This window comes from Takifugu rubripes, chromosome 17, assembly GCF_901000725.2.
Source record: "Takifugu rubripes chromosome 17, fTakRub1.2, whole genome shotgun sequence".
In the NCBI taxonomy this organism is placed as follows: domain Eukaryota; kingdom Metazoa; phylum Chordata; class Actinopteri; order Tetraodontiformes; family Tetraodontidae; genus Takifugu; species Takifugu rubripes.
The window spans coordinates 12547842-12668598 of NC_042301.1; the positions used below are offsets into that span (position 1 = coordinate 12547842).

At 45.0% G+C, this 120757-nt stretch overlaps 18 protein-coding genes and 1 long non-coding RNA gene across 48 annotated transcripts; 9 read left to right on the plus strand and 10 right to left on the minus strand.

Moving 5' to 3' along the window:
• Nucleotides 1-4461: 4461 nt before the first annotated feature.
• cpe (carboxypeptidase E) lies at nucleotides 4462-12286 on the minus strand. 2 transcript variants are annotated; one of them, XM_011612972.2, is made up of 10 exons: nucleotides 11871-12286; nucleotides 7148-7344; nucleotides 6904-7071; nucleotides 6526-6643; nucleotides 6228-6410; nucleotides 5923-6062; nucleotides 5685-5784; nucleotides 5375-5493; nucleotides 5174-5290; nucleotides 4462-5033 (listed from the first exon to the last, which is right to left on the minus strand). In XM_011612972.2, the coding sequence occupies exons 1-9, from the start codon at nucleotides 12109-12111 to the stop codon at nucleotides 5192-5194; spliced, it is 1365 nt and encodes a 454-aa protein (XP_011611274.1). In that variant the 5' UTR covers nucleotides 12112-12286; the 3' UTR covers nucleotides 4462-5033; nucleotides 5174-5191. The 2 variants fall into 2 exon arrangements, with proteins under 2 accessions (XP_011611274.1, XP_003972473.1); XM_003972424.3 differs by having other exon boundaries at nucleotides 4462-5290.
• Nucleotides 12287-12889: 603 nt separating this feature from the next.
• Nucleotides 12890-16010, minus strand: msmo1 (methylsterol monooxygenase 1). Its single transcript, XM_003972423.3, has 6 exons — nucleotides 15920-16010; nucleotides 14969-15259; nucleotides 14680-14828; nucleotides 13939-14065; nucleotides 13710-13864; nucleotides 12890-13408 (listed from the first exon to the last, which is right to left on the minus strand). Exons 1-6 carry the CDS (start codon nucleotides 15989-15991, stop codon nucleotides 13219-13221), a joined length of 984 nt encoding a protein of 327 aa, XP_003972472.2. The 5' UTR covers nucleotides 15992-16010; the 3' UTR covers nucleotides 12890-13218.
• Nucleotides 16011-16636: 626 nt separating this feature from the next.
• Nucleotides 16637-23557, minus strand: klhl2 (kelch-like family member 2). Of its 2 annotated transcripts, XM_029851313.1 has the most exons (16): nucleotides 23180-23557; nucleotides 22407-22598; nucleotides 22077-22196; nucleotides 21891-21997; nucleotides 21666-21787; nucleotides 20968-21130; nucleotides 20743-20852; nucleotides 20538-20654; nucleotides 19507-19656; nucleotides 19318-19435; nucleotides 19020-19217; nucleotides 18845-18946; nucleotides 18636-18764; nucleotides 18380-18520; nucleotides 18137-18280; nucleotides 16637-17967 (listed from the first exon to the last, which is right to left on the minus strand). In XM_029851313.1, the coding sequence occupies exons 2-16, from the start codon at nucleotides 22472-22474 to the stop codon at nucleotides 17939-17941; spliced, it is 1818 nt and encodes a 605-aa protein (XP_029707173.1). In that variant the 5' UTR covers nucleotides 22475-22598; nucleotides 23180-23557; the 3' UTR covers nucleotides 16637-17938. The 2 variants fall into 2 exon arrangements, with proteins under 2 accessions (XP_029707173.1, XP_029707172.1); XM_029851312.1 differs by lacking the exon at nucleotides 22407-22598 and having other exon boundaries at nucleotides 23180-23555.
• A 1163-nt stretch (nucleotides 23558-24720) lies between these two features.
• On the minus strand, nucleotides 24721-26059 carry med28 (mediator complex subunit 28). The gene is made up of 4 exons (XM_003972422.3): nucleotides 25861-26059; nucleotides 25378-25444; nucleotides 25193-25305; nucleotides 24721-24988 (listed from the first exon to the last, which is right to left on the minus strand). Exons 1-4 carry the CDS (start codon nucleotides 26017-26019, stop codon nucleotides 24785-24787), a joined length of 543 nt encoding a protein of 180 aa, XP_003972471.1. The 5' UTR covers nucleotides 26020-26059; the 3' UTR covers nucleotides 24721-24784.
• A 118-nt stretch (nucleotides 26060-26177) lies between these two features.
• Nucleotides 26178-29583, minus strand: lap3 (leucine aminopeptidase 3). Its single transcript, XM_003972476.3, has 13 exons — nucleotides 29365-29583; nucleotides 29148-29263; nucleotides 28978-29032; nucleotides 28786-28891; nucleotides 28544-28703; nucleotides 28292-28456; nucleotides 27970-28128; nucleotides 27754-27878; nucleotides 27559-27647; nucleotides 27388-27490; nucleotides 27142-27221; nucleotides 26909-27021; nucleotides 26178-26637 (listed from the first exon to the last, which is right to left on the minus strand). Exons 1-13 carry the CDS (start codon nucleotides 29455-29457, stop codon nucleotides 26451-26453), a joined length of 1551 nt encoding a protein of 516 aa, XP_003972525.2. The 5' UTR covers nucleotides 29458-29583; the 3' UTR covers nucleotides 26178-26450.
• A 114-nt stretch (nucleotides 29584-29697) lies between these two features.
• Nucleotides 29698-32331, minus strand: clrn2 (clarin 2). Of its 2 annotated transcripts, XM_003972475.2 has the most exons (5): nucleotides 32204-32331; nucleotides 31700-31792; nucleotides 31242-31544; nucleotides 30665-30844; nucleotides 29698-30559 (listed from the first exon to the last, which is right to left on the minus strand). In XM_003972475.2, the coding sequence occupies exons 3-5, from the start codon at nucleotides 31492-31494 to the stop codon at nucleotides 30291-30293; spliced, it is 702 nt and encodes a 233-aa protein (XP_003972524.1). In that variant the 5' UTR covers nucleotides 31495-31544; nucleotides 31700-31792; nucleotides 32204-32331; the 3' UTR covers nucleotides 29698-30290. The 2 variants fall into 2 exon arrangements, with proteins under 2 accessions (XP_003972524.1, XP_029707174.1); XM_029851314.1 differs by having other exon boundaries at nucleotides 29698-30520; nucleotides 31242-31792.
• On the plus strand, nucleotides 32255-38541 carry tapt1b (transmembrane anterior posterior transformation 1b). The gene is made up of 14 exons (XM_003972474.3): nucleotides 32255-32495; nucleotides 33651-33781; nucleotides 33852-33970; nucleotides 34303-34465; nucleotides 34540-34675; nucleotides 34811-34908; nucleotides 34992-35061; nucleotides 35204-35284; nucleotides 35367-35476; nucleotides 35800-35859; nucleotides 36065-36133; nucleotides 36221-36297; nucleotides 36382-36554; nucleotides 36648-38541. Exons 1-14 carry the CDS (start codon nucleotides 32318-32320, stop codon nucleotides 36887-36889), a joined length of 1707 nt encoding a protein of 568 aa, XP_003972523.1. The 5' UTR covers nucleotides 32255-32317; the 3' UTR covers nucleotides 36890-38541.
• Nucleotides 38542-38843: 302 nt separating this feature from the next.
• On the plus strand, nucleotides 38844-49932 carry prom1b (prominin 1 b). 15 transcript variants are annotated; one of them, XM_029850095.1, is made up of 28 exons: nucleotides 38852-39507; nucleotides 42919-42980; nucleotides 43095-43121; nucleotides 43223-43428; nucleotides 43604-43724; nucleotides 43823-43886; nucleotides 43996-44085; nucleotides 44169-44192; nucleotides 44398-44615; nucleotides 44698-44772; nucleotides 44849-44912; nucleotides 45058-45066; nucleotides 45167-45326; nucleotides 45448-45600; nucleotides 45686-45809; nucleotides 45933-46036; nucleotides 46113-46197; nucleotides 46271-46417; nucleotides 46541-46612; nucleotides 46713-46805; nucleotides 46987-47004; nucleotides 47124-47177; nucleotides 47258-47338; nucleotides 47409-47477; nucleotides 47567-47656; nucleotides 48020-48135; nucleotides 48654-48735; nucleotides 49003-49932. In XM_029850095.1, exons 1-27 carry the CDS (start codon nucleotides 39237-39239, stop codon nucleotides 48715-48717), a joined length of 2661 nt encoding a protein of 886 aa, XP_029705955.1. In that variant the 5' UTR covers nucleotides 38852-39236; the 3' UTR covers nucleotides 48718-48735; nucleotides 49003-49932.
• A 383-nt stretch (nucleotides 49933-50315) lies between these two features.
• fgfbp2b (fibroblast growth factor binding protein 2b) lies at nucleotides 50316-51272 on the plus strand. The gene is made up of 2 exons (XM_003972473.3): nucleotides 50316-51056; nucleotides 51137-51272. Exon 1 carries the CDS (start codon nucleotides 50398-50400, stop codon nucleotides 51037-51039), a length of 642 nt encoding a protein of 213 aa, XP_003972522.2. The 5' UTR covers nucleotides 50316-50397; the 3' UTR covers nucleotides 51040-51056; nucleotides 51137-51272.
• Nucleotides 51273-52597: 1325 nt separating this feature from the next.
• On the plus strand, nucleotides 52598-53830 carry LOC101063596 (fibroblast growth factor-binding protein 1-like). The gene is made up of 2 exons (XM_003972472.3): nucleotides 52598-52751; nucleotides 52829-53830. The coding sequence occupies exon 2, from the start codon at nucleotides 52842-52844 to the stop codon at nucleotides 53490-53492; it is 651 nt and encodes a 216-aa protein (XP_003972521.2). The 5' UTR covers nucleotides 52598-52751; nucleotides 52829-52841; the 3' UTR covers nucleotides 53493-53830.
• Nucleotides 53831-56418: 2588 nt separating this feature from the next.
• On the minus strand, nucleotides 56419-62463 carry anxa5b (annexin A5b). Its single transcript, XM_003972421.3, has 13 exons — nucleotides 62330-62463; nucleotides 62043-62083; nucleotides 59718-59802; nucleotides 59275-59369; nucleotides 59045-59158; nucleotides 58874-58964; nucleotides 58225-58304; nucleotides 57963-58013; nucleotides 57532-57625; nucleotides 57352-57447; nucleotides 57216-57274; nucleotides 57016-57138; nucleotides 56419-56866 (listed from the first exon to the last, which is right to left on the minus strand). Exons 2-13 carry the CDS (start codon nucleotides 62043-62045, stop codon nucleotides 56804-56806), a joined length of 954 nt encoding a protein of 317 aa, XP_003972470.1. The 5' UTR covers nucleotides 62046-62083; nucleotides 62330-62463; the 3' UTR covers nucleotides 56419-56803.
• A 3394-nt stretch (nucleotides 62464-65857) lies between these two features.
• uchl1 (ubiquitin carboxyl-terminal esterase L1 (ubiquitin thiolesterase)) lies at nucleotides 65858-69116 on the plus strand. The gene is made up of 9 exons (XM_003972420.3): nucleotides 65858-66004; nucleotides 66083-66094; nucleotides 66502-66630; nucleotides 66928-67069; nucleotides 67241-67326; nucleotides 67751-67798; nucleotides 67983-68052; nucleotides 68134-68192; nucleotides 68322-69116. The coding sequence occupies exons 1-9, from the start codon at nucleotides 65972-65974 to the stop codon at nucleotides 68403-68405; spliced, it is 663 nt and encodes a 220-aa protein (XP_003972469.1). The 5' UTR covers nucleotides 65858-65971; the 3' UTR covers nucleotides 68406-69116.
• A 552-nt stretch (nucleotides 69117-69668) lies between these two features.
• LOC101063373 (LIM and calponin homology domains-containing protein 1-like) lies at nucleotides 69669-87305 on the plus strand. Of its 7 annotated transcripts, XM_029850154.1 has the most exons (31): nucleotides 69669-70089; nucleotides 74267-74337; nucleotides 74436-74505; nucleotides 74591-74697; nucleotides 74785-74815; nucleotides 74908-75018; nucleotides 75412-75536; nucleotides 75672-75742; nucleotides 76262-76463; nucleotides 76602-76808; nucleotides 77147-77455; nucleotides 77628-77891; nucleotides 78869-79126; nucleotides 79356-79706; nucleotides 79832-80158; nucleotides 80759-81112; nucleotides 81347-81385; nucleotides 82277-82406; nucleotides 82494-82651; nucleotides 82740-83334; nucleotides 83522-83875; nucleotides 83984-84062; nucleotides 84156-84181; nucleotides 84364-84477; nucleotides 84630-84722; nucleotides 84802-85003; nucleotides 85085-85184; nucleotides 85302-85376; nucleotides 85491-85599; nucleotides 85679-85781; nucleotides 86064-87305. In XM_029850154.1, the coding sequence occupies exons 1-31, from the start codon at nucleotides 69967-69969 to the stop codon at nucleotides 86087-86089; spliced, it is 5184 nt and encodes a 1727-aa protein (XP_029706014.1). In that variant the 5' UTR covers nucleotides 69669-69966; the 3' UTR covers nucleotides 86090-87305. The 7 variants fall into 7 exon arrangements, with proteins under 7 accessions (XP_029706014.1, XP_029706017.1, XP_029706016.1 ...); XM_029850157.1 differs by lacking the exon at nucleotides 84364-84477; XM_029850156.1 differs by lacking the exon at nucleotides 81347-81385.
• Nucleotides 87306-87822: 517 nt separating this feature from the next.
• On the plus strand, nucleotides 87823-93886 carry tmem192 (transmembrane protein 192). The gene is made up of 6 exons (XM_003972470.3): nucleotides 87823-87970; nucleotides 88496-88651; nucleotides 88858-89119; nucleotides 89213-89335; nucleotides 92912-92999; nucleotides 93322-93886. The coding sequence occupies exons 1-6, from the start codon at nucleotides 87941-87943 to the stop codon at nucleotides 93434-93436; spliced, it is 774 nt and encodes a 257-aa protein (XP_003972519.1). The 5' UTR covers nucleotides 87823-87940; the 3' UTR covers nucleotides 93437-93886.
• A 354-nt stretch (nucleotides 93887-94240) lies between these two features.
• On the minus strand, nucleotides 94241-97074 carry apela (apelin receptor early endogenous ligand). The gene is made up of 3 exons (XM_011612967.2): nucleotides 96317-97074; nucleotides 94871-94960; nucleotides 94241-94673 (listed from the first exon to the last, which is right to left on the minus strand). The coding sequence occupies exons 1-2, from the start codon at nucleotides 96390-96392 to the stop codon at nucleotides 94872-94874; spliced, it is 165 nt and encodes a 54-aa protein (XP_011611269.1). The 5' UTR covers nucleotides 96393-97074; the 3' UTR covers nucleotides 94241-94673; nucleotide 94871.
• A 4190-nt stretch (nucleotides 97075-101264) lies between these two features.
• On the minus strand, nucleotides 101265-104252 carry LOC105417703 (uncharacterized). 2 transcript variants are annotated; one of them, XR_003891532.1, is made up of 3 exons: nucleotides 104151-104252; nucleotides 102200-102361; nucleotides 101265-101546 (listed from the first exon to the last, which is right to left on the minus strand). It is a non-coding gene; the product is annotated as an uncharacterized lncRNA (long non-coding RNA). The 2 variants fall into 2 exon arrangements; XR_003891531.1 differs by lacking the exon at nucleotides 104151-104252 and having other exon boundaries at nucleotides 102200-102391.
• Nucleotides 102877-109773, plus strand: marchf1 (membrane-associated ring finger (C3HC4) 1). 4 transcript variants are annotated; one of them, XM_029850621.1, is made up of 9 exons: nucleotides 102877-103051; nucleotides 103184-103551; nucleotides 106127-106177; nucleotides 106347-106414; nucleotides 106855-107646; nucleotides 107756-107936; nucleotides 108037-108181; nucleotides 108879-108923; nucleotides 109017-109773. In XM_029850621.1, the coding sequence occupies exons 2-9, from the start codon at nucleotides 103465-103467 to the stop codon at nucleotides 109337-109339; spliced, it is 1692 nt and encodes a 563-aa protein (XP_029706481.1). In that variant the 5' UTR covers nucleotides 102877-103051; nucleotides 103184-103464; the 3' UTR covers nucleotides 109340-109773. The 4 variants fall into 4 exon arrangements, with proteins under 4 accessions (XP_029706481.1, XP_029706480.1, XP_029706478.1 ...); XM_029850620.1 differs by having other exon boundaries at nucleotides 102877-103551; XM_029850618.1 differs by lacking the exon at nucleotides 102877-103051 and having other exon boundaries at nucleotides 103522-103551; nucleotides 106347-107646.
• Nucleotides 109774-109960: 187 nt separating this feature from the next.
• On the minus strand, nucleotides 109961-111820 carry tma16 (translation machinery associated 16 homolog). The gene is made up of 7 exons (XM_011612966.2): nucleotides 111707-111820; nucleotides 111529-111632; nucleotides 111075-111112; nucleotides 110900-110984; nucleotides 110644-110792; nucleotides 110519-110561; nucleotides 109961-110419 (listed from the first exon to the last, which is right to left on the minus strand). Exons 1-7 carry the CDS (start codon nucleotides 111707-111709, stop codon nucleotides 110242-110244), a joined length of 600 nt encoding a protein of 199 aa, XP_011611268.1. The 5' UTR covers nucleotides 111710-111820; the 3' UTR covers nucleotides 109961-110241.
• Nucleotides 111821-112476: 656 nt separating this feature from the next.
• On the plus strand, nucleotides 112477-119182 carry tmem154 (transmembrane protein 154). Of its 3 annotated transcripts, XR_003891530.1 has the most exons (11): nucleotides 112479-112791; nucleotides 112909-113296; nucleotides 113860-113955; nucleotides 114769-114837; nucleotides 114946-114987; nucleotides 115057-115212; nucleotides 115348-115402; nucleotides 115604-115680; nucleotides 116272-116329; nucleotides 117695-117787; nucleotides 118393-119182. XR_003891530.1 is itself a non-coding variant. In XM_011612964.2 (10 exons), the coding sequence occupies exons 2-9, from the start codon at nucleotides 113191-113193 to the stop codon at nucleotides 116301-116303; spliced, it is 633 nt and encodes a 210-aa protein (XP_011611266.2). In that variant the 5' UTR covers nucleotides 112489-112791; nucleotides 112909-113190; the 3' UTR covers nucleotides 116304-116329; nucleotides 118393-119182. The 3 variants fall into 3 exon arrangements, 2 of the variants coding, with proteins under 2 accessions (XP_029706482.1, XP_011611266.2); XM_011612964.2 differs by lacking the exon at nucleotides 117695-117787 and having other exon boundaries at nucleotides 112489-112791; XM_029850622.1 differs by lacking the exons at nucleotides 114946-114987; nucleotides 117695-117787 and having other exon boundaries at nucleotides 112477-112791.
• The last annotated feature ends 1575 nt before the right edge of the window (nucleotides 119183-120757 follow it).

The following is a 120757-nucleotide window of genomic DNA, read 5'->3' on the forward strand; positions in this document are numbered from 1 at the left end:
TGCCTCTGGAATCTCAAACATCACCAAAATTGAAGGATATCTTCCATTATCAATATTTCCTGAAAATTACTTTTTATTCCATACACAAAAAGGACAAAAAAAAAATCTGCTGTCACATGACCTCCTGGGAGAAGGAGCCTCAATAGAGATCAAAGAGAAAATATAAAAGGATAATTTGTCTTTCAACCAAGTTATTTTGTCTCAACTTAAACCCATAAGTTCACCATATGTGTAACCTGTAATACTGAAGCTTGCTAACTGATCTCAACCTGGAATACTATATACTAAAACCCAGTTTGAAGTTACTGCACCATTCTTTCCGAAATATCCTTGATTCTCTGACCGGAATCAGCCATAACCTACCGCCTCTCAAGCACCCCTCGAGTCCCATTCACGATCGTATCATTTTTAGGAGAGAAGCTAAAATGTTCGAGAAGGGAGATCATGAGATGCTCACAACCAGGAGCTTGATGGAAGGCTTCAGCCAGATCAAAGATGCTATAGCTGACAAGTACAAACGGCTCAACGAGCCCGTCAAGAGATGGCAAAGGCGGAGCCGCGCTTTTATGGACAGTCTGATCCAGCAGAGCTCCGCCGAGGGTGAACGGGAGGGCTCCACACAAAGCTTGGCAACTCCGGAGCAAATATTGGCCCGACACCTGCAAGATATGAAGGAGATTTACGATACAGAGTTGCTCGAAATTAAGGAAGCATTTAAAAATGAAATGGCTGCGGAGGAGCAGAGATGTTTCCAGGACATTTCAAAAGCTGATCAAAGGTCCAAGTTACTGCTGTCGGAGCAGGAGAAAAAGTTTAAGGAAGCTCTCAGGAAGAAAGATAAGCAGATTAATGAGAAGCTCCTGCTGAACACAAAGAAGTATAAAAGGAAGCTGACTAATAAGTTGGCTAAGATCAGACAGGAGAGTGCCGCCAGTGTCCAGTTAAATGAGCAAAAAATTGTAAAGGTAGTGTCTGACGAGTTGGCTAAGGCACATGCCAAATATGAGGCAGGAGGAGATGCTGGAAGAGAAGGAGATGGCCAGACTGGAACAAGAGGAGGTCCAAAAGAACATGACGGCAGAGATCCTCAACTGAAGCAGTTCAATATGAGGCAGGAGGAGTTGCTGGAAGAGAAGGAGATGGCCAGACTGGAACAAGAGGAGGTCCAAAAGAACATGATGGCAGAGATCTCTCAACTGAAGCAGTTCAATATTAGGCAGGAAGAGATGCTGGAAGAGAAGGAGATGGCCAGACTGGAACAAGAGGAGGTTCAAAAGAACATGATGGCAGAGATCTCTCAACTGAAGCAGTTCAATATGAGGCAGGCGGAGTTGCTGGAAGAGAAGGAGATGGCCAGACTGGAAGAAGAGGAGGTTCAAAAGAACATGACGGCAGTGATCTCTCAACTGAAGCAGTTCAATATGAGGCTGGAGGAGATGCTGGAAGCGAAGGAGATGGCCAGACTGGAACAAGAGGAGGCCAGCGAAAAGAATATCCGGGAGCTCCAACAAGAGATCCTTAAACTTAAGGTTAGTAGATGGTGATCATTGATAGCTGACTTCAGATGACATGAAGACTAATGAGTGTAATCAAAAACACGTTTGCATTTTCAGGATCTAAATCAGGAACTACAATGTGAGGTCAAGAAAAAAAAGAAGAAAAAGAAGCATTTCTGTAGATTTCTCTGCTCCATATTCAGCAAAAAGCAGAGTAACGCCTGAGCCACCTTCTACCTCCTTTGGACTGTTTTTGCTTCCTTTCAACATTTTTGGTAAATATAAAACTCGTATTGACTGTAGTAACCGGACTGTACCCTGAGGAACCCCACTGCCTGGACGTGCACTATAGTGGGCAAATTGAGGGAGTCACGCTTGGAGTTGTGATTTCAGAGTCACACTCTGCCACCAGAGGGCGATGAAGACACGCTGCTTTCTCCATGAACTCGATATACAGTGGGACCTCTACTTACGAACGTCTTTACATGCAGAATTTTCAGGTTACGAAACGTCTCAACAGGAAAATATTTCCTCTTGTTATTAAAGAAATTTCAAATCATAACGACTAATGACAGAATCTAACACTGGTTTCCGCCATATTTCTTGGATACGCAGATATCCGGAGTCCTACAATCTAAATCACCATTTCCACATTCTTTAATCTTGATAATTTCCTCCTCATTTGCAACAACTTTGTTTTCCTACACAAACTTCCTACGTGTTCATACCTCTGACATCTATAGCATCAAAGTGGCTGATTATAAAATATAAGATTATCAATCAACTGGTAGGCCAGCTGATCTTTGCTGATCCAGTTCACCTCTTTCCAAGTCAACATCAGCATGAATTTCAAGGTCATTTTAAACTCTTCCATCAAAACCTTTCTCCCTCCATCTGGGCTCTTCTCTTTCAGGTTTCCGCAATAATCATTTTTACTGTTTTGCCCTGCATTCAACACCCCCCAGACCTCCACCACCATCACCCTGGTTTGCCATCCTGATTCAATCACTAATCAGTTTATACCAACCACCTATGCTGGTCTTAATGAGATAAAAAAATTGGAGAACAGTGTCCATGTAGCTGTTCTCCAGGTCCGGATGTGTTTGTGTCTACATGCTAATGGTGTCACAAGAGTTTGGAACCACCTTGTTAAAAAGACTTTGGCCACGTCAAAGAAGTGCTGTGGTAACCAATACCTGGAATAATAATTAAAACCAGTGGAGAACATGCCTGCAGAAGGAGCCATGTGAAAAAGGTTCTCCTTATGAAAACAGAAAGAGCGGAGGGAAGACAAGGTAGAGAGAGGAAATCCTCTGTTTAAATGCCAAGCTGTGGGTGCCATTCTCTCCCCTGCCCTTATTTCCTCTTTTCTGCCCCCCTCAGGGCTCAGATTCCTCACCCTCGCCTTTTGCATGTTTGTGCATGTTGGTGTGACTGAACAGATGCCAGGTCGCATCTGACATTCACCATCCTTGGCTTTGAGCACACCCCCCCCACACACACACACACACACACACACACACACACACCCTTCATGATGGAGAAAGAGAAAAGTTTTGACATAAATTAGACCTATGTGTTGGAAATCTGAATTCACTTATGATTTGGGCTTTTTTTGTGAATCCAATTTATCTTTAAATTTATCATGGTACAAACCCTTGCAGGATGTCTTAAGCAATTTGCTCTTAAATAGATTAAATGAGTCATACTTTCTAAAGCACAATTGACCTGAAGGACGCTATGCTCCCACCTAGCGGTCAAATAATATAATGCACGTTCAGATCGCGTTGCATTAGACGTAATGGATCTGAACGGTTGATAACAGACTATAAACAAAGAATTCAGATTGATGAAAAATATCAGATGCCAGTCATCCGGCAATAATTTTGTATTTAATTAGATACAACCGCCAAGCAGTTCATTTCCCCCCATATTGTAAGGTAATGCAAGGTTAGTAGGTCGCTTTATGATTAAAGCCTCTTGTCTTAGCAGAGGTAATGAAGGTGAACTTTGCACTACTGACGTTTCATATAAATGTCCCATGAAGCCTAGATCATACATCTAAAAGTAAAGATTTGTCATTTTGCTGTCATTTTCATTGCATTTCAACCGTATAATAAATACACAACAGTTCTCCAAAGGATGTGGATAAAATGTCTTGTCCATTAACCATGGTGATCCTTTGCAGTGTTGATTAAAAAAAATAAAAAAAATCTATACAAAATATGAAAAGACTCCTTTGTTTTTGGGGTGATAAAATCTGTCATTTTACGACCAGGGGTTGCTTTGAATTTAGACTTTTTTTTTTTACTTTTTACAAACTCCTGTTGAGCAATTTTGTCCACACTTTCCATTAAAAGTCCTCACTTTGCTAGTAGGAGTATTTTGGTATTCAGTATGAAGAAAGTACAACAACACACACGCAGGGCACACACACACACACAGAAGGTGTGCTCTTTGTTTTGCTTTGTTAAAATAGATAGTTGAGCTACTATATTAATGAGGAGATGCTAATAGCATATGCTAATAGGAGCTGTATGACACTAAGGAGTGTATTGAACTACAGAGTTAGCATGTTGATAACAGCTGATTTAAGTGCACGGTTGTACAGAAAGTGCCTCTTTTGCTTTGTGTTTGTGTGCATGTGGGTTCTTGTATTTGATACATATTGAGTCCCAAACGTCTCATTCCTGCAAATTGAGGACATTGTTTTGCAACTGGGGCCATTTTTATTTAATCCATTCTTTTAAGGTGTTTAGACTTGTTAGGGTTAGTGGGCTAGTTTCATTTGTGACCTTTGTGTGACAGTCTTCATTTATTAAAAGCTTAAAACTGTTCAAACTAATTTAGATATGCTGAATTTGTCAGCAAAATGAGCGCAGAGTTGGGTCTGGAGCTGACCTTTGAACTTTAACACACCCAGCCGCGGAGCCCGACTCAACTCAAACGAAACAGACGAGGCACGTTTCACAACATAAAGAGGGGAGATTTATTGAGCGCTTCATGGTCTACATTGGTCACTACTCACGTCGCTGTACATTCAATAACTTTCGGCTCTCACTTCAGGCGACCAACATACAATCCTGTTTTGTGCTCTTCGGGAGACATTAAAGTCTCATTTTTTCCCAGGTTGTTACAAAAAAAACAAAAACCCAACATATTTCTAGATTACTCGCTTCATAAATACAATATATATAATATAACCATTTTTTCCATGTGCTGAAATCAAATGTGCGCTGCATTCATTGTAAAAGGAAATCTCAGTGAAATGAGCATTGTTTATTATGACATTACAGTGTTTTAAACGTAGCTGAACCTCTCCAAAGGGACATTATTATTATACTGCGTGTGGACCGAGGCGTGTGGCAGTGGTAAAACAGCTCTTTTACATACACGTACTCAGTCATTCATTGGTTATATAGGTGGGCGCTGTGGTTACCAAACACATGTACAGTTAGGGATACAATATCACAGATGTCACCACACTTGCGCCAGATTCCTCTTCACCGTCAGCGGATCTGCAACACATCGGACAAGCTACAGAGATATGAGGCAAACCATTACGTTAGGAATCCATTAAAGTAACGCTCAAGAAAAGAAAAGTAAACAAATATGAGACAATATATTCTCGTTTTTTTTTCAGGGTGAGAGGATGCACAGAATGTTGAGTATATTACATCGGCCGGACAAACGCTTCAGAAGTTCAGTGTCTGTGACATCATCTTCCACCAGTCCATCAGCTCCTCTCGCTCCTCCTCCTTCCGCTCTACCAGAGACTCCAGCTCAAAGTCCACCTGAGACAGAGACAGCACAATAGTGACGCGACCAAGCGGATGGCTTTGATACGGGGAAGGGTTGGGTTGACTGAGGCGTCTTACCCTGGTGGCGGGGCTGAACGGAACGGCCACCTTCTTGATGACAGTCAGGTATCCTGGAGCAGAGGCGGCCACTTTGTAGTTCCCAGGAGCCAGAAGACGCCAGTAGTCTCCATCTTTGGCTGCAAAACAACCTCTTTTCTCATTTTTTTCATGCTTTGACAACAATGGTGCCTTCAATTACCCCCTCTCGTCATCACGATGTCCACTAGATGGCACTACAACGCATTTCTTTTGTCGACATTTGAGGCATAAAGGAAGTATTTCTGCTGTCAGGACGGGTTTTTCGATTAACGCAGTGAGCTGCTGTTACCTGTGGTGATGTCATGGTTAATGCCCTCCACAGAGATGGTGGCGTTGGAGATGGGGTTACCCTGCAGGTCGCGCACGAAGCCCTTGACGCCACGGTGAACCTGCGAAGACAAAGAGCAAAAGACCAGAAGCTTTTTAATCTTTTATTCAAATCTGTAGGTTTATCTTCTAGGTTTTAAAAGCAGGCTCCCAGATTTGAGATTACACAAACGGGAAATCCACAAAACACAGTTTTATACCTGCTCAATGTAGCTGACCAATGAGTTACGGTTCTGGTCCCAGTAGGTCTTGAGCGAGTCCTCGCTGGGGAACTTGTCGCAGCTGAGCTCCAGAGTGATCTCAAAGCAGTTGCTGCTGAGGTAGTTGAAATCCTGCATTCCTGCGGCGGTTTGCGAAGAAAGGAGGGGGAAACGTCAGCGCCCTTTATAACCGTTGGTCATTTTAATGTCTGCGTCAGGGGCCATAAATGTGCATCTGGTGCATAAAGGAGATAAAGCTAATGTGCCGTGAAGTCCGAAAAGATGCCCGTTTCGGCTGTTTTCACCTCCAGGAACGCTGTACCAGGCGCCTCCGTTCGTGATGCCGTCTTTGAAGCTGGAGTCGTCGTCGTTCTTGCGGCAGGGGGGGCGCTGGTTGTCAGACATGACCGGGTTGTACATGGAGTAGGCCTTCGCCAGAGACTTGAAGGTCACGTCGTCTGGACTGGCGCTGTACTCGTGAGTGGACCCTGAGAGTTTGGACGGAAATTGTCAAGTGCGGTTTTCTGTGTTTTTTATTGAATCTCGTTACGCGTGTGGAAACGACCCAGTTTCACCAGAATCTGACAGAAACTGGAAACATACCGGTGCGAGTCTCGTCGTAGGGGTAGTTGGCCACCACGTCTCCCCCGTGGAGGTTAGCTGAGAGCACAAACGGGATGTCCATGATCCAGTGGATTACCGCCTTTGTTTCTGGAGCCAGCTGCATGGGTAAAAACCAAAATTGCATACAAGAGTTACACGTTTTTACTACAAATAAATTGCATGAATCTACTTTGGTGTAATAACTACATCCTTTCGGCTCATTTGGCTGGATTTATTGTGTTTCAGAGCTGGAAACATGCTAATCCAGTAGTACACAGTCAATCTCTAAATCTTAGCGTCATGCACGAGCAATGTGTCCCTTAGAGATTCATTCATTGACTTGGCTCTGATCCCGTCCGTGCTAATCCGTCTGCCCACCTTGGCATTCTCGTCCACGGCTTTCTTCATGTTCTGCAGCAGGTGGTTGTTGGCTCCGCCCTCTTGCTCGTTGATGTAGATGATGCGGTCCAGGTCGGGGAAGTTGCGGTTCAGGTCCACCCCCTGAGCGTTGCTGCGGCCTACGAACCAATCCTTTATCTCTCCGGGCTGAGCGGGAAAACAGGAGGGGAAATTAACCACTAAACCCACTGTGGGAGCGCTGGTTTTCGGCGGGGTTGCTCACCTGAGAGGCGGCCTTCTCGAAGCCATCGGGGTTCATGGAGGGCATGAGGTGGATGCGGGTGTTGTGGATGAGGTCAATGATGGTCCCGTTGCCCTGCTGGTACTGGTTGCAAAGGTACTGAGCCAGGTAGATGAGCAGCTCTCGGCCCACGGCCTCGTTGCCGTGCATGTTGGCGACATATTTAAACTCAGGCTCACCTGTGAGGAAGAAAAATAAGATTTTGTTGTTATTTAGAAGAGCAAACACATCTGCGTTTGTTCATCTAGTCATCTCTATTTTCATTTTCATGACACTTTTGTTTCTAAGTTACACCTCATTATAAACCCCAGAATTCAGCTTTTTACATATATTGGATGCTTTAAAGGTGAATATTCACGTCAGTAATTAAGGCAGATTAGCATTCAGCCTGCATCGCTGATTCAGTGAGAACATATAAATACCTTAAATATTTATTTCTTTTTCCACACACATCTTATCCTGAACAGATTCATATAGTTGGACCCACAATATTAATTAAGTAGACCAACACACACTCTGAGAGTCTCAAACTTAACAGACTCTGCCTGATCTGCTAAAAGGTTAAATTGGACTGAGCGGCACCGGCTGCGACTTCATTTGGTGAATAATAGGTATTGAGCGACGATGTCACACAGCAGTCTGGACCAGGGAGGAGGGACTGGGGACTGTCCTCCAGCACAGGTGACACAACGGGCCCTTCAGCCCGTTTGCTTTCACTAAATGAATGAATATTTACTTTATAACAGCAGCTCCAACTTTGTTCTGATGGTGGACTCTGAAACCATCAGCCATTATCTGCCTCCTTTCACAGTATGCAAACACTAGAGATACAAGAATATGGAAGCACAGTCTGTTAGAGTGTAGTAACTAGCTTCCTGAGTGGGGTAACACCCAGTACCAGAACACACACACACGCACGCACACACATACACACACATCTGGCATCTGGTGAGGTTATATTTAGACGCTCAAATCTGGACACTTTTAACAACTTCAAGGCTGCAATTAACGGTTCTGTTCATGACGCTTGTGGATGTTTTTGTAGAGGCCGCAGAGCTGTCAAAAGGAACCGCACGCACACACACACACACACACACACACACACACACACACACACACAAGCACTGAAAAGACCGGTAATGAAATGATCGTGTTTAAGGTAAGATATATAAAAATATACATCCTTTTCCTCTTCAGGTGGGGGTTTCATAGACTGTCTGATTGTGTCTTTCAGAGCAAATGAGAATGTAGATGAGGGCTTGAGCAGGCGACCTGTAACACAGGGTCAGTTTACTGTCATATTTCAGAACCATCTGATCAGTCAGGCGTGCACGGCTGTCTGTCAAAGCACCCACGCCCATAAACCAGTGATTCCAAACCACACGTAAGTGGCTGGAGGGTTCTGAGGCTGGCATGAGAAGCAATACAGAGATCCCACCTGTACCTGGTCACCGTAACCATGGAGACGTTTGATCTCATGAGACTGCGTCACAGGGTCATCCAATGCTTTGTCAGAGTTATCAAACTTCCGCGACAGGAAATCAATGCGGTTTCCTGGGCGACCGTGGAGTCATGACGCCCGCAGCCACGTCAGTGGGGCAGCGTCACCTCGGAGGCCACTCTGTTGACGTGGCGACCGCGACAAAGGCAGGTGCGCAGGGAGACAAATTGAGGGACCTGCTGAGTAAACACACACGGCCTGCGACTGTTTGCCTCGTGCTCGCACACACGCGTGCGCATGCACACGCAAAGATGCGAGGCCTCCCTCCTGTTTTCAGGGGTCTACTACACATGGCCGTGCGCTCAAACTCCCAGAATCCCTCAAGGAACTCATCACATGGACAGGAAACAACGTGACAGGCAGTGACGCCATGCAGCAGAGCAGCAAACGGCCCCAAAACAGAGCAGATCACAGGGATCCAACAGAGCAACAGAGGGAAATGTAAGTGGAGGGGAAGCCAGAAAACAGAACAAGAGCTTTGAGAGGACAACACGAGGAGTGGTGAGAGCGGATGGAAAAGAGAGAGAGGAAGAAGAGGAGGAGGAGGAGGAGGCGTGTGGGTGTTTGATGTATAATAAATGACCTCTGGCTGAGTCGTGGCCTTCCTTTCATCGACATCCTTGCAGTTGCGCCTCCCCTCACGTTGCCTCTCTCCTCCCGTCTCCCGTTTTCCCCATCATCATTCCTCCCTTCATCTCTTTTTTTTTTGCATTCTTCCTTCCTGTCAGCTGCTTTATCAATAATCCAGGCCGGGACGCATCTGTTCTACACTTTTACCCCCGTCCGTGACCACTCGGACACGACTTCCTGCGGCAGGATATTTACGACGTGCAGAAATGTTCATAAAACCGCCGTCAGGGCGGACCGGCTTGGATTCGGAGAAAGTTCAATAAAGCCTGCTTCTCCCGAGTCCAATTACCTGCCCAGCGTTTCAGTGATTACTCCATAAATTCTCTAGAATTTCAGCCTCTACTGAGGTGACCAATTTCCTGCTGGGAGAATCACTCCGCTGGGATTTTCCTCCTCATCTCTGAGCGGATGTCTGCGCTGTCATCCACCACAATGGTCTAAACCTGACTTTTTACCTGCCTTTTAATCCCTTACATAATTTGAACCCTCTTGTGATAATACTGCTCAGAAAAAGAATCCCTTCACACCCTCGCAAAGCTGAATGTTGTGAGCTTGCATCCTTCTGTCTGATGCTAACTGAGCTAGCCAGCTAACAGGCACCATCATTATCATTGAAGCTGGGTCAAAATCCAAGAGCCCTGCAGAGGCTATAACTGTCTTATATAAATCACTACATGGAAATGAAACCTAAATCCTCTCTGGTTAAAATAACAACAGTAAATATGCCATGTATTTCCTTTATGCTTCGTGCGCCAGCATGCTCGCGCAGGCAGCTCCTGTGTGCCGCTGCACTGTACGACAGATGGCTGCTCACCGACAGATGCGCGAGCTCGGGACCGTCATCCTCCGGAAGCTCACGGCAGCCAACCAGGAGCCGGCAGGCGGCTCAGCGCACTAAGCCGATCTGTTGCCCTGGCAACTATTTTGGCTCCACCTCAGGCTGTCAACAGTGTGCAAGGTCTGATGAAAGATGGATCAGTCACCTCAAAGAAGAAAAAGTCGGAGGGGGGGGGGGGGGGGATCCCGTCCTTGCAGTTTTTATTCATGTGACACTGCCCCCCCACCCTCGTCTCATGGCTGTTTTGCTCAGCAGCGCTGGAGAGGGAGGCGGCGCTACGCAACAGCTTGGAAACTCATCTGGTTGTAATAAGGTCTCCACAAAGCTACTGTGACTCATGCCTGCCTGCGTGCACGCCCGCCAGACTATTACAGGCTTGTTGAGGACATCCCCACGGTCACAAGACCGCGTGGCCCGGCGTGCTGCAGCCCTGACCGCACAAGGACACCCAGAGAAGAAAGCACACCTCTACGACACAAGACACGCAGTTAGGCTACACCAAAACGCTGCGATTGCACGTGTTTGGGGATTGGTTGACTGGAATTAGCCACTTCCTGTTTAATCTCCTGTTGGTGCCAAGGAGGAAACTGTGACCCATTCTGGGAAAGCACCGACAGGTAACGGGTTAAGGCGGCAAGTCCATCTGGGCCACGCACAAATTTCAGTTTGTGTTGGCCCAAAGTCTGAAATAATGGTAACTGGAGCCTGTGTGGTTTGGTGGAATAATGACACTGGAATTTATTTCAGAAACACAACATGTCTGACCCTGTCAGGGAGGAAAAGGCCGCTCTCGTTGCCATCACTGTCCCCGGAGTTTTGTCTCTCACGGCGCAACAATGTTTGACAAGCTGGAGACACATTAGAGAGGACGGTGATGGAGGTCATTACACAAACAGCCCAGGAGACATCTGGCTCCTTTTACAGGTCCTAATGGTCTAGAAAACAAACAATGCTTGATCTGGTACTGAGTCCATTAGCTTACACTCCAACCATCCAAACACTGCAAAAAAAATTGGAATAAATAGTTTATGTGAACCGTTTCAGCTGTTTACAATTTACAGTAGAAGACAGTTTAATGCACAGATGATTTATGTGTTTGTGAAACACACTGCATGCATGTGTGTGTATGTGTGTGTGCGCGTGTGCGCGTGTTATATGGTAAGGGTATCTTTTTTCAAGATCTCTTGACGCTGTGTAAAATGCACATCTGTGACAAATAAATGAATGGATATTATGGTTTAGACTGTTGTCCGGATGGTGTGAGAGAGATGGGATCCATTAAAATCGGAATCGGAATTGTTACCCCCGCTAATTACAGCACCCCAGAAATATCTGGGCACAGGTTGCTCATTCTAATTGACATGTTGCAACCACCAACACTTTAATTCGACTGTGTTGCAACTGATCCTGACTAATGCACCTTCTCCGTCAGAATTATGTCTCAACACGGAGAGATCTTTATCAGCCAGCAAGATGGCGGCAATCCGTGACTGAATCCGCAGTCTGATCTGGATTCGCCAGGAGTGATGCAGCGGGCCCTGTACTCTCCGTTTTAACGCACGACGCACACCTGCGCTCATCCTCGGGCGCGGATCTGAGCAGCATCAGCAGCACAGGTGGCGTCCGCATAACTGGCGCAAAATGAAAGGACCTGCACGCTCCTGTCGGGCACACGGGAGTCAAGACAATAGGCAGCGGGGACGCGCCTTCAATAATACTTGATGCGTAAAACTGACCAGGTTCGTGCGTCCCCGGATTGTCGGACATCTCTAGAACCAGCAGTTCTCGGCCCCCGAAGCTCTCCCCGATGGTGTAGATGCGGGTGATGGTGGGACACTGCAGCCACACGGACACCAGCGCCTTCCGCAGCTCCTCGTAACGGTGATACTCGAAGGAGATCCCACCATCGCTGCCGGCTGCGCTGACCAGGGCGACCGCGGCGGCCCCGAACAGAAACACGGAGAAGAAGCTCTTCATTTTTGACCTGTCCTCTTTTTTTCCCCCTCTGTAAGCCCCGTAGGTGTCTCTCGGCCCACGGCTTGGATCCGAGCCTTATCTCTCTGCTGCAGCCTCGCTTCAGGCTATAAATATCCGTCTCTGTGCAGCTCAGCCTCTATCTGCGCGGTGCGCCTCCGTACCTGAGCGCTGATTCCCTCCGCGTGAAGCGAGACAGGCAGAGCACGACTACATCCGGTTGAGACGTTCAACTTAAATGCATATTGAATTATACTAGATGCGTTATTTTACCTTGAAACTAAATACCACGTCTCATTTAAATGTTGTTAACCGAATGATAAACACAGATACTGAGCATTATCATAAATAAATCCAAATATTATATTCAAATGTGATAATTTCCTACACATTCATATTATATTACGTGAAGAGAAGACACGAATTTTCTATATATTGTCTAAATATTTATGCAGGGCAACTCAAGAGCATCATCACGACAATAATGCAATACTTGACATCATCTCGACTTATTTTATCGCTCTAGTAATAGAATATCTATATCGAGCTTTACGCATCTCTAATCAGTTCCTGTTTGGTGCAGGCTCCAGCTGGCCGGCTTGACGCAGTTGTACGTGCTGGATGGGGCAGCAGGGGTGTGGCCACGGTGCAGCGGAGTTGCGGCTGCGTACACACGCTCGCATTTTCAGTAACAACAGTTGATGAACAGATGCTCCAGCAAAATTAAAGCACCGTAGCCGTGAGAGTTAGAATCCAAAAATAGTAATAAAAACAAGGTCTCTTTTATTGTAAAATCACAACTTATTTATTCATACAGTGCTAAAATAAGTTTGACTGACAATCACCGAGGTGCCACACCGGTCAGTTGTCTTCCATCAGAAGCTCTGAGGATGTGACCCAATGCTAAAGTGCTCAGACATTCAGAGGTACAGCAACACACTTTACACGAAAGGTTTCCATTTAAAGAACAAGGAAATCAAAAAATGGTGGTGATGCTTTTTATTCAGCTATCAGCTGCTGACAGAAGCGTACAAGAGCGCTTCATTCGCAGTAAGGCACAGAACACGGACGTAAGTCCACACGCGGGCTGATTCTGTGCATCTACACAGTCTACTGCTCCTTCTTGTCTTCTCCTTTCTGTGTGTACTTGTTGTACTGGCTGTCTGTCTTCAGCAGCTTGTCCCACCAAGTGAAGGTGGAGGCGTAGTTGCCCACAAAGTTCATGTGATGGAAGTCGTGGAAACGGGTGCCAGCGTAGAACGGGATCAGGTGGAGCGGGTTCCATGGGATGTCGTACCCGCTGAGACGTTAGAAATGTCATATAGATCAAAAATGCTGACATAAAGATACGTGGAAGATGAAAAAAATCTTTCTATATTGTGCATGAAATGGGTGTTTTAAATGTGTTGATAATAGGTGAAATGACACTGTAATAATAAAGATGTTATTTGAAGGTCTGGTGATATCTGCTGCCCCCTTGTGGCCAATCTCAGAAATGACTGTCAAAGTTAAAGGAATAGTTCCCTCAAATTTCTCTATAAGGCGCATGACAGTTAAAATGAGGACAGTGGTGTGTGGTGTCCAGTGGTCACGTGTCCTACCTGTGGACATCAATGGTCTCCAGCAGCCGAAAAGACACCCAGGCCCACAGGAGGAAGACGTGGTTGCAGAAGATCATAATTCCAATAAAGAAACCAGCACCGAGGATGATGGTCTCAGCTGGGTGGGCGTATTCTGCCTGCATGCCAAATGGAGCCTGGAAGAAAAAAGGACACATTGTGACGAGGAGTGTGTGCGCGTCTGTGAGTGTGTGAGTGTGTGTTTACTCACGGTGAACTCATGGTGGACTTTGTGGATGTATTTGTAGATCCTGCGATGATGCAGCAGCCGATGCAGAAAGTAGTGCCAGGTGTCTTCTACCACAGCGCAGCCAAAACACTGAGCCAAAACATACGGCCTGAGGAAGGAGACCAAAGGAGGGAGTCACCACCAAGTATAGTTTTGCATCCACAGGAACGGTACTGTGATTCAAGGCGGGTGCAACAAAATGGGTGAAAACAAAATGGGTGAAATTGCCCCCACATGTTTGGAGGGATGAGTAGATGTTTTGCGTATTTACGGGTAATTACTTGTCTAGCAGATATTTGCAGTCTTTAGCTGACCTTTTCTGTTGGAATTGTTTGCCCTACAGGCAGACTTTGAACTGTTTCCCATCTGATTCCTGCAGCCCTTTGTTAATGTCTGTCGGCAGCTCCATGCATTAAAACAGAATTCCTATTTAGCAATAATATAGACATTTCTTGTTTTGTCAAATCTAAATTACTATACTGATATAAAAAATGGTACATGCTGCTTGTATCTACATCAGTAAGTTAGATATGAATACAGTTAACAAGAATCATTACTCTCTGTTGCTAGATTTAAGGCACAGTAAATGAAAAAATTTACTCTATTTGGCAGCATTCAGCTTCCTAAAATTTAAGAATGATGAGATAAGTTCATGTATTGCTTTTTTTCAGGAGATGTGAAGCTGTCATGTAGATGCGTTTGGTTTGAAGACGAGGGACTGACCAGCGTGGCATTGAGTCCCAGTCGTAGGGGATGTTGAAGTACTCGGTGAAGTAGTAGGTTCCACAGATCAGAGGCAGCTGGATAAAGAAATGGTTAAAGAGTAGCATCTTGAAGCATCTCCACTGCTTCTCCCAGGTCTCTGGTTTGTCCTGGACACACACACACACACACACACACACACACACACACACACACACACACACACACACACACAGACACACAATTAGTGGAACAGTCTCATCACCTGGGAAGTTTCTGAAAGTCCTGAAAAGCAGAATCCACCACAAACCTGCTGGATCTTGTATCTCTGCATGAATGGCATAAACTGGAACAGGAAGCCAGGCAGGCAGAGCAGGAAGTAGATGAACTCGTGGACGAAAAGAGATCCCCAGGTGGCGATCTGGAACTTGGTGTAGTTGTCCAGCATGTAGCCCCAGGCGTGTTTCAGTGAAGGCTGAAAGGGGTTTTCTGGCAACGCGGCGTCCACATACTCCACTGCCAGGTAGGCTGAGCCCAAGATGTTTGTTGTATGGTTCACCTCCATGATGGTCGACGCGGGCTGTCTGGAGAGAAAACTCACCTGTGCAGGCAGACAGAAGATGTTTTAAGGACATTTCTGATTACATAGTCAAGCTGAAACCTAAAAATAATCCTCGCACATTTTATACCATAGAAAATATACCAATGCAAATAAATCAGAACCATAAACACAAACTACATTGGGACAACACAAGTGGATTTACAGGTACATGCATTTTTAATGTTGCGACTGGAAACCACTTTTGGTCGGTACTGACATTAAGTCTGGTATTGTTGCTGTTTATTCGAGATTTAACAAAAACTGAAACAAATCACATAAAAAATCTGGTTCTACAAAGCAACGGGTAGTTATTAATAGTTAGTTATATAGTGATATATTTTTACAGTAGTAAACACATTTCTTGTATAGTAATTTTGATAATCTATAATAATAGAACAACACCATAAGAAAATGTTCCCTCTGAATCTTTAGAGCTGTAATCTAACTAAATAGCATCAACACTAGTTTGTGTCCTCGGTGTTATTGTTTAATTTCTGTCAGATCCCTGAACAACAGACTTCCTTCTCTTGACTTTTCACAACCCGCATCCACATTGAAATATAATCTTAGTAAAAAAGACAACAGATAAACAGCAGAGTGTCGTCGTCAAAGTTGAGCTGATTCGCTTTATCAGCCCTCACGAGGACGGTAAAGTCTCACCTTCGAGTCGAACGTCCCGTTTACCTGAGCGCGTGGCGGCCGGCTGGCTGAAGTGCTGTTATATGGAAGCATCTGATTGGCTGAGGGGAGGACAGGATGACGTCGCGGGGCCGAGCGGCGCCGCTGATTGGTCAGCGGTGTGGAGTGATGATAGTGAGACTGCAGGTCCCGACAGCACCAGCCAATCACAACCCGGAAGAAGTGGTCGGAGTGCTTCGAATCATTTGCGTGCCTTTAATTTTTAATTTATGTCGTCTTTAGGCGTATTCCTGCCTCAATCAGTCATTTAATCCCTAAAAGTTATTTTTACGTAGGACGAAAACAGATTTTTCTGATTTTATTTTTCCTCACAACTAAAATAGGCTCATACTCAGCTCGTTGTCCAATTCAGAATATTTATTCCATTATTAATGCGCAAAATTAAGCATTTTTTATTTAGTAACTTCTTTTTTATATAAAGCCAAACAAAGTATAGTTGCTATTAAATATTTATGGTATAACTGGGATAGAGTATTTTAGTGTATGAGCAATTTATTCTATATACCTTTAAAATCTAAAGATGAAAATACAAAACCAGCGTTGAAAAAGCTTAATTCAGAGTAATTTCTGATCTGGGTGGTTCTGATTATTTGGAATAACCTAGTGAAGGATATTTGCTTAGAGTAAACCAAATTTTGAAAAAAAAAATGTTTAGGAAATAATAGCAAACAGCATGACTGATTTTCAATATTTTACTGATTTTGGCAAAGTTTTAAAAACAGATTATATCATTTCACAGCTTTAAATACAAGAAGCATATTTATTAATATATATAAAACAAGTAGTTAAACATTTTCAAAGTCATCAGCCTACATGACATTCCTCAATACACTGACAAAAAACAGCAACACCCATTACTATAATAGCAATTTTCAATATAGGAAGAAAGACACTCAAGGAAATAAAAAATAAAATTTGAGAGCAGGTTTGGTCACTTTGCTGAAAGAGAGAACAGATTAATAAAGAGACGAAATAAAGAAATATTAAAATTGGCACATTCATAGCACATTGAGGTGTGCAGTAGTTAATGGGGTTGCTACACCAAAAAGGGAGGAGGTCAGAGGTCAGGACCATGCAGTGAGTTCAGGCTGTTGTTGCCAGTAGTGGTTATAACCACAGAAAAGTTGGCTGCCAGTAACAGTAAAGCCCTGATTTATCCATCCCAAACAGCGCCCCCTGCTGTCCAATGAAAGCTCTTGTTTGTTAGAAATGTACGTTTTTCAAAGGTTGCGGCTCTAGCAGCTGCTCTGAATTCTGTATCCCGGAACAGAGGTGCAGAGTCCGGCTGTGCTCTGTCCAGTAACACTGGGAATACAAAAGAGAACCAGAACAGGAGCCCGAGGGCCCGAATCCACATTCAGACGCTCTCACGCGGCGGTGCCGCAACACTGTTAAAAAGGTCGGAGGTCAGTCGTAGTACGTTCATGCAGCGTCGGACCAGGCGTCACCACAAAAGGACTCAGATGCACACGAACACACATGCCCACATGTGCAAGCAGATGAGCACCTTGAAAAGCAAGCACGCGCACAGAAACACACACACTCCCTCAGAGGCTACTGAGAGGGCCTAAACGAAAGAAAGGCGGGGATTCCAGCCCGGCGTGGTCCTCCCTCTCTCAGTGGCTGTTCTTGGCAACATTGACCATGTTAGCAGTTTAGTAGTACACATCAGTAGTGTTTCAGTCTTACTGGAGTGGCTTCAAACCAGTTTGTCCACGCTCTGCGGCGGTTCTGGATTAAAACAGGGGCGGTTCCATCCATCCCCACCGGCGGTTTGCTAGTGCTGCCCCTCCCCCACTTCAGGTAAGTGCAAAAAATCTCCAACATCCTCCTCAACAACAATCTTGGCATCATCCACCATCCATCGGCGACACTGGCCGTGCTGCCCAACAACCAGGCACCGGCACCAGAGACAGATCCCAGATCAGTATTCAGCAGAGACGCACTCTGCTATCAATCAATAAGAGGTGGCAGGAGCAGTCATAAAGGCTTGTCGATCACAGTCACACCTAAAAATCGGTCAGAGTTAGAGACCAGCGGGTGTACAGGACCAAACTGAGCAATAAATCATCATTAATAAATCAAGTTAGGCTCAACAAAATCTAAACACATTTATAATGAATGCCCATGTTTAAAAAAAAAAAACACCAAAAATTTAGAGTCAACACAAAGACGTACCTGCATAGCTGCGTCCGGTGCTCATGCAGGTTGGCAGTAGTGTCCACTTGTCTGATGCTGGGTTGTAAAACTCCACAGAGGCCAGATTGCAGCTGCCGTCGTCTCCTCCCACCACGTACAATAGGCTGTTAACGGCGCACACACCTGAAGGCGCGCACACACACACACACACACACAGAAAATATGAAAAATGAACTCGCTTCTCAGCACCGAGGGTGTCTGGCAAACAGACTGCTGCATTACCCGCGTTGCGCCGACACATGTTCATGTCCGCCACCTGTCGCCAGCTGTTGGTGGTCGGATCGTAAACTTCACAACTCTTCCTCACCAGCGGCCCATCGTGCCCCCCGACGGCGTACAGTAAACCTTTTAACACACCGACTCCTGAGGAGCACAAAACATCGTGAGCGTCTAATATCGTTGCGTGGTGCCTGCCAGTCTATGAGTGACAGCGCATACATACACACACACACACACACACACACACACACACACACACCTGCTCCGCTGCGTCTCGTGCCCATTTCAGCGATGTAGCTCCACGTGTTGCTTTTAGGATTGTAGGCTTCAACTGTGCTGAGACACTGCCTGGTTGCCCCATCGTATCCTCCAACAGCATAAAGAATACCTGAAAAAAAACATGCCCCCCCCATGTATAAAGTTGTGTTTTTATTTTTAAATGTTAGATTGACTTGGCAACATATTCACCATTGACGACCCCAACTCCAACACTGCTCCTTCTGGTGCTCATGGGCAACACATGGAACCACTCGTCCGTTTTCGTGTTGTACGCCTCAATTGTGGACAGGCCTGCAAACAGGCGCCCAGCGTCATTTCCTGCCGTCTTTTAAAGCGAACACCCGTACCGATCGGTCACACCCACCGGTGCTGCCGTCGAAGCCCCCCACAGCATACAGCAGTCCGTTGAGCACGGCGGAGCCCAGTGTGGACCTGCGGTCCTGCATGCTGCTCACGCTGGTCCAACGGTCCATCATCGGGTCATAGCAGTCGACTGTTCGTACGCGCAGGGAACCGTTGAACCCACCGACTGCGTAGACGCAGCCACTCACGTATACCACGCCTGAAACCGCCAAAACAGGAAATAGAACCAGTCCACCATGAACTTATAGAATATCTTGTTGGTTGTTGGGTGATGTTTATAATGTGAACCTGATTCCCACCTGCTCTGCACCTCCTGGTGGGGAGCTCCGCCACCTGGTACCATCGCTGCTCCTCGAAATCGTAACATTCCACGCTGCGAATGGCCTTCGGAGCCTGGCCGCCAACCACGACCATCACCTGCAGAAAGGCCAAACATCGGCGTCACCGTAGTAACGAAGGTGGGTCATTTGTGGAGGCGGTTTAAGTACCTTGGGGCAGCAGGCGGGCGTCCTCATGCGGGTGCGTGCAGACTTCATCAGAGCCCTCTGGTCAGCAGGCAGCAGGTGGTACTTCATGGCCTCAATCAGGTAATCTTTACATGCACTACTGTTCTTAATCAAGGACTCTTCCTCCACCCGCTAACACAAAGTGACAGAAAAACACCTTTATGCTTTGATCTTTTCACTCATAAATCATTTCATCCTCTATTTCTTATCTTCAACTTATTAGAGTTTTAGAAATATGGCTCCTAATCATATCAGCCGGACAGAGGTCCTCCCTTTTCAGTAGCATGTACGCTAACACACTAGCTCAACAATGGCCTGTGCCTGTGCTGGCTCACAGCACCCCCTGGTTTCCAGTTATAGGGGCCTCTATTGTTCTGACATGAGAGTAATTTTGGAGGACTCGGGTTTGAGCGGAAAAAAAATCAACAAAATAAAAAACCTGTTGGACAATATCTCCTGTAAACATGACACAACTGTTGGTCTTGTGCAAACACAAAGCTCACATTTGTCTTGGCTAAGCTATGAAACCAAACTGAGACCTGCGAAAACAAAGCAAGAGTTCGATCTTGAACTCACAAAACACACCACAGAATAACGGCTTAATTTAATCACACAGGACCGAGGTCTGGGATTACACCGTAAAGATTACCGAGCTGGTAACACTTTCTAGGTTACAGCCTGAAGCCAATCAAAAAAGAATCCGGCATAAGATCTGACCTGAAGTCTTGATCGCTCTTGTGTTTCCCCCACACAGGCGCCTTTTTCACAGCCGTTAAGAAACAACAGAGTATACTTAAATTGTTGGAAAAAAGGCCTTGAGATTAGAGTGGAATATACCATTAACTAACCCCTATGAAACAGAACACTGCCACACTTGTCTCAGGATTAAATTGCATGTGCATGTCCTCAAAAATGGTGTTTTCAGACCTTTTTCATTTAAAAAAAAAAAACTGTAGTATTCAATTCATTTTCTATGAAATGCTAAAGCCAAACAGCATTCAGGTGTTTTGTACCTGCACCAGGTATTCCCGGGACAGAAGCGGCAGGCGAACGTGTTCCATCAGGTGAGCCAAGTGTTCCTGTCGGACATCTTTATCGTGGTTGACCCATGCGATCACCGCCTCGAAAACCTACAGAGTAAAAAAAGAAGCAGCAATCAAACACCAGCAGGTAAGAAACAGTGAATGAGCACCGCTCCGATCACAAATGCGAACACACCTTCTCCTCGGTGGGGATGGTGAGCTTGTCGCTGGCGATCAGGCTGGACACTTGCTCCATGCCGAGGTTGAGGAACTCCTCACTCCCGACCACCTCGGGGAAATGTTGCTCTGGTAATTGATGAAATCAATGACAGTCGCAGATCAAGTTCCATTCAATAAACCCACTGTTCTTCTGCCTCAGCCACTGATATACACACACACACAAACACACACACACACAAACCTGCGTAGATGTTCGCCTGCGTGAGGAGCTGCGAGCAGGCGTGCAGGTCTGCGAAGGCTCGTATTCCAAGACAATTGGACGGATGAAGCTGAGAGCTGAGGAATTCACAGCAAGCTTTTTTCACCTCGTTCAACTGGAGTAAGCCTGCTGCGGGCAACAACGCCTATCACACAAACACACACACACACACACACACACACACACACACACACACACACACACACACAATGTAAAGTATAAAGATTAGCACCTGATGAGTACAGATTTGATATCGGACCAACTGTAACAGCAGCTTCAGGCTGAGACAAAAGAAATCAAGAGCTTTGGGAATGAAGCTAAATTTCTCTTTCACACGCAAAAACCTTTGTTTACATAAGAGTTACTTTTAAAAGGAGTTAAAATGATACTGGAGTTAAACTCCAGCTCCCACCATCGCTTCAAATCAAGTCAAGTCATAAATGGTCCTTATTTCTAGGTTGATGTCCACTGTTTGTCAGTCAGAACTGGCAATAAACACACATGCATCTATGCTCACGACATCTGTGACGTTCTGACCCTCAGGTCACATGACTACAGATGATGACCTTCTCTTTCATCCCAAATGTAAAGAAATCAACCTGTCAGTTACAAAGTGGGATAAAGAAAAGAAAGCAAATAGATGTGTAATAACAATAAAAACAGGCAGCGTGCGGGTTTACCTGTACGTTGTCCTCGGTGACCTGGATCTCGGCGGTGTAGATGTAGTCCACCAGCAGGCCCAGGGTCCACCCGTCCATCTCCTTTATCCTCACTCTCTTCGCTCTGCTCTCTGCCATCTCACCTGTGGCAGGTGCCAAACAAGCCATTCAACAATAAAACAGGCAACGGGCGGGAAAAAAAGACAGGACACGTGGTCCTGGCAGCGTAGACGGACGGGTCCTCACCCGTGAACATGGCGTGGAAGTACGGACTCCCGGCGGCCAGAACCACCCTGTGAGCGCCGATCTCCACGTCCTCCGCCACGATGGTCACGTCGCACAACAAGCTCTGGCTGTGAATTTGAAGGTACAATGTTGATGCGCTGGTGCTGTTTGAGACTTTTAAAAACAACCAGCAGGGCGCCACGTCACCTGCGCAGCTCGTTCATGACTTTGAACGCCTTCCTCATGTGACGAGGGTTGAGAGTGACGGGACCCGGCCGCTCCACTCCGTCTTCTTTCTCCAGCACGTGTGGACAAAGTCTAGTGCACCTGAGGGGGACGGCAGTCAAAGACAGAAGCTGAGGACTGTACAAGCATCACTGGTACATCCACAACAACACGTGGGTGGGGGGAGAAAAATGCCCCAACAGCAGATTTCCGAGTGCTTTATCTTTCTTTTGTACATTTCTCTTTTGGAAACAAGATCTTTGTACAAGAGGAGGAACAAACAACATGCGCTGGAGCTTCAGATGAACTCACCAGCAGATCTTCACCCAGTGACATGTACAGCCACAACCTTGACACTCTATCTCTCTCTGGAGGAGCATGTGCGTCTGACTGTGTCACCCATTTTGAACTTTTTGTCTGAGTTTACGTCAAACTGGTCGGCGACAACAGGTGGAGTCGAGCCGCTGGCTACAGTCTGACTGGAGCAGTTTGCCCTGTTGCAATCTGTTAAATAAAACACCCATCTAAATAAATAATAAGCAGAAACACGCAAGAGTAAAATACGGAGCTGTTTCTGTGCTCCTCGGTTATGGAGGATTCTTTATTTAGTCATTCAGGAGGCTGGGGCAAATAAACATTGAGGATATTTGGATTTCTATAAGGTTGGGAACGAAGATCAAATCAAATTAAACACATCGCTGCATCTGTCAGTATTTTTGCCCCCGTTCTCAGTGTAAAACGCGATTACTTCAGGTTTTACAGTGGCTCCAAACACATATGATCACACATCCAAAACAAACACACCCACACGCATTCAGCAATGACGCGCGCGCAGCCCCCTACACACACACACACACACACCCCTAGACACCTGCTATAAACACGTCAACAAATAACAACATGACATCATAGCGGCCGATCGTGCAGCCCGCTGCGGACAGGATCGCTGTCGGTGCCGGGCATGAGCCGCCGGAGCTCCGGTCAGGGAGCAGCCACACCGGTTGGTCGCTGTCTCTGTCAATGCGGCACCATCATTCATACACGCACACGCGCACACACACACCGAGACGGCTCCTTGCACTCACAGCGGATGACTGTCCATGATTCCGGTGTTTTTCAGAGGCTGAAAACTTGGCCCAGCGGCATGCACCATTCCATATCCACGATGTCGTCTTCGCTGGCTCAAAATTCAACCGTGAATCGCGGCGATCATGTGCCCAGAGCCGTGGAGACGGGCTGGCGACAGCCCCATTAAATCAGGCTGCTTCATGTAAATACACAGCCCGACTGCGGTGACACCAGTTCGGACACGTTGTGACTTAAACCGGCAGCTGCTGTCTGCTCCGAAAAAGCTCGGGAAGCCAGCGAGACGCGGCGAGGAAACGGGTCCTTTCTGGCTCCTTTGCCCACAGCAGACTCAGTCAGGGTGCGAGAGGCGGACGGACGAGGCTACCTGTTATTTTCCAATCGCTGATTAAAACGCACCAACAAGGACGTGAGGGGAAAGACGGTCCTCTGAGCGGCCAAGGGGGACCGCAAGAAAGCGCTGTCTCCCCCTAGCTGTGGAAGACCGATAATGAAGCTAATAAGGTACAGTAAATTGGGGCAAACACAAGAGGAATAGATGACAGGAGATAAAATATTGACTGATCTACCAAAAAAAAAAACAAAAAAACGAACCAAAAGAATCAACGTCCCACTTTTCTGTCCAATTTGAGTTTGTTTCCCACCTGGACATGTTTCATTTTTTTCAGATTTTAGAAAAATGCCACATCACTTTACAGAACGGAAAGTCTATTAAATAAATGCAATCGTGACCAAATCGAAGGAGGCTGTGACCATAAGTCTGTCGGATTTGCTACGGGGGCTCAGTAATGATCAGTCAGAAACTGTTACAAAGAAATGCCTGTTTGGAGTTGTTTCTTTTTTTACACAATTCTGTCATTGCGTGCTTCTCTGTTCTCAGTTCAAACCCACAGATAGCTTTGTCCCCCCCAGAGCCCATCTGTGAGGATCTGTATCTGGCTGTGGTGTCAGTGGACAGGCGATTGGTGTGAAAGTGAGGAGAACAAGTCTGTCATGGTGAGAAAACGCTGAATACATTAATGCGCCGCGCCGCCTGGAGGCTCAGTCATAACTTATCTGAAGTCATTATGCACAGGAGGGATGAGGAATTTGGGCTGTCGGCACAAGCAGATCAAACAACTTCATTATTTTGTCGTTTCCATGGATACTCATTAAACAGGAAGTGACAGAAATTATGCATATTTATTTGCAAGAAGCTCTGTCCTGGGCTGTATCCTTGAGCCAGAGGTAACCAGACATTAAGAGTAAAGGCATCATCCCTGATGGAAAAGTTGTTTTATCCCAGTTACAGCACTGGGGAGTTCCTTCAGCCACCAGTTTCTTCACCGGGGCTGCAGGAAGGCGGTTAATTCAGACATTAACCCAGTCTGAATTGGGCCGCAGTCCAAAAAAGGAGAAAAGGGAATTGGGTTTTTTAAAATACAAAAAAAAAAAAACAACAACCCAAAATTCAAAATTCTAACCAATTTTATTTTTGTATTTTCAGATAAAAAAAAAAAAAAAAAAGTTAACAGAAATATTTACACGAACTAAAACATCATTTTTTTTTAAAGTGAAACTGTTTTGAACTGCTTTGTATTGGTCACATAAAGTCCTTCGCTTGGCTAACTTGGCTTTAAAGGCGCTGGGGGCAAGTTTGCCGAGGCCTGTTCCAGAAAGGTCAGCGGGCCAGGCGGCGGGAGGTCAGAAGGTTTGCGGTGCTGAAGGCTCACTTCCTCCAGCACCTGTTGCCAGTGGTGCAATTTGGACAAGTGTTTTTGGACCAGCATTTCTTTCCTCTGCAGCTCATAACGCAACTCTGAGACATCCTGTAGAGAAGGAAGAAAAAGGTATGTAAAGAGAAAAGTAGGGCATTAACAACTAGAGAGCAACAAATGGTTAAACACTGATCGCATGTCACAATTTTAAAATACAATTCGGAGAACTCTTTCTCAACTGGATGTATAGAGGACTGTTGTATCATTGTAGACGAGCGTAGCAACTCACAATAGTCAAAATCAGCAGTCATTTACCTCTTTCACCACCTGTTCTGGCTTCTGCACAGACAACTGAAACCTTTTCTGTAGGAAGAAGCACTCGATTTGCCGAGCCACATCCAGGAACTTCTGTATGCACTGGTCGACACCTGTGACCAGCAAATATTCAGGCATACGGATTATAATTATTAACTTGGAACAGCAAGGCAGGCGTCACCAACCTGTTCGGATCTCCTCCTGGTCGGTTCCATTGACATAGTCTTGGCTCACCAACGATGCAAAACATGCCTGAAACATACGTTCAGAGATTATTTGTAGTTGTATTTACACTGTCATTTTGTGATAGTAGGATAAGTAGGAGTACTAAGTTAAGTAATTCCTGATTCTGGAAATTGTTACTTCTGATTAAAAACTAGAATATTCATCTGGAATGTTTATGACAACTTCCAAGTAGCATAATGTCTATGACAAATTACAGCCCATCGGCAAAAAAAACCCAACTGTATCAATGTTTGAAAAATGCAGTGTTTATCATCCATGTAAAGATGGCAAATAGTGGATCCACATTGTAATATCAAGTATTTCGTAAATTCGGGTACCAGAACGTAAAACTGAGCAGTAGAAACATTCTTTCTGTAATTTAGCTAGCTCCTGTTGCTAACGAGGGTTAGCACGCATAGCTTTGGAGGGTTATATATTCCTACCTCGAAAGATGCTTCAAGTTCATCCACCAAGGTATTACCTCCTTGTGGTCTGGGAGTGGCAACGGGGAAACCAGGCTGGCCCGGTCCACCGGGACCACCGACGGGATGCGCTCCAGGCGCCTGTTGTCCAGAAAACATCCCACTCATGGACGACGCCATCTTGAACCGTTGTTTTCGCGCAACCGAGAGTGCGCATGCGCAAGGAGACCACGAAGACGATCGCGTGGTCTTAATTGGTTAGTTTTCTTGCCGAGGTCACACCGCCCAATTTAATTAAAAAAAAAATAGACAAACTGAAAATTCATGAAACATGCAAGTGGTTTAAACATCTTTTAATCCGTTCAAGAATCCTAATGTCATAAGAGTTGCCCACAAACCACTAATTAGCATTGCATTGACATACTTGAGGTATTACATACATGATGTTTTTGTAAACACCTGTAACAATGATTTCCCAAACTGTGACTGTGAGTAGCTGTGACATGTGATTTTCAGAAGTCAAGTTTAACATTTCTTTTTGTCTTGACTACGCTGAGAGGCAGACATTGAATCCAGGGATGCAGCTCAAATTCAGACATGTGTTCCGTCGTTCAGTCCTTATGAGCAAGGCCAGCAGCAAACTCCACCAGGGTACGCGTTGGTCTTCCAGACATGCCTTTCCGCAGGTAAGGAACTTCATCTTTGTTGCTCATCACACCAGCAATGTCCAGATGGGCCCAATGAGGAGCTGTGACGAACTCTCTGAGGAATGCAGCCGCAGTACACGCACCTCCAGATCTACAGCAGAGAGGATATCGACAGGCAAATTCAATCAAAACAATTGATACCAGTGTTGTGGAGAGTCAATAGTTAGAAGGATGACAAAGATGGAGGAAAACAGAAGATTTATGCATGTGGGGAAAATGGGCATACAGTTAGTGTGAGATAAAAAGATACAGATTTTATTTCAATGAGTTTCCACAATAATACAGCTGCTTATGATCCCTGTGCTACATTCACGTCAAAAGCAGGAGCCGCAGCCTCTCACTGAGACCACGGAGATACATACCGGCTGTATTTGCCGATGTTGTTGAGGTCTGCCAGCTGGCTGTCAGTCACCTGTCTGGTGTAATGCTGGAACAGAGGCATCCGCCACACTCTGTCACCTGTCACAATACCAGCCTGTGCAGATGCATGCACACACAGAAACAGACACAGACACACACAGACACGGTGTTTGTCAGTCCGGGAGGTGAGAAAGACCAAGGATTTGAGATTGTGCTAACTGAGCAGATTGAGCACCTTGTGCAGCTGTTCCCAGAGCCAGTCAGAGTTTGTAAAAACTCCACATGCTGCGGAGCCAAGAGCAACATCCACTGCCCCTTGAAGAGGAAAAACATTTAAATAGGCGTGTCATTTACTTGGACTATAACAGCTTGTGGTTTAGAATGCTTTAAGTACCAAGTAGATTCCGTAAATTAAAAAAACTAAACCATTTGACCTATAAACATAAAGCTGTTTAGCGTCAATAGTGTAATGAAATGCTACCTGTGAGAGTAGCAACATCAACAATAGCTCTGGGGTTAAAAGTGTGTCCGTAGCACAGTGCATCAGCAAGAATCAGCCGGCCTTCTGCATCCGTGTTGTCAACCTGCACACAAAGAGGTCTGTTTTTCTGTAATTTCGCACAGCCTCACATGTCAACAGCAGTTTCCCCACCTGGATTGTTTTCCCATTTTTAGCTGTGACCACATCCCCTGGCTTAGTTGCCTTCCCACTGGGCATGTTCTCACACAGTGGAGCCAAGCCTGGTATGGGGGGGGGATTGGTGTAGAGATAAAAAATGGTTGAAAAAATGTTCAGAGAAATTATCTATGGATCTCAACTCCAACTTCTCAGTGTCACAAAACCCACCAATTATATTGATTGGTAGTTTCAGAGCTGCTGCCGTGACAACCGACGCACACACCGTGGCGGCTCCTCCCATATCAGCTCTCATTGCATCCATGGAAGGTGATGGCTTCAGAGAAATGCCACCGCTACCACCAACAGAGAGATAAATGCGCAATTATTATAACGTTAACGACACAGTGAGGGCCTTATTATCATTACTACGGTACTATCATTTACCTGTCAAAGGTGATACCTTTGCCCACTAAGACCAGTGGCGCTTGACTGCTGTCAGGAGCACCTCTGTAATGCAGCTCCAGGAAGACAGGAGGCTCCTCTGAACCTCTGGAAACACTCAGAAAGGCTCCCATCTTTTGCTCCTCTATCCAGGCCAAAGATCTATACATAAATGATTGGATACTAATCATATTGTCTTCTATAATCCTTTTGTTCATAAACATTCCTCACCGAGTGGGGATACTCTTGCAAATGTTAATCGTGACTTTGTGGTAAAACAACAATCCTCCTAAATGACGTCAATGATGAAGAGTATAGCACGAACCGTTTCTTTACTGTGACTGTTTCACCATGTGATGCCACTTTCTCTTCAATGGTGTTGGCAAAAATGGTAGGAGTGAGGTGATTGGCTGGCGCTTCCATCAGCAGCCTTGCTAGATTCTGACCTTCTGCATACAGGACACCTTTCTCCCATCTGGGGATGTCAGTGCTAAACACAAATACACACATACATGCAGCAAGTATAATTAAACGCAAGTAAAACTCAAGCAGAAACAGCTTCATTCTGCTGATCTACCTCTCATAAAGCTGCGTGATCACTTTATTCTTCTTCTTGGCTTTGAGTTGGTCATATTGAAACAAGCCCAGAATTGCACCTTCTGCTGCAGACTGGGCGTCACCACAGGCATCCACCTCCACATGTTTCACTTCCAGGTCCTGAAGTAAGCGACAGCCAGCTGAACACACATAAAAGCAAGGTAGATAAGTCCAATAAATGTTCCTTAAAGGCAGTAATATTCGCACAGATTCAAGTCTTACCTGAAACAGCCTCTCTGATATTTTCCTTGCTTGTGTCACAGTTCTCTGCTCCACACACACTTGCATTGCTTTTACCCAAACCCACTGCTGCTACACAAGGAAAGTCCTGGGAAAAAAGAAAGTGTTTCTGACTGTGATGTTACATGATGGGTGGGTTTTGTTTTTTGTTTTTTTAATATCACACATGGTTACCTTGTGGATTCCATAAAACACTCTGCTTTTGCCCTTCTTTAGAGCTGGCCCAGAGCTGCAAAGCACAAATTGGTTTGTTCATTTATATTACAAACATGAATTCATGTCATTGACATATCTCTTTGTTGCAGTGTTCACCTCGGCATTATTGTTTACAAAATGACACTCACATTTTCAGGAGTTCAGACAGTTTTCCAGAAAGACTTTGGTCAAAACGCGTAGCTGCCTCCGTCAGATGAAGACTACTCTCATCGCCCTCCTTCTCAAACACTCCTAGAACAAGACCCTTAAGACAAAAACCAAAGTACATGTTCAGCAAGTCCGAGATGAGTCCGCTGTTATATGAATGGCCGTCGGCGAGCCAACAGGCGAATGACAACTACGTACTTTTCTGTCGTTCTGCCGAGCTTGTGAAGCAGAGAATGACCTAAGATAGTTTCTCCGCACCACCGTTTCTGCAGTTCTCCTCACTAGAAGCATTGTCCTTACATACGCACAAGTAATTGTTTAATCAAAAGTTATAGAGGTCGCATACATATGGTAGAAACTCAATCAGACGCCGTCGCATTTTTAACCCGTCATCAACAGTGGACAAAGACCGGTGCGTTGTTGCCATCTAGCGGTAGAATTGTGAACACGCAAGGGACTTTGATTCCCCGCGATGCTTCAGAAAACCAGCAGTAGACAGTAGTATTAGTAATTAGTATATCACACACACAAATGCTTATAGTGTAGCAACACAAAAGCTGTTATGAATGCAGAGCATTTTCTATCATTTTCTATCCAGGTCTCGGTGCATCTTATCAGTTATAAGCTTACAATATTATTTTACCTTGCACTACATCCAATTCTGAAGACAATATCATATCCACTTATCTTTATTTTCCTTGTCATTTCTGACAATCAACATTATATCCAAAACAGTTTAAACAACTCAAAGCCAGCACTAAATAATACATTCACAAGAGGACATATTTTTATTGAACATATTAATCACAGAAAATTAATTGAAGGATGGAAATTCTAAACTGACATAATGGCCAACAGTTACCTCATCACATATATGAATTAACACACATGATTAAACACTGATTTTACATTTAAAAGCAATGACAGTATTGGAAGTGCAAATAGTCAAATAGTATTCTACAGTGAAAAAAATAATAATAAAAGGTTTCTGAAAGGATATCCAACTAAGCATAAATGTGTCTCTGAAACAGGCTCTGGCACAGTGTTTCCTTTTGCCTTCAGTCACTGTTTTAATCCACTCTCAGTTATAAAAGAGCTGAAAGTTCATTGCTGAAGGTCAGAGTTCAGTAAAGCAGGTCCAGGGAAGAGATAGTTGGTTCTTCGGGCTTCTTGATCTCTGGTTTGGGCAGTTTGATTCGACTCATTGCCACCACTCCACAGATGGCAAAGTGAGTTGCAACACTGCCGAGGCCAAGCCAGAAAGACCAGTCCAGTCTGTCCTCCAGGACAACCAGCACAAAGAGGGTCTCTCGAAAATTGGCCACCCGCTCAGTTAGCCTATGGTGCCTCATAGCTGCTAGGAAACACAACAAAGCTAGGCCCACGAAAAAAGCTAAAAAAAAACAAAAAACCAAGGTGATGGTTGCAGGTCACTCAGACGTAAATAAATACACAGAACTGGAAGCAGTATAATAGAGACAGAAGTGTGATCACATACCCGCAATGCAGTTCCACAAGTAGATCCCTTTGTAGCCTTTAATGCTCTGGTAGGGGACCTTGCGAGCATTATAAATGCAGAAGGATAAACTAACCAGCGCAAAGCCCATGGCCACCAGCAGGAAGAGGATCACCATCATGTGTAGGCCACCGTTGATAGACTGCACAAGCTTTGGAAAAACTGGACAAAGAGGAACAAAGATGGGATTTTATGTGAAGGGTTACAGTTGAATTACACAGGAAGGTGACTTTAAATTTAGATTCAGCATTCGTTGTAAATGACCCTGATGATGTACCACCTTCATATCTTTTCTGATTGGAGATTTATTGAAACTTTTTTTGAAAAAAGTATTTATTCCATTATAGGTTATTATGACATTTAAGCATGCTGGGGTGCTGTGTTCTTCAGTAAATTATCCTAAAACAATACACTTTATTTTGGATCCAAGAGCAGAAAAGAAACAAGACTGATAATTATAAATAATTATTGTCAAACAGGCAAAACACATTGCTGTAAAAACCACCACTCGAGAGAGTACAGATTTTGACTCTTTTTGAGTGCTTTTACTGTAGCTTACTGTGTATTCTGGAGCGTCTCTTGCCCAGCCCACACCTCTTGGCCTTTCGTCCCTGGAATAAACCGAAGTAAATGTCCCCGATGAACTGCTCCAGCTCCGGGTGAGACGCGTTCACTATCTCCGCACCGGTTTTGCAAAGGATCCGCGCGGCGACCCACTGCTCCGTGGAAAGGGCCACAACCAGAAGAGCCACCGAACCCACGCAGAGGACCGAAGCGAACGAGAATGTTATCCGTTTCCACAGCGAAGGCATCTTAGGAGCCCATGATGCCCCGCGGAGGGTAACACGACGCCGGGCAGCGACTGCAAAGCGCGTTCGTTGAGCACCATGAATTTATTCTAGATTAAAATCTAAAATAGCATTACTGTTGGAAACACGGGGAAAATATTCCATGTGTGTATCTGTGAGCCACAGAGGAGGGAAAACCGAATCTATAGCGGTCAGAGAGATCTCTTACCGGGAGAAACTCTATATCCCCGCGCCGTGCGTCAGCCACACGCGCGTGCGTCTATGCGAGTGATGAATTACGTGTAAGGACTTGACATTTCGCCTGGAAATAAAACCCAAATTAGAAGCCTCAAAGCTTTACATGCAAAGTGCCTGTCAGTGGCAAAAGAGCAATAAATTCGTGAGCAAATGCAGATGAGACATTTAAAAGCTTGCATTTATGCACGCTCAATTTATTTATTACAAAGCCTACAAAGGCCATCAAAAGCTCTATTCTCCCCGCTGGAGTCACAACAGATCACTTTGTAGCCTTATTCACCTTCCTTCACAGAATTGGCAAGAAATTATATATAAGCATAAACTATTTAGAATAATTGATCACGCAGCCAAACATACAATGTGCTCCCTTTCATTGGTTTTATCCGCTCTACATCTCATCCCAGTGATGTAAACGTCAGAACGGTTCCCATTTCTTGAAGCGTGGAACGTCAACGTTCCATGACAAAACACTCACCGGCGTTTTAGCGACCCCATCTGGCGGTTTCTCGCAACTGCACCACACGATGACGTCGGGTCACGTGACCCAGATGTCAGTCTCCCAGGCAGCAGATGAGACCGTTTGACGAAGATGGCGGACTCGCTGTCGTCAGGTCTGGGAGAGGAAAAGGAGAAGGAGAAAGAGGACAGCGAGTGGGACAAGAAGTCCGACAGAGTGAGGAACAACACGGGGAAATACGGATTCACGGAGTCGCTGAGGTTCAGCGATAAAAATGGCGACAGTAAGGACAAGAAACGCAACCTGTCAGGTGGGAGCTAGCTTCGGTATTACAGAAACACCCAGTTTGACAGATTTAGCTAGCAGATACTCCACGGTGGTTCCATTCTACCCGTTTGTATTGAATTTTCAGCCACATAATTGCGTCGTATGCTCGGTTATCTGTTCTAGCAAGGTTCCCCGAGCGCGTTTGCTAGTTTGCGATGCAAGATGCAACTAGCGCCTATTGTAACAGCCTCTGTTTACTAAACACCGAGCTAAAAGACCAATATTTGGAGAAGGATTCTTGTTATTTACGATTGTCTCCACTGTTTCATGGAATAACGCACTTTCTCCTAATGCTGTGGCGTTTCTTGCCAAAGGTGTGTTTGCAGTGTTTTCACTAAGGGGGGCTCCCACACGCACGCCAAAAGTCCATGGACGCGCATGGCCATACAATTTTGTGCGCTTCTGGTTTGTTCCGTGCATTGGATGTCCCTGCTAATTTGCACGGTTTTAAAAGGGCGCAACTCTTTCATTTAAAGGCAACATTCCAACAGGTGAATTCTTTCTGGACCAGTAACATGGAGATAAGTCCCTGGTATCCTGATCGTCCACATACCATTTTATACCAGCAAGGGACAATGGTTATATAAGTACTGTATTAAAAAATATGACCAATTGTCCTTTGGAAAGGGCTCCGACACTGCAGTCTGCAAGTACAACTGCTTTCTAGCTGTTTTTCTCGTGTTGACACCAGTGTGCAGGCAAATTATAGTTATTTTGCAGAGAAAAGAATCTGCAATCATATTTCAGTATGTGCAAAGCATTTTTATGGCTTCCACTTGTGTGGGGATGAGCGGTGTCAAAGTTCAAGGCAAAATTGTTTCGAAATAGAGCATTCAGGTTATGTGCTTCCAGCGTGAGAAGGTACCTGCTGCGACTCTGCGGCAGCATTGTGGTCTAAAAACAATGTGGAAATGTGCAATTTGAACGCATCAAAAGAGCTCCTGACAGGGCAGGAGGTTGTTGTGGTTTGACATGATGGAAAGTGGAACATACATCAAAGGTCCATAAATATTTGATCTGTGTCATTCACATTTACACTTTTAATAAGTCATTCTGGGGTTGTTGATGCCAGCACCTGTGTGTTTCTGGAAACACAAGATGTTTATGTTTAGTGTCTGGTCTCTGTTTGCTGCTGTAGATCTTTCCCTGTTCCGATTCATAACTACTGAACTCACCAGAGGCTACTTCCTGGAGCACAATGAGGCCAAATACACAGAGCGCAGGGAAAGGGTCTACACTTGCCTCCGGATCCCCAAGGAGCTCGAGAAGGTAAATATAAAAACACATTTTTTACAATTACACAGGAATGTGTATTAATGCTCTGCTGTTTTCTTGTTAGCTGATGACATTTGGCTTCTTCCTGTGTTTGGATGCCTTCCTCTATGTGTTCACCCTGCTTCCCCTCAGGGTGATTCTGGCACTTTTGCGGCTTCTCACGCTGCCCTGTTGTGGCTTCAGGTAAAGCTTAGTTTAAGGGTCGGACGTGAAAATAATCCCAATGTTTGCTTATCATTCCCATTGAATAGTTTATTTGATTAAATCCAAGACTTTAGAGAAAAAGCGTTCATTTATTGGATAGCTGTTCCTGGTGTGCAGATGTTGTCTCTGGTCCCTGATTGGTGTAAATTTAGCAACAATAAGTAGGAAGTCCTCAAATTTGAGGAATAATTTGCAAGCTGAATTGAGGCTGCACTGCCGTTCCTGGCCTCTAGGGGACTGTAGAGCGCTACCTGATTTTCACATGCTCTGTTGTTTTCATCCTCATTAACAAACACGTGTCGTTGCATTAGTGGCTCCCGTCTGCTCCAGCCTGCCCAGGTGTGTGATGTGCTCAAAGGTTTTATCATGGTGCTGTGCTACTCTATGATGAGCTACGTGGATTACTCCATGATGTACCACCTGATCAGGGGACAGTCTGTCATCAAACTGTACATCATATACAACATGTTGGAGGTACAGCCAGACCATACCTGCAAGTGTGCCTCAGCTCATCACAGCGGCTCATCCTGCCCCCATTGTGTTGTCAGGTGGCAGACCGCCTGTTCTCCTCTTTCGGCCAGGACATACTGGACGCTCTGTACTGGACCGCCACAGAACCAAAGGAGAAAAAGAGAGCACACATTGGCGTGATTCCTCACTTTTTCATGGCGGTGCTTTATGTTTGTATCCTCACCGACAAACCGTTTAATGCTTGGGTCAGACTGCCTTTGATGTTCATCGGTACATTGTTATAACAAGCTGTTATGACACCTTCTCAGTCCTCAGTCTAGCTATGTCCTTAGCGTGCATTTCCTGCAGTTCTCCACGCCATCCTCATTATGGTTCAGGCCACCACTCTCAACGTAGCCTTCAACTCCCACAACAAGTCCCTGCTCACCATCATGATGTCAAACAACGTGAGTCCAGCTCGCACAGACACGCCGGTGTCACCGTGGCTGCAGCTTTGTTTACTTTGCCTGTTTTTCTTTGCTTTTTGCAGTTTGTGGAGATTAAGGGAAGCGTGTTCAAGAAGTTTGAGAAGAACAACCTGTTCCAGATGTCAAACAGCGGTGAGTGAGGCTACCCGGCGCCGTGTTTAAAGTTGGCCTTTGAACTCGCCGATTTAGTAAAAGACACATTTATGAAATGGAGTGGAGTCACGGGGAGAAGAAAGTAGGTTAATCCAGGATTGATTCGTTTTGTTCCCCGCAGACATCAAAGAGAGGTTCACCAACTGCATCCTCCTGCTCATTGTGTGTCTCCGAAACATGGAGCAGTTTTCATGGAACGCCGGTAACGATGCGAGTAAATGTTCACGGCTTATGTCGAAGGTGGCATTGAGAGTGACCTGCTATGACCTATTTGATATGTTCAGACCATCTGTGGGTGCTGTTTCCTGACGTCGTCATGGTGCTGGCCTCAGAGGTCACCGTGGATGTTGTCAAACACGCCTTCATCACCAAGTTCAACGACATCAGTGCTGATGTGAGTTCGCCGCCGATAAGCGTCGGGGCCGGTTTAATCCAGCGGACAAATTGCCCTTGGATCTAAAGTTACACAAAATATGCCTGATGGACAAATCTTGTCTTTTTATTACGCAACAAAACCAACTCAGCACGGAGGGATTGACCCCTCTAGCTCCAATCTGTCAAACAAACGCTCACAAACCTTACACACCGAGTGACGGTGGCTCTAAAATTCCCTTTTTATCACCATTGTGATCAAAATTCAGTCGGGCCGGTGTCACGCAGAGACGTTTTCACTGTCTGAGCGATTCTGCCACGTCTCACGGATGTGTTTGTGTCCAGGTATACGGGGAATACAAGGCCAGCCTGGCCTTTGACCTGGTCAGCAGCCGACAGAAAAACGTAAGTGAAACTGTGCTTCAAACACACCCCGTCTCTCCACGGACGGCCTTTACAGGATAAACTACGTCGTTTTGACAGTCAGGATAAAAACTGCATGCGCTGACATCCTCTTTTTCTGATATATTCTGACTTTAATTGACTATATTAGGTCTAAAATATCACTTGGAGAGTTAGAAACATGACTTCATTTGAATACCATCTGCAGGCTTACACGGACTACAGTGACTCGGTATCCAGAAGAATGGGCTTCATCCCTCTTCCTTTAGCACTGCTGGTCAGTCACTCTTCATGGGAATTTCTACTGATATGGTCCACATTCTAATGTTGTCTGGGTTCGCTCTTGTGTTTACTCCTCCTTCAGTTGATCAGAGTAGTGAGCAGCTCAGTGAAGATCCAGGGTTCACTCTCCTTTATGTGTGTGCTGCTCTTTTATCTGGGGTAAATCCTTTCATTTCCCATCAAATCTACATTGTCTGCAGTTTCTGCGGTCCAGTTTCTTCATGTTTTTGTGTTTGGGAGCAGGATGATCACTCTGAAGGTGCTCAACAGTATCGTGCTGCTGGGGACCTCTTGTATATTCGTCAAAGAGGCCAACATGGAGGAAAAGCTTTTTGACCCTCCACCCTCTGCCGTCTCCAGCCGTGTAAATTCCAAAGCGAACCGTACAAAAATCGTCCACACAGCACCACAGAAAGGTAGGGAGGCGCTAATCTGTATTCCTAAATAGCTACACGTGACGAAGGACGTATGGACGTTGTCATTGATCGTCCCTCACTGTCTCTCTGCAGAAGCCACAAGTGAAGAAGAAGGATTGCCAGACAACGTTGAGGCCGCCAACTTGGTCCAGAGCTCCGCCTCTGCTCTCCCCAAGATTGACTCGGACACATTCCTGACGACGCCGGACGAGGACGAGGAAAAAATAATCATCATCAACACGGGACAGGACGGAGACGGCCTAGAACCGAGAAGACCCAAGAAAGATTTGCTGGAAATAGACCGCTTCACTATCTGTGGCAACAGAATAGACTGAGAGCCATCTAAAAATAGCCAGTCAGCGTCCTGACAAAGCAGCAATGTTCAGGGATCAGACACGGGTCCAGTGGACGGGTACTTTGTCCCGCCGACCCATGGAATATTTATTTATTTATTAGTGACACAAGCAGCCATGGCATAAAGCTGTTACTAAAGAGCATCAGAGGTCACTTCAGATGTTTCCGTCTGGTCCTGTCAGTGCCCCGTGACCCGGGCAGCGTCGGCAATGGCGGCGGGGGGAAACTGGCACGAGCAGCTGCGGTGGAGCAAGAGTTTAAAAAACCAACAACAACAACAAAAAAAACCAGCGGGGACTGTGCGAGTTGGAGTTCTAAAGCACAATCACACGTACAGGACAGCCCGGAGTCGTTTCGAGGAAGAACAAACGGCAGAAGTTCTTTTTTAACCGTGTTTTCAATTTGAAACTCCGTCAAAAAAGTGCATTTCTAAGAGCGCGAGGTCATTTTTTTTTTTTTCTTCTTCTAAAATCGTCCAGGTCCAACTGCAGGATGAAGACCCAGTCTTCTAAAAGTCATTTTGATGTCGCCGTTTTGAAAAGGTTTCTTACAGATGAGCCCAGATGTTCACATGGAGACTCCAGGTAGTCGCCGCCGCACACGTGCGCAGAAAAATCCCAGATGCGAAAACCGAACCGCGTCCGGTCTGGCACGGCTCAGTCCACGCGCCGATGGTTCCGTCTGAGCTCCTACTGAACCTTTAATATTGTGCAATTTACGATGACATCGAAGCACTGAGTTGAACGGTGCCTGATATTAGAGGCGGAGATGTTTTGAAGTGGATTTCTGAGGAGAGTGCCGGAGTTTTATTTTCCTGGTGCTTCGCCGTTAAAGCATGTACCCCACAAATAATTGTGTTTTAGCATAAGATCACTGTGTTGTTGTGAGCTCAAGTCAACAGTGTGCGTGTGTGTGAGAGAGAGTGTGAGTTTTCCAGTTGTTTCTAATGATTATTTTCATGACAAGAATCCCATTAAAGGCTGTTTTTAAAGGTCGTGGAAGCTCCAGATGTAACAGAAATGGAGCATTTTCTAAAGTTGTGTCAATGAGCCGAATGGTGGGTGCAGGAAAATGGAATATCTGCTCATTTTTAAACGATCTAAACCGAAAGCGTTTTTATTTTTATATATTTCTTTGCTATTATTTATATATCGGAGGTGCCAGGACACTGCTGAGGTACCCCTGAGCAAGGTGCCGAATCCCCAAATGCTCATATAGGGCCCCTGCAGGGGTACTGTGTGTTGCAGCTGGGACAGACTCCAGCACCCCCGCATGACCCCAAAAGGTATAAAGCTGTCAAGGTGGAAAAAATATATATAAACATTTTATTTTCACATAATTATGTGGCCCTAAAACTAATTAAAAAAAAGGTTTGATATTTACTGGTCATTCCACAAATATCCCCCAGACAAATCTATTTCATAAGAGTTTTTTTGAAGACGTCCATTTTTCCATGAATGCATCAGGTGTGTGTGTGTGTGTGTGTGTGTGAGACACAGGTGGATGATTTGCAGTGCATCAGTGTACCAAAGCACATGTGCAAGGTTTGGATATGTTCTTTATTTTTCATGTACAGCCAGCATCATTCATCCACGTGGTGGAAGGAGAATAAAACACAGATTTTGTAAAGTAACGCCTGCCTGTGTGATGTGACTTGAACAAGAATCAGTGAAGAGAGTCCAGACTTAGACAGACTGGATGTGAACTTTGGAGTTTTAGCTTAAACTGGCCAACTTGGCTCACATTAACACTGAGACACCTGCTGCTGTAGGGCCCTCACCTGGTTCACACCAAAAACCTCTAAGAAACTTATAACAACAATAATATTATTGCATCCTATTCAGAGAAATATGACAAAAAAACAACAGAATTACAATTTATTTCTTTTTCTTCATTTACCCGCAAGGAGAAAGAGAGAGAGACGTTGAGAGAAAGAGAGAGAGAGACCTCGACAGGTGATTGGCCAGCGCGGTCTCGCGCCTGCTAAAGTTTAAGCGGGAGCGCGCATCCCCGGTCCTGACGCGCGCGCCAGATTAAGCGGCGTCCGCCGGCGAGAGCGAAGGCATCGGAAGGTGTCCTCTGAGATGTCCGTCATGAGTCTGGAGCCACAAAACTCGGTTCCTGAGAGCTGCCAGAGCCCCGAGTGTTGATGGTGACGGTGGAGGCCGCCCTTCGGTCGACCGCGGCGGACTTTTGGATACTAAATCACCGAGAGGAACAGGTGTCGCCCCCCCTCATCCCTCCTCTCCTCCCCATCTCTCCATAGACGGCCTCGGGACTTCCTTTGACTTTTATTTCTTCCTCCTACGACACTGGACTTTCTGAGCCATGTTGTGGGCCAGGTGGCTCGTCCTGCTGCTCTGCTGGGGGGCCACTAGCGGCGAGCAGCCGGAGGACGAGAGGAGTGCGCTCCCGGCTGAGGGCCAGCCGGACCCCCGCAGACAGCGGTCCCCTCCGCCGGTGGAACCTTTGGACTTCGGCTTTGTCCCCGCGGCGGTTTATGACACCCACGCTTACTACGAGCCGGGGCCCATCGGGCTCCTCTTCCACGTAGTCCACGCTTTCCTCTACGTTGTCCAGCCGAACCCCTTCCCCAAAGGTGAGACTGTGGGCCTACACCTGTGGTCCTTTGTCCCCCATTATCGCCCCTGTATTTCCTGCAACTTTTACACATTTTACATGTAATTATGTTTAAATGTGCCTTTTCTTCAACATCACATACTGAGAGTTGGGTGGAGGGATGATGATGGTGTCACATTTTAAAAGAATCTACATCCACTGTCTTCAACAATTTATTCACTTTAATCATCATCATTGTTAGCCAATTGCTAAATGTGGGAGCAGCATTGATCATATTTGCCCGTTGGGCCTTTAAATCAGCAGATTGCCCGGATCCATAGCTCATGTAGGTTAGTGATCCCCTGACTTGATTTCTGGTCATCTCTCCACCATCCCTGCAGACCAAGTCCACCTATTGGCGAGTCCCGCAACCAACCACCTCAAAGCGCTTTGCTAGTGGCCACGTCGGAGGATGACACAATGAAATAGGATTGCCGGGTTTAAGTTGCTGCCATTTTGGTGTCCAGGGTTAGAGCTGCTGGCTGGGTAATCAATTAGCAGATCACCGATTAGAGGGAGGCTTTCTCAGTCACCTGCATCACCGTGTAATACCTTAATCCATCGCACCATATGCTGCTCCTGCATACTAACGCCATATGATTCATCGTCACACACATCCCCATAGAGACCACCAGGCTGTCACATCACACTCAGCTGCCTCTCCTCTGCATCGAACCTCCAGACCTGGAGGTTACGTGTCGCCGCCTTATTTAAGAGGATGAAGGTTGATCGGCGGGGGGGATGATGCTGACAGATTCCAGCCATAAATAACCACAGTCGAGCAAAACGCACCTGTGATTGTTCCAGGAAAGGCAGCGCGTGTGGAGAAATGAGGAGTCGGGTTCAGATGTGAGGGCAGATAAAGGCGCAGTGTTTTAATCCATAAAAAGATGCAAACAGATCAAAGAGCTAGTCCCATCCAAAAAGGGATCTTGATTTTTGTGAATGAACCATGTGTGTGATGGACAGGTGAGTGCTCCAGGGTGCAGCCTCCATCACTCCAAGTGACCCTACAGTCAATGTAACCCCCCCCCCCTCCCCCCCACCCAGTGTGAAAGTAGCTGGGTTTGGGATTTTTCCTGAGTAAGGAGGCAGTGTCTTATTTCTCTGATGCGGAATAGATTAGGGGATTAGCATCCAGAGGGCTGATGCTAGCATTGCGCAGCTAGCACTGGCACAGATGGCAGCGTCACACACAAACACACGTGTGCAAGCACGTACGACGCGGACGCGCACGTGCCCTAAAGTGGGTCAGGGCGCCGGTATTTGGGTTTTTTACTAGGGTTGGTGGTGGGTGAGTTTTGATAGTAATCTTATTTCTATGTGTTTGTAGTAAATTAGCCGCGTTTGGGTTTGAGGACGGGGTTGCCTCACCTCCTTTCTGCATTGTGTCCCTCAAAGGGTGCATCTCATGAAGCGTCTTAGGACAAACTAAAAGCAATACCACTTAATCCTCTTAGTTGTTTTGCTTCAAATCGCTGGGTAACTTTCTTTAGCCCCCACCGACGAGGACCTCCATGGCCTATAGTGTCACTGTGCAACACTGAGGAAGAAAATATGGAAAATTTCACTCTGTCTGAGCTCCAATAGCACCTCCACTCTTCCAGGAAGATTTATCAGTTGGACCTTAGCAACACTTCAATCTGTAGTTGTATCAAAAATGGACACTTTGGGCCTCAGGACAGAAAGAAGTTAATTAAATCCAGCAATACTTATGCGCTACCATCCTGTGTTAGTGCAGTAAATTTAAGGTCATCTTATATCAGATTACCACATTTTATGCAACGCTTAGTGTATTTTCGACAACTTAGTTTATTTAAGTAATGATTTAAGGCTTCATATAATCTAATCTGAAACCTCCCCATCCCGGAGGATTACTCCGTACCTGACCAGAACTCGAACGGCTGCGACAACTGTTTTTGTTGTTGTCTTTATTCTAAATGAACGCAGAGCTAAAGATGGTTGTTGGGTTGCGTAAGGTGAGCTTTGTCCACCCGCTGGCGATAATCTGTCAGGTCAGCGTGGCGGATTGTGCCAGCCTATATTTACGCGTCACAGTAAGAGGGTTGCAGTTGTGGACTTAGCACATAATAACACCTATATCCAGTTATACAGCAACGTTGTTTAATAGTTCTTCTGACACATTCCCTCATGTTGCTCGGTCAGAATCTAAGAGCATTTTACCCCCCCCCCCCCATTTAGAGGAAGTATCTGTTATACTGGGTCACTGAACTAAGCCCTCCAAGCTTATCTGCCCTCTCTGGCTAATGCTAACTAAGTAGCGGAGCAAGAGCAGGTGGCACCGGTGCAGTTCAGGTGTGGTCAAACAATGTGGCGTAAACAGGGGTGTTTTCAGCCGGCGTGATGGGTCGAGTCTCCTCAGGTCCAATGGGTTTAAGAAAACAAGAGAAAACAAAGATACAGGAGTGGAAAGGAAGATGATGGAGAGTGGATTATCCGGTCACAACAGATCACTGAAATCTCAGTTCCCTTTCCTCTCCAGGGGGACTAATCCTGCAACTCAAAGTCAGCAAGAAACAATCAATACATGTTCAAAGCCTGTCTGAACGCACGTTCAATTAGACTCTTAATTCATCATTTTAATCTGACATTTTAAAACGAAGAGTCCAGAACTAGTTTATCTTAAGACGCTTGACATGTTTTTCTCCCTCAGGTTAAAGTCAGCAGGTGTGTGAGCATAAGACAATAGTTACACACAACGACTTTGTGTTCGTGTGTGTGTGTGTGTGTGTGCGTGTGTGTGTGTGTGTGTGTGTGAGAGGAAGCGAGGGATCTCCATGTTATCTGTCCTCCATCTCATGATGGAGGACACCTGATCTCTGACCGCAGTTAGACATAAAAAGTGTCGTTTGTTTCATCTTGCGCACGGGGGCAACACTCAGCGATGAAGTCGGGTTTTCCTTTTCTCAACCTGGTGTGCGCGTTCCCACAGTTTCCAGTTAGTCAACCAGTTAACCTGGTCATTTAACAGCCAGGAGCAGTACAACCACAGATGTGACACATTCAAATTTAGCAGACTAGAAAATAGTAAATGCAGTTTGTCTGTGTGTGTGTGTGTGTGTGTGTGTGTGTGTGTGTGTGTGTGTGTGTGTGTGTGTGTGTGTGTGTGTGTTTACCTGCTGGGTAGCGACCTGTCACCTTCCAGGTAGGCTTAGGGCCGTCTGACCCAAATATAAACGGATGGACAACTGGACCGACTTCAGTGTAGATAAACAGGTTTTTAGTCCCGGAAGTGGAAATCTGCCAGCATAGTCCCGGAAGTGGAAATCTGCCAGCATAATCTGTGTTTTCTGCTCACAACCACGTAAATGGATTTATCTTTGTCCGTTGTAAAAGTGATAAGATTAAAAATGTGGTTTCTCCCCCCCAGACATGATCATTAAAGTCATTCAGCAGAACATGGGAGGAATCAAAATAGAAGAATGGAGGAAGGTACGTGGAGTTCTGGAGCTACAATCAAATCATAGCTGGATGGTTTTAGTGACCTTTGACCCTTGGTTTCCCCTCCTAATCTGAGCTTGTTTCTTTTTTTTTTCCTGCCTGCAGCCGGAAAATGTAGTCCTGTTACTGCAGGTAACCCTGACATAAAACATGACAGGAAAAAGAATCAAAAAAACCAAACAATGTGTTAGAATCGCTCACCAGTGACCCTCCGCTCACCCTCTTTCCTGCAGTGGGTCTACTACGAAGTGGGATTCCTCATATGCACGACGGTCGGCGTCCTGCTCCTGGTCGTCACGCCCATCATCGGCGCGTGTTTCTGCGTGTGTCGGTGCTGCGAGAACTGCGGCGGCGAGATGCACCAGAGACAGAGGAAGAACGCCGACTGCCAAAGAGGGTTCTTCACCGCCTCGCTCATCGCCACGTCGGTCCTAATCATGTGAGTCACGTTAAAACATCTCTTACACGTGGGCTTTGACATCCTCAACTTTTGGCCTGCCCTCGTGTCCCCAAAAATGCCCTCAATGTGGGCACACATGTAGCATGTAAATGGGCCTCTGGCGCCCTCTGCTGGCCGATCTTGGTACACCTCACTGCTCGTGTCTGCGTTTCAGTGTGGGGGTCGTCATCGCCTACGCTGCCAATCACAACATGAGCCTGCACGTCAAGAGCACGCGGCGGTTGATCAACACCAATATCAGAGACCTGAAGACATTCGCTAACAACACACCCTCGGTATGCCAGGGCGTCCCAGGCACCGTCCAACAGGACTTACAGGACAAAAAAATGCTCTGATGTGGTCTGTGTGTTTCTGATCTGTGTGTCCTCTGCAGCAAATCGACTACCTGATGGGTCAGTACATCACAGCCAAGAACAAAGTTCTGTCAGAGCTCGACAGTAAGATAAACCTGAACCGTGTGTTTGTCTGATATCTGCCTCTTTGTGTGTTTAACTGCATCTTATCGCTGGTGTCATCAGACCTCCCTATTTGCTCTTTTGCTAACAGATATTGGACCTTTGCTGGGCGGGCGGATCCACAGTCAGCTGGAAAAGGAAGTGGTTCCGTCCCTGGACGGTGCACTGCGTATGGCAGGAGGTAACATGAGCACAACTCCTTTAGCTTTCACTGTTTTGAACCTTTTATCTCCTTTTAACGCCCTCAAATTTCCTTCATTGTAGCAAAAATTGAGAATGCCATCAAAGGTAATTAGCCTGATCCAGAACGTGTATTTCAGTAGTTGTGATTTGGTGTCGGTGCTATAGCCCCAGACCCCGAGTCAGTCAACCTGTGGTCGTGGTGCCAGTGTGTCGTCAGTGTGGTCGCTGTTATTCGGAGTGTTCAGCCGTTGTCGGTTGCGGTGAAGCTGTGAATTTGCAGCAGTTTGACCAGAATGGCGCTGCGTTTCAGCCATGCGGGAGACCAAGGAGGCCCTGGAGAACGTCAGCTCCGCCCTGGAGGTCCTTCAGGAGGCGACGGGGAGGCTTAAAGCCAGTCTGTCCGACGAACGAGCCTCGCTGTCCAACACCCTGTCGGACCCCGCCTGCACCAACGGCGCCGTGTCCCACACTTGTAGCTCCGTGCGGGCCACGCTGGCCCAGCTGGGGGCCAATGCCGATTTCTCCCGGGTATCAACTCACTGAAGACTGAGAATTTTTTTAAAAAGATCAGTAATCTTCACCACATTCATCATCTCCTTGTTGGTCTCAGCTTGCAGATGTCAATCAAGCCTTGGCCAACGTCAACGTCATCCTGGGCACCGACCTCAGCAACATCGTTCAGAAGGTGAGTTTCCGTCCGAGCGTCACCTTCGTCGTTGTCTTCATCTTTCCTCCGCACACGTCATCATCTGTTCTTCCAGGGTTACTCGTCCTTCAATGACACACCAAGACTGGTGAAAGAGCAGACTAGGAACATCGTCTCAGGTACCCGAGTGTGTGTGTGTGTGCCTGTGAGTGTGTGTGTGCCTGTGTGTGTGTGTGTGTGCGCAGTGTCGCTGATTTGTGCTTTTACAAACTCTGACTTTTTTCCGACCTCCGACCTGCAAACCTGCGCCTGACCCGACCACAGCTCTGCCTCGTAAGAGCCCCTTTTGACCTTTTCCTGTGTGGCTATCACTTTTTCTTTTTTTTTTTGCTCATGCACGTCGCTTCCTGAATGATTGTGCTTCTGCCCGCAGGAGTCAAGAGCATGCTGGATAAAATTGGAACAGAAATCAACAGCTTCGCCAAGATGTTCCCAGTGGAAAGTTCTCTGGCAAACTTCACCACTTTCCTCAATCTGCAGCAGAAAACGGTGGAGTCCTACTATCCACAGCTTGATCAGATGGATTTCTACAGGTTTGTCCGCCTTCAAGCTCTCTAATGTGGTCTGGTTCAGCCAAATCACCTGTGTGTGTGTGTGTGTGTGTGTGTGTGTGTGTGTGTGTGTGTGTGTGTGTGTTTGTGTGTGTGTTTGCAGGTGGATCGGCTGTGTGGGGGCGCTCTGCATGGTCGTACTCGTCCTGGCCTTCAACATCCTCGGACTGCTGTGCGGCACCTGTGGTTACGACAGGCAGGCCACGCCCACAACCAGAGGCTGCCTGTCAAACACCGGTGGAAACCTGCTTATGGCGTACGTTACCGTGACTACAGCATGGCCTAGCAGGCAGTGGTTTAGCTCACAGCTAAAGAGGTTCCTGTGTTTGTTCCTCTTTTAGCGGGGTGGGATTCTCGTTCATCTTCGCCTGGGTGCTGATGGGCGTCGTAACCACTCTGTTTGTCGTCGGCGGCAACGTGGAGAAGCTGTTGTGCGAGCCGCTGGCTAACCGACAGCTGTTCAAGGTACCGAATGTGGAACTGCGCCTTAATGCGCCGCTTCCTTCTCTCTGTGCATTTTGGCCCGGGTCCCGTCACAGGACAACGCAGCAACTCTGTGCTCATGAATACACACGTGCGTGTTTGTAGATCATTGACACGCCGTTCCTGGTTCATCCCGCCAAGAAGAACTTCCTTCCCGGAATGCTGTTCCAGAATCCAAACATCGACCTGACTCTGGGAAGCATGTACAGGTGCGACACGAAGAGACTGTCTGAACTGGAATCTCGTAAAACCTTGCAGTCTGAACCGCTTGTGTTTTCCTTCCAGCGACTGTTACGAGAACAGCGGCCTGTATCACGCCCTGCAGCTGGAGACCATGTTCAACATCAACTCCTTCCTCAACAGAACCGTGGTGAGCCTCCCTTTCTGCTGCTGGTAAACTTTTGACCCAGCAGACTGATGATTTGAGCGTGTGTCTGGAACAGTACAACAAGGACCTGGCCAAAGTGTTTGAGAACGTGCAGGTGGACCTGCAGGGCATCTCGCTGCTGGAGCAGGCCGGCAGAGACGCGCTCATCAACTTCGCCAACTCTGGAATCGGATATATCGACTACGACTCCTACCTGGCTGAGGTACGTGTGGGCTCTTCCGCTGAACCAGAGCTGGGAGGCGTTTTGGGGATTTTCTCTCCGTGTTCAGTTTGGAAGGTTAAACCTTCTGGGTTGGACGTTCCGGCCTTGTTTTCGCTCTTACAGTTAAATAAAGGAGTCACTCTCGTGGACCTCCTGACCTTCTCCGCTGACCTGGAGGCTCAAGCCGACCAACTGGTGAGTCGAGGTGGCCACTAAAGCAGCCTTTTCCCATCTCGCAATGCTTCTCACCATGTCGTTTATTCGCATTTTCATACTGTATCAATGGTGTGCGTAGCCTCGCGGCGCTCTGGAGAACGCCCTGAAAGGACACGCCAGCAGTATCAGACAGATCCACAGAGACCAGGTGCTTCCAATGGAGCGAGAGATGGTAATTACTGACCTCCACAGAGCTAAAACGGTTCCCAACATCCACACAAACACAGCTCAAGACTAAACCGCCACTTCCACACCAATAATTCATAACCAGTTCCTTAATGGCGCTTATTCGCGGTCGATTAAACACTTTACTTCTTTTTTTCTTGTGTTTTTTTTTATTGGGTGGTTTACAGAAATATATCAGAGCACGGGTAAGCAGCAGTCCATTCATATTGCCGTGTCAGTGTGCGTGTTTGCTGTAGCCGTGTTGTTACCGTGGCGCCGATGCGTTGTTGAGCGTTCCCATTGTGTGGCGTGTGTTTGTTCACAGAGCACCTTGAGCCAGAGCATCAAACAGCTGCAGAGGACGTCCAGCGACCTGCCGGTGAGCAGACGCGCACCTTTAAGAACCTTCCATCCCGCCGTGTGTTGCTCACTCCCACATGACCGGTCTCACCCTTTCAGGTCAAGGTGACGAACATCCTGAGTGCCATCGACGCGGCCGAGTATCTGATCGCTCATAACGCCTCCCATGTGGTAAAACAGGTACGCGGCTACGCAAAGTCCCAGCCGTCGAGACGTCTCTGAATCTAAATTGGTCCTCTGTCGTGCACAGGAAACGAGAGGCTACATGCAGAGCTTGGTGGGATACTTCAGACAGTACACACAGTGGGTTAAAAACTCCGTGAGTATGACGCCCCCCCCCGCGCGCTTCGAGAGTCGGCGTTGCTTTCGATGCACATTCATGCTGTCATGCGTGTTTGGACCCTGCAGTTGTCCGGAGAGGTGGCCCCGTGTAAACCTATCAGCAACATGGTGGACAGCATGGAGATCGTCGCCTGCAGCTTCATCATCGACTCAGTGGTAAAGCTCCAGAACGCTGCGGCCAACGCGCCTGTGTCCTCAGTTTAATATTCCACCAGAAACATAAACCCCCCCTTTTTTAGCAGTCGGAGGGAGCGGCAGCGGGTTTGGGGAGGGGGGTGAAGACATCGGGGCAGTGTGTTCTCAGTTACTCAGTGTTTATGCAGCTGCCCCGGGGAGCTCTAACCTTTTCTGTTTAAACCCCAGCTGTATATCAGGCCTCAGACATACAGATTGATTCTGCGCATTAAGCAGTTCACATGCAATAATTCTGTGAATTGAACCTGTTAAAGTGTCACATTTTGATGAGCGATGCCTGGTTGAGCTGCAAGTGAAGGTCTTTGTCCCACTCGTGTTTTCCAGAACACCTTCTGGTTTGGTCTGGGAGGCTGCTCCATCCTGCTCATCCCCAGTATCATCTTCTCCATCAAACTGGCCAAGTACTACAGGAGGATGGACACGGAGGACGTCTTTGAGGAGTGAGTCCAAACGCACGCAGACCCACTCTGTCTTTATCCTGGAGAGAAATCAAATTAATGGATCCTTTCTGTCTTCCTTCTGCCATCATTCACATTCCTGGTCTTTGATTCTCCCCTCCTTTCCTCGCTTCCTCCAGTACTTCCTATCCATGGCTCGTTGCACTTTGACCTTTGATCTCGGTCGATCTTTTGCGGGTCTTCCTCCACACAACCAACTTTGCAAATAAAATTTCTATTATTTGTCATTTCCATCTCTTCTTTTGGAACGGATCATTTCATCTTCCCCCTTCTCTGTTTAAACTGGAGTCTTCCCTTTCCCGCCCTCGCTCTTGTGTTGCATTATGGGTGATGTAGGTGAAGCGTGATCCCCGTGGAGTCTGGGACGGGCGCGTCTTTGATCTTGGTCTCGATCGGTGGAGGGATCTGTTTTTTTCTCCCACCTGATTCACTCACTGAAACATTATCTACCTGTTGTTTTACTACCTGAATGATGGTGACACACATCTGTGCACGTGTAGCTCTCCCTATTCTCTGACCCATTTCTCCCGGGCGTCTGCGCCCCCGAGCTCCTCCAACTGCTGACCCAAAGAAGTCGACGAGGTACCAATTATGAATATTTTTTTCCTTCAACCATTATCTTTATTAGACAAACTAACCCTCTGAGAACAGGAAACTGTTTGATAATCACATTTTTTTTAACTTTTTGTTCATCTTCATCCACCAATACTAAAATGCGGGCACGTCTGAAGGTTTTTTAACGCATGCACGTGTCACATTCATTGTTTTTCTTTGTCTCTGTGTCTTTAGAGTTTCATAAAATAAGTCAATTTTGAGCAATAAATTGATTCAACCTTTCTGTTTCAACAGTGGACAAGAGGGCTGGAACTGAGAGTTTACTCATGGTCAGAGCTCACCCGTGAGGACGTCTCCTCATCTCTCTGGTGTCCCTCAACGCCATTTGACAAGGACCTCAAACACCGGCAGAGTTATTACAGGGTTATAACGCATAGCATTTGACTTCTAGCGTCTCATTATCATGTAGAAAAGACAACATACTGTACTTACAGTTTTTAAAAGGTGACTCAAATAATTTTTTTTTACACTTTCAATACTTTTGAAAGGTTTATATATTTTTGTTAATATTTTATAAGTACCATAGGATTTTTCTTTGTAGGTATAGCCCCTCTGTTTTATTTATGATTTAGCTTGCATCATTCAGATTCTTGTTTGTATTTAAGGAATAATTTGACACTTTGTTGAGAGTTATGAATTTGGTGAGTTTGTGCAAAAGGGAATTAAGCATATATTTGCTTACTGTCAAACTATCGATGCTAAAATAGCGATATGAATTAAAAATAGCTTAGTATGTTAGCATGCTAATTTTCGCCAAACATCCACCATTTATACTTTTTATTAACAAGACAACGTGTGGCTGTGTGGACTTAACAGGTGTTTTTTAAATATTTATTTCAGAATTTTTGTTCTGTCCAGAACATTTTTTCTCATTTTCAGTCATGAAAATGTTCTCTGACTCTCAACAAAAGAAAATTTATAGTTCCCAAATAATCAGTAAGGTAAAGGAAATAAAATACAGGCCATTGTTTTGTCTCAGCTACTTCTTGTCTGGCCAGCTTTGATGACCAGGGTTTGTGGCATCTATTTCTTGTTTCTCTGCCATGCTGTGGTAAGAGAAATACATATCCCAGAAGCCTCTGAGGATCGGAGGCCTGACAAACCAAAATAATGCTGGAGTTATCTGTGAGGATGTAAATCTGTGAATAAACATCTCCAACAAGCGTTGACTGTGCTTCTCCTGATTCACTCACAAGCACAAGTACACACACTCGCACGGTGGAGTCGGTGGACAGATAATTAAATATTTTACTAGATTTTACTGGACTCTCCTTCGTCTCCTTAAGCCCCTCTCCCCTGAATAGTCAAAGAACCTCCTATATGAGATTATATAATCTAAAGCAGCGTTTTGGGGTTTTCTTGGACCCCTCCCACTCTCCCTCCCACAGACCCATTGACCCTCTTCCTGCCTGCTCCCCCTCCTCACACTCATCTCCCCCATCACCTTTTATGAGCTTGAACACGCCATATGTTCCTCTGGTGGTTTTACGTGGTGTGTCTGGGGGTGGAGCTGCTGCGTCGGTGCCAGTGGACAAGCAGGACCGGTCACCTGTATAATAGCGTCTTTGTGAGCTTCGGACTTATAAAGTCACGGATGCCTTCTGCCTCTCCTGACACACACGCATCGCCATGGAAGCAAGGATAAGAGCGCTGCTGCTGTTCTGTGCCGCCGTTTGTGCGTCAAACGCTCAGACCACCGTCGGCGTCTGGGACGAGCCCATCCGCTTCAGCACCAAGGCCAAGGACTCCTGCTCCATGCTGGTGTCCACAGCCGGGGACTCCAGTCGCCTGCGTGTCTCCTGCAAAGGCCCGAGCCAAGGCCAGAACCCGGGGCGGTCATATTCCTGCGACTTTCAGGGCAAACCCAACCTCTGCCGGGCCTACGTCGCCAACCCTCGCCACTACTTCACCCAGATTATGTGGGACATGAGGAAGCTGAGCCATGCCTGCCAGGGACACAAGGTTTACCGCCCACATATGTGCAGGAAATACCCAGATGAAGCCCAGATGACCTTCCTGACGTCCAGACCCAGGACGACCGTCAAGGTGCCCAAACCGGTCCAGGAGCAGCGTAAACCCGCTCAGGCCAAGCACGTCAAGCCTGCGGCAGGCAAAGGCGGCCACATCAGGAGGACGACCCAGAAGCCCGTGAAGGTCGTCACGCGTCCCACGGAGGTGCCCGATTCCGCGGCCTCCCGTCTCGCCACTGAGTACTGCTGGAAGAGCCTCCACGGCGTCTGCTCCTACATCATCAACTGGTTCCAGAACTGAGACAGTGCTGCTGACGGGTGAGACAGAGAGCACCTTTCTCTGCAGGGAGAAACCGGCTTCGCTAAACTTTAAACTTTATCATTTGCAAATGTTTCAGGCTGCAGAGTCACCAGTGTTAAGTCATCAAAAGAGTGCTTGGCGATGGAGTCGAGTGGTGGCGTGATGTAAAATACCCTGAAAGTGTCCCATTTTGTGCAACGGTAAAGAGAATAAAGTCGGCATGGCGACCTCTCCTCCTGTGTTGCTTCTGTTTCTCTGTCTCGCACCCGCACACTCAAAGGGACCCTTGTTTCCTCCTGCAACAACATGTCTGGCTGAGTGGCCGAGGAAGTCGTTAACAGACGGGCAGACGAAGATAATGGTGCTCAGTCACAGAAGGCGTCTGAGCACAGCCAAACACCTCTTTGTATGAGCTGATGAATTGAGTCTTGAGAGCAGACGTGTGTGGCAACAGAGGAGCGTTTATGCGAGTGGAAGGCAGCGGCGCTGTGGTGTGTTGATGGAACAGAGTGTGGCAAGATGCTATGGATCATGATCTCTATTTAAATCACTTACAGTACAAAGTAGGGGGCCATTGATTGGTTTCCTTCTCAATTACACCAGCTTTTATACAAGCAAACAACACCTGGGACACCAGAGACCATTAAAACCTGTTAACAAAAAATCCAATTAACAACAGCTGATTATAAAATAAGATTAATTTTCCAATTAATTAAACATCCATACATGTCAGAAAGGAATGGCAAAAGAGGAACACAGGAGATAATAAAATATTTGCTGGGTTTATTTGATTCTATTGACACTTGACAAAAAATCAGAAAGTTTACATCTTTATTCAACCCTGCACATTATTATAAAGTTAATTACTGACAAACCTCTTCAGTAACTTGAAGCACGCTTGCAGTTTTATAATTTGTAACGTCCACAGGGTGGCGCTGCAGCGACCATTGCAGCTGCTGGAGCTGAGTTCATATTTCTGTCATCTCTTCGCGGTTTGTTTCCACAAACGCACCAACAGGATCATTCATAAACCCCAAAGCATATTTACAAAATAAATATCCAGGCTATAATTATGTATAATTATATACATTTTAGCCCCCTGCGAGGGAAAAGTGGTCAGAAGATGTACGGAAATACCTTATAGTGTTTACAGTATATGCAATGTTGTTGAGTGAGCTGGTATTTATTTTATTCTTCCGTGTCATGACATTATTAAGGCGTTTATCGGTGGTATCGTGATGTATTCACCTTGATATGTTAGGGGAATGCATTAAACGGGTGTTTCGCTCCAATACATAATAAAATTTACATTTGTTACCGCTGCTTTTTCTGATTTTTGAGCGCTTTTGTTTACGCGTGAACGTCTCCTCGCGCTTGAGGTCAGCAGCTGATTGGTGGAAATCGGAGCCCTCGAGACCTCCTGCGTGACAGGGGCTCACAAAGGCATTCCAAATGCTTGTTTGCGTTTCTGCGTGTCTGCGCACGCAAGGCCATACGTCTGATTTCCATTAATCTGTATTTGCTTTCTTTACGCGCTTCTGTTCGGGACAAGTCGAGACAAACCACCGCGACTTCCCAAACGAAAGGGGTTTCCGGGAGATCTTTGCGTGTGTACACTTCCGGTAAGAGTGGGCGTGCCATAGCATTTAAGCACCAAACCCACGAGCGGGTCCTCGTGGCGGTGCAAAAGCAACTTTGCGCAGAAGGTTGCGGTGAGTTGCTGCGTAACTTTGTGCAACTAAAGGCGGTTCAAACAAAACGCGTCCATTCCTCTGCTCAATCTTTCCAGATTAAAGGAAAACATGTATCTGCTGAGAACTTTCACTCCCTGGGTGCTGGTGGTCCTCCTCGGGTATCAGGTCTGCGCATCCTCCGGTGAGCGCATAGGAGCGGACCGCTCTGGGGGAGAAGCACGGGGCAAAGCGCAGGGCAGCGGGGGCAAGTCTTCAGCGAGCGGCCGAGGAAAGTTCCTCATCGATGAAGAACAAGACAAAAAAATGCAGTGCACGTGGATGGCGCAGGACGTCGCGGACGCGGTCAGGTTATCGGTGAAGTGCGAGGACCCGGAGGCGCGTATCAGGGGTGGCGTCACCGAGCTGCAGTGCCAGTACAACGCCAAACCTCAGCTCTGCCCCGGGTACCAGTCCAACCCCAAAGGGTTCTGGAAACAGGTGTCACGCGCGTTTAAACGGCTCCAAGGCAAAGTGTGCAACGACGTCCGCGCTCTGGTGAGGACCGGCATGTGCAAAGGCGCGCCCCGGGGAGCGCACTTCAAGCTGGACATCGGCAGCTCCGTGGCCTCCGCGCAGTCCGGAGGGGAGGATTCGCTCTCCAGCACTCCAGAACCGTCCGCCTGCGCCGCTCAGTCCCGGAGGAAGGCGGAGGAGCACTGCAACAGCTCCTGGGCCAGTCTGTGCTCCTTCTTTTTCTCCATGGTGGAAAGTGATTGCTAGTTTTACATTCAGGCAAATGTGAAGAATTTCCCCAGGTTTTACATGTTTACGTGGCTCAGGAAGCGTAATGATGTGCTGTTCACAATGCATTCGTTTTTATTTTATTTAAAAAAAAAAAGATGGGAACATGTGATGTGTTAGCAACAAGGCAGTGTCTATTTTAGGACATGTTTGCAAAGGTTTTAAAATCTTGGACAATCGAACAATTCACCATTTTTATGCTGAAATTGAATCTCTTGTGATTGAATATTTCTTTATTATGAAGTTATAGGTCAGACTGGCATGAGCTTCTCTTGTCACTGTACTGTATTTATCACCAATAAAGGTTTTATACAAGACCACTTTGTTCCATTTTTTGACTTTTGACTAAATATATGTGACATCTAACAGAACATTTAAAACAATCTGATATTCGTGAATCAGCCATATCTATCTATCTATCTATCTATCTATCTATCTATCTATCTATCTATCTATCCATCCATCCCAGCTGTGTGTAATGTTTAATGCTTGAGTACAATCCCAGATGTGGATTTTACACTTTTCTTCTTGGGTCTTGACGCTCTTCACCTTCACCCTGCAGTTTCTCATGCTCTTTAAAAACCCAACTGGGGGTGATTTGACCACTCTGCTGCTTTAACAGCACTGGTGAAGATATCTGTTGACCTCAAGGACACATTCCAGGAAGGAGGACGTAACGCCAAGGGTCTGGAAACGAGGTTACCATCCAGAGGTCTGTATCAGATGCTTCCTATCCACCGCTTCATGTCAGTCATTTTTCCATCTTCTGTCTCTTCAGGCTTTAGGAGGTCCATCAGATGGATAACTAAAGTGAAAGAGCTTAAAATTGCTGTAAATAAGATCAAGAACAGGCTTCCTAAATGGTCACTATGCTTTTAATTGTGGTGTATTTAGATATGTTTGATCTGAAATGATTGATGTGCTCTTATCTCAAAATACCGAGATAAGAGAAACATGCAATTATATATTGTTGGGGCAAAAACAGTATTAACTCAAATCAGGGTCTTCAAAGAGCTTCAGCGGGTGTGTGCTCATTCTGTCAACAGTTTCTTTTCAAGATCAAGAAATAACATCTCTTCCATCTAAGTTACCCCACTCTCACATGCTTGTATTCAATCCCAGGATCATTCCAACAAAACCAAACGCCACACCCGATGGTGGTTAGTTCCTGATCCCACCGTTCACACACACCTGACATAAACCTACCTGCGCGTTTGCTGCCCTATTAGCAGATTAAATGCACATTTAAATACCAGTTGTCATTCTCTCAGGGCTCCTCTAACAGCAGTTTGATAAACTCATCATAACAAAGCAGAATAATGGGATGTGTTTTGGTGGATATTTTCAAAAATCATGTTTAAAAGGACATTTTTTTGAAAAAAGTTTCAAAAGTGTACACATGACCCACCAAGAGAGCCACAACACGCGCGACAGATATGGGGGAGGAGTCGAGGGTGGGAGGAGTTTGGTGTGGGAGGAGTCGAACGCATTGTTCTGCTGCTGGCTCGAGGTGGCCTGACGCCACACCCTGCCGTTCAGGCCCTCTCATTGGCTGCCCGTTTCTATGGCAACAATCAACTCCGAAACAAGAGTTTTTCTGAGGGAATAACAGCGAAACGGGATCTGGAATAATCCCTCTCCCTTGAAAACACGAAGTAAAACAAATGTCGTTTAGCTGAAACCTGTGATCACCTCAAATCCTAATGACGTGATGTGTCAACAAGTGTTGATAATTATTTGCATTTCTTGATCATTAATAATCATTAAGCAGTAAAATATTTGTCATGCAGCGAATAATCAGCGAAATTTAGTCTTTGGACAGAGAGTGGAGGGGATGAATCATATAATTACATAATCAGGGTATTTCTGTAAAGTTGGACTAACAGCCAACTGCAGATTTACTGCACTTTTCAGCAGTTGTCAAACGCTTCGTGGCGACAACCACTAGGTGGCGCTATGCGGACAAGATTTATTTTCTTCCCCTTCCTAAATCCGTTTGAATGGAGGGAGAAGCAGTGGTTGTCATTCTGAATTTGGGAATGCGTTGGTGTCTGAAAGCTTTTTGCTTGCTGAAATAGGTAAGTTAATTCCACGTGTTGCTGGCGTTGGTGCCGATGCTAGTTCGTGCTCGTCCTATAGCGGCAATGATATGTGACACATGCATGCGGTTAATTTAGAATTATTTTTCTTTGTTGAGCCGTAATTTTGTTGAGCTTCAATGTCCCATGGTGTATGTGCAATTGGGTAATTCTGTATGAGAGGCTGTAAGGCTAATTTCCTCCTCCCTCCGCCTTTTTTAAAAATTTGTTTGAATTGAGGGAGAAGCACTGTAGCTAATGCTCCCAAAGAAAAAGTGATAATCATTCTGATTATAATTCTATGGGAATTCCTTGTGTCAGAAACCTTTCTATTTGTTGAAATAAATTGTAGTAAAATAGCCGTGAGGGTGACCAGCAGGGCAAGACGAGTGTCATCCAATACCACCGAGGCCAGATTTTATTTTGATTAAATTTTGTTTTGAGGGGTGAATTTATAACTTGGTGAAAAATGTGTTAATAATTGGAGAAATAATTGGAAAAAACAAAGGGTACAGTAAGTGTGAGTATTTCTTTAGTGTATGTCCTCTATGTAAGGTCAACCTCAACCACGTCAACGCTTTAATTACGTTATTTATAACTTCAACTTTATTTTCCGAACCGGGATCATTATAATATATTGTGAAGTCTAGACCCTGAGATTTTTTAGTATTGATAAAGATCAAGCTTAATCTTATATTCATGTGGTTTAAATTACCAAATAAAACGAGTGGCTCAAAGACGCGACTCTGCCTCCCCCTATTGGCGAAAGCTGGTCAGTGCATGGTTAACGTGCTGCAGGGAAACGCATGCGTAGTGACACAATAAAGAAGAATTTTAGGGTTTTATTGTACTTCATCAGATGAAATGTTTATTAATGCACATATTGCTTCTGCAACACGAGTACCGGTATAAGTGCAAAACGTGTGTGGTTTGACCCAAGTGAGTCACATGGTATTAAATCACATTGAAAATGTTAGTCGACCAAAAGCTGAGTGATATTGTGGACAGGAAATATTGAAGTTAGCAACCCCTTTGAGACCTTTGCAACAATGGCTAAAAAGACCTGATAATCAGTCCGCTGGATACAAAAGTTTCACATTAATTCTTGATGACTCCCAGTGAGCTTCCCCTTGCGGTTGGCCAACTTTGAACTGGACTAACTTTGAGGCACTTCAGGTTTGGTTGGTTTGGTTTTTCATTGTTGCTGTTGTCTTATGCATCATCGCCCCCACAGAGCAACAGTAAGGCCTTTCTGTAGTCACCACCTGTATCTCCCTGTAACATAGGTGGAATAAAGACGGAAATAAAGGTTGCCCACTGTAGCTTTGGTTCAGATGTGTATTTCAAAGTACAATTAATAAACAGAAAAGTATTTACTTGCAACTGTCTGTATTTGCTGTGCTGTATATTGTTTTTGTAAGTACCTTGATCATGGAATGAAGAGAACAGGAAAACAGCCTTCTGAATGCAGCTCTGATGTCCAACATGTCCACCTCACTGCGGCTGACCATCACTCTTATCAGGGTGTTGTCATCAGTTCCTGCACCCTGCATCGGGGCAATTTTACACATTCAATTAACTTCACACCCAATATCGCTGCAGAAAAAAAAAAATTGCTCTTCACCTTCATTGCGTAGTACAGGGTCTCAGCAAAATAAGCTGGAACGCTCCTGGCACACTTCACTTCAAAATGGGGGAAAAAGTCATTATAATGTTGTTTTAAAGGTCTGACGATTAAAAAAACAGGCATCCATGCGTACCCACGGCCAGCAGGAGGTCCTCCAGACTTCCAGATGTTTCTCTCTTAATGCTCTCCTCCATCTCATACCCAGCCATCTTCATGTATACGTCAAACACTGAAAAAGGTCTAAACCGGTTACATCAAACTGTACCTGTACGTGATTTTGTCCTCTCTGTAACTCTGAGACCAGCATACAAACCTTTCCTCAGGTGCTCTGCACTGCGGTTTCCAAGGATGGTGACAAAAGTTTGCTCATCAGTGCCAAACTTCTCTTCTCCGGCTTTGAAGAGGACCTGCAACCACAGAGACACAATGCACATTTAATCCAAAAATAAAAACAAGCTTGTTTTCAACAACAAATTAACATTTAATGTCAATGCATAATAGATCAAAACGGGCAACTGAGAAAAGTATTGAACTAGTTCACAAAGATAATGTGCATCTTTGTCCACTAGAGGGCGTCAGAAACCCATGACAGCCATTATACAGCGACTGTCCAAAACACATACACAGGGGCCTCAGTGTAGGGCCTTTAGATCCTGCTTTCAAACACGTGACGGTTACACTCGCAAACAAGAACACACAAAGACATCTTTGATTCTGAAGAGCAGAGTTATTTGCTGATCCCACCTGAGCATCGGCCTCAATACTCTCCTGATGGATCCCCGTCTGCCTGTTGGCCTGAGAACAAGACAAATTAATTAATTTACCGCAGAGGAGAGGAGAGGAGAGGAGAGGAGAGGAGAGGAGAGGAGAGGAGAGGAGAGGAGAGGAGAGGAGAGGAGAGGAGAGGAGAGGAGAGGAAAGGAAAGGAAAGGAAAGGAAAGGAAAGGAAAGGAAAGGAAAGGAAAGGAAAGGAAAGGAAAGGAAAGGAAAGGAAAGGAAAGTTTACCTGCAGCAGAATAACCAAAAGTCTCTTGAAGTGACCTGAAGTGTCACCAGAAACATCTTCCTCCAGGTCATGATCGTACTCTGAGAAAGAGGACACACGTGTTCTCAGGGTTAATTTAGGGATCTACTCTCCTGAAAGGTAAATACATAACAATCAGACAAACTGTACAATGCCTTGAATACACACAGTGTATTCAGGCTTAGCCCTGAGGTTCATTCAAGTCAGAATGTACTGATTACAAAAAAGGTATCAGAAAACGGGAGTAAGAGCTGTGTTTTAGTTGCGTTAATGTGCAGCAGAGCAGGCCGGTATGCGATGCTTCAGCATCAACGGTCAGGGTGGGCCCATCCTCACTTCTGTCTCATGTCAGTATTCACAGCCACAAAAAGGTGGTTCTGCTGACTTCACTGCTCGATGACAAAGGAGACGCCTGTGACGCAACGTGATGTTAATCTGCTAACATGAGCAAAAGCTGGAGAGGGGCCAACGGACAGTCCCACCATGAAATGAATTAAATGATTAGAATATGACAACAACTGTGTAGGCAAAGTAACTGTTGCTGTTGGTGATTTCCAGGTGTTATTTTCATGTTTATTTTGTTCTGGATGACTTAAACTCCACGTGTATAGGAATAAATGTAAGGTTTTACCCTTCTTGTAAGCAGCCTTGATGGCGTTCACCACCTCGGGGGTCCTGGAGGCGAGGATCTCCACCAGGACCTTCTCGTCTGTACCTGCCCCCTGCAGGTCAAGAGAAGGAAAAGAGCCTGATGAAACATTTCTGTGATCATTTATGTGCTTCGTATCTTGCAGTATTTTACCTTGATGGCATCGTGGAGGGATTTAGCGTCATACATGATTGGTGGAGTCATCAAACCAACGATCAGGGTCTCGAATTTGCCGCCGAGCTCCGACTTCAGGTTATCTACCAGGTCCTGTCATAACACGGAAGCCCAGGTGAGTTATGATAATAATACTGTTAAATGTTACTGAACATGTCGTAAAACTAGTTAAATAAAGAGACTGTGGATGGCTGTTAGGAGAGTCCAACCTTTCCAAACAGAGTTTTGTAGGCAGCTTTAATCTCCTGCCTCTGGACATTGCTGCGTGCCGTCAGCAGCTGCAAGATGGCATCTTCGTCCGTCCCTAAGGCGAGAGAAAAGCCCCGTGGTGACAATCCAAGCGTCAAATGCTTGTACACGAGCCACGGGTGAGTCACACAACGCGGAGACGAGCGTGCGCCATCTGAGCAGATTCTTGATGCTTATCACTTTACTCGCTACACTAACTGCTTGATTACAGTCTCGAGGGGAGTTGTGCAGAGGCGACGCCAACTTCAGCCCTGCTCATGTGTTCGTGGACGACTGTTGCCTGGGTGGAGCTCCGTTCAAACAAAGGAGGATTCAAGTAAACAACACGGCCTCTTTACTACAGCCCGACATGCCTCTGAACTGTCACACGACCCCGTGTTGACATCAGACACGCGGCGCTTACCCAGCCCTTTCATGGCCTTGTGCAGGACCTCAGCATCCGCGCTGGAATTGAAGTTTCCGGAAGGTTTCACGCTGCCTCTGTTGGCCTGTGGAACAGATAGAGCGCGGTTATTTATTTACCAAGTCTTTTGACATCAGATTCCCAGCAGTCACCGCAAACCATGCAGTTTAAGAGGAAGTAAATTCTATTAAACACCAGGGTTACGCTGGATAAACATTTATTACTACGAAGAATTAAATTAACTTCTGGTCACCTCGGTGAAATAAAACTAAATGAGAAACATCTCTGAATAACATCGATCTAAGGGTGCGGAAATGTGTCTAATTTTGATTAAACCTGACCCAAAACAAGCCAAAAGATGGTTTTATGTTGTAACATAGCTGGATTGATTGCAGATGCTCCCTAACACGACACCTTAAAAAAAAAAAGTTTTTTTGGAAATAGGGAAAAAAAAACCCACAGGAATGTCTGTGGGATTCTTCCCCTGAAAATCTAGGAGGGAAAAAAATGAGGGCAGGGAAAAAGTTGCTGTTGGCGAGCAGGATTCTGTCTTTTACTTTGAAAGGGGAAAAATGTCCACGAGCTCCTCATCACCACGGTCACCGCCACAAGACCGAAATCTAATCAGTGGGCGGACAAGAGGGAGCAGAGATGTTTGGAGTGTTGATGGCTTCCACTGGAATGTTGGACATGTGTTGTCAACCTACAGAGTGACGCCTGTGTCCTGAGCAGGCTCAGACATGACCCGAGGCTTGGGGGGGGGCTTCTGGAGCAGATATGTTGACCCTCTAGGAACACACCTGCCGTGTCACCCTGTCCCTTCACTTCAGCACAATAAAAGAGCTGTTTCATCCCCCTATCTTTGCTTATGACCTGCGGTTGTCAGGGTTTCACCTGCAATGATCACCTGGAGGGAAGTTCACTTATCACATCAACAAATATTACGCAAGAAGCGACTGTAGTACAACTGTCTGTGTGTAAAGATAAGGCTAAAAAACCCGAGTCACAATAGCCCTAATTCTGCTTTTATTGTGAAACATCAACATGATCAAATATGCAGATGTACATTTTTGTTTTACTGAATGACTCATCAAGGGAGGGGTCACATTTAGAAAATTCTTTTTTTCTTTTGGAGTTTTGCAGGGGAAAAAATAGAGTATTTGCACACAGCGAAAATCCTGCAATATCTAAGAGTTTTAAAAGAGTTATGAAGCTATTTACATCAGGGTGGATGACCGAGAAGCGCTGAATAAAATGGAGATGAATACCAGTCCTACGAGCACCACAGCCAGGCCAGATGTTCTGTTTTACCAGGTAGGGAACAGCTTTCACCAAGGAAACTGGAATCCCAGGTGAAAAACGGTATGTAGCTGGTAAGACAGAAAACCCAGCAACACTGCGTAGGACCGCGTTGCCTAGCCCTGGTATACAGTTAAATCCCTTACAAATACAGTTTATCTAATTAATCCAAGCTGCAGCTCTCCCAATTTGTCTGCACATGTCATTACTAAACTTTAGTACAACTTAACCCTGTTTTACTTGAATGTTACAAGCGTGTATAAAGGGATATCTACAGGTTTGTGTGTGTGATGAGGACGCTGGGGCAGAGTTGACTGATAACTGGGATCTATACCAGTGAGTAGTAGATGGGTTTAAAACCCCATCTACTACTCACTGGTATAGATCCTTTGAACTTTAAAGAAACTAAAGCCAGGACTGTTGCTGCGTTCCAGAGTTCAGCTCCACCCTGACAAATGGAAAATGGACTAATTCCCCTTTAAGAGAGAGAGAGAGGTCGGCGGCAGAGACCAGTGTAGACCCACCCAAATGGAATACAGCCCACATGACTCATCCACCATACTTCCCTAAATTACTCCTCAGTTCCACAAGCATACACACTCTTCAATCTTGATAAACTGGACTAATATTCAAATGGGACATCTACATATTTCCCCTGCATGTAACTGACATCCAACGGTTGTTGAGTGGAATGTACACAGAGGCTCAGGCGCTCTTCCAGATGTGCTATGACATCCTGTGTATTCACAAAGGCTTAAGTTTAATGTAAACTTCAGACGACGTGTAATATTTCATCCACGGGGGGGAAAGTCTTCACATTCATCACGCTCCCAAAACAGACTTTGGATCAAACTTTGCATTATGTAATTATGGGGGGGGAGTGGGCGTGGTCTTGGAGTTCAGAGGTAAACACAAAACAAGACATTTGCATAAATAACGGTTTTGGGTGGACTGCTTAAACACTTTAAATGACAGTCTGGTCTTGTTTTTTCACTCCTCAAAATCCCTAAAATGAAAACCACTTACCATTTTGAAAGACTTGGAAAAGGACTCGGAAAGAACAAAGTCTGTTGGAGGGGGAAAAGAGGGATTAGGGAGGATCTTGAAGTTGAAACAAGTGTTTAGTTTTTTGTTTTTTAGCTTTGTTCTTAGAGAAAACTGGTGTTATCCCGCAGAATTAGAGGTCAACTTTCAGCAGAAGCGACGTGTCTCGTTTTGCCTCCAGGTAGACCCCCGCCTCTCACCTGGCTGGTGCTTCCAAAAACGTCTTATTTTGAAATTAAACCGAAAAACGAGACGTTTTCGGGACTTACCGGTGAAGTTGAAGCGGTCGGCTGGAGCTCGGTCAGCGGACAGAGATAACCGGCAGGCAGAGAGGGAAGTGAAGAAGGTCGGGCGGTGGAGAACCACTCGGAAATATCCTACGTCGCGCGCGTGCGGGTGCGCGCGTGCGAACCCCACCCAGCTCTAGCTCAGCCCTTTTCCTGAAGCATTCTGGGAAACGTCGTTCCAAAAGATGAAAACGAAGAGAAAGAATTGGTTTGATCATTTAAGGATGTTCATCGAAGAGTATAAACTAAATGTTCATGTTGGTGTACTTTGAGACCAATATTAACTGTTATAAATTCGTAATATTCGGGAACTTTACATACTGAAGTGGTGGCTTAAGACACTATGTTTCCCAATACTGGATTTGGATACAATCGGTTTTAGTCTCTGTTCTGCAGATATAAACTTATCACAATGATTGTTGTACGCCGCTTTAAAAGGCTGATGAGCACAGAGTCTGCCCTTATTTGTTGCTCTTTAATTCATAGTTGTTTATCCTTGTTTGTTTATTCAAGCCTATATTTTGGGGACCTTGTGTTTGAACAAATCAAGACAAAATTATAATTTTCCTTTAATGATGTACAGATCTGCCCCACACAATTAATTGTTTTAAAGTAAGTTATCCATCATTTATTAATTGTTTTCCCCATGATTCAATGCTTGGCAACACCTCTGGGTAAATGTGACAAAAGAGTTCACCCATCTGAATACAGAAGATGGTAAATGGTGAGAATAAAGCAAAGCTTTTAACAATGATTAACAAATTATCAAGCTCAAATGATGGAATGTGATACATCTACATCTCCTTGGAACATTGAGGAATTTCAAAGTTGATTTACAGTCACCTACACTGACCTGGTTTTCACGTTATCATTTGATCTGCTGATAAAGCATAATGAGTACTGTAGCTCTTAAGGACAGTCAACAGTGAACCGACACTGACAGAGTTCACACCTTAAAGTTAAAAATTACCAATCAGACTCCAGTTTGTCTCTTGTAAATTCCCATTGAATGGACACATCTAAGGTATTTGACGTATTGATTAATCAATGAATGTTCTCAGTCATCCAGGTCAAAGAGAAATTTTGGCATAAGAGAACTCATCTGGACTTCTGTTAATGTTGATTTGTGTTTTTCTGTGTAATTTTTAAGGATATTCAGTTTGTCTGAAATTTATCTGATGGTTGGTTTCTGATGGTTGGTTTCTTAAACACATTCATCACACTGCATGGAATGTTGGATATAGACACCAAATTAGATTATCCTGGAAGAAGACCGAACCTTATCTTAAATTCGATTGGCATTTTTTCTCTTATGAATGGTTCTGTTGCATTTTGGCATGTTTGGCATCTTTGTGCTATGTTAATGGATCACCAGGTTAACCCATGAGAGCAAATCAATGCTAACAAAGAGACAACAGCTAGCCAGCCAGACAGACAGACAGCCCGCCAGCCCAAAGGAAACTGGGATCCCAGGCGAAAGCAGGCCTCCACCTGGGTTGTGGACCTTGCGAGGCCAGTGCTCACACTGAGCTGTCTTCTTTCCTCTGACGGTACAGCCAGGACCTCAGTCTGTCCTTCTCTTGGACCACTTTCCTTTACCACTTTAGCCATGTTCACACTTGTCATCTCTGCATCGCAGGGCAGGCAGACTGTTACCCTGCCCACAAACACCAGTAACCTCACAAGGATACACCCTGATTTTAAAGCCACCCTGACTTCCCAGTCAGTCTCCTGGCACTATACTATGTCTATTTCTCTCATGTGCGGCCATCACGTGGCGCGCCCATGGATTGGAAAATTTGATTAATTAAATGCTTTTCTCAACTGAAGACCATTGGACACAGCTGTGCTCCATTACTACCTCGCTGTGGTGGTGGTACAGCAGTAGCGTTCACAAACTGTGTTCGACATGCATGCTGGGAGTCAGAGGAAAATTGATCCATCTTAGCCCCTTTTCAACTTTAAAGAGATGATAATTAAACGCTAGAACTGGATACTGGGTTTATTGTGTTGAGCTGTTTAACTAAAAGAAAGGATAAAAGGTATTCTGTTTCTCTGCAAACAGACAGATCACGATAGAGCAAACACCCTGATAACAACATGGCAGTTAAAGGATGAAGCTAAGTCTAATGTGAGCAAAATGGCTTTTTCTCACCAGTATGATTAGAGATGTGAGGTTAAATTAAAAGGGAACCTCTAGTTTATGGGAATTAGAATTTTAAGGAAAACTCGATTTGCATAAGGAGAATTAGATAAAACTGCAATCTTATGATTATCATGTCACATGACTTCTGGCGACATATACCGGAAATGTAGACCACAGTGCCCCCAAGTGGAGGGACAGCCACATTATCATTATCATTATCATTATTGTTATTATTATTGTTATTATTATTATTGTTTGCCTCCAAAATGACATGTACAATTCAAAAAGTACCGGTAAGTAATAACAGGGGAAATAATAGCACTTTTTCAATATATATTTAAAGTAGTCTGTGGCTGTAGGGTTCCCTCATATCATGTTTATAGGTTAAAAAATAGTACAACATAGTTTTGCCATTTTTAATTGCATGTAAACTAAACAATAACTGTGCATGCACTGTTCATGCGCTCCCTCTTTTGTGTGCAGTGTTCATGTTTTGTGTTGTTTCTTTAATGTGTTTGTGTGTGTGTGTGTGTAATATTGTTTAGCTTTACCTGGCCCTTCAATGACATGTGGTGATTTTTCTTTTCTTTTCTTTGATGCAGGATCCAAGAACCAACTATGCTTATAATATAAAAGTCTGTCTTGGTCCTCCAACTGGAAATGCTGGTACCTTTCTGAGCTTATAGCACATGTGCCTCTTTGGCTTTTCTGAACTAGTTGAGAGGCTGTTTAAAATGGTTTAATTTATCAGATTGTACAATGGTACTGTTTAGAAACTGTCCATTCTTGTTTTTAAATATGCACACCCTTTATCAGAAAATGCTGGAACAATCCTGAAATATACTGCAAGTATGGGTGCTGATAACAGCACTTTGCTGTTACACAATTAAATGTTTCCTTATCTGCATTTCAAATTACCTGTCAAGTATGTATTTAATGAACACAGTAAGTTGTATGCACGTTTTCATACAACCAGATATAAACTAAAGACAAACAACATTCAGCAACGTCACCACATTCATTTATAAGACAGAAAGTGTTACATTAAACTTATATTGTTATACTTGAACCATGAGCCCAGGTCCAATGTTGGATTAAAAATAAAAATACGTCACATCTGTCCTTCTAGAAACGACGGAGGCATCCCACAACTAGCGGCGGGAATTATTATATTTTAGTTATTCAATGCAGTCATGTATCCACTGGATTCATTCCAATACCTACATTTGATGTGGAAACATTTTAAAAATTCCATTTCACCATTAATATAACTCTGTTATGTGTTTTAAAGAGGACTTAATGTTTACATCAGCGGTAACCTCCACCGAATCCCCCCCTCGTCTGCCGGTAAATGGTATGACCGGCAGTGATAAGTACGGTCGCGTCTCGTTGGACTTTCTCGCCAGTACCTGTCCGCCACGTTATCTGGGTAATTGTGATATCATTAAACTTCCAAGTTCCGCCTAAACACAATCAAAATGGAGTGGACCGCCATGGAGCTCAATCCCGAGGTGAGTCGATATTTACCTTATCCTAGCAGTACCGGTTCGTTTTCAGTAAACTCATATGAGTTTTTCCTGTCGTTTCAGATGCTGAACCTGGTGAGTAGCCAAAACGTTAGCACGCAGATTAATGGCGACGTTTCCGTAACTATTTGGAGGTAAGTTTTGCAGTAGATGATGGGACGCTTGCTGGAGGGATGTTGAAACGCCACCAGGCCCGTGGCTTCATTAAAAACACGGCTCGACAGGTTCCATCTGTATTGTAAAGTTTATTTTGCTTAAAATGAAGGGGGAACCCTGAAAATAGGATGCGACAGCAAAGGAGGGGAAGCGTGGTTCTCATTTCCATCATCCCCAATGCTGCTCCCAGTGACTCGGCAGCTTAAAGGGTGTGGTCGGTGTGGACCAGCAACGCAGCATCTTTAAACACCAGCGGGGGGGGGGGAAATCTGTGTCGGCACCGTCTGCTCGCCTATTTCAGGGGTTTCTTTTGTGTTTTGGTCCAGTTGATGAAGTCATTGGGCGTGAACGAGAGCTGGCGCTTCGTTGACGTGGTCGGGCTGGAGAGTGAGCAACTGTCCGCCGTCCCGAAACCCTGCTGCTCCCTGATGCTGCTTTTTCCCCTGACACAACAGGTAATGATGGGGGGGGGGGGGGTGTGACACCAGGTACAGTGAGGGGCTGGTGGAGGCTGTCTGGGGTAGGATGGAGGATGGAAGCCAGCCGGAATGCGTGGGCAGGATCTGATGAGACAGCAGAATCAGATTATCTCTGTCTCATAATCAAATTGATGTAAACAGACCTTTACAGTTTTAGTACTTTTGGATATCTACACATGGGTTCCATCCTTTGTTCTAATTGCCTTTGTTTATGGCTGCTGGATCAGAAGATGCCCAACGTGACAAAGTAGAATATGAAAATGTCTTTTTCAGCACGAGACTTTCAGAAAGCAGCAGGCAGACAAGATAGCAGAGGACTCTGGGGTTTATTTCCTGAAGCAGACAGCATCCAATTCCTGTGGTACAATCGCTCTGCTGCATGCTGTTGCCAACAACAAGGGCAAATTTGCTTTTGGTGAGTATACTGTATATCCATCGTAGAATATTCAAAATAATACAATGTTCAAAATAATTGAAATATCAAGGGAAAAGCTTGTATTGCTGGGCAACTGATGGCAATATTATCATGGGAGGATTTTTGATACAACAATTCATTTTATTTAATTTTTTTTTTAATACTTTCCAGCTAGTGGTTCTGTGCTAGAGAAGTTTCTTAATGAGACTGCAAACATGTCTCCTGAAGACCGTGCAAAACACCTGGAGAACAATAAGGTCAGACAAAAACCACATTGCTACATTTTTGAATGGTTTTCGAAAGATGTTATGGCTGGTTTTTAAAATATACCTGCTGACATAAACAAGCTTATGGGCCAATGAGCTAAATAAATGAGTTTTGTGATCTCTGGAAACTGGTTTATCATAGAATGTAAAGATATAAATTCAATTTGTTTGAAAGAACTTGTTTTAATAGACTCTTGACCCTCATACACAGTATTCGTGTAAATATTAAGAGAAAGCTGATAATGAAACTCCTGCCATGATGCACTTACATCTTCCCCCACTGGGGGGCGCCAGCGTAAATAAAATAATTTGAAAGTCACTTAAAACCTATTGGACTTAAATACAGACGTTGTCCGATGTCATGTTTTTGTTGAGTGATACATTTTACATATCTTACATTGTAAATCTTTTTCAGACCATTTTTGACGCTCACAATGAGGTTGCATCTCAGGGCCAGTGTAGGGTAAGTCATGAGACCTTGATGCACACTGCACACCTTCAAAATGTCTCTGCACTTTGATGCAGCACAATCTCATATTTGTTTTGATTTGATACCAACATTGTCCTTAAGAGGCTTGTTTTAGACATTTAGCCCAGTGAAGGAGACATAATTACCTTAACAGTGGATATTTTTCTGACCTCCACAGCCAGCGGCTGACAAAGTCAACTTCCACTTCATCACCTTTGTTAATGTCAATGGACAACTCTATGAATTTGGTAACTATTTGGCATCATTTTCCCTGAATGAGATTTTATGACTGTTGTGGATTCAGAAATGACCATTTATGTGTTTTTAAGATGGGAGAGTGAACGGGCCTGTGAAGCATGGATCTACTAGTGATGAGTCATTTATCATGGTAAGTAGACTTGCTTTCAATGTTTATTAATGTTAAACATTGTGAAGTATCTTTTTTCAACAAAGTTGTGGTCAGAACTGTTTGCTTTAGTTTGATATTAATATTTAGCTTTTTCTTTTTGCTCCTTAGGACGCTGCCAAAGTGTGCCACGGTTTCATGGAGAGAGAGCAGGGAGAGGTCCGCTTCTCCTCTGTGGCTCTTTGCCAGAGTTAAACAATCAGCCATGCACAGGAAAAGTTAAACAAAATGTCATAGCATTCCCATAGAAAACATAACCTACAGGCATCATAATGACCTGTAAACATCTGCAGAAACTGCTAGTTCAAGCACATTGTCTCCACTTTAATTAAAATGTTCTTTCACTCATGTCCACACACCATTAGAGCTTTTTGTTGTACTGATACGAGGTCGACCTTTTGACATTTGCCTTTCATCAATCAAAGCCTGATCATATTCACTTGTGTATTTGTTCCCAAAGTTGTCTCTTATTGGCATGTTTGCGTTGGCTTAAATACACATTGTGCCCTTAAAGTGAGGAAGTTTGGAAAAATGTGTTGAATGAAACATTTTGCACACTTGTGTGTGGTTGCGCTGCATTCACAGGAAGAATTGGATTGTTCTAACAACTTGAGTGTTCTGTATTTCCATTAAACCAGACTCATTAAAAAGGTTCAACAATGCTTTAGCAGTTTTAGAGAATTAAAATTAAATTGATTTGCACTTTTGTTGGTCCCCGGTGTTCACGGATTTGGCATTTAAAGCTTAAGCCAAAGAAACAGGCTGGTGGGCCAACTTTTGCTGTGATGGGTTGTTGTGTAGTGCAGGGTGTTGTTACTCACTGTATGAACTGTTTACCTTTCTGCACTTTACTGTTGCTGTAGTTCTGATTCAGCTTTTTGGAAATAAAAAATGGCAAACCCAAAAGATGTCTTTGTAGCTAAATTAACATGAAGATGCAAAAAGTTTCAGTAAAGTCTTTAAAAACGTACTTTTGTTTCAAATTGCAGGTAATTTTTTGGATTCCCTAAATTTAGAAATGGGGCAGTGTAAATGAGTTGAAACATTTAAAAAAAGGACCAAATTACTTTTCTGCAGCCGACTTTTGCTGTAGAACTGATTCATCTTTTGGAAATAACATACTAAAAATGTATTTCCAGATAAATGAATTCGAACATGCTTGCAGGTTACTCTCAGTAGAAAAACTTGGCTTTCCTGTAGTGTTTTTAATGAGACACCAATTAGTGTTAAGGTATCGAGAAGTTACCTGTCTGTATTGGCCCACATAATAAACATACGTAATTTTGCCTTTATCGGATTGTTTATTTTAAATGGCATCCATTAACGGGTCCAGATCTGTAATGATACATTTGGTGTTTGTTATCGGCGAGGATTTAGAAGAATATCTGGTTTTCCTGTCTGGTCTGATCCTCCTCCCCCACGTGTGAATTCCTGGCTGCGCGTTCACGTCACCTCATTTGCGCGCCAGCGGCGTCAGCCTCGCGCCGTCCTGTGGCGTTCGAGGATCGTTTATTTTTATCGCCGGGCTCGTGTTGCAGCGTCCGAGTCGCGAGAGGATTCCTTCTCCTCCCTGCCACAGTCTGAGCAAGACTCGCGGGCAGCACGAGACGTCTTCGCAACGCTGCACGAGGAGTCGCGGGGCAGAAGCGAGGACTGTCGGCGGAGGAGGATAACGGAGCGATAGAGCGGAGGGGAGGGGAGCGCCAGCGCATATCAACACAGCACCGCATCATCACAGACTTTCTGGCCGGCCTGCATGATGGCTAGTCCCGCAGAGGGTCATGATGTCCCTAAAACCCCTCCGCGGGCCGAATCTGAACGCGCGGAGCCGCCGAGACATCCCGAACCAGCCTGCCAGGAGGCTCAGAAATGGATAGAGGTAAGTGACTGGCAGAGGATAAGGGGAGCTGGAATGGACCGAGTCGGGATATAAATACGCAGCCATCACCGGTTCGTTGTCACCTGTTGTGGGGGCTACGCAGTGTCGGTTTACAGTGTGGGACAACGGCGCTGCGGCCTGTGTGAAACGACCTTAAGTGCGTCAAAAGTTTGTGCACATATGCGGCTCTCTCTGAAACCCAACACCCCCTCCAGCACCGCGAAGTGTGCAAAGCGGGGTATTAAACGGAGAAATGAGTATTTGTCTAATGTTTAATATGCCCCCATTTTCAATTTGCTGCTCAGAGTAACGCCCCCTTTTTCCAGGCGCGAGGGATTTTTGGTTGCCATGGTTATGAAACCGGGCCAGCCACCGTACATGAGATGCTACAGTCTACTGGAGCAGCAGTTGATCGCATCGGACCAGATTATCATTTGTGATGTGCTGCATCGCTCCCATCTTCATCTGGCTCGGCACAAATGCCTCTGTCTGTAAGCCTGAGCGGTGAATCACCATGCATCCGCCGTGGGGCTGCTTCATGACCTATTTCCCAGATTTCCTCACGGTACTTGTCCCGGGTTTAGCCGCGCTACACCTGCCAAGTGGACGGTTAGAGGTACCAAAATAGGATGAGCAGAATTAAAGTTTTGGCTCTGTATTTTTAAAAAAAAAAAATCTGTCACAATCTGTCCCTACACTGTGGAGGATTTTAAAATTATATCACGGAAATCTGTTCTGAATCTCCTCAGAAAACAAGGCACAGTGCAAATAAAGCAGGTACAAGAGAGGGGAGAGGCTGTGTGCAATTTGTAATCGCTAAGAGTTTGCTGAAACGCACATCATCAGCAGATAAATTATTAACCGTACAATAAAACCAAGTGTTTATTTCTTCTTGCGGGGATTGTTCTGGGACCATCCCGCACTCATGCTATTGCCTATTTTTAAGCCGTTACTGTCCCAAATGTAGGTGTTTATTTTGGAATTGGATTATAAATATCCCTCTATCAGTCATGTTGTTGGGTACAGTTTGGCTGTCACTTACAGCAGTGAGAAAATGAAGGATTATCAGTCTTATTGCAGGTGCTGGCATAAAAACCTATAACCTTCTGCATCACCAGGTGTCCCTTATATCTCACAGTGTCACAGATCTCTGTATTTGATAGACGTAGCATCACCATCAGCTTGGTTTGATGCTAACCGCTAACCTGGTCTGTGGAGTCTTAACTGGCTGTTGTCTTCCCTCCTCCTAATTCTGTGGTTATTTTCAGACGGGTCAGACTGGCTCTATTTCCAGTGATGTATTTACATCCTCTGACAGGTGGGGATGATTCGGGGCTAGCCGCACCAACGTGTGCGCTGTGCACCGCGGTGGCAAAGAGAGTATGCAAACTGTATGCACATGCATGCATGGTACTACTCACACATGCCTAAGACACACCCCGGTTGGGTGACACAGGTCGCTATGGGAACATCACACTGGCGGACTCTCAGGTGTCACAGTTTCCGTCGAGGGGCAGTAGAGCAGTAGGCGAGGAAATTAGACTGGCACAACCACGACCTTTCTGTTTATAGGGGAGACGAGGCGGGATTAGAAAGTCTCAGAGCTGATGCACGCTGCCAAACCTGTCGGAGGTGACATCTGGCTCAAAGTTCGCCTCGGTGACGGTGACCTCAGGAGTGGCGAGAATTGGGGCGGGGGGGTCTGTCGCGTGGAATAGAGGGAGGAATGCGACCATGTGTTGGCTCCAGATGTCACAGCTGTCCTGTTCAGATTAACTCCGACGTCCCCAGAAGGCCAGCTGTGTCTGGATGAGACAGAGTGTGGGAGCGGGGGGAGGAAAGGGGGGGTTCCCGGACAAGCCGGCATCAAACACCCAATGTGAAGTGACAGTGAAACGGAATATTGAAAGTGTTGTACAGTCGGTGTCTGAACACAAACTGTCGACGATTTTACACGGCCAGAATAAAATATCGCCAACACATTCTTAGCATGCCCAGTGCGCGTTCTGGAGTTACCCCAGGGTGGGGGTGGGTGGGAGGGTTTGCTCGTGTCTCATGCTGATCGGTTATCAGCAGCTGATGGATCGTGGTCCCCCTGGTTGCTCTGATCCAGATTAAACTCATCCTCGCTGTGGATCCCACAGGAGTCTCTCACCCTGCCTGCTGTGGCCTTTAGTTCTCACATATTTATGTCAGTGTGCATGAAGCATTAAGCCTTGAATAACACCCAAACAACATTAGACAGAAGATTTGGTCTTTTGGCAAGTTGGAGTCATTTTTTTTAGATTTAATTTGAAACAAAGGTAATATCTAAGAGCACTGGGTATCAGTAGTTTTTATTTTCTTGGTTTTGGACAAAGTTTAAGTTGGGATAATGTGAAAAAGGTTTTCTGAGCCTGAAACCTCCTGGCTTTAGTCACTTTAATCAATCCCAGTACCCTGTAGCCAGACCAAATGTTGCAGTAGTAACTTAATTCACTGCATATTTTCCTCTGCTCTCCATCCATCCAGCTTCTCAATCTTTCCTTCTTTGTCTAAATGTTAAAGTAAATGTAAAAGCCACTCTGGCCTTCTTTTGCTTCCCCTCTGGCCCCACATGCATGGTCTCACCTCACACTTTAGATGGTAGCTGACGCTGCCATTCATTCCGTCTGAGTGGAACGGTCTGGCCACGAGGGCGCGGAGGAGGGTCGAGTTACCGCCGCTGCCGCTGAAATACTTTCAGGGGCTTTGGTTTCATCTTTGTAGGCGACACGAATGTTCATGTAGACCACATGAAAACTACTGTTTCTTGATGTTCATCACTATTTGTATTGTTTTTTATATCTTTTCTTTTTGGATAGTTGACATCCACCTTCATCCACCTCCCACTGTGTGTGTCATAAACCTTAACACTCATTACTCACAAACACACTACCTACACAAAACAGTTGTTTTGCTCTCCTCTTTAGTACAGCTCTCACCCAGGGAGGTAAATTATGTATAACTTACTGTGGACTAAACATCACATGTGCAATTTTGTGCGCTTGTCCAAGTGTGTGTTTGTGAAAAAGAACAGATAAGGAGAGATGCCAAAGGTAAACATCTGGCTTTTACTTATGTAACCAAGAACAATGGGCAGGAATCTATTTTTATCGGTGCAGATGAGTGGGGGTTTTTTGTACTGATTTCTCATATGCTGCAGATAAAAGAACTCTGCATTCATGCTAAAATTGCCTCACCAAGGAGCAAGAGATGCACAAGAAACACACATTGTGTGCTGTTTATACTTTTATTTGCACATATGATGTGTTTCCTGGTTCCATCTCCCCTCCTCCTCCTCCTTATCCTAACCCAAAATCAAAAGAAGGGTATAATATTGTAATGCATTACAGTAGTTTCCGGGTAATTTACTGACACACTCTCAGATTAACTGTCTTTTTTAGCACAAACTGCATGGGAGTAGTGGAGATGGTTAGCGTGTGTCGCAATAGCTGGACGGTCATGGTAATCTGAGCTAATCTGGATTAGACATCCAAATAGTCAAAGCGCTCCTCTTTTCAGTTCATCTTTGGTTCCTGGTTACACAACAGTTCTAGATGGCAGCGTGTGTGGGTTGGTGCACTGATGGTATGTCTCTGGTAGCTTCCTGACTCCCTCCTCCGCTCCCTGCCTGCTTAGGACAGACTGAAAATTGCAGTGCGAGAGAATGGAGGTTACCGTGCGTCCAAGATGCCATTGTGTGCATTTAAATCAATGTTGTAAAGATATGGTTGAAGTTTGAGGGAGGTGGAGCGAGGGGACAGAGCAACGTGCCACCAGTTTGATGTGGATATTTGGTTTCTGGTGGTGCAAATTGCTGGGGGAAGGGTGACTCGGTCAGCAGTAGGTCCCTCTCTCGCATAAACAAAGGAGGACATTGTGAAATCTGAGGGGAATTTTGATTTATTTATAAATGAAGGTGACCATATGAGTGCAGACTTTATCTTATATTAATAAACTGTGAAAGATGGGTTGTATAATAAGCAATAAGAGTACAAAAATAAATTAAAGGAGTTTACAGCAAACATCATTATATATTGATATTGTGAAATAAATCAAGTCAACTTGTTAATGAGAAATTACTACAGTTGCTATTTGGAGCTGTCATCCCAGTTCACTTCCTTTACATCTGTCTCTTCCTGTCCTCTGTCCCCAGGCTGTTACAGGGAAGAGCTTCGGAGACAAAGACTTCCGCAGCGGGTTGGAGAACGGTATCCTGTTATGCGAGTGAGTGCCTGACATCACTCCCGCTCAAGTTCTGATGTCTGAATTTGCATTAACATTCAAAAATACACCGATACTCAGCAAATTTCTTTCTGCCGCAGGCTGCTGAGCGCAATCAAACCAGGTCTGGTCAAGAAGATCAACAGATTGCCCACCCCCATTGCCGGGCTGGTAAGGAAACACTCCAGTTTAACACTTTCCTCCTCATCAAAGATAATAAGTGTTAATTGTTTGCGGTTCCCTGGCGCCGTTTTAGGACAACCTGTCCGTCTTCCTGAGGGGCTGTGAGGAGCTGGGCCTGAAGGGCGCCCAGCTGTTTGACCCTGGAGACTTACAGGACACCTCCATTCGAGCTAACCTCAAGTAAATAGATGCTTGCCTGCGTGAGGCTTTTATTTTCCCCTTCACGTTTATTCAGATATATTAACGCATTTTTAAAAATCTCATCAGGGACTCTGACTGCACCCGCAAACTAAAAAACGTGAGTAACCTTTGTGCTGTTTTTGCATTTTTTCTGCATCTGTGTGTTTAATATGAATGAATCTCCAGAATCCCAACATTCATGTCCCTTAGGTACTTAACACAGTGTTCTGGCTTGGAAAGGCTGCCAGTAGCTGCACCTCCTACAGTGGCCCTGCTCTCAACCTTAAGGAATTTGAAGGACTGCTTGCTCAAATGAAAGTGGTGAGTGAACTCAGTGAAGAGGACAGTGAGAGAGGGAGATAGTGGCGTGGAGGAGGTGCGGGGGTTGGATTTCTTCGTTTCCTGTCTCTGCTGGAACGCAGGAGAAACACACATTTGTGTTTTGGTTACACTCCCACTCCTATTTACAACTGCAGCTAAAGGAGCAGCAGGATATCAGGGCAGAAAGATTGAGTTTGCAGATTTAAAAAAAATCCTATATCCAAACTGGAAGTTTGTTGAAATATTTATGAAGCATAGTTATGCAAAATTTATCCCTTAGCTGAGCTTCCACAGACATGTTTTGTTAATTATGGTCTAAGATAAGGAACCTCTTTCCCCTTAATGGAGCTTGTTCTGGTCTTTGTTTCATTTTGTGGTCACGTTTGTGGGTAGGAGAGTGAAGGAGGCGAGGGTCCACAGAAGCGTGGCGTTCGAGACAGCGGTTATGACTGCTGGGACTCAGAGAGGAGCGAGTCCCTCTCACCGCCGCGACACACACGTGACAACTCCTTAGACAGGTGAGAGATGTCTGTCAGCACATGCACCTAAAGTAAGTGAGCACATCTGAGGGGTATTTCAGATTCAGACTTTAAAATGTGCGGATTTACAGCGAAACAGCATTTAAGGGGCATTTTTCCTCTTGTTTCCGACAGCTTGGATTCCTTTGGCTCCCGCTCTCAGCACAGTCCTTCTCCTGATGTTGTGAATAGAGGCACCGGTGATGGTTTGTTCCCATTAAAATCTCCCGAATTATAAAAATCCCAAACATTTTGATGTCATCACATACAAAGTAAAAAAAACAACAAAAAAAACACCTTTCCACAATAGACTGAATATAAAGAGTTTGTATTTCCAAGTTCCACTCAACAATGGACTGAAACTTTTATGTGTGTTTTTACTGAACAAACACTGGGTCACCATTTAACCTGTGTGTGCCCACTATGCGTTAGCAATTGCTGCTTTGAATTTTAGATCTGTGACACACAGGTGAAGGGTCAACATCCTTCATTGTGTGCAGGTGCCTGTGTGATATCACATACATCCTGTTTATATCTTAACTTGGCTGTTTAGGAGCTCTGAAAATATGAGAGGTCTTTCCCATCATTCCACGTAGGTCACACAAAAACAACATTGCCCCCAGATAATCCTCAAAGTCATCCGAGAGAAATCAAAAAGATTAGAACTGTGACGTCTGTGCTCATAAATCTTATATGTCCGTGCTTCCTTCAACTGTGGTTGCCAGGACGAGGCAGTGATTCGGAGATTGATGCCCAGGGAAAGAGGCCAGATGTGCGCAAGGATGATATGTCGGCAAGACGGACCGTCAGCAATGAATCCAGAAGCACCATTCCCTTCAACCAGTTTCTTCCCAATCGAATCAACGCCAGTTCCTACATCCCAGCTCCACGGCGGAGACCACACACAGAGGAGGGAGAGCAGCGGAGGTAATTTCCAACACATCAGTGCAATAAATTGTCATGATGCAAACATTGAAAAAGAACCAGCGGAAATGAAAACTCACACCAAACACACAAACTTCCTCTGCCCCCAATCTTACCCTGTTGATACACATCATTCCCCAGTCACCCACAAGCCACCACAGAGCAGGGGAAAAGTGCAGGAGTGCACCACAAAGCTCCCAAGACTGTCACTTGGGCAGCTGAGAACAATGGGGAAAACCTAAAACAGGAAGAGGAGAGGGTGACTGAGGAAGTGCTGGAACACAAGAGGCTGCAGAAGTGGGAAAAAGCAGGGATCAAAGTTCTGCCTGCTGCCATTCGCTATAGCAGGTCAGAGAAGAGGAGCATGGGAGCAGATCGTGCTGTGGTGGGGCAGTTTAAGGTCATGCACTAATGCAGCTGTGGTGCTAACATTTTAATGTGAGTGGTTCTGAGGTTGTTATTGATGAATCTAACTGTTTCGACATTAATTCAACTCACATCTGAGCTTTCACTGGCAAAGAACTACTTGTTGGTGTGTCGTAAATCGATTATTTACTTATTTGGGACCTTGCTGAGGCAGTTTGTACGCATGATATGCCTGAAAATTGCACGTCAAAGAAAGACCCATCAGTGGATTTGAATGATACCTGGAATGATCTCAGCACACGTCCCATCTCCAACCTCAGCCCCCCCCCAGTGGAGGACCAGGGACCCAGGTCTCCATCCCCTAACATCATCCTCCGTAGCGAAAACGAGTTCTTGAGCTCTCAGAGCTCTTCGTGGGACCCTGCCTCTGATGAGGAAGAGGATGCCGGGATGCACAGAGTTCCAGATGTCCGTCGAGACGATCTGGCATCCCGGCGAGCTCATCGTGGCCCGGTTGCTCCCAATGTGCATCAGTTTGTTCCCTCGCCTGTATGCAGCAACAAAGACCGAGAGCGCTGGGAAGGCATCAGGCGTTCCTCACAGAAAACCCTGCAGGAGAAGGAGATAAGGTCAGCTCGTGGAGATGCGCCTGTTTTCTTAATGTTTTTTCCCCTCTAACAACCATAATCATACTTGTTATTTCTGTGGATGTTGTGACCACCGTCATTTGATGCGTGCATCCCACCTTGATGCCAAATGTGTGCCGCGTGATGCCATTCTAACGGCTCTGTGATCGGACAGTGAGAGGGAAGCGATGAGTGACATCATCACATGCAGCGACAACCCGTTCTTAAACCCCGCCCCTCACCGCGAGGACGAGGAACGGGAAGAGGAACAGGCAGAAACAGGAAGTGCTACACCTAACAGGCAGAAGGACGACCTGGCTCAAAGGCGCACGCAGAGTAGGCCCCTCCCCCACAGAGAGGGACCCACGAAGTTTGTTGCTGCCCACATGAGCCAGGCAGATATGCAGAAGTGGGAGAGACTCAAGATGACTGAACTCAGGTGCCCAACACACGCTGTCTGATTCTGCATCCATGTAGCGTCGGGTGTTTGGGTTGTCAGTGGATGAGCTAGTGAGGTATTCCAGTGTGGGCGTGGCTATGTTTATTGTTTTGATTCCAATTTGAGCAGATCATTGCTGATGGGAGAAACCAATTCATCAGTACAGACACTTATACAAGAAAATGGAAATTTCAGTAATAATCCTCCTTCACGATTAGCTCAACTTAATTTAAGGATTAAGAAGCTAATGTCATTAAACCAACCAAAGTGCATCTGTTATCTAACTTATTGATGATGAAATGAAAGTGTTTATTTTCATTCAGAATGAGGATCACATCTGTTGCATAAAGGCAGAATTAAAGTAATTAAGCACTTGGACATAAAACTCTACCTCACCCATTTACTCCCCCGTATTTGGCTCTATAGTAGGCTATATATTTTCTACCTTAGTTCTCTCTTTAGTTAGTTTAGTATCCTCATTCACTTGTTCATTCACTCCGTATTGTGCACTCCGGTCCTCCTCAGTCTTCTTTGACAGGCACTGAAACAAATTAGGGAATTGGCCAGTCTGTGTGAGGCTCCTTGTGTGTGTGACCCAAAGAGAGGCGACTGCTGGCTGTGAGCTGTGTGTTGGCTTTGTTTTCTCTGCCCTCCGCTGATGCCATTGCTTAGGAGAAAGAGGTTCTGTGTGTTGTCGCAGGAGCATTAGTTACCAGGAATATTTTTCCATCCAGATTGGACAAAAAGTCCGGTGTATTGTCTGAATGCACATGCGTGTTGCAACTTTAGCGGTGTTGATCCCTCTGCTCTTCCTGTCTGATTCATCAAATTCAGCTCATCCTTCCTTTGTCTCCAAAGTCTGATCTTCTGTGTTCATAATTTCTTTTCCACCCTTTTTCCTTTTCCTCTGCTCTTTTGCTCACTTTCATATTGTGTGTCTGTGTGTGTGTGTGTGTGTTGTGAGATTGTATCTACAGTGAGGATAGCTCCACTACTATGCCTCAAGCTTGTCTGCAGAAAAATTATGGAAATTCTTTCAGCGGCTCAGCAAAGGCTGGACGGGGTCACAACAAGGTTGTGACCTTTGGGGGTGTGACTGAGATCCAACAGCCAATAGACACAAGCCTTTCAAGTGAAGGGGAGGAGACAGAGTTGCTAAGACGACTCCTTTCCAAGGCAACTGTAGCCATGCCTACCATTGACCTGGTCTCCCAGCGTTCTGAACGGGAACGCAGGTATGAACTGGGCCAAATACGAGAAAATGTAGGCTCCAGTGGTTTCAATGCAGCTTCATGCATTTGTTTAGACTGTATAAAGAATGCACACAGCCATTTCTGCTCAGACAGAATTTTAATCTTACTACCTAATTCTAACCATTATTTCTTTTGAAAAGGCTATTTTGGTTCAGCGTGCGCTTATTTTGATTCTGTTGCTGCGTTTGAGTTTTATGCAATGCCTTCACAGACAGGTAGATGGAAATGATCTCAATCATGCTTCCCCTCCCTCGGCTGACCTCCCATCATGCACATCTGAAACCCCTTTGACCCGGGCCGAGCTGGACGCGCGCCTGGCACAGTACGAACAGAGAGCAGAGGAGGATGAGGACGAGGAGGAAGAGGAGAGGGCACCAGATCTTCAAAAGGATGACATGATGGCCAGGAGGACGGGAGTTTTTCATAGGCAAAGCACAATGACTTACAACCGTTTCCTGCCTCTCCCTACCTCCGTACGAGGCACGCAAGGGGAGGCTACCACGGACGCTGCTCCACGGAGCAAGAAGCAAGTGCAGGCAGACAGGAACAAGATGAAGAGCAGGTGGGGTGTGGATTTGTGTGGAACGCCCTAACAGAAGAACGAGACACTAACAAACCTGTGGTGTGCGTCCTCAAAGATAATCTCTGGTTTGATGTTTAGTTCAATTGTAGTAGTTTCTCTCACAGGGCGGAACATCAGCAACCCAAAGTTCCCATGGAGACGCCTCAGTCAGACTCTGACCTGGCTGTGGCCAGAGGAACGTCTCACAGGGAACACGAAAACGATGAGGAGGACGAGTACGGCGAAAACGATCCTGTGCCTGACCTGGAGAAAGATGATATGATGGCCCGAAGGACTGGATTATTCCAAAAAAACACAGCACCCAGAGCCAACCAGTCTATCAAGCAGTTCCTGCCAGTACCTGGATCTGTTAAATATAGCGTCGCCCCAGTGTCTGCAATGAAGCCGCTAAACAGCAGACCTAAATACACAGAGAAGGTGGATAATGAAAGGTATGCAGTGTGTTTAAGGGAGACCTGGTGTTGTTGCTGCAACTAACAAAGCTGGAACCGTCTTAGCAAATGTCCGCCTCACTAATACCAACTCTAAGGACTATGTGGTTGTTGGCGATCTGGTTTTGTTCCAGCACCCGTGAGTGAGGGCACTAGTTCCATTTTTTCAGTATTTGATTTTACATAGACAGGTTTAAATGCTGTTTATGCACAGGTTTTGGCGTGCTTTTTGACGTTTGTCGTTTTGGTGACTTGGTTTGGTTTGTGGTGCTGGATGCTCATTTGTGTATATTTAAATCAGAGCTGAATCACCGAAGGGCCAAGGCTGCTGCTGCTCCCATCTCGAGAAAGTACTCTTGATATTAGTTTTATTTAATGTTATTAATTACCTTGACCTTAACTCTTCTGTTTTGGGTACTTATCTCCTGTCAGTGTGATAAAACTACTGATTTAACATCGACTTTACATGGCGTTCGTGGCTGAGGCTTGTTTTCAATTTACCTTAAAGAGCAAATCAGCTGTGGTGCGGCATTTTTGTGTGACATGGTCCCTAATTGTGCTGAAGTTCTTAATCTTCTTAATCTTGTCATTGAATTTTAGCGTCATTCCTTCGGTGCAAGCAGCACCTCAGCCCCCATCCTCCAAACTTCCCACCCTGCCTGTGAGTGTAGAGCTGAACAAAAGGCAGGACGAGGATAGACAGCAGAGAGACATGACGATCTCTAACACCTCAGTCTCAAATGTGCCCCCACTCTCTCCCCCATCACACACTCCTTCCATCAGCCCTGCTGCCACCAGCACTTGTAACATGGTGGCAAAGTTGGACAAGCAAAGACCAGAGGAGAAAGTGGTGGAAAGAGTGGGGGACATGGTGGAGGAGAGTAAGACAAATATGGAGGAGGAACCCCGAAAGAAACCCTTCTGGCTGGATGATGATGATCTACCCCCCATGATGTGAGACTGAACCCACTGCATGTCTTCAATATCCCGTTCTACCGCATTAACACGCTTTATGTGTTACACTAATGATCTGAAAGTGGGGAGAAGCACTATTCTCCGTATTTGTTGGTCTTTACTGCAATGGCGGTGGGTTTTAGGTACACGCCTCATTTGGAGTGTGAAGTGTAACGTTAATACAACAGTTTGCTCCTCTTTTCTCTCTTTCACTCTGTTCTGTTATTGTTTTAGGATGAGCCGCCGAGTGGTTTTTATGTCTGAGGAGACCCAGTAAGTGTGTGTGATGCTGGATGAGCCGCTGCATAACTCCATGTTACAGGCTTACACGCTAACATGATTTTTTTTCTTTATTTGCTGTGTCACTTTTGTTGATGTATGAATTTAGATTTTTTTCTTCACTTTTGTAATATCTGTGACTTGCAATACACTGCATTTTAAGTTAAAGTGAAATAGTCATCTTTTGTCCTCTTTTGAAGAGTTGAATCTACTGGCACCACATTTGCAAAGACAGCCTGGTAACGTGGCTAATGTTAGGATGCTGTCAAAAATAGCAATGTTCTTAGTCTCCTAGTGGGTAATAAGTCACACAACATACCGATCTTATTATTCAGAGTGTTTATTTGAACTCTCCCAACCCTAGCTAAAAATGGGAAATACAATCAATTCAACAGGCAAATAGATTGTCTGGCTTCCTTTCTTCACCGCTCCTTTTTCGTTTTGCCTGCTCCGTTTGCAGCATTCCTTAAATTTTGCAGGTAGTGTTACTACAAGTGTTATATTTGATCCAGTGCGACCTAGAGGAAGGCAGAATGTTGGTTTTCTTTCCTGTGAAAATGATGCTTGGTGGTTGCATATACAGCACAGACAAGCAAGCCTTATCATGCAAATAAATCCCCAAAGACGTGATTTAAAAAAATATACTGAACATGTACTTCTTTGTTTTTAAATTGAAGAATGTTGTCATTTACATGCTTTGCTTTTTTTATGCTTTTCTTGTCATCTGGTCATGTTAAAATCGGTTCAGTTTATTGCCTTCTTTTTTTTGCTGAAACACATTTCAGGTCACTGCACCTTTGAATATTTACATTCAAGCATATTCTACACAGAAATTATTGAGTTTGTATAAATGTGTCTGAGATGGTTGCACGTTTCCCTCCGCAGGAGTGTGAGCATGGGTGACATTATCAATGAGGACGAGATGGGACACTCACCATCCCTCAGCCAGTCACGACATGAGCACATGCACGAACAGTACAACAACTTTGTGGAGGAGGAGGAGCACTGGCAAGGCGTAAGGAGACTACAGGATAACATTGTGTCGCCTCCGTTTATATGTAGAATTCTGTGTAGACCTCAGTATTTTACTAACCTGTGACAGGAATTGACTCGCTGGAAGAATCGGCGTCGCAGCGCTTCACAGGAGCTAATCAAGAAAGAGGAAGAGAGGAAGAAGATGGAGAAAAGGATGAAGGAGGAGGGAAGTGACATTAACAAGAGGAAAAGCATCAAAACCTACAAAGAGATTGTGGAGGACAAGTAAGGCTGACTTTGTCTCCACCAACAGTGATGTAACAAAAGTTAAGACAACAGGCTTTGAGTTTCTCCTCTCACTTCTTTATTGTAGGGAGCGCAGAGAGATAGAGCTGTGTGAAGCCTACAGGAATGCAGCCAGTCCAGAAGAGGCCTCCATGGTCTTACAGCGTTATGCTCTTCGCTTTACCATCAGTGATGCAACGCTGGACAGTCTAAAACTGCCCAGATCGACATCAGGTCTGAAACAGGACACCAATCACATGGTAAAGGAGGAGAAAACAACCGCAGCTGCTCGTGATTCTGAAACATCAGAGCTTCAGCACAAACCAGTACAACCGAAGGCCGCAAAATCGCAAGAAATGAAGATAAAGCCAACAGTGGAGCAGCTCACGCCAGCGTCATCGAGCCCCGTCACGCAGTCAGAAAATGTTCCACCTCGCTCACTGCAGCTTCAATCCAGCACTGCAGAGTCCCCAAGCTTGCATCAAAAACAAGGGAATCCAGAAGAAAAGAGGTCTCCCACCATATGCACTCCTACTGAGATCACACAAATGCAGCCTGACGCCACACATCCCGCACACACACTCCCCTCGCCTTCATCTGCAACACCCAGGCCCATCCCCCTGCTGGCAGCCAAGCCTTACTGTCAGCCCAGGAACTCACAACCTGGACACAAACCTGTCAAGGCGAGTATTAATATAACACAGAATGCAGATTGTTTACTATTTTGTCCTGATATATTTTTGCATCTATTCTCAGTTTTGCTTTCTTTAACTTAATAGCATTCTCTTTAAACTGCTCACTAATTGTAAATATATACATAAGTCCAAGTCTTCCTGCAGTCCTTATTTCTTCTTTTTCCTCGCCACTCAGATGGACGGATTGGTGCGAGTGAATGGCGAGGTGATGGAGGACTTAAGTGTTTCTACTCCAGTCAGCTCTTCTCCAGAAGGACCCCAGGAGACTACAGACCTCCCCCCTGCAGAGAAGGAAGATCTTGCTACTGCACAACCCGCAATGAAAGAGGAGACGGGGAAGCGGACACCGCCACCACAGACAGATGACAAGATGCCACCTTCACGGAGAGAAAACCTGACCACGTTTTCGGGATCTGCCATCAGCTCTCTGCTCGGAGGGCGAAACTGCATCACCACCACGACCATTGTCACGGAACTCACTCAGACTCGTGTGGAGCCACATTACCCACCTCTCCAAGGCAATGGGCAGGTAATATCATGTCAAATGAAACGTAATATAGTCACAAAATATGAATAAAATCAAGCTATGTACATTTAGGCATTGTTCCATTCAGGTAGTTTGATATTTGTATTTCAGGTCAACGGAGCCCCAGTGCCATCTGAGCGACCAGTAGAGATCAAGAACAGCTTACAAGAATATTCTCCCACTGTCACTGGTACAAAACAAAACAAATAAATGTAGCAAATAAAGATGCCTAAAGTGAACATTGTGTTCACGCTATAAATTCATTTTTCTGTCTCTACCACAGAGGGACTTGAGGAGACCAGTGTGACTGTAAGTATCTCTGCGCAGTTTGTAGTTTTTCTTTGTTCTGTTTTTCCCTTCTTTCCTAAATTTGATCCTGTCCGGACTCCTCGTCTCCATTAGTCGCTGTAGTCTCTCGTGTCCTCTCACCTTTCCTTTTCTCTGTCCTGTTTGTCTGAATATGTGTGTGATTGTTGGCCGGGTCTGGGTAGATTGAGACCCCCATGTTGAACTTGGCTAAACGTGTTAATCACTGGGTCTGGGACCCCAATGAGGAGCGTAAACGCCTGGAAAGTTGGCAGCAGGAGCAGGAGCGCCTCCTACAGGTACACTGGTAGAATGACGTTGAAGTGAATGGCTCCCACCGTGCATTGTTGTAGGGTGATCTGGACACATAATTAACTGTTCTCACTGTGTTTGCATGTGTAACATGTGCATTTTAAAGTGAAGAATTTAGTTATATAATGTTTCTATGCAGGAGCAATACCGGAGCGAACAGGAGAAGCTGAAGAAAGAGTGGGAAAAAGCACAACTGGAGGTGGAGGAGGAGGAGAGGAAACACATTGAAGAAGTATATTTACAAATTAGCAAATTTGAGAAAGTATAAGCATTGTGCACTACTGCCTCTTGAATCACATATTCTATTTCAGGAGAGAAGGATCCTCCAGGAGACTGTAACACACCTCACTCCCACTGGCTTGGCTGGTCAGCAATTAGGTCAGACAACAATTGTTTCTTCAGCTCCTGGAACCAATGAGAACCAAACAGAAAATGCTCCCCTACAAGAAAATGGCCATAAAATGGCACCAGGGAATGAAGACCAGCATGCATCAAAGCTACATTTCTTTCTTGGTAGGAAGAACAGAGATATTTTCCGAGCATGCAGTCCTGGAAAATGTAACAAAAGTGTGCTTTTTTTCTTTATCCTCAAAGATTCTGCCTCTGATGCTAAACCTTTAAAGAAGCAGGAACTGTGGAAGACAGCTTCCCTGGATCGTAACCCTCAGCTAAACCAGGCACAGGTGGTAAAAAGGTAAGAAGGACATTTAGCATCTGCCTTAAATGCTCCATTCTGGACATTTCTGAGCGTTCCATAATAGGAGCAGTTGTGACCTGAAAGATGGTGTTTATTTATTCTTTGGCACCACAGATCCGAATCACACGATGCCGTCTCAGAGAAACAGCAGTCACCCCTTCCATCACCGCAGCCTCCTTCCCCCAGCAGGTGATGATGCTAACGCAAACAAACGGCAATTCTTGATAATACTTGTACGGACTGAAGGAAAATGTTATGTTGTTGTAAATTTTTCATTTTTGCATACCTCCTGGTGGTGTGTAGGTGTGTCAGTGGGAAGCGACTTTGCTCTGGTTGTTCTCAGCCGCTAGAAAAGGGAGCTGCCATGATAATCGACACACTTGGGCTGTTTTTCCACATGCAGTGTTTCAAGGTATTATAGTTGTTCTGGTGAGCCTGAGTAAGCCCAAACGCTCTTAATGTCGTTGTTTAAGAGTGTGATGTTTCTTCAGTGTGGAGTGTGCAACGGGCAGCTGGGTGACACCACCAAAGGGACGGATGTCCGGATTCGGAATGGACTTTTGAGCTGTTATGAGTGCTATATCGCATCTCGAGGTGAGACTATCCTGTAACACACACACACACACACACACACACACACACACGTTTAAAAATGAATTACAGACAACTTTATTCTACCTAAATAAGGAGCAAAACATGTCTGTAGATTCTGACTCCTTCAGATTATTGAAATCTGAAGTCAATTGATCCCAACTTTCATGGATTTACTTTCCATCACAAATAGTCTGATGATTTTATAATGTATTTTATTTGTAGTTAAGTACAATCTGACTTATATTTCATATTTTAATACAATATTGTCATGTTTTTATGCAGGCAGAGGACAGCCAACCACATTATGATGACCTGATTTTAAACTGGATCCCTCCTCAACCTTGAATCACATTACTGGAATATTCTGGAAAACTTTTGGGAACTGCGAGGAACTCTTGAATCATTGTATTTTCCTGAAACACACAAACAGCTTTGTGGATGTTCTGGATGTCAAAACTGGATCAACTGAATGACATCACATGCACATACAGGTTAACGTCTGTGCTAACTGTACCCATCTATATACTTATAACATGTAAAACACCGATGTAAAAATGGAATCAGTGTGTTTAAGCCTTTGCAGAGTCGGGACACTAAAACACACAGCTGAATTCAACACAACAGTTTCAAAACTCCCTATTGAGTGCTTCATGTGACTTTTGGTTTAGGTTGGATCATCTGGAGTAGCTTGACCATTACAATGCCTTACCTGTCATCATATTCATTCATTTTGCGGTTTGTGATTAGTCTTTTGCATGAAATAAGAACAATATAAGTTATAATAACTATTTCTCAGACAATAGTATGAGTTTGATGTCGTTATCTTTTCCACAGTTGAACTTTATCTTTCCTTTTGTATGTTGTACATCATCATATTTTTAGGCATCCATCTGGCTTCATTCTTGATTTTGCAGGAATAAGAATGCATGTTATTAATTACCATATACTTGTTTGTTGGATTTTAACTACTGTATTTCCCCTTTAAGATGTTTTAGTCATTGTTTATTCACACAGATTGATATATCTGATTCAGTGCCTTATGAAATGAGTGCGAGGGCTAGTATATGTGCAGGAATTCACGCAGACCTCAGGGTCTTGGCACATTGTGTCTGTGTGTGTGTGCTGTATGCATGTCTGAAATCATGCATGTATATTTACTGTATGTATGCAACATATGACTTTAACTTGAATCTGTTCCATACCAGCAACACTACTTTAAATAGATACGCCTCTCCTTATCGCCGTCTGTTCTGTTTTACCCTCTCCTATATGATAAACCAATGACACAGTTAATTGCTGCTTGCCTATTGATTATTCCTCCAGCTATGACAAAAGAAAATGTCCTCTCTTCTCCTGCCTATATCACAGTTGTTGCCTCTGTGGAATCTCTGCTGAATGTTTTTTTCCTGTCCTCTGTGTGTGTTGCCTCTATCTGGTCACCTGACAGCTGCTTCATGTGGAGGATTAAAACATTCAGTTCTTTTATAGCAAGTGTATGTTTATCAATAAAATATTTTAACTTGACTTAAGATGACTAGGCATTACAATGACTAGGCAATACAATTCTTTATTCCATGTTTTATGAAACCTTTCCATGGCAGTAGTGAACACACACAAGCCAAGCACAGTAGGAGTTGGCAGCACTTTGCTACACCTGGGGAGTGATGGGGGTTGGATGGTTTGGCCATTACGGAATTTGATCCAGGAACCCTCTACTTAAGAGACTAATTTCTTTCCTCTAAACTTTATAACATTAAACATTTTATTTTCTCTTACGTAAAGTGATAATAATCAGATTTTCATATAATTGCAGATTTATTTCTTTAAAATATTTAGTGCAAATTAGGCAAATAAATTCCAAGGTTGTGGCAAAATATTGAACACTAATAATTTACCTGAATCATTATCATTCTTCTCGTGGCATTTTAAAAGAGTTATAAAAACTCTAAAGCTCTAACAATTACAAATAAAGTTTTAATTACTGATTAAATCAAATTGCTGGATTTGCTGTGTTTCGACGCGGAACTAAAGTAATTCTGACACCGGAGCCTTAAAACAAGGGAACCGGAAGTGTTTTCTCTGCCCGCCCCTTTAGCGATCATGTAGCTAATGATTGTTTGTTGTTGTAAATTCGTTGAAACCTCGGACAATAAAACAAAATGGAGTCTAAAGGACCTTCAATTTATGCAGTACGTACACTATTAAATGTGTTTTTAATAAATATTCTGGTCGGCTGTCAGCTCGTTGTAAATGTGGCAAGATATTCAATTGTATTTTACACATATAGTAGCAGGAGTTGCCATGTACCCTAATGACATGAAATAATTCTTAACAGCTCTAAATGCAAACATGCAAATGCTTAAAATAGTTTATTTCGTCCCCCCCACACCCAGAATATTTCCTCTTTTTTTCGTAATGAGCACATGACTCGTCTGTCTTATGCAACACAAACGGTTTCTAATCTTTTGTAAATAACGATATGTTAAGCATATTATGAGTCTATGCCTTTAATTATTGTCCTATCAGCATTCGCCAACGTAAGATTTGCATTTTCCATGTGGCCACTGTAGATCATTGTTTTTTTTTGTATATCAAAGATGCCAGATAAAAACATGTTGATCATTACTTCCTACCAGTTTGTCAAAGTAGAAATACAACACTTTTTAAATACAACACTTGGATATGTAAATGTAACATTATGACATTTCTTTCAGCCGACGACCTCATCGGTAGATTTGTCACGCAGCATCGATGAAGACTCTTTGGTTGATGGACCTCTAATCTCTGTTGATGCCCTCCACTCCGCCATCAGGAGAGAGTTTCAGCCTTTGCCAACACCCTGCCATGCTAGCCTGCTGTCAATACTCCATGTATGAAATACTACAGACATTTCAGCAGATGCTGCGCCTAACGTTCCTTTTAAATGGCTGCTGTAAATATGAGTAAAATATTTATTCACCTACATACGATTTGTAAACAGTTTATCTGCAAAGACCTTTCTGCAATAACAGTCATGTCATGATATATGTTAAATCTACAGTTACATTCATCCTCCTCTTTCTCGTCTTTGTTTCAGGTTGTATATGTAGTGCTGTCCTTGTGCGTGGGGCTGCTGTGTGAGTTGAAATTTGGCCAGGAGGAGGTGTGTACACGTATTTTGGGTGCCGTGGAAGGCGACAGTGCCATTTTGTTTGGCAAGGTGTTTTTATGGGTGCTGGTCCTGCTGTTCACTGCGTGCGCACAGCGCCACCACAGCCGGGCCAGAAGCAGAGGATACTTACGGTTCTACAGAAAGATGCAGGGACTAAAATACCTGCCAGTCCATGTACATTCTGCAGGTACAACTGCATGATTTTACTGTAGATGTAGATAGAGTGTTTCCCCACCAGGGGGCGATAACGCCTAAAGAAAAATATTTGCTGTGTCTCCAGGAAATGTGCTGTTGCTGCTGGTAATAGCTGCGCGAATGTCGCCCACTGTGCACACCTCCATGCTCCTCAGCATCCTTGGTTTGGAACTCTTGGTGTCTCTGCCATGTCTGTTTTATTACACAGGTATGGAGAAATTTCTTATATTTTAACAACAATTAAGATGATGTCGCAGTTAGGACAAACTAGCTCTTTATTTTTTTAAACTATAGGTCTTCATGCAGCTGCCTGAGATTAAATTGCATATTTTGTATAACATGTCAGCCAATCTACACCCATGCACAACACACTCAAAAAATAGAGCTTTATGCAAAAATTAAATTTTAAAAAAATGGGAATGTGGCAGTATTTCTTGTTATAGCCAGTGCTGTTTATTTGAGAGTCCCACAGGAATGCACCGTTACCTATGCTACAAAATTATCACTTTAATTTTTAAGATGACACACCCTGTAGATTACATGCACTCAGGCACACATTCAACCCCCGCTCTATTTTAGAGCATTCGCATCACAATACCTGCCCTGCCCTTTTCAGACTCAACAGCATGACAATCAACCATTCATCCCTCTGTCCTCCCTCTCTCCTTCCATCCTCCCTCCCTCGGCTGGTTTGCTTGCCTTCCAAACATGGGAACCTTGTTGAATGACACCCAGATTTCATTATATATCCATATCTCATACGACAGGTGGAGTTAGTAGCCTGAGACTAGATAACAAAATTGCTCTCACTAGTTTCCAGGTTGATCTCAACATGCTGTATATCCAGAAAGTCATTCCAGAGCAGAGTGAGGAGTAAACCTCATTTATTCTTGAGAGGCTGCAACATAAATAAAATTCTACACAGCAATGTGAAAGGACTCTTTTTCTTAATTATAGGCTAATTTTACACTAATCTTTCAGGGCTGTTTTTGGCTGTTTATTTTCCATTGCTGCTAATAAATAAAAGATATTTTGCACACATTATTTAGTTAAAACTTAAAAATAGTGTAATAAAACTGACAAAAAACAAATTACCTTGTAGTTTATAATATCGGGGCTTAAATAAAAGATTCTTTCACAGCTCTTTTATCTGCATTCTGAGGTCAGACAGTCAAGCAAATATTGGAACACAGGGAAGCATTATGTAAAGCTCGCTGGTGAGGCTTTAGAAAGGCTCCTCAGAGGCTGTAAACAGCAGGTTGTGTTGGGGACTGAGATTCAGCTCTCATTCGTTTCATCTGATTTTATTCTGGCTGGTTTCTTGTTTCAGAATAACTTTTTTGTTGGAGTTTAAAAGGGTTTATGTTCACTCGCTTTGACATTGTGCTGGGTTTAATGTGGCATTGAAAATTGAATTTATACAACAAAAAATCCATTTAATAAAACCCAAATTACTATTTTTTAAAGGCGATTGGTTGATGGATTGGTGACTGGATTAGCCTGCTAGTGTGACGTTTTCTGTTCAGTTAACACTGAGACATCTCTGCGATCGGCAAATATTTAAACATTCCCCAGAACCGAGCTGCAGTCAGTAGCTTACTGCTTCCCTGGCTGCGTTAAGGAAAACTACTGTTAAAGATGGCATGTCAGAGGATATTGATACCGTGGAATCTCTATTGAAAGGAAATCATATTGAAAATGTGTTTGGCAGCTGAAGGGCGCAGATTGTGGGCCCAGATACCAGAGAGGCAAGGAGAAAAGATAAGATGCATTAGGATTTAGGCTAGCCAAAGGCTAACCCTTGGCCCACTCCACCCAAACAGAGGGAGACACGCACGCACACACATTGTCCCGGTGTTTACAGTGAGGTTGATCCCGGGCGAGGGGGTTGCTCATGGCCAGCCGCCGCATTCCTGCTCAGATCTGTGCATTCAGGCACGCATTACGCAACCTGAGCGATGCCTTCGCCGTGCGGGTCTTTTTAAGGCGCAGACACGCGCTTGCACGTATAAACGCGGCCACAGAGTGCTGGCAGTGACACAATTGAGGTCACAGGAGGAAAAGCACTTGTTAAAGAGGCAAAGAAGGACAGATATATAATGCCCACAGCTACAAAATTGATCCAGGAAGGCCTCGTTCACCTTCTCTTTGAAGTGCATGCTCATTGTAAATGCATGTGCCTGTGTGTGTGTGTGTGTGTGTGTGTGTGTGTGTGTATGTGTGCGTGTGTGTGTGTCTTTGAGGTTTGCTGTATGTTTCTGCCTCTCATTTTAACATGAATGCATGCTCCTCTATAGACCCACATTCACATCAAAGCCACGTCTTGGCCTTCAAAGAGGCAAACTTAGAATACATTTCTCTCTGTTCTCTGCCTACAGGGGAACAGAGCTAGCACACACACACGCACACACACACACACACACACACACACACACACACACACACAAACTGCAGCATCAACCAAAACTCTTTTAATGTGGAGCCAAAACAGGAGTCATTGTTATTTTCTCCCAGTCGATATTCCCAGTTAACGTTGAATTAGTGGAAACTCTGCCCTGCAAACTTTTAAAAAAAAAACAGACGGCAAATGAAAGCAACTGACGGAACCTGAGGATTTGGACACTTTTCCTGCTTTTTGAAAGCTCAGGCTTGTTCACACCAAACTCCCGCCCGTTCCGATCGGCCTCCGTGGCCGGTCTGATCCATTTCCCTTCCATTCTTGGAGCGCTGCGGAGCTGCGAGCTCTCCATGTGGTCCCATCAGTTCTTAGCACCTCTGCAGCTTCACCATTATCGCCTGGGAATGTGCACTCCTTTAGATGCGTCCTTGAAGCTTCACAGGTCTGAGCCGACAAGGTCTAAGCTGCGTCTGTGCATCGGTGTGAGCGCAGATTAACATCCTACAAGGACGCGTGAACCGTTTCCCTTTCTTCATACCAATCCATCCATCCTAAAAGACGACTTCTGGGTTTGATTTTTGGCTCAGGATGTTTTTCCTTTCAAGAGTTGTGATACAAAATCTTATTTTTTCCTTGATTTATTTTTGTTACATGCTCTAACCTTAAAAGCAAATTAAACCCACTCTCCTCTGCTGCTATGTGGCGTTTTACGACTTTGTGTTCTCTCTCCACTTCTCCAGTTCTATGGCTTTCTGGAATGCCTCTGTCTCTCACATACTTGTGTTCTATTACTGTATTTACACACAGATACAGATTTAGGGCCTCATTATGCAGGAATGTGCAGCATGTCTTTTGATTGGCTGCGAGTGTGGCTACTGAGATGCTGAACTTTAGCAAAGTAAAGATAGCGCTCCTTAGAACCCTCTTGACAATTTCCTCTGGCTAATGACACTCTGGCCTTATCAATCCTCGTGCCTGCTCATCCTCACTCACTGGCCCTGGAAGCCTCACACACCTCAGCCTTATCTTAATTAAACAGCACCAACATCTGACTCTTCTCCCAGCTACTCCCCACCCACACTTGACTGCTAACCCCACCTCTTGTGTAAAGGTATATGTTTAGGGTGTGAGAATTAGAGGGTTGAGTGCAGGATATGGCAGCCCGTAAGGCCTAAGTGCAGGATATAACAGCTCGTGTGTGTGTCTCTGAGAGGAAAAGGGCTGGAAACCAGTAAAAAAAGAAATGTGTGGCGCTTCTCACCTGAGCGATTAATGTTCCGAGGACGGCTCTCACTGCGCGGTGACGTCCGTGCGTCTGTCTGCCCTGCTGCCAATGTGAAACGCAGGCTGTGGTTCAATCTATGCACCTGTGTTTGTGGTTTTTAGTCAAGGTGATCCAGTTCAACAGGGAGCGAGCGCCCCCAGATGTGAGCCAAGAGGAGAATCCACACATTCCTTCTGAAACTGGCTTCAGGTACAAGCAGTAAAGTTAAATGTACTTAAAATGGGATTCTTGGTTGAAATGAACGCTTAGAAGAATTTTAAATAAACAACATTGTTCTTCTGCAACACATTTCAGGAGTGGGGCAGTTTTAACGGTGTTTTGAATTTGATTTATCCAAAATAAATATCATTTCTGTCTCCCACATGGTTTGTGTTGAACAATTATAGCCTTGACAATACGTTCTGTTTTTATAGTTTTATTTCAGTTTTCCATGCGTCTGTGCCACTAAATACTCTATTTTATGCGAATCCAGCAACACTGCAGAGCTCAAATGTGTTGTTATTCATATCAGGGAAGGTTCCAATCTGGAGGAGGTGGTGGAGAAGCAGGCCGACCTGATAGAGTACCTGAAACAGCACAACACGTTGCTCAGCAAGAGGCTGCTCGACCTCACCGCTCAGCACTGACCGCGGCCGGGCTCTTCCTCCCCGTCTGGCTCGACCTCTGCGCTCCTAAGACGGCAGATTTGAGGAGGAAATCGGGCTCGAATGAATCGAAACACTGGTTTAAAGAGTGTAAAGTAAGGACATTCCTTTCACCCAGGCACCTGTGCACGCGGACTCAGAGCGGGAGCATTCGCCCTCAGCCAAGATGGACAGATAACGGGGGGAGGAGGGGATCTGTTATTGAAGGGTCAAAGTGGGGGAGGAGTCGTGGGTCACAGATCAGAGGCGGAGGGTTTTTATCGACGGGTGCTGCTGTTTGCACTGCGGCGCGACCACCTGATGAGGCGAAAATGTTTTAGAGACCGAAGAAAGAGGACGAGAAACGATTTTTTTTAATGAGTGTGCGTTGATGGTTTTCTGTTCAATCATTATCTGTTTGCTATTCACATTAAACCTTTTGAGTTTCCTGTTTTTATGTTTCATCGTATTGAACGCCGTCCAGCGTGGAGTCATTTTACGAGGCTGAGAGGAGGACGTCGACCTCTTCTCCGTTAAATCTTAACAGTCGCGGGAATCCGCCCCAGCGAAATATCGAGGTCGCCGTGTGCGTCCCCGGTGTTTTCTCTCCATTGTGATTCGTTCATGCCCGGTCTCCGTAACTCCACAGGAAGCCCCCCCCCTCCTCTTTATGACCCCCGCTCCCATGTTAACCCTCCCAAGAGCCCTGAATCCTCTCAACTGTTTCAGGTAGCAGGTTCTCCCGTTGGGTCCCCAGATGAATCCTCACTTTAAAAGCTTCTTTTCACCAATGACGCAAAGCAAAGACAACATTGACACAGTTTTATTAAACAGCTTTAAATGTAAATCAATAAACATTTGAAGTGCGTATATACATTATAAACATTTTGCAGGAATACTACGTGACTGTTTTTCATCGTCATTACAATGTCCGCAGCTTTTTGGTCTGTAGCTTTTCCCGTCGGCCATCAATGGTTCTGCTGTCACCCCCCTTCCCAGCACGTCGGGGTCCCGTGGAGGTGGACAGACCCAGAGCCGTGGTCGCCAGGACGCTGATACATTTCACTGTAACAGCATGTTTCAGCTCAAGCTCAAATTCAGCCATCTGTCTCTTGCGCGTGCGGCGGTCTTTGGATTACATCGCCACGGCGTTGCTCCCCACGACGACCCCTGACCTCATCTCAGGGACCATCCGTCTCCTCCTACTTCGTTCTCCTCGTGTCCCTTGTTGCGTTTCAGTCTGTCACAAAACAAAAAAAATTAGTTTCCTGTTGACAGGATTTGATGACGTACAGCCTTCCCGTCCCTCATTAGCACGGGTTTGCACGTATACACACACACCTTCTTAACGACCACCGTCCAGCTCTGACACCCTTTTTTGTTCCATTTATGATTACCTCGTAACCTCTTTTACAGGCAAACATGAAAGGATCTCACCTTAGGGGAAGGGTACTCTGGAGTGGAGGGCCACACAGCGTCTATGGTGGCAGTGGAGCCTGTGGTATTTTCTCCTCAGCTTCAGGAAATCTGCAGGAGTCATTTCAGATTGTTAGCATCAACCACATGAACTGGCTGAATGGAGCAGAGAGAAACCTACATGCTGCCCACCGTTTATTCCAACTGGGCAAAAGCGAGCTCATTTCGAGAGTTGATGATTTGGGTCCTGTTATGGTGGAATGTAACCCCCCTGTTGTTTTTATTGTTGGGGTCAGCCTTCCAGCAACAGGCAACCCCCTTCTAATAAACTGCAGTCCACACTGTTACTAAACATAGCTAATAAATCCACTTTGACTCCCGTGGTTAACAAGCTGCCAGCCAAGCCCAGGAAGAGATAAAGTGCCAGATGACTTTATGGCCCTCTCTCCCCCCACCTCCCCCATCTCTACCCAGTGAAAGAAACTGCTCCCCAGGCCCGAAGCAATGCATCTTTACACTTGACACAGTTGCTCCATGTCATGTTAATAAAGTGCGGGTATTTGCATGGCGCTTTAACACCGCGGCTGACAAAAGCGCGCAGGAGTGTCTTCCAGTCGGGGACAAAGGGACTCTCCGGGGTCACTGCGCGATCCCTGGCGGCGTTCCGCTGTGGTCCCCCCCTCTCTACCCTCAACTCTTCATCGTCACGTCCCCGTCACATGAGCCTAATCACGACCTCCAGCCAAAACAAAGCCTATCTGCTTAAAACCGCCGACTGTCCGCGCCCGCAAGTGAGGATAATCGCGATCCTGCGCGGATTTGCGCACGAACGCACCTGCTACTGCAGGCCGGACCAGCGGGATGGCTGTCTTACAGACACCTAAGCCTCGATAGACTGTAGCATCGAAGCTCTTTGAAACGTATCATTTTTAGATCATTCAATTTCATTTCCAGTTTTCTATACATCCAAGTGAGTAAAGTGATTGAAACACGGTATTTCACATCTGAAATCAATTAACCCTGTTAAAGGGAGATGAGTCCATTAAGTATGCCCATATATGTCCTACAGAAAAGACAAAATAGCGGGGATTTCATCAGGAGTGCGCTTCAATGCGCACCAGACGAGCTGTCCGTGAACGCACCACGTAAGGTAGTTGCTGTAAATAAACTCTTATTGAAATCACGGTGCCACAATTGACCCACAGGTGAGTGGCTTATGTGAGTTTATTAAAAAAAACAAAAAACGTGTTACCGGTGAGAATGTTAAGCTCGTTTCTTTTTTCCCCCTCAACTGAGATTAAGATGGCAAGAATTGTGCCATTGCCATTGCGTTAGAGTTACACATTACTTAATCTACTTTATTGACGCATATCTAACAATGCCAGCAACTGTGGATTTGACCCGTCTGACCTTTTTTAGCAGACACCTGTGGTTTGCCAGGAAATGCGCAGATGTGCTCGTGCTTACCCGGTTTGGCGGCGGAGGCCGGAGCGAGGACCGCGATCACCAGCAGGATGAGGAAGAGCAGGTTGAAGATCCTCATGACTGCGTGAGGAACTTGGTGAACAAGTCGGGTTGGGTTTTCTTCCAAAATGTGATGCTTTTGCCCTCCGTTTCAGAACCTCCGCTTGGGGAACCCAGGTTCCAGGACGCAGCGAGGACGCTCCTTTGTCAGGATAATCAGTTTGTCCTTGAGGAATGTGCGTGTCCAGAGAGTGAGATCGTCTCTGCGTCTGGAAGCAAAGTGACAAAGGTGCCTTTCCCCCCTTCCCTTTTATACAGAAGGAGGAAGGGGGAGTGTGGTGGGGTGTATCACGCAACAGCAGCCCCCACCTCTACAAATGACACGCACACGCACACGCACACAGTCCCCAACGTTGCACATATTGACCCCACATGTAGAGGGTAATTCCAGTAACAGGAAGCCCCCTCCCTGCCCTTTAACAGCCCCCTTCAACACAAACTCTGCTGCATGTTGTGTTGAGTGTATGAATTGCTGTGTGTGTGTGTGTGTGTGTGTGTGTGTGTGTGTTTGTGTATGTTTGAGTGAGTGAGAGAGAGAGAGAGAGAGAGACGGTGAAGCTGGAGAACGTGATGCTGCTGCTGAATGCACAAGAGCTAAGATTTGGCACTGCAGATGAAAGTCACTTGTCCCCCTACCCCCGCTCTGGGACGCACACACACACATCTGGGACATTTGGGTGCTGGTGGTGGTGCTGGTGGTGGTGGTGGTGGTGGCGGGGGGGGGGGGGGTAGTGTTTGCACAGAGCATTTTTGGGGCAGTGGTCCAGACTGAATGCCGCTCCAACAATACCGTGTCACTGACTTTCTGTGTTTAGTTAAATGTTTGTGTGTGTGTTTGTGTGAGTCTATGTCTAAGTGTGTGTTTGTGTGTGTGTGAGTAAGAGAGAGACAGCAGTGGGTTCTCATTTACCACTGCTAGGCTGCCAGTTTGTGGTAAAAAGTGTGTTTACAGGCATAAAAAAGTAAGACAAAAATGAAAATGATAGGCCTATTTGCATTTGTCTTAACTGTGCTGTGCTTAACCTCTTTAATTGGTGCCAGAATTGGCCGAACATGCCCCCCCCCTCCCCGTTCAAGCAGCCTGTCAGGTGATGGTGCATCAGGGGATTTTCTTGCACCAGGTAACCCAGTCTGCCAGGCATCAGCCCTGCGGTGGCCAGCAGCTTTTGTAACGTGTGGAGACTCATTAGCGTGTCTGCTTACGGCTGTCTCTGTGTCTCTCCATTCAGCACCCAGCTAATGAATTAACACATTAAGATGAAATGTCAGCCATTACATGTGAATGAGGATTAGGGAAGCAGCGGGATACTAATGGACCGGGGGCTCAAAATAGTCTCAGGGACTACGAACAAGCATCTGGCTTCTTTCTTCACTCCAGATGACAGAGAAAAGGGACAAAAATAGACAAAACGTCCCTCTGTTGGTGTCTTCATAGAGATGCGTGCGTGTGCATGTGTGTGTATGCACGCAGGACATCCTGTGGAACTGTGGTCTTTATTGTTTTATGGTGTTTGCAAAAATGTTTGAAATGACACAGATTCCTCATGTATTTGGCCAGAGTACAGGTATCTACTGTGTGTGTGTGTGTGTGTGTGTGGGTGGGTGGGTGTGTGGGTGTGTGCAGAAGAGATTCAGTTGGGGTTTTCTAGCTATGCTTTTCAGTTGCCTTTGTCTTTAAAAAACTCTTATTTTCCCTGTGTGAATATGCTAATTCCCTCCCCAATTGTCATGCAGAGCCAGCTTGTATCTCCATCAGCCAACCGCTGTCAAATTTGTTTCTCCCACTTTTTTTTTGTCTTTAAAGGGAGATAAACAAGAGGAATGGACCTGATTCATCCCACCAGGTTATTTCTGTGTCACCTAGTTGAGCGTGTTGCAATATTTGCTCTTCCTGGGGATTATACGTTTTTACGGGGATTACCGGGCCTGCTCAAACGCTCCCTTCTGGGACACACACACACACAGGGGACAGCCCATTAAACTACCTCGACCCCTGACCACAGCCGTGCGGCCTGGAACCCTTACCCTTTTTCCTGGGAGGTTATTAGCGTCCGTCTCTCTGCCGAGCTGACTGTTTACCCAACAACCCCTCTGAGGGTTCTCCCCAAACCCGTGGCAGCAGGGGGGCTTGTTTTCGGCCCACTGACAAAGCGTGACGCAGAAATCTTCCAATCTTATGAAACGCCTGGAAAAATGTGTGGCTGGCTCAAGCCCATGATGGGAAAATAACAGAATGACACGGCACAGTTGATGGGAATTAGACAGAATTTGCCGCCGTGCCAGGTTTTCTCACCTGTGCAGCAGGTGATAGAGTCGGACGCAGTCAAAGTGCTCCTGTCGCAGCTGCCAGGGTCGTGCACGTTTACTGCCGCCTTTACGAGCACAGAGGAAGCCTCGGCCTCGGCCCCCCTCTTCAATCTTCGCTTTCTTCTCTTTCCTTTCCCATCATCTCCTGAGCAGCGCCGGCAGATAAAGCACTTCCTCGCTGATAAAACTCCTCAGGAGGAACAGAGCGCCGTAAAAAAAAGACGGATTTTAATTCTCTGTAGGCAAACTGTGAACGGCGTAAACGGAGCTGCCGTGAATGTAAACCCCTCAGCCGTGCTGCCGTGTGCCTCTGCTTCATACTTTGGTGTTTTTGGTGCTGAAGTCACTGAAATGACCAATTATTGCCAATATTATAGCTTCAACTGAGAGGCAGGTCAACAAAACTGATGTTTTCCAGGTGAAATGCAACATTTGGTGGTTTTTCTGCGCTTACTGAGGTTATAAACGGATTAACTGAAACAGTAATTAGCGGATTTATAATGAAATAATCAATAACATCGAGTTAGTTTTATTTTTGCAGACTCACACTATATTCACTCATGAATTCATCTTTTTTTTCCCTATTTTCATGGTGTTTTCCATGTATTGGTGACACAAGTCCTCATGTTATACATGAATATGTATTGTAAAAAAAATGGGGAGAAACTACACAAAGGAAACAAAGTGTATCACAGAGAAACCAGGTGTTTTTTTGGCATTTATTTGGATTTTTAAACGAGTGTCATGTCAGATCATTGTTTGGCTGAATCAAACAGATCATGAATATAAGAGAGGAAGGTGCACGTGACCCGTGCAGAGTTATGTGCCGCGGTGTCTGTGTTGTTGGAGGTGAAGTCCGGCGTGGCCTCGTGTGTGTACGAGCGTTAATTGTCGATTTGTTGTGGCGCCATCAGGTCGTCAGTGTTAATGAGGGCCGCAGCCAGCCAGAGCTTAATGACTCTTAAGACCCTTTATCTCTGATTGCCCAATACAGATCCACAGTGGACACACATACACATGAACAGTGGCCAATACGCGAAGAGTACAGACAATCAAGACACATCACAAATGAGATGGGCGTCTTGTTCTCTCCTCCTCCGTCACTCCGAGGGCACAAAGATAGAATCTCGCCATAGTCGAGGAACTTTACTTTTCTTTATCGGCGGTCGCCTCCTCCCTCGCCGCGTCGGCAGCGAGACGGCTGGCTGTGGAGTGGTGACGGAGGGCTCCGGGGTTAAGGGGCAAACTCTACAGGGAGTGGCCTCTAACCCCCCTGGGATGTCACCCCGAAAGGTCTCCAGGGGCCAAAAGTCACCGGGTTTGTTAAATCCTCACCCAGACTCGGTGGCTTCCCTTCACAAAGCTCAGAAAGCTCCACGCTGGTGATTTTTTTTTTTTCCCACCGTTGCATCTGTCTGCACATACCAGTACCAACCTACAAAAGACTGAAGGGCATGCGCCTCATTTCTGCTTATTTTGTGATTTTCTTCACTAAACCCTGCTGGTTTTGTTCTCCCTCAACTGCAGACCGGGCTGGATCAACTCCGTCTCCATTGAGCCTCTTTGGTGATCACTCGCTGCTTTTTGGTGAGCGCTTTTGAGTCCAGGACCTCAAAGTCAGTATCTGAGGACAGATTCACAGCACTGAGTGTGTGTGTGTGTGTGTGTGTGAGAGAGAGAGAGAGAGAGAGATGAGAAATGTATACCTGATTCTGTTGCTGATGGTTGGATAAAGATTGAAGCCAACGTGTAGAGTGAGAAGATGAAGAAGGCGATGGTGATGAAGGTCAACTCAAAGCCAGAGAAAGGCAGGTCCATCTACAGCATGAATCAACTTTAATGTTCTCAAGCAATCGGCTGTAGGAATTAGATGAATAGTTGGGATGTTCTGGGTGAATTTACACATTTCTAACCTGTTTCATGCACATATGGGATATGGGTCCTCAACCTGAAATAAAAAAACAGGTTAGCAAACTTGGCTTTCTGACATTTACCTGACGTCAAACTTAAATCCATATTTTTGGGCAGAGGTCACTCATTTTCATATCGTGGCTCGTTTTGATTCGTTCTACCGTATGTAGGTGTAGTAACTGTCTAGTCCGACGGGGGGCGGTAGAGTCACATCTGGTTACTGGATCACTGCGGATCACTGGATCGGCAGGTTGTAAACTTTGAATGTCCCAATTACAAGGAATTCAGGATTTTCAAACTAGCTCTAAACCTGCACACAGAAATAATCTGCGACACTCTCAAAACAAATACATAATTAAAACGAAAATTTTAAAGATGTGAAAGGGGTTACATTTACTGTACTTTGTCTGGAATGTATTGATCATAGTGAATTATTTAAAACTTTAAATTGTCCTTCCTTCAGAGAGCTGACGCCATTGTGCAGCTTTTTAAACAACTGTTTTGGCTGATAGGATACATCTCTTCTTACAACGACATCGGGTGTCGATTAAAAGGTAAAAAAGAGAAAATGGAGACTCACCAGGAGATATTTTGGGATGCAAAGATCCAAACAAAATAACTTTTCTGTCTTGTCTTACACACGGGAGGAAAAACGCAAGTGTGAAACACTGTGTTTGTTCGAGCAGGTATTTGTTTATTCATTTATTTTAACATGGGTTAAGCCCCGCCTCCAAGCTTCATCCTGGAAGCAGGTAACACTGGATCCTATAACAGAGTACACAGACACACACAGGTCAACAGTCAGACTTTGGCCTGGGAACTGATAACACACACTCATGCTGTCACACGCCAACACGAGATTATGGCAGATGTGTGCTGATCAGGAAGTTCTGGGCGAGAGATTCAGTCTTTATCTGGTCTCAGACGAGCAGCTCCTTGCTCTGCTGTTTGAAATCTGTTAGACAGAAAATAAGATTCCCAAAATGAAAAAACCCTTTTAACACCTTTTTGCTTTAGTTTATTTCATTTGGATGAATAAATCAGTAAATCCTTCTTGACGGTCATTAATCCACTAAATTCACTATCACTATTATGCACATTTTTGTGCAGGTTTCACCTTTTTACACGGAAATAAAAACTTCTAGTCTTTCAACCAGATAATTTGTAATCTGCAGCTCATTTTCATACCATTTATTCATTTTCTTTTTCTTTTAACCAAATGCATTTATTACATTTTTCATTTTTAGGAAATTTACCTTCACCTTAAATGGTAAAAAAACAACATTTTTAATATGTGTTCCAACATTCCTGTAGAAAAAGACTAAAAACAGCCACATAAATGAGATGTGATTAGTTGATTCAGGCCCTGCCTCGATGGAATGATGATAACATTTTACAGATCGATGTTGTCTATCAGCGATATTTAACCGATGTCATGAATTCTGCACAAATTTCCCCAATAATCTCGAAACTTCAGCGCAGCAAAAGCCCATGTTGTTAACTTGATGCAGCAATGCAACTTGCTGCATCAATTATTTTCACGCAGCGGGTTGGCGTGAAAATAGCACATTTCACATTCCTTAATATCCCCAAGTAACATGATTTTACCTTTATATGGCGCTACGTTGGTTAATAGCTCGCTCCCTGTCTCGCTGAGCATCCCGGTGAGGGTGAAGAGGGCGAAAACCAGCAGAGAGAAGAGGATGGTGGTTGCCTCCAGCTCAGCAAATATGGGTGCCATCTACAGCCGCTGCCTGAGAGTCAGTGTCTCTACCATAGATTCAAGCACATTCTCATTAGTGGTTTGTAACTTTCATGTTGCAATGGAACTTTAACACACACACACCCAACCCCCTCACCACCCCCTCACCACCCCCTCACCACCTCCAGCCAAACACTCAAAACCATATTTTGTCACTAGCAGGTTTTGGAGGAACAGAAAGTGATCGGGGGACCATTAATGTAAAATAAAACCCTGCTGTTGACACAGTAATCTGCATGTGTTCACAGCACGGAAGATGCACCGTCATGGCGGCCATGTTGGGCTCCGTCGCCACACTGGTTATCAGGAGCCTAACAGTGATGTGCACTCCTCCTGCACACAGGGCACAAAAAGAGAGGCACTTCTGTGGGTTTTGGTTGCCCACAGATCCCTTAAGCAGCCCCTGCTCGCTGTTTTTTTTTTTTTTTTTTTTTTACAAACCTTATAGTGCTTAAGTAGAACCTTTTGTTTTAAACCCCAACCTTCATCGCCAGGGCTGTGGACACACCTGCAGTTTCTGCAGGATTGGGCTGATTAGTCTGCCTCTTGTGCCTCAGCATGACTGAAGAAATGAGGCTTAACATTTGTCATCACTCTGAAGAATCCGGTCATAGTACCGCTTTGTGTGTTACCGCTTCTCATGGGCACAGGTTTCCTAATCTTGTTAGCAGCACTGCTGGTTTGATGAAGAGATTGAGGTAAGCCTAAACCTAAATCTCTATAGATCGCAAGCATGACAAAATACTGGCTCCACCCACTGGTGTGTGTGTGGGGGGGGCACATTCTTGCACACGCGCCCCCCACCACACTTCTCTCTCTCTCTCGCTCAGCAGGAGGAGGCAGAGTCGCTTCTCAATCGTCATGACAACCTCACATCCCATCAGCTCCAGAGATGTGTTGCCACGGCGATCTAATCCCATTCCATCGCCACACTTTTAGATGAAACGGTCCGGACCGAACAAAAAGAGCGATTCTGGAGCAGCATTTCCGGGGAGCAGCTCTTAGATGGGACAGCGGAGCGCTGGCAGGGACACGGATCAGAGGATGGGCAGGCCCGGCGTGCTGACAAACCCGTGGGAGTAGCACCGGAGTGTTGCCTGGAAACAGCAGCATGCCAGTACAACAGATAACCGTGGTTCCAGCCAGGGAGGCGACGGGCCACGGCAAAGGCTCTCCCTATTCCAAAGACAGCGCTGAGGTGAGTGTTTGTCCCGCAGTTTTCCAGCCCAGTGTTGAGTAACAGACTCGCTTTGCTCTGTGTTTGAGATGAGACCAGAGTAACGGAGCATCTATAGAGGCTGGTTTAATCAAGCAGCCTTCACACAGCCTGATGCTCAATGTCCCAACAGGTTATTATTGATTTAGTGACTTGAAGTGGTGGTTTGGTTAAGCTTGTGTGATTTAAGCCACCTATAAATTGAACTGAGCCATCTTTTTCCTCAGTGATGGGCTGATGACATCACTGCTTCCCACACTTTGGTTTAGTCCGTCCATTAATGGTCTCTTTGGTTGCAAAGAATCCGATTCTTCACTGAAGACCGGAGCGTATACATTTACCTTCTTTAGCCATGACCTGTTTACTGTGGATTCGGCCCTCATGACCTGGTCTGTAATTGTGTTGCGTCATCTTTCACCACAATAATATTGAGCTGATTCTCGCTGAGACGCTCTCATATTTCCAGAAAATCATGAGATTAAGACGCGTGACGGGCTACAGAGCGGCAACAAAAGTCACTTTGTGTGCTTAAAATGACCAATGGAAACACGCGTGTGTCTTTCAGAGGAGAAGGCGCTAACCTTGAGATTAGAGGTTTTCTGACCGGCGCGTCCACGTGTTTGCACACGCTTCAATAATCGGCTGAGGTCACGACCTTTACCGCACACAGCACAAGGCGGCAGGGGACGGGACGATCCAATTCTCAGCTGCTATAACTGGCTGTTGGGCCACAGAAGGTCGCCCCTCTAGTGAGGAGGTAGTCTGAGTTGATGTGGGATGATGAGATACACAGATGGGGGTCACCTCGGTACAGTTGGCTCTTGAATCTCAGGATTTCCTTCAGAAGAAACAGGAGAATGTAGTAAACACCGTGGTGGAGCTACCTCCTACCCACCCAAGCCCTGGACCACTTAGGTGTTCTAGCTGTCTTCCTCTAATGAAAAATGGGCGGGGCATAAATCCAGCTCACTGTTGATGTTTGTCCCAAATGTTTCCTGATAAAATGACACGATTGATTTATATTTAATGCTGTTGAGTATCCGGATGACCAACTTTAATGTTGCCAAATAAAAGCCTAAAAATTATTTTAATTAAAAATGAATACCAGTATATGTCCAGTATATAATGTCACTGATGTTGAACAGCACAACACAGATGAAGCAGAATAGAGTGAGCTGGCGAGGGGGTGAATGATGCCATTTGACCTCTGCTGAAAGACTTTATAACCACAGAATGGTGACATCTTGACTTACAATGACGAACATGACGAGGTGGATAAAACGCAGCAAAGCGTGTGAGATGGTAGTCTTCAGAAGCATGAGAACGAGTAGAGCCGTCAAGGACGGTTGCACATTTGTGGATCTGAGTTAATTCGCATTTGGTGGTTTTGTGGTCAACTTATCTCTTCTTGCTAAACACTTCAATGTTTGCAGTTCAAGAGCGTTCCCCTTTTAAACAGCGGTGTTGACACGGCAACACTGAAGCCAAAAATAAAGCACTTATCGATCAGGCACTGAATACAAATACTAATCCCCGTTTTACAGACACATTCTAATGAAACGATCCACTACTTTTCCCCCCATAACAAGAGAAAATTTAAAATATAAATCCACTAATAAAGCCTGAGACTCTAATTTTAAGTCTGGCTTCAACCCTGACTTCATTTCACTACACTTTATGTAGACCTGAGAGAGAAAACCGATTTGAATCTTGCAGCCAGCAAATCCTTTGATCAGCTTAGAGGCTGCAGTCTCCTGCTGTAAGTGCTATTTAGTCAGTTGTTCTGCTCCCACAACTCACAAGTGTGGTTTGACACATAAAAACAAACGTCACGGAAACGATAGAACATTTAATAAATAATGTTAGAATCAGGAGATCCCATCAAGTTACCCTGCAACTTGATCCTGTTATCCACAGATCCACATTTTCTGTCTTTAGAAATAATGATTTATCTTGGTTTTCTATTATTTTATTAACTAAATGCACAGTGGACGATCTTGACTTTCATTTTTGGGTCATTGAAAATCAACTCCAGCCCTTCGCACGACAGTGAGGGAAATTCTGTTTGAGCGTTTCCTCTGCAGCTCACCACACAGCAGACTTTTTTTTTTAGAAAACCAGTGTGTTTTCAACCACAATTCCAACAGTCACAGGAGCTCACTGAGACACTCCTTCCCCTGACTGGGGATTTGATGCTGATTGGGCCTGATCACAACGGCGTGTTTCTCCATTAATGCCCGTCATCTCAGCTGCAGCAACTTCATGTGTCCTTAAGACGCTGCAGGCAGCTGATGAGACAGCCGACGGCTGGGATGAGTTCAGAGTTTAACAGTCAGGGGTTTTGGAACAAGTGCAGTTACTTGGCTTTAAATAGACAGATTGCAGCAAAGTGCATATACTTAGTGGGACAATCAGGTAATTGGATTGTCTGGCTTTAGCTCTGGTCAGCAGCAAGGCCATGTGCACGCACTGCACTCTCAATCAGCACAGAACTGGTTACAGCAAATCTCTACAAGCACAGCATGCGTCTGTTCACGTGTTTTCTGCCTCCCCACAGGGGAGGAAGACCCCTGGACGCTCCGGGAGTCGATCCAGCAACATCTCCAAGGTAACGGCCGACCGTCGGAGCGTAAAGGGTCAATACTAAGTTCACAGTTCTGAGTGTGACACCACACGTCATCCAAGCAGAATCTGTTATAATTGAAGCTAAAAGATCTTTCAAACCGCTCATCATGATGGTCCTACTACAGTATTGACTGTCTGCTTTGTTGGTTTAGGCCAGCAACTCAGGACTGACCACAGCCACAAGAGTATCGATCTCCCCGTCTACTCAGGACATATGCAGGTACGCCGGCCCCCTCTTTAGGTCTGTTCAACAGACTTGACATTCATAGGATCTCCTGCGGCTGCTCTTCGAGGGTTTTGTCCAAATTAAAGCGGAGCGAGAAATCCAACGGCACCACCAAGAAATTCTGGAAAGATGCAGAAAGATGCTTCATCTGATGCAATGGCCAGTCGGTGTGGGTCACGTTACAGCGCTCACTGTTCATCATCTCATTTTGTCTCTCTATGGTCATACAAGGTTGTGTTTATTGTTGTAGCGTCACTTTTTAAGTTTTTTTTCCCTTCAAAAAGACATTTTAAGATGAATACACAAATGGGGAACTACTCACCTTCACTGCACTGGTTTACGTTATGTTGCTATAGTCATGTTGTGTCCATCTCATTTCCTTATTTCTACTTGTTTCCATCTGTGTGTATATGTGTGTCTGTGTTTGTGTTCAGTTCTGGCCACCTGGCCCATTTAAAAAAGGAGGCTGAGTCAAGAAAACCAAATAAGCACGCCCACTCTGCTGTGACTGTCACCGGCACCAGTCGAGGGTCACAGAAGAAGCAGGTGAAACGGCGTCACCGGCATAAGAGGAGCATCTGCTCTGCCGCTGAGTGCGTGGAATCTAAACAGGAGCAGACTGACAGGACTGACCGCAGTGACCGAAGCCCCAGTTCTGACCGCAGCGAGCATGGGGAGAAGAGGGAGCGGACCTCCAGGAACCGGAGAGAGCTCCCCCCTCGCCTCCGCTGCAGCGGAGCCCCACAGAGCGACTCCACGTCAGAGGAAGAGGCCCGGCGCGAGTCCCGGAGCTGGAGCAAAGAGAAGGCCCGGAGGGTGCGACGCCGGAGCGGAAGCAGCCGAGAACGGGACGGCCCGGACGAGGTTAAAGAAGAGGACGAGAAAACAGAGGTCATGGTGCTGCAGTCGGTGGAATCGGACGAGGGGAACGAGAACGGGCGCGTGGTGGAGGAGACGGGAGGGCTGAAGAGGAGGCACAACAGCCAAGCCTCAGCCAAGAGAGACGGTGGGAGCTCACAGAGCGGAACAAAGAACAGCTGCAAGTCCCTCAGCCCCGAAGACAGCTCCTCGCTGGCTGAGGACGGCGAGGAGCTCATCACTAAGAAATACCAGGAGAAGGGGTCAGGAGGTGGGGACTTGTCGGTGCCCACCCCTCAGAAACCCTGTGGTATGAACGGAAGTGCACCCATGCACTATTCTGATGACTCTGAGATGGAGGTCTGCAGGTTAGTGCGCATCTACAGAGGAGTGTGGCCGCACAGGTGCCAGCTGTTGGCCGGCTGCAGCACTTTTATGAGGCGAAGGGTAAATGTGCGTGCACTATTTCCTGCGCAGGATCTGCCACTGTGAGGGCGACGACGACTGTCCGTTGATAATGCCCTGTCGCTGCACGGGCAGCCTGAGCTTCGTCCACCAGGGCTGCCTCAACCAGTGGATCAAATCCTCCGACACCCGCTGCTGCGAGCTCTGCAAGTTCGACTTTGTGATGGAGACCAAGCTCAAACCTTTGCGCTCGGTGGGCTCACACACCCACCCACACACACACACATGCATATAAACAGTAGCATCCCGTCTGTAACTACACCAACCAGCATCCACTTTCTCCCTCCTTGCAGTGGGAGAAGCTCCACATGTCGAAGAGTGAGAGGAGGAAGATCTACTGTTCGGTCTTGTTTCACCTGCTAGCAATAGTGTGCATGTTGTGGTCAGTCTACGTCCTGGTCAAAAGGACCGCGGAGGAGATCAGACTCGGGAAGAACGGTCAGTCCCCCCCCATCCCCCTTTATTACTGCTGACGTCCATGAACATTTATGTAGTGAAGCCCCCCTTGTCTCCACCTGTCTGACTCTGTTTTGTTTTAACTTTTGTACAAATATGTGTGTTTATGGTAGAATTAACCCCCGGTGTTGGCCGTTCACTCTCCTGTAAGATGAAAAGAAAATGTAAAAAGATATTTCAAAGCAGTTTTTTTCTGGAGGGCTCCATGTTGGTCCTCTCAAAACTCCGCAACAAAGGGCATAATTAAGAGACGTTTAAGGTGATTTATAATCATGCCGGGATATGAAATTTAGAGAATTTTCCATCCCTCTTGCTGTTTAACCCCTTCCATTTGACCAATTTGGATTTGACGATCTTTCGTGGAGGGTTTTCCAGAAGTTTCCCAGATATCTCAACATCAGAGAGATTGAGTAAAAAAAAATAGGCTATAAATAATTAAATAAATAAATGTCATCAATAAATATTCAATCCCCCTTTTGGATAAAATTGGTCGTATTTTATAGTAGACCCCCCCCCCCGGTGGTTTGTGTGGTCTCTGTGGTTGTCGATGGCGTGTCGTGATCGTGGCAAGCGTAGCGGCAGAGAATAAAGTAGAACCTCATTTGTATTTTACCACGTTGAGCACAACTAGTCATAGATCGTAAAAATAAAGAGGCATTGCGCTCGCTCTTGATTGCAGAGGAATTATGGAGAGTTTCTCTGCTGAAGTACCATACTCCAGAGGGTAAGCCCAGTTCTGTCCACGCCACCGTCATGGCCCTTCACTCCTCCTCCTGCAGGTTGACTCACAGGTGTTTATGTTTGGGCCCTGACGCAGGTGTGCTGGAGTGGCCCTTCTGGACCAAGCTGATCGTGGTGGCCATCGGCTTCACGGGGGGCCTCATCTTCATGTACATCCAGTGTAAAGTCTACCTGCAGCTATGGCGCCGCCTCAAGGCCTTCAACCGCATCATCACGGTGCAGAACTGTCCCGAGAAAGGACTGCACAGCTCTCAGGCCCGGACCAGCGCCACCACCATCAGCAGGCATGAAACTGTGGAGGTCCCAGTGAGTCCGGCCCCTGTGCCAGCACCAGAAACTCAGGTGGACTCTGACACATCGGTGGAGGAGACAGCAGCACCGGTTCAGAACCCAGTCTGAGTGATGCACAGTCAACCAGTGGCTGCCGTTGGCGTGGCCCAATTTAGATTCTATGTTCTTCAGAGCTCAAGGACAACTGACAGATTGAAATAAGGTCCTCGGAGAGGAGAATAAGTTAAAGCCACCAGGTTAAGCAGTTTAAAGTGGAATATTTGTTTTTCTCCTGTATGCACTTTCTTGAAGGTGAACATGTGAATCCTCAGTGGAGGCTGCTGAAGGCATCATGTGAAGTCCAACAAATGTTTTCTGTGGAGAATGGCTCCTTGTGGAGGATCTGGGGTAACATAAAACTGGGTCTGAGATGGTGGCAGACGCAAAAGCACTTTTGTTGGAAACAAACTTCTCTTGGACAATCAGACACCAAAGAGCTGTTGGGAATTATTTAAAGTGTATGTTGAGGTGAGTTTATTTGAACAAGGGAAATTTAGCCGTTTGATTAGAAATGATAGGAATATTGTGTTAAAAGTCTCCCAGTTGGTGATAAACCAGTTTGCAGCTTCAGGTGGGCCTCTGCGAGGTCCTTCAGGTTGGACAGTTCGTAAAAGTAGACTTTTAAAAGTTGTCATCTGGTATTTGACTCGACACTGTGAGAGTTTCAGTCGATGAAAAAGTGACCGTTTACACTTTTCTACAGGTTTAATTCTTTTTTTAAACCAACAATTCATTACATCTTTGTAATGACATTTTTCTCCAATTTGGTAAAAAGTTTAATATTCAGGTAACAAGTGATGCATATTTGTTTGTTCAATAAACATCTGAATGTAGAACCTCCTCACAGTCTAGTCTGACATGAATGAGCATCAAGATGAGTTCCGGGAGGACTGACAGTACTCTGGGGAAATACCTCCATCTTGGGGGCAGTTCTGGAACTGCAGAGTTTTTCTTTAAAAGCCAACTCGGTGTCAATCTGACATCGACGTCCCACCGTCAGGCTCATTACCCAGGTCATCTTCTTCATCCTGTTTATTGTTTTCCGCCTCTTGGTTGTCCTCAGTCCCTTTAGATTTTGTATCCAAACCTTTGTTATTCACTGTGCGTAGTTTAATATTCGGAAGCTTCTTTAGATCGCCGGTCCACTCCCTGCAAAATAAAGCATTTGTTTTACCAAAGATGAGCATAAAACCAATTAACTGTCTGTTCAATAGTTTTGACCACTTTATGACTTTATTGACCACTTGCCTGAATGTTTTCAAGTGCTTCCCATTGAGGATATCTGGGATCTCTGAAAGATAATGGTATGAAAACAAAGTTAACACTGTCATTGAATAACTGGGCACATGTGTTTGTATGTGAGGGCCACTCACCAAATCCGATGCCTTCATACTGTGCTCGCTCTCGCTCAATAGTCTGTTTGATGACAGCTTCTCTGGCACCATGGAGACGACCCTGCCGACCTTTGATCCCATTCATCAGCTCAATTTGTTCAAGTTCAGAATCAAACCTGTGGAGGTACCTGCACAAAAATAAAACATTTGTCGCCATCATGCATGAAATAAACCAACTGCGCAATTTCTTTTGATTTGACAAGGACAACAACAACAAAACAAAAACATTATTGACCTTTCAATGATTTCACAGGCATCTTTTCTGGCGTAACTCATCTTTTCTGGATCCAACTGGCCCTGGAACCACAGCAGCTTTTCCCCTTAAAGTTGAGATGCACAAAAAAAGAAAGAGACCCAAATTGATTTATTTATGCAAGTTTTTAGAAAAGAAAGAGGAAAAATGGGTTTACCAATAACATTCAGACGAGTAGCTTTGTCATTCTTCTGCCTGCGGAATAATGGAAAACACATCTTGCAATCAAAGAAAGGCTTACAGAATATTACAGTGATAAAGAATCATATTCTAGCCAAAAAGCTTTGTGTACGATGGATGAAGTGGAAGCTCTATGGGTAGAGATAAATCTGCCATACTTAAAACCCATATTAAATGGCTGCTTCTACAGGTCACCTATTGAAAACATGACATATCAGGAGGACACCTCTGAAATCTTAAACAATGCATTTAAATGTATTTTTAAAGTTAATATTGCACATTTGTTCATTGTTATGATCCCCAGTCTTCTTGTTAATATATATATATACCTGACAAGAATTTAAACGTTTAAAAAGCCGTTTTAGAATTAAGCAAAATACAGTTTTCTGTCTCTGTAGTAACACCAGGTGCGTTTTCTGTTATTCACACACCTTTCTTTCCGTTTCAGTCTGGTCTCCTCTCGGGCAAGGTAAGCTGCTTTCCTGCTGTATGGATGAACGACCTTCTCCGGAGCTTTGCCTTTCTGAAGTTTCGGCTGAAAAACACAATTGAGCGATCGTGACATAGCTACAACATTTAGTTTGTCATCAATGAACTTTATTTCATTACCATTTCTGATGTGTGGAGACACGCGCAAAACCTAACCGGAAGTGAGCTGTTCCGTCATCGTGTTTTGTCCGTTAGCGACCATGACGTGAAACAATGGTTCCTCGTTGAACATACCTTAAATATATACGGCGAAATAAACAATTATGTGTGAATACTAATCAAACAGATCCAACAACATTTTTTATTACGACATTAAATTGCCACCATTGAGTTTTTACAGGAATTTCTTTTTGCTGTACTGCTCACGACCGCCCTTCAATGTTCAAGGGGCCTCTCTGCATACTTTCGGTATTTACTGTCCACCAGGTATCTCTTATACTTATTTACATAAAGTATAATTCTCTGCACTTTACCAGATCTGGTAGTTTGTTATCCTTATCGATGTTATTTTAATGATAACTCAAGTCTGTGCGTGCTTGTCAGTGCAATGCAATAATGGAAACCCAATCATTCGTTTAAATTTTACACAGGTGAGGGATTCGCCTCACTGTGTTTGATTGTGTAACACAGAGCGGTGTGTCAAAATGACTCCAGGTATGAAAGAACTATCAACTGATAAAGAGATAATAATGGGTTCAAATGAGCACAGCTTTAAAATGTGTAGGTGGGGCCAGTTGAGACCAGTCATATTCTTTCATTCATTTATATGTTAAAACAATCAGGTTAGGTGAGAACCCGCAGAGAAAAGTGTGTCAGTGAAGTGATTTGTCCACTCATTTGTCATTTATAGATCATATGCAACATTTATAACATCTTAATGAATGGTTTATTATATACAATTCTGAGAGCATGATTCAGTTTTTGACATAAATTATAGTCATTCTACACTGATCATCTAACATAGATATTCAGTGCCTCACTTTGTGGTTGAATTCACAGTAAATGCGATATCACTTTTTTTTAAAATCCTGAACGCGATGAATTGATTATCATCACAGATAGAGACCTCAAACATCTGCCGCTCTGCTCTATTTCTCTGGTAGTTGAAGCAATGATGGCCTGCCCTCGTCCAGGAAGCCCTGGGTCCATAGATAATCACAACAGCATGACTGAACTATTCACGGTCATCATTTTACCACAAATGGGTAACTTATGATCAGGCAAAAGGCCCCGCAGGCATTCTGAGCAGCCGCTGATGTCACAGTTTTCTCAGGAGATACAGCTTTAATGTTTCTTTGACATTTTCCTTGTCCTCCTCGTAGTCCTCCTCCTCCTCCTCCACCTCCTCCTCCTTGGTGAGCAGGGCTGCATACCTATCCGGCAGGAATGTGCGTGTGCCGGTGCAGAGGAGGCGTCAAACTTGTGGCGACAGGCACTCAGCTGGTTGCGTCACATCCCAATGAGTTATCTGAGAGTCTGAGGGTGTGTGTGTGAATGACTGTTTGTGTGTGTGTGTATGGGTCACTCTTTTTTTCTTTTCCTTCCATTTAATGTATGAAGTCAGATCAGGAAGTGTGATGCTGTGACACTAAAGAAGAAGGCAGATGCACAATGGCACTATGTCTGTCCCGTGGCCTGGCAGCATGAGAGGCTCTCGGGTGAAGCGCACACTTCTTCTGCTCTTTTTGCTCCTGCTGAGTGCTGGGACAGGTAAGCTTTAAAGATTCCTTTTCCTAAAAGCACAACACATTGCTTTTGCCTGTGAAACGCCTTTCTGTGTTTGAAAGGAAGCAAAATCTCACCATTCATAGTTACCTCTCAAAAGTAAAATGATGTTTTGTAGCCTTTCAAAGTGTTCTTTAAAACTGCCTTTTAAAAACTTTACGCTGTACAAGCTTTAGTTTGTTGGATTTTCACAGCCGTTCAGTCCTCTTTTGTTTAAATTAAGCCAATGATGGGCTGAATGATTTCCTCACACAGTGAACCGTAGTGTAGAAACACTCAGTTCCCCACATCACATACGTGTTTCTGACTAACAGCTGGATTCTGCCATCGTCTGCATTTTGAAAACAGCATTTTGAACGTGTCCTTAGTTCCTGTATTGTGTCACATTGGCAGGTGTTTAAATAAAATGTGTTTAAAGGAAAAGCAACAGTTTAGCTGCTTGCTTCGCTTTGAATAATAAAGCCACACAGGGTTGCTGCAGGGGGCAGCACTTCCGCTCAGTCTCACCCCCCACCCCCCCACCCCCCACCTCTTCCGATTACTTGCAGTGTTGTGCCAAGATGAAGATAATGATGAAGCTGCAGAAGCTGTGACAGATGAGGACACCAGTGCAGTTGAGCCAGCTGAAGGCGATGCATCAACAGGTGGGGCGGTTGATGGTTCACAAATGGTTACCCGCTCAAGGAAGCCACTTTTTTTTTTAAGTTAGAGAGATTTGCCAACATTTTCAGGATGTGATGAAAGAAGGCGCTGGCGTGATGTACAAACTGATAAGCACACGCTAATAATGCATCGCTGTCCATATTATGATAAATGTGTTTATATTAATTTAGGATAAAGCTGTTCATATACATATTGAGGGTGTTTCTACAGTAGCCCAGAATGGACAAATTGGTTTGAATATGAATTTTGTTATTGTAAATATCAATGAGCATCCAATATCTGCTTTTCTGTACAATATATATTCACTGTCCTATTTTTTTAAGTTTATTTAAAACCATCAACTTGAATATTGAGGAAAATATTTCAGATGCTTAAGATTTTGGAGCAGTGAAAGACCAGTGTTCCCTGAATTATCCATCAAACGATGGATAATTCACTTTAATTCTGGCACACATTCTCACAACAACAACGACCGCCTTTACGGTTTGATTTCAAGTCATTTGTTTAAGCAGCTTTGAAGTCAATTAGTCAATTAGTTTTAATGTGAAAATCACATTTGATCAAGTGAGTTTAAAGGTCAGAGGGGCAAACAGACAGAAACCTGAGCTCACAGAAGCTGAGAGGAATGACCCAAACTCTCCTGTTCTGAGTTCTGGATGAGCGTTGAGATACTCCCTCCCCTCCATCTACACACACACACACACACACACACTCTGTGTCATTTTGGGGTCGTGTATTTCTGGTCTTTTGAGTGAAACTGTCAGTTCAGTCTGGTGAAGGCTCGTCTCTTGTAGAACCTGTCCCAGACGATTCTGAAACCACCACAGCACTGGAACCGCCTCCCACAGATGAAGAGACTATAGGTGATGACCCCCCCCCCCCCCACACACACACACACAAGTAAATCCAAATCCCTCAAAGGAAATTCCTTTCTGATTTCCTCCTCTGTCTTCCATTTGATAACGCCGCAGTGGACAATACTGAGGGGTCATGGGTCACAGAAGAATCTGGAGGTGGACTAAATCAAATTAGAACAGTGTCGATTACACAGGTGACTCAGAACTGTCTCGTTTAATCCACAGATGGTGAAACGGATCCCGATGTAGTATCGGAGGAGGACCAGAGTTTAAGTCCTACCATCATCCTGATCCCCGTGGGCCTGGTGATGCTGATCATCGCCGCGATAGTCGGCGGTATTGTTATCAGCCGCAGGTGCAACGCAAAAGCAAAAAAGAGAGGTACGTCAGTCACAACAGACCCCCGGATGTCAAAGAGCTGGTCGGCAGGACTGAGATTTAATCTGAATATCTGAAACATTTGCTTTTACCGGCAAAAACTCAGCTTGTTTAGTCATTAGCTTTTGTTCCTGACAGGGCTGAAAGAAGAGGATCCGTATTTAGACGGTTCACCTGGAGAAAAAGTTCCAATGTGAGTATTAGTCGTGTGTTCGGAGGAATTTTCATTCTTTCTTCCCTTTGAATTCTCAGCATGAACTGTGAGTCTCTTGTAATCAAGCTATATATGTGTAAAGGTTTTTTTTTTCTTCTTCATGCTGTCACGATGTTTGTGGTTAAATTAGCACAGCAGAGTAGAAAACAACAGCAACATCTGATCTTTTTTTTCCCCCAGGCCCATGTTTGAAGAAGATGTGCCGTCTGTGCTGGAGCTGGAAATGGAAGAGCTGGATCAGTGGATGCAACAAGACGGTCGGTATCAGTCAAATATGAAGAATAACACTTTGGCAGGTCCAATCTGAAAAGCCACTTTTAGCAGTATTTTAACAAGCTTTACTTGCTTATTGCTTCGGTTCTGTAAGTAAATATTTCAATTATTGCAGCGGGTCCCCCTCCAGGGTAACTAACGCTTTGCCCCGCCCCTTTTCTACAGTGGCCCAAAACAGACACTCTGACTTGAGTAGTAATACAACACTATTCACCTTATTACACTTTAACAACACGTCAGTACTTAATATTAACTGTAACCTTAACCATAGTCATTATACTAACAAAAGCCTGGACCTGAAATAGTAATTAAAGATATTAAAATTCTGTCTTGTCTCCCTGTAGCCAATCCTGAAAACGTCATAAAAAATTCCAAATGACAGGGATTTATTTTTGGACTTTTATTTTTAATTAAACTCTGATTATAACATAACATGATATTCAGTTAAAATATTAAACCATTACCAACTAATGTCCAGCAGATGGAGCTGTTTCTCTATTGATCGGTACCACTGGCAGAACAGAAAATTGCCTTTTTTGTTTTAAATTTGGATGCCTTTTCATGTTTTCTTCTAGGTGAAGCTGCAAAAGAATCGATGCGGACATAAAATTATTTGATGAGGAGCATAATTTTGTAAGTATTTTTTTCACTGAAAGATGATTTTAAGAAATATTTACCATAGTCCATCACAGGACACATGCCATTTAGTCAGGAAGAACATGCAAACTCTACAATCAACGACCTGAACTGGATTTGAACCCAGAAGCTTCTGGCTGTGAGGCAACTGGGATAATCACTGCAACCCCGAGGATTACCACATACAACAACAACAATTTTGTGTGGAACAGGTCAAATAGTACCAGGAAAGAGCATCTAAAGGAAAACCTGCATGGCTTCAGAGCTGAGGCCGGGACTGGGCAGTTTGAGACTTGACCACTCTGGGAAACACTCCAGCCTCAAGCAATCCCACACGGAGGAAGGAGTCCCAACAGGAAGTCGTTTAGTGAAAATGTCATCATTTTAAATGTCTAAGCTAGTCAAAATCTAAGGTTTATTACATTTAGGACCAATTTTATTCTGAATATTTACCTCTGTGAAACAGAACAGCAGTGTGTTCTGGCACTGAATGGTCAATGATTAAGCCAGATTCCTGCAGGTGTGAATACAAACTCACTGTGATCTCATCGTGAATCCTAATCCTGATAACTGCAGAGAGGATGTCTAAAAGCTGGAACCTGCTTTTATACTTTTCAAGGAAAGACAGATCTTGCTCACTGAAGCATTTGTGAGTAAGAAAAGCTTTGTTATTGTTGGGATGCAGCAGCTACGTTCCGTTCACGCCGATGACCTTTCGTCAAACACGGCGCTGTCTGAAAGTACAAGCTCTGCTAACATCTGTTAGTGATTACAGACAGGCAAGCATGGGACCGTGGTGCGACTTAACCCTGGAACAGTCTCCTTACTGGAAGTGTTGGGAAGGCGAGGTCAAGGTCCATTCATCGAAGTGTTGACTGTTTACGCGTCGCTTTTTACTCAGGGTTTATTTCCAAAGCTGTGAAAGGTTTTAGATGGTGCGTTCATTCAGCACAGAGGGGCTCTGTACACACCGAAGTTTCACAAGAAGGCTCGGGGCTGCAGTTGCACAACACGATGCCATCTCCTGCAGCAGCTGCGGCCTGTTTGTCAGACCTGTGAAATTCCACTATAGCAGGTCAAGTTACAGACAGAAAGACAAAGCAAGCCTGGAGAGCTGCCTCTTGCTTGGTGGAAAGGTGGAAAAACGGGTTCAAAATAGGGAAAAAATGGACAAAAAATGGAGTTGTGTTCCACAGGAAAACTGACTCTATTTTGACATCACATGTACCAGATTGTTAGATTCTGCTGGAAACACTGCAGCCAAACGCTAAAGTTGACATCATATTTAGCATTCAGTTACCTTCGTCCGTCTGACATCAGATTGATTTGTTTATGCAGTTTTATTTTCTGTTATCTATAAAGCCTGCAAGTGACGTTGAAAAGAGAAGTGAAAATGAAGCAAAACCTTTGGACTTCTAAAAATGGAAACATGTTTTCATCGGCCCACTTAACTTTGTAGGTAATATAGCCTTAACCAAAGCTCTAACCCGATATTAGCATTATCTTGGAACTTGTGACTTTAGCTTCATCAGTTTTTCTTATTTGAGCACAAAACTCATGTCACTGAAGCAGGACACAAAGCTCAGAGAGGGACAGGCTATTTTTCTGCCAGCCATGTTGCCATAGCAATGGACGTTCTCTTTGGCTTCATGACCTGACTTCATTTGTTCCATTAGCAAGCGTGTTTTTCTTTTGCTGGGTGTCTTTTTGTGTGTGTGGAGGCTGATGACCGCAGTGAGTCATTACTGACACTTTATGTCATCAGATGAAACTGGCCCCACATTTTGCACCTTTAGAAACTGGCAACCTTGTTTAAGGTAAATACGCAGGCTAATACACACTCATTTGCTTCTTCTGCACTGTGCAATGCACATTTTAACACATTCTAGGTCATGGGCTTGTTTTGTTGTAGATATATTGAGTTTTAGAGTGTAGGAGTGTGACATGTGACCATGTGACTGTGTGTTGATCGCACCCTGGATTGTTTCCAGTTCAGAGAGGACAACCTCTGTCTACTGGCCCTGATACCATCGTCTCTTTCTCTTATATCATCCCCGCAGGTAAGCACGAGGACGATCACAACACAGATTATGCACCTGCAACAACTGTGCCAATTAGAACTGTTTGGATTCCTGGGAAACAACATCACCAACAGAAACCCTTCAAAACATCATTGCAACTCTCCCTGAGCATCCGTCTGCCCGTCTCTGTATTTTCTCACCGCCAAATGGATCAAAAATGAGTTTCAACCTGCAGATGCTCCTTTTTTGATGAATTACAAATGTCATTATTTATTGAGATACTTAAAAATTGTATTATGGTGAATTTGAAACATTTAGAGAGAGCAGTGTTCTGCACCAAACCCAGAAGTTTAATGAATGAATTCCTTCACAAAAGAATTTTTCCTCTCTGCTCTGTTCCTGTTGCAGGTCTTAGCTGAGGTGATGCGCACGTTTTCACGCCTTCGCGGGGCTTCTGAGGTTTTGCAGAGAAACTTTTTTATTCAGAGACTGAACTCTGTAAGTGTGAAATCAGCTGGATTTCATTCCTGAGCTTTATTTCCCCCCCTCTGAATTATTGCTGGAATGGCTTTTTAAAAGCTGCTCCTGATCAGAGTTTCCTCTGACTGTGGAGCTTCCTGTCCAAACAGTCATCACACGGGTCCAAATGTGAGGGCAGTCAGTCAGTATTTTGCTAAATCTTGCACTGTACATAGAAAACACACGGATTTCTGTTTGTTTCAGAGTTATCTTTTGTGAATATTTCCTTTAAGGTTGTGTTATTGTTGTTTTGCTGTTGATGCTTTGAATATATTTTCTTGCCAATAAAGCCAGTTGTCATAGTTCTTCAGCAGAGTGTTTAATTTGTTCCGCGCGTGCACGTTGAAGCAGGATTCAGAAACAAACTTCTCTTCAATTATTGCTCCGAAAGTCTAACTTGAGTCCACGATTTAGTCTTTTTCTACACTTGTTCCCATCTCAGGTGGTCAACTCCAACCACAACACTGCAAAAATATAATTTTACACAATGCTAATTAGCTTTTGCTAATAGAAATCTTTGCGTCTTTGACAATGTGCTGGTGCCAGAGCACCCCCTTCGTCCAACATTAGTGAACCGCAGCAAAAACGTTGTTGACATCCAGTTCAGAGGTCCGAAGTGTAAATTCTGAAGACATTCTGGTCGAATTCAGGCCACAGAACAACCTTTTGTCCACTCACGGGCCCGATGTTTATCACTCGCAGCCTTCTGACGCATCAGCTGTCCTCCTGGGATGATCTCCTGTGTTCAGTTCCTCTAGTGACACACCTTCTTCAGCAAGCTTTCATCCTGCCCTCTTTGAAGCCAGCCTGTTGTTCTTACCTGTGGCGTGTTTGTTTGTGCTGCCCCGCCCCTACAGGTCAGACAGGCTAGGATGGTCAGGCCCACCACCGCCACCGACGGGTTTCATTTCACCGCTATTCTCCCACACCTGTCAATCACCTCAGGTTTTTCTTCCTGCTCAGACAGATGATCATAGCTGTTATTGGTTTACAACCTATAATTGCACAAGTTTGGATCACTGAGAAAATCCAGGTCCTCCTACAGGGGCGTGCAGGAGCGTGTTGCGGTTTTCTCATGCCGTTGTTCACACGCTGCCAAACTCTGGCCAAACTGGTTCGCAAGTCAACAAAACAGCTCACACAACGTAACACATCTGAGCATGTGACGTGTTCCGCTTATAGGGGAAGAATTCAGGCATTATTTCCAGGATCCACTGTTATCGTTGTGCTTGGCTTCACTGATAAAATCACCCAAACACAGATGAAATGCTGCAGACTTCTGCTGCTCGGAGGCTCTAGAGACATCTCGGTTTCCATAAAAGCCCACAGTTACAGACAGTATTCAGCAAAGAAATGCAGATCTTGTCAATGCCCGTCCTTTGTTTCCAGGTTCTGCTTTTCAGCCTGTCTTGACCAGACGCTGCCTTCAGGATCGCATGCACCAAATGCTTAGTGATATCTCAGGGCTCCAGACTGTCCCTGGAGGATCCTGATATAGGCCATGAAAATGACCGTGAGCCAAAGCTAACCATGCTTGGCACTGCACACACGGCGAATTTGGGCAGCAGATGCAGCAGCAGCAGCGGCCTTATCCACAATAACTCACCCTCTTGTTTTATTGTTGCCGATGAGGAAATTAATCGCATTTGCAAGGAACACGAAAAGTCCATCCAGTACGATTTCTGAAATGAAAAACTAAAATTTGAGGTCCTCCTTTGCAGCTTTACTCCTCTTTACAAAAGGCCATTTTAGAGCTTTCCCCCCCTTTCTAATTGCTCAGGAGAATCATGATGTAGAGTCATGCAATACTGATATGGAAATCAAGCCATAAATGTTGTCTACAAAAATGCAGATTAGGCGATGCACTTTTAGTTTTATTAAGCAT

What these genes read in the sequence shown, in the direction of transcription:
- cpe (XM_011612972.2), bottom strand. Translation starts at nt 12,111, where the DNA reads ATGAAGAGCTTCTTCTCCGTGTTTCTGTTCGGGGCCGCCGCGGTCGCC. An exon ending in TGGTCAGCTACATTGAGCAG is followed by an intron (nt 5,785 to 5,922) that starts GTATAAAACTGT and finishes TTGTCTTCGCAG; the next exon opens with GTTCACCGTGGCGTCAAGGG. An exon ending in TAACCATGACATCACCACAG is followed by an intron (nt 5,494 to 5,684) that starts GTAACAGCAGCT and finishes GTTGTTTTGCAG; the next exon opens with CCAAAGATGGAGACTACTGG.
- msmo1 (XM_003972423.3), bottom strand. Translation starts at nt 15,991, where the DNA reads ATGCTTCCATATAACAGCACTTCAGCCAGCCGGCCGCCACGCGCTCAG. An exon ending in ACGGGACGTTCGACTCGAAG is followed by an intron (nt 15,260 to 15,919) that starts GTGAGACTTTAC and finishes CTGCCTGCACAG; the next exon opens with GTGAGTTTTCTCTCCAGACA. An exon ending in TGGGACTCAATGCCACGCTG is followed by an intron (nt 14,066 to 14,679) that starts GTCAGTCCCTCG and finishes CTCCTTCCTCAG; the next exon opens with GCCGTATGTTTTGGCTCAGT.
- klhl2 (XM_029851313.1), bottom strand. Translation starts at nt 22,474, where the DNA reads ATGCTCCTCCAGAGAGAGATAGAGTGTCAAGGTTGTGGCTGTACATGT. An exon ending in GGGCTTCGACGGCAGCACCG is followed by an intron (nt 18,947 to 19,019) that starts GTGGGTGTGACC and finishes GCCTGTTTGCAG; the next exon opens with GCCTGTCCACAATTGAGGCG. An exon ending in CACCGGACGCAGCTATGCAG is followed by an intron (nt 17,968 to 18,136) that starts GTACGTCTTTGT and finishes ACCGATTTTTAG; the next exon opens with GTGTGACTGTGATCGACAAG.
- med28 (XM_003972422.3), bottom strand. Translation starts at nt 26,019, where the DNA reads ATGGCGTCGTCCATGAGTGGGATGTTTTCTGGACAACAGGCGCCTGGA. An exon ending in CCAGGAGGAGATCCGAACAG is followed by an intron (nt 25,306 to 25,377) that starts GTTGGTGACGCC and finishes TGCTGGTCACAG; the next exon opens with GTGTCGACCAGTGCATACAG. An exon ending in CAGAACAGGTGGTGAAAGAG is followed by an intron (nt 24,989 to 25,192) that starts GTAAATGACTGC and finishes CCTTCTCTACAG; the next exon opens with GATGTCTCAGAGTTGCGTTA.
- lap3 (XM_003972476.3), bottom strand. Translation starts at nt 29,457, where the DNA reads ATGCTTCTAGTGAGGAGAACTGCAGAAACGGTGGTGCGGAGAAACTAT. An exon ending in TGATGTTGCTACTCTCACAG is followed by an intron (nt 27,222 to 27,387) that starts GTAGCATTTCAT and finishes TTCCTCTTCAAG; the next exon opens with GGGCAGTGGATGTTGCTCTT. An exon ending in AACATCGGCAAATACAGCCG is followed by an intron (nt 26,638 to 26,908) that starts GTATGTATCTCC and finishes TCTCTGCTGTAG; the next exon opens with ATCTGGAGGTGCGTGTACTG.
- clrn2 (XM_003972475.2), bottom strand. Translation starts at nt 31,494, where the DNA reads ATGCCTTCGCTGTGGAAACGGATAACATTCTCGTTCGCTTCGGTCCTC. An exon ending in GAGACGCTCCAGAATACACA is followed by an intron (nt 30,845 to 31,241) that starts GTAAGCTACAGT and finishes CTCTTTGTCCAG; the next exon opens with TTTTTCCAAAGCTTGTGCAG. An exon ending in CTTGTGGAACTGCATTGCGG is followed by an intron (nt 30,560 to 30,664) that starts GTATGTGATCAC and finishes GTTTTTTTTTAG; the next exon opens with CTTTTTTCGTGGGCCTAGCT.
- tapt1b (XM_003972474.3), top strand. Translation starts at nt 32,318, where the DNA reads ATGGCGGACTCGCTGTCGTCAGGTCTGGGAGAGGAAAAGGAGAAGGAG. An exon ending in GTTCCAGATGTCAAACAGCG is followed by an intron (nt 35,062 to 35,203) that starts GTGAGTGAGGCT and finishes TGTTCCCCGCAG; the next exon opens with ACATCAAAGAGAGGTTCACC. An exon ending in TCAGCAGCCGACAGAAAAAC is followed by an intron (nt 35,860 to 36,064) that starts GTAAGTGAAACT and finishes TACCATCTGCAG; the next exon opens with GCTTACACGGACTACAGTGA.
- prom1b (XM_029850088.1), top strand. Translation starts at nt 39,237, where the DNA reads ATGTTGTGGGCCAGGTGGCTCGTCCTGCTGCTCTGCTGGGGGGCCACT. An exon ending in ATGTAGTCCTGTTACTGCAG is followed by an intron (nt 43,122 to 43,222) that starts GTAACCCTGACA and finishes TCTTTCCTGCAG; the next exon opens with TGGGTCTACTACGAAGTGGG. An exon ending in GCCACGTCGGTCCTAATCAT is followed by an intron (nt 43,429 to 43,603) that starts GTGAGTCACGTT and finishes TCTGCGTTTCAG; the next exon opens with TGTGGGGGTCGTCATCGCCT.
- fgfbp2b (XM_003972473.3), top strand. Translation starts at nt 50,398, where the DNA reads ATGGAAGCAAGGATAAGAGCGCTGCTGCTGTTCTGTGCCGCCGTTTGT.
- LOC101063596 (XM_003972472.3), top strand. Translation starts at nt 52,842, where the DNA reads ATGTATCTGCTGAGAACTTTCACTCCCTGGGTGCTGGTGGTCCTCCTC.
- anxa5b (XM_003972421.3), bottom strand. An exon ending in TGCAGAGCACCTGAGGAAAG is followed by an intron (nt 57,448 to 57,531) that starts GTTTGTATGCTG and finishes GACCTTTTTCAG; the next exon opens with TGTTTGACGTATACATGAAG. An exon ending in CTCTTCATTCCATGATCAAG is followed by an intron (nt 56,867 to 57,015) that starts GTACTTACAAAA and finishes CCTATGTTACAG; the next exon opens with GGAGATACAGGTGGTGACTA.
- uchl1 (XM_003972420.3), top strand. Translation starts at nt 65,972, where the DNA reads ATGGAGTGGACCGCCATGGAGCTCAATCCCGAG. An exon ending in CATCTCAGGGCCAGTGTAGG is followed by an intron (nt 67,799 to 67,982) that starts GTAAGTCATGAG and finishes TGACCTCCACAG; the next exon opens with CCAGCGGCTGACAAAGTCAA. An exon ending in GTGATGAGTCATTTATCATG is followed by an intron (nt 68,193 to 68,321) that starts GTAAGTAGACTT and finishes TTTGCTCCTTAG; the next exon opens with GACGCTGCCAAAGTGTGCCA.
- LOC101063373 (XM_029850154.1), top strand. Translation starts at nt 69,967, where the DNA reads ATGATGGCTAGTCCCGCAGAGGGTCATGATGTCCCTAAAACCCCTCCG. An exon ending in TGCTTGCTCAAATGAAAGTG is followed by an intron (nt 75,019 to 75,411) that starts GTGAGTGAACTC and finishes GTTTGTGGGTAG; the next exon opens with GAGAGTGAAGGAGGCGAGGG. An exon ending in CGTTCTGAACGGGAACGCAG is followed by an intron (nt 79,127 to 79,355) that starts GTATGAACTGGG and finishes ATGCCTTCACAG; the next exon opens with ACAGGTAGATGGAAATGATC.
- tmem192 (XM_003972470.3), top strand. Translation starts at nt 87,941, where the DNA reads ATGGAGTCTAAAGGACCTTCAATTTATGCA. An exon ending in AAGGACCTTCAATTTATGCA is followed by an intron (nt 87,971 to 88,495) that starts GTACGTACACTA and finishes CATTTCTTTCAG; the next exon opens with CCGACGACCTCATCGGTAGA. An exon ending in ATGTCTGTTTTATTACACAG is followed by an intron (nt 89,336 to 92,911) that starts GTATGGAGAAAT and finishes TGTGGTTTTTAG; the next exon opens with TCAAGGTGATCCAGTTCAAC.
- apela (XM_011612967.2), bottom strand. Translation starts at nt 96,392, where the DNA reads ATGAGGATCTTCAACCTGCTCTTCCTCATCCTGCTGGTGATCGCGGTC. An exon ending in GGCCTCCGCCGCCAAACCGG is followed by an intron (nt 94,961 to 96,316) that starts GTAAGCACGAGC and finishes TGACTCCTGCAG; the next exon opens with ATTTCCTGAAGCTGAGGAGA.
- marchf1 (XM_029850618.1), top strand. Translation starts at nt 106,550, where the DNA reads ATGCAGAAAGATGCTTCATCTGATGCAATGGCCAGTCGGTGTGGGTCA. An exon ending in GATCAGACTCGGGAAGAACG is followed by an intron (nt 108,182 to 108,878) that starts GTCAGTCCCCCC and finishes TCTTGATTGCAG; the next exon opens with AGGAATTATGGAGAGTTTCT. An exon ending in GAAGTACCATACTCCAGAGG is followed by an intron (nt 108,924 to 109,016) that starts GTAAGCCCAGTT and finishes GCCCTGACGCAG; the next exon opens with GTGTGCTGGAGTGGCCCTTC.
- tma16 (XM_011612966.2), bottom strand. An exon ending in AGACTGAAACGGAAAGAAAG is followed by an intron (nt 111,113 to 111,528) that starts GTGTGTGAATAA and finishes ATTATTCCGCAG; the next exon opens with GCAGAAGAATGACAAAGCTA. An exon ending in AAGCACTTGAAAACATTCAG is followed by an intron (nt 110,420 to 110,518) that starts GCAAGTGGTCAA and finishes TTTATTTTGCAG; the next exon opens with GGAGTGGACCGGCGATCTAA.
- tmem154 (XM_011612964.2), top strand. Translation starts at nt 113,191, where the DNA reads ATGCACAATGGCACTATGTCTGTCCCGTGGCCTGGCAGCATGAGAGGC. An exon ending in CCTGCTGAGTGCTGGGACAG is followed by an intron (nt 113,297 to 113,859) that starts GTAAGCTTTAAA and finishes GATTACTTGCAG; the next exon opens with TGTTGTGCCAAGATGAAGAT. An exon ending in CACAGATGAAGAGACTATAG is followed by an intron (nt 114,838 to 114,945) that starts GTGATGACCCCC and finishes ATAACGCCGCAG; the next exon opens with TGGACAATACTGAGGGGTCA.